This window comes from Armigeres subalbatus, chromosome 3 (assembly GCF_024139115.2).
Source record: "Armigeres subalbatus isolate Guangzhou_Male chromosome 3, GZ_Asu_2, whole genome shotgun sequence".
Taxonomy (NCBI): domain Eukaryota; kingdom Metazoa; phylum Arthropoda; class Insecta; order Diptera; family Culicidae; genus Armigeres; species Armigeres subalbatus.
The window spans coordinates 66650464-66755677 of NC_085141.1; the positions used below are offsets into that span (position 1 = coordinate 66650464).

A 105214-nucleotide genomic window follows, 5' to 3' on the forward strand; every position below is an offset into this window, starting at 1 on the left:
TCTTGAGGTGTCGAGTGATAAAGGACCAAATACTCATAGAGATCGGCCTTCCAATCCGAATCCTGTATGCAACTGATTTTTATGCGCTTTCCAATATTTCGCATCTGCCTCTCCACTGCCCCATTTTGTTCTGGCCAGTATGGCGTAGAAAGATTTAAGTGGATTCCGTAGCTCACGCAGAAATTTTGGAATTCAATCGCCCTGAACTGTGGTCCGTTATCCGAAGTAATCGATCGCGGTATGCCAAACGAACTAAACATACGCAATAGTGCTCCGATAACCTTTTGAGTTGTTGCTGGTTTCATTGGGTCTATCTGTACAAACCTTGTTGTGTAGCATACTACAACTAACAAAGAAACGTCCCCTGGGAGACCTTCCTTAAAATCTATTGCTAAATCTTGCCATGGCGTTGTCGGGATTCGTCGAATCATCGGATTATGCTTATCTGGTAATGATGTCATCTGACATGGTTTACAATGCCGGATAATAGTATCAACCTGTCTATCCATATATGGAAACCATACTTTCGACCGCAATAGCGCTTTCATAGACGCTCCGCCTTGGTGTCCCAAATGAGCCAAATCAATAACCTTTGCTCTTAATTGTGTTGGAATAACAATTCTATCGCCTCGTAATATCCCAAGCAACCAGAAGTTCAGATTTTACTTAAATTTACTCTTAACCGAACTAATTGGTTCACTATGGTTCACATCAAGTTCCAAGCATCCTTAACGGAACTTTAAAGTTCACTTAAAGTTCCGTTACATACAAAAAATTACTTAAAATGAGAGCTGATTAAGCCAAAATAGCCCTTCTTATCCGAACTTCTGGTTGCTTGGGATTAGTTCGTCGTAGAGTGTTAAGTCATGTTTAACCGTGGCTGTTCTAAATTCACTTGGAACTTCATCCCAGACCCCTGAATATAGAGCCTCTTTGACTTTCTGTAAGTCGTCATCCTTCAAAGTTTCCTTTTCCAGCTCTTCAATAGACAACATTATGGGCTTTATTTCTTTTGCCAGCCAGCCTATAACATCTGACCCTGTATCATAGTCTTTTGGACCTTGGGAAAGACGAGAAAGCGGGTCAGCGAGATTTCCTTCTCCTGGCTCATACCTTACTGTGAAATCGAAGCTTTGTAAGCGTAGGATCCATCTTTCAATGCGGGCTGACGGTTTCGACTTAACCCGGTTGAAGAGATATTCCAGAGGTTTACAATCTGTTACGAGCGTGAAATGCATCCCATAGAGATAAACGAATAGTTTCTCCATGGCCCAAATAATCGCGTAGCATTCTTTTTCCGTTTGGCAGTATTTTTTCTCGAAATCTGCCAAGCTTTTTGATACACACGATATTGTTCTTTGGATGCCATTCTTAACTTGAAATAGAATTGCGCCCAACCCGTAAGGACTAGCGTCAGTGACAAGAACAGTGTCATCCTTCGGGTCAAAAAATCCAAGGTAATCGACTCTGCCAAGCACAGCCTTGACAGTATCTAGTTCTCGGTTATGTAATGCAGTCCAATCGAATGAGCTTTGCTTGTTTAGCAAATTTCTCATATTAACAGTCATTGCCGAAAGGTTTGGAATGAACTTTCCCACGAAATTTATTAGCCCTAGAAGGGACCGTAGCTCCGAGACAGATGATGGTGCGTGTAGGTTCAATATGGCTTTGATTTTGTCATCCGTAGGTCGGATGCCTTCGGTAGACACGATGTGTCCTAAGAAAGTCACGGATGATACCCCAAAACAGACTTTTCTTCGTTGATTCTCATGTTTAACTTTTGATACGGCTGAGAACTTCTTGCAATGTCTGGTCATGTGCTTCCTCTGTTTCCCCATGGATTAAGAAATCGTCCATATAAACAATCAGACCAGCAATACCGCGGAATAAGATTTCCATTTCTCGTTGGAATAGTTCTGGGGCTGACTTAATACCAAACATTAGTCTACAGAACCTGTAAACACCGCTTCTGGCAACAAAGGTAGTAATATTTCTACTGTCAGGGTTGATCTCAAAGTGGTAATACGTGGTTTAAAGGTTCTTTTTGCATCACCTTGCAACATCACAGTATCCACAAACAAAAAATATATCTAGTATTACGCATGATGAAAACAAATATGTATTAATCTTTAACATACCTTCTTTATTCGTGACATTGCATCATCGATGTTTGGCATTGGATAGTTTTCCGCTTCACTGCAATATTGGCCGCTCGCATGTCCACACACAATCTGATTCTGCCATCTGCTTTCTTTATTGGGACTAATGGTGATACCCATGTTGTAGGAGTTTCCGCTCGTTCGATGATTCTCTTTTCCAAAAGTTCTTGAATGGTTCTCTCCACGTCCGCTTCCATGGACATGGGAAATCTCCGAACTGGTTGTACGACTGGTGTTACCGTTTCGTCAACTTGGATTGACAAACGAACATCTTTGATTTTCGGAAATTCCTTTTTGTTGTCTTTAGTGGCCGTTCCTGCTGCTGAGATCTGGTTCACGTGGTATCCGATTTTCAATATTCCCAGAGCAAACGCAGTACCTTTGCTGAGCAAACTAACTTGCCCTTCAGGGGAAACCAAGAAATGAGACCAGATTCCAATTTCTTCACCAGGAATTTTCACCTCCGTTTCAAACACTGTACTGAAGTAAATGTCCCGGTTGGATGCGAACGCTTTGAATTTCATTTCTCCGCTTTCAGGTTTTCTTTCATTCAGGATCTGGGCTCCTTCGTTTTTCAATCTGTTGAACGTCTTGCTGTCGATGATATTTGCTGGGGATCCAGAGTCAATGACGATCTTGGTAATTATTCCACCAATATCCAGCTCAAGAATCTCATTCAGATCTTCGGAGACTTTTACGAAGAAAACTCCTTTCTGTGTTTCTGTTTCATCATTCAGAATTGCGCGAATTTGCTTAGCTCCGGAGTATTTGATACTGTTTGTTGCTTCGCTGTGCTTCCTCTTCCGGCAGCAAATTTTAAAATGGCCTTTCGTTCGACATCCATAGCATTCCGAATTCCTCGCCGGACATTTGTCTGTTTCCCTTGCAAGATGACCCGGTCTATTGCAATTATAGCATTTTCTTGAGCCTTCCCATGATCGAGTACTGGACACGGTCTTTCCTACCACTTTCTGAACCAAAGAGCCGTTGTCAAACGAAGATGAGGGTCTGTCGTATTCTCTCGTCTGTTTCTGGACCTCTTCTAACGTTTTTCCCAAATTAATTACTTCCAGCAACGTCAAATCATCCGTCAATAACTTCCTTCTCAGATCAGCTGATCTACATCCTTCGATAATTTGATCTACGATCATATCGTCGCAATCAATGAATGAACAACGATTTGCCTGTTCTCGTAGTCGGAATACATACTCTTCAAATGGCTCTTGGTCGTTCTGTCGCATTGACCTCAGAAGATGTCGTTCGAATCTCCTCCTCAACTGGGGTGCAAAGTATTCATCAAGTGATAAAATAGCTGACTCATACTGGAGAACCACTATTTCTTCACCCTCCTCCACTGTTTTGTGCACCTCCCATTTCGCTACTTTGTCGTAATATGTTTGGAGATCGATACCGCCCAGCACTAGCAGCAAATTACACTTTTCTTCATCATCCTCGATTTTGTTCGCTTGCAAAAACCGTTCCAGTGCCCTCTTCCACTTGATCCAATCATTTCTTGGATCTGTGCCCACCTTGAAAGGTGGCATTGCAGTCGCATCTGGAACAAAACACACACAGACACATTTCATATTATAAAATATTCGCCGACTTAATTGTTTTCCATTTCGCTGTACACAAAAAAAAACTCGATTAGTTAACAGCCCCCTAACCTAACCTCACAAATCATTTATAGAAATCCTCATAGATGTCAGCATCTTAATTCGCACGAAGCCACTCTTCAAAATTTACCAAAAATGCATGTGTGTGTATCACTATTCAGCTTTATTTCTAAATACAGTCTGATGCTCGTTGCTGCACTCTTGCAAAAACATCCATACAAACCACAAAAAACATGTGTATGTATCCATGTAGGTCACCACAATTTCCGAAGTAATTTCATTTACGTTTTTCATATGACACATTTTTCCAGCACGAAGCATAATTCCACCGCAACACACAAACCCACATCAACGTACTGTCTTTTAGAGGTTCAAATATAAGCACGTAGCACACCATCCAGAGCACAAGAAATATTCTCTCACGTAGTCAACCTGAATCCTTCCTTCCACAATTTATTTGCCCCAAGCATTAATCTGTAGCACGTAGCCTTATCGAATTATTGTTTAGAACCTAGCAAAATCTTCAGCACGAAGCTTAAATCCTCAGTACGAAAAATAATTCATCTGTACGAAGCATAGTTCCTTAGCACGAAGCATAGTTCCTTAGCACGAAGCATAGTTCCTTAGCACGAAGCATAGTGTTTCCCAGCACGAAGCATAGGATTCCCCAGCACGAAGCATAGCATCCCCCATCACGAAGCATAGTTCTCCAGCACGAAGCAAAAATCTTTCAGAACATTTTTATTTTCGCAATCTCATAATCTTCGATTTGCTCATGATATCTGCAGCCATTTTTTTTTTCTTTGCATCGGTGTAGTCGCCCTTTGGGGCCGCCATTTTGTTTTTCTCTTAGCGTCTTCCGAAAAAAAAATCTGATGCACACCATTCTCTACTTCATTCTAATAAATAATCCATAATTTTCATCATCAACTGTGCATCAATTCACAGTTTAGTTTTCCTGTTGAAAAAAAAACTCACCTATTTTGATCCTCGTCGCCATTGTAAAATGCGGTTATTCGTCGGTTCCTATCATACAGTAACTTTATACTTATGAACCGTTGCCTTGCGCTGCCGAACACTGACTGACTCGCTTGCCACTGCTATTCCAGTTCATCTCCTGTTTACCTCTCACCCATTCGTAGGTTCACTCATTCGTCCGGCTTTCACCCGCTACTGAATACTAGTTACTCTCGCGTGTTCTCTTACCCGTCAATGAAACACCATGTCATTCGATACACCCGTTACACTTAGTATCATGAGAGCGTAACTGCATTGATTGTTTTAGCTTCGTAATTATTTTCATCCACCCTATAGGTTTTCCGCACGCAAGGAGAACTTCAATTTACCCATTAATGGGTCTTGTTCTGTGCTATCTCGTTCTCTCAGCTAAAGAATTTGAGCATTTTTCGAAATCCAGTTGCACAACTCGGAACCAACATTTCAAAATGGCGAAACTGCTTTTGTGAACAAGAGCTTATCACGTTGCTGGTGGGCTGATTTTTGCAATCCAGAGCAATTGAATGAAAGAAAAGGATTCGCTGCTTCCATCAGTGGTGTTGGATTGCGCTCGGGATTGCGTGGGTGGGCCCAAATTAGCCCACCAGCGACGTGAGAAGCTTTTGTTTACAAAAGCAGTTTCGCCCTTTTGAAATGTTGGTGCCAAACTCATCATTGGGTAACAGCGCCAACTCGAATTATGAACTACGTTCAACTCACTTGAACAAAAAGAAAGTTGAACATGTTCGTCTTGCGCCAAGTCAATTGAATTCAACTAAGGCTATAGTTCAATACCAAATTTTCAAAACGACTTATCTGCTTTCGTAAACAAACGTTCAAACATCTATTTGGCGAATCTGATAGCACTTCCACGCACGTAATTTCCAACAAGACGCCTCAGCCGATATGTATAAGATTTTCACACGGGACAAATATCCACGCGGACAATTCTCGCGCATGGGTCTAAGAAGGAGGAATCAATTTTACAATTGGGTTGTTTAGCAAAGAAAAATATGAGGATTTTTCTTGGGATTTTTATTGTTCAACATAAAGAGCATGCTTTGCTGATCTCCAACATATTTTTATTTTGTTTGTAAAACTTTTATTTACATTTCTATACAGCAAACAATAAGCCATTTCAATCGATAGAATGACACTAACATTCATAGAATGACAGTCCGCCCATGCAGCATAAGAACAAATTTTTAGTCCCATATAAATTTAAAATGCAAATTAAAAATAGTTCCGGGGCTCCAAAAATTCTGAAAAATTGGGGTTCGGCTCATATTTTTATGCAGATTCAGAATATATAAAAACATATTGTCGGCGTAGCACCAAGTTAGAATTCGGAAGTCGGGACTTACGAACCGAACTTTCTTCCGAAGTTTTATTTATTTGTCAAACTAATTGATGCGTTGTTTAGCGCATCTTTACACAGAAAAAACAAACAATGATTACAATAAAAATGTTGCACTTTACAACTAAAAAGTACTTATTTTTGGTAATTATGAAAGTAAGATTGCGTACAGTGAAAGTAATGTGTTTGATTTAAAAGTGTTTTTCACTCATTGGAAGTGTAAATTTGAAAGTTTCCACTCTCAACTTAAGAATTGTAAAACTGTCAAATCACCTAACACAAAACGAAGAAAATAAGAAAATTCCACTGCACTATGGGATGGGTGCCGTAAACGATACCAGATCAGATAAAAATATTTATACCATTAATTTCCTAACAATAATAATACAACATAAAATATTTAAATGATTGTCTCAAAAATGCAATGCTATTGGTATTTTTCATATACGGGCATTGATTTTCATGTGGATGTTACAAATATTGATGTGAGCTAAAAATGTTTTTGACCACCTGTTGATTTACTGTTAGTTCATAGTTCAGACGGTTGCTGGCGCATGGTTGACAACCATGTTTATTTACATTCTCTCGCGCACTAGAAAAGTTTGTCTGGTTTGTCGAGTTCGCTTCGCACCAATATAAAACTATAGTTAATTGTATCCAGCTTTTCGCGCACGGTAATGGCTGCCGTTTTTTGACACTTCGCTGCCTAGAAAAGTGTCAAAAAACGGCAGCCATTACCGCGCGCGAAATGCTGGATAAAATCCAAGTGGCGATGTCTTCGCTCTTCGGTTCCGTTCCGTGACCCGCCCCTGAAGGATGACGTGGAAAACAGGCGTTTTAAGAACCGCTATTTTCATGTGGTAGGTAAATAATTCATTCTGATTTCTTATGAATGTTCAACAGTCATCATTATCTCTAATTGAGACCTTTTGTTAATTTGCAGGAACAGCAGAAACGCCCCGCTGCGCAATTCAAACTGCTTCTGGGATGACAACGGACAATGATACCCAGATTTTCGGCTCCGGATGATGCACAATACAGGTGAAAGAAAATTGTTGATAACCTATCACAGATTTTAATCCAACACCTTTTTCGCAGGCTGCTGCTCAGTTGTTATAAATCCACCGGGTACCGGAGACTGCCGTAGGGAGCTTCTACTTGGAATCGCCATCTTGGCAGTTGGAATCGGTGCCTTGACATTAGCAATCGGTACTGATCATCCCGGAATACGAAGGTAAGGCACATTTTTTTTTTACAAAAATATGAATAGTGTTGATTTGATACTGGAGCCCACAGCACTCCGCTCCAATGCTTCAATGGCCAAAATTAGGAGTTGAAGTACCGGAGTTTGTTGACATCATATTTATGCGAAGTTTTCTTTCTTTTTTTTAGATAACCGATAGGAAATTAGAGGAGCAATGGGAGCAATGGCTACACCAAGAGCTACACTCATCCTGGCCAAGCTGAATCCTGGGCTGAAAAATATATATTCTAAAGAAAAATAGTCACCGTGTTGCGAGAGATGCTGCAGCTAGCATCTTTTAAGTAAAAACAATTGAAATCGTGGAATAAAAAGTACAATCTGCTATTCATTGCGATTTGTTTATTCTAAATTAAAATAGAAAGATGAAGGGTATACGAGAGGGAGCGGGTTGGATCCTTTAATTAGAAAATGAGTATTTTCTGAATGAAAATATTTTACTATATATTTCACTGTGTGCACATTTTCATTTGACAGTTCCATAATTTCGTTTTGAATGTTCATACTTTTAATTTTAGAGCGGCATGCAACTTTGAAGCCATGATTGTTGCAAAAGTTGGCGTACTTTTATTTTGAACATACGGGACTCTCTACGAAAAAGAACCAACGAAACTTTTTAAATTTACCAATGGTTTTTTTAATTTTATCAATGATTTTTCTTTCTGTGTAGGCGAATCCAGCGCACTACTTCCGAAGTTGGGAAAGTTGTCTGTATCTGGAGAAAAATCCAACTTCGGTATAAAAAGCGGTATAAATTTATTCCGGATACACAATATATACCCCTAAACAACCCAATTTTATTCAATTTTCATAATACATTTTTACTCAATTTTGTCCCATTTCTAAGAAAATGAGTCGGATTCTACGCAGTTTCGGGTAGGTCAAGTTTAGCGTATGTGTGTCACAGAAAAAAAGGGAATTTAATTTCCCTTTGCTTTGACCGCTTTGACAGTGTATTTTCCCTTTTCCTGTTTTCCAAAGCTGTCAAATATTTTATGAACGAACAACAACAAAAACTGTGAGAGAAAATTTAGGAGTTTCAGAAAATGTTTCCAATTTATTGAAAAAAATAGTCGTTTTGCATTGAACAGTGTTTCTATTTATCCATAAAATAATCTACTGTACAGCTGATTTTTGAAAAGTAAGCTATTTTTCTGTTAGTGCTAGTACCTAACGTAGAGTTGAATTTTTGTTTCGGAGTCCGCTGATGACATCAACAATAATTCATTCCAATCTGTGAAAGAAAAAAATTCGATTCCTTTCCAGCCACTACCCAATTGGACCTATCGGTTTGTGTTGATTTGGACATGAACGATCGATTGCTAAAAGTGGGCCAACGGATCGAAGTATCCGGTAAGGATGTCCGGGGCTCGATTGCGTACGTCGGGATGACCTCGTTTGCGGTGGGCAAATGGGTTGGTGTCATTCTGGACGAACCCAAGGGAAAGAATAACGGATCGATCAAAGGACAGACGTATTTTTCGGTGAGAAAATTGCATTAGACATTATTTAGAGGGATGACCAATAAAGTGATTGTATCTGTTTCTATCATTTGTTTATCACAGTGCGAGGAGAACTATGGAATGTTTGTTCGCCCCACTCAGTTGTTATTCCTTGACGATGCAGGTAATGCAATTGAGGCAGGAGATATTCAAACCCCGGAAGAGAAGCCACGATCTCGGTTGAGCAGGTGAGTCTCCCTTTTAGCTGAATTCACTTACCTACCAAAAAGTACTAATCAATGACAAACAAGTTATAACTTTCACATTCTTATCCAGCTAACTTCTCAAAACTATATTAATAATTTGTATCCACTTTTCTTTAAAAATCACTTCTGAACTACTTTATATTGCTAAATGTATTGTTGATTCATTTCTTTATTTCATTTTTCTTTGCAATTCGATTTCGAACAAAAATACTAAAATTCAAAAACTGCATATAAATCCCATTGTTGCGCTAGTTCCAAGCGTGCTCCTTCCAGTAACAGATCAAAGTAAGTTGCACCAGTTCCGCCCAGCCGATTGAAATTGTGTTCCCGTCAGTCAAGCTTATTTCTGTCAGAACACCTTGAGCAATCGACGTCTAACTTCTTGTTCGATCGATAAAAAAAATCAACCATGTCGCTCATCGTTTGCCAATCATCCCGCTGCAGCATTAGCAATAGGAACAAAACTCATTTAATGCAATTCAATTAGTGATCATAAATAGATACAAATTAGGATATCAATGAAAATGTTTCGAATTTCGGAGACCATTTCCCGTTGCCATGTATTTTGCTGTTTAATCAGCAAAAATAAAATGGAAACACATAAAAAATATGCCACGCTTTTAAAATGAATGGTTCCAAAAGCGGGACTATACCTTTTACCAATTGTTTAAAGTTCTTATAGAAAAAGCGCAAGCAAAAGAGTTGACCTTCCTTTATAAGAATGGCAAAATTTACTTCTATTCTGCACAGAGCTTTTAGATTAATTCAAACACCAATCTTAAAAAGATTCCTTTGATCTAGTAGTTAAATGATTGAGATAGCGATTTGAAATCTCTTAGAGTCGAGCTTTAAAATTAATTTCTCATATTTCATTACATTTTCATGAATATCCTAATATAGATAGATTTATTTATAGAATTCGATTCATTATTGCATAGCTATGATAAACTCACCGATTGGCAGGAACCATGTTGCAAAGTTGTACCCACGTTCCTTCACTTATGTCTTTGCGTTAGTTTTAGTAAAGCTTAAAAATTTCTCTGATATTTGTTTCAATTTGTTTTATTGTGATGTTGTATTGTGGCTAACATTCCCGTTGTTCTGTATGCATGCTTCCATACGCAAATTCCGGAAATTTGTAGCGCTGGATCGGTTCGTTCGCTGGCATCGATGCCAGGCTCTACTCCTACCTTTCAAGCGAAACCAACAGCGTAAGTTTATTATTTTCATAGATTTGTTCCTGTAATGCTTTTTGCCTTTCTCGTGCACCAATGTGTAACGAAAAGGCTATATATTCACTCCCAAGACGATTTTGTGATAGAAGGGCCGGAGACCCATAGTGTTATATACCAATCGACTCAGCTCGACGAATTGAGATGATGTCTGTGTGTATGTGTGTGCGTGTGTGTATGTATCTACGCAAAATAAAACTCACTCATCTTTTAGGCACTTATCTTGATCCGATTTGTTTGCAATAAGTTGCAATAAGGGGCCCTCCTTAGTCGTGCGATAAGACGCGCGGCTTCAAAGCAAGACCATGCTGAGGGTGGCTGGGTTCGATTCCCGGTGCCGGTCTAGGCAATTTTCGGATTGAAAATTGTCTCGACTTCCCTGGGCATAAAAGTATCATCGTGCTAGCCTCATGATATACGAATGCAAAAATGGTAACCCTAAGCCTCGCAGTTAATAACTGTGAAAGTGCTTAATGAACACTAAGAGCTGCGAGGCGGCTTTGTCCCAGTGTGGGGATGTAATGTCAATAAGAAGAAAAAGAAGAAGTTGCATTCGATGTCCTGTCCCATTGTTTCCTATTGAAAATTGGCCAGATCGAACAATGGGATCAAAACTTATGGCCAAAATACGATTTATATACAAAAAACACGCTAAGAAATTCTTACTCAATTATTTAGTGGATCAAATCTGGGTGCTGCGGATAGAGCCGCTTTTCTGTTCTCAAGCGAGTAGCGTGATATTTTGAAATCAATCCTAGGGTGTCTACTACCTGGAAAACCTGGAATTATCAGGGAATTTTTCCCCACCTGGAAAATACCTGGAATTATCAGGGAATTCCTGACATAATCAGGGAAATTTCAATACCCGGTGATCATGAGTGAAAATCTCTCATAAGATGAAAAAATGCTTAAAAATATTTGAATAAATATACCAATCAAATCTATTGAAAATGTAGTGAACGTTAATGGATCGTTGTTCCGCAAAAAAACGTTTTGCCATCTCTTTAAAGAATTCCTGGAAAATTTTCGATGCTATTCTTGGTGAAATCTAGGAATTTATTCGGGTAATCAATTAGGGATTGCTTTGTAAATTCTTTTGAGTATTCTCTCGGAAATTCTTTGGAAATATATTAAAAAATACTAAATTAGTTAGGATTTTTCAAAACTATTCCTGGAGGAACTTCCGAAGGAATTTCGGGATCAGTTTTCCAAGGAAGTATTCAAAGAAATCACTAAAATAGTGTCCATAAGAATGATTAGCAATTTTCTAAATTATTTCTGAAGGAATTTCCAAGATAAAAATCGAAAAGAATTTCCGGAGAAATTTCAAAACGAATTTTTGGGCGATTTTTCGTATGGTTCCTAATAAATTCCTAAAAAATCCCAAGGAAGTTTAAAAAATATCCAAAGCATTTTCCGAAGGTTTTTACAGTAAAGCAGTAATAGAACGCTAGTGGCGCTGTAACCATTGAAATTATTCTGCCAAAATATGCTTCAATAATGCTTAATAGGCTATTCAGATTACGATTAGATTATTTATCGTAATAAATATCGTGTTAAAGCGAAGACAGAAAATTGAATGTATGGGGATGGCATCAGGTTGTTGTTTATCATGATATTTATGATCATAAATGGCGTAATCTGAATAGGCTATAACTTGGCCGTTTGACACTTACCGGTACATTGGCTGCTAGGTTGAAGCAAACATAGATGTTGACATATTCCACGCACTTCTACGCCAAAGGACCAACATTTCAAACTGAAAATTAGGGTCCAGTATTAATAGGACACGAAAACATATATTTTGAATTATAAGAAAAAAACATTTTTCCACTGAAAATTGGTTTAGGAACATAGTTCAACAGCCAATCAAAGTAGTAGACTTTTAGCATGAGAAAAAGACTTCGTAATCATTTTTTTACAAATGTGCTCCATCGCACCTATTTGGGTTCAAATGCATTAGAGCGATTCCAAGCAACAGCATCAAAATTTAAGAAAATTTTTAATTCATGATTTTCTATTGAGTTGAAACTTTGCACAGTTTTTCAATTTCATCTAAATCGTCATTTTTCGATACCAAATCTTCATATTGAGTCACGACTAACTTTTCAAAAGGGTGTATGTGAAAATGGTTCAAAAATATTTAAAAAGCTGCACAGCAAAAACGGAATGTTCGATTGTTATGATTTTTTCAGCAAAGTTAGACAACTAAATGGTGATTCTTAAGAAAATGTGCACAGTAAAAAAAAAGTTTTTTTGCCTTTAAAAATATCATTTTTGTCACAAAAACTCAAATATCTCAAAACCCTATCTTGTTTCGAACGTAATTTTTTTAGGGAAAACGGTCCATTATATTAGCTATCTACCATAAAAATTTGGTGATGGTAAACTAATAAACAAAAAAGTTATGACATTTCAAACATTTCACAATTTTCACATATAGTAAACAAAAATTTCCGTGTATTTTTTTTTTTCAAGAATCGCAGTTTGATGCTGATTTTATTGTTAAGGGCCTTGCGTGAGTTAAACAAGTTGTTTGTATGATATTCCATATTTATGTATTCATCGATATTATGTATATTATATGTATAAATATTATATGTATAAATAAATAAAAATGAATTAATAATCCTAAGTATTAAATTAAATGTGGCAGTTACACAATGTTGTTATAGAAACTCTAAGAGTTTTAGGTTTGAATTTTGGCATGGGTTATGATATCATGAAAACAGTTTATTAATACTTATTTTTTATTTATTTTTATTCAAATTTTTTAAAATATCGAACACTTTTGAATTATTATCAGCACAGTTTGAGTATAGTTTTGCTTTAATTTTATTTTCCGACAATGGAATGAAACAGTGAAATTTTTGGGTTCCTTGGATCGTTTTCGCGTTATTAAATTGCTCGCTGAGCTCTGAAGCCTTTATTTCGTACTCTTCAGTAGTAGTAAAACAAAATGATAATTTGGTTAAATCTTTTCTTTTCTACGATTTGCCCAATCAAAAAGTTCTTTCGCAGTTTTAATTGGATGCTCACGTTCTTTGGCTAAACTTGCTCTTGTGGCCATGCGCTTTATTGTTCCTCCAATAGCATCACAAGGACCTTTGCCATGTGATGTAGCAAAAAATGCCATTCTGCATCAATTCCGTACATTGATTTAAATTGACATAGGCTCGAAAAATTCTTACGATTTTTGTACTGCGACGCTGCTCCATCAGACATGAAATATATCTTTTGACTTCTTTATGCTTATCAACGCGTAAAAGTTAATCATTTTTCAATGACGAGTTTACGGATACTGAATCGTGTCTTAAATCTTCGGAAATTATAATAAAACTTAAGTGTTCAATTTGCGTACTTCCATTAAAATAAATAACGAATGGATGAATTGTAGCTTGTTGTACGTTCCAGTGATGGGACTGCACTTCATCTTGCAATACAAAGCTGTAATTTTCAGAAAATCACAAATGACTAAAATTCACCATTTTGTAATGTATTTTCGTATTTTTAAAAAGCTGGATTGTTCTGTTTTAATGAAATCGTGAGGGATTAAACTTTCTAATATCAAGCAAAAATATGACACAAACTCATCTACAGGTTTTACAATAGTTTCTATGTCACACCTATCCGTGGTCACCCATTGCTCAAATGATAACTGATCAATATATTTTTCTTCAAACTCAGCGAATAAAGTATTTTCCAATGATGAAGAATCTGGACAATCCGAACAAGATCGTAGATAGCAATTTGATGTTGTATTTTCACACAAAAGACTACCAGTTAACATTTTAATATCCTTTGTTAAATTGATTCTTTTCAAACTATGTAAAATAAGATTAATATTCTCATGGGTTGTGCACACACACACATTATGTGTTCCTGAATTGGAAAGAAGCTTACATTGCCTTGGCCGAAGGCTTGCAAATGAGGAAAAACCTATTTTAATATTATCGTGAATTTCCTTGAAGCGTGTGTACGCTTCTTTCAAAGTCGTCATCATTAATCGTTTTTGGATTGCTTGACGCTTTCCATCTTTTTTACTGATACATAATCTTTTGACCAGGCATAGCTCGACTTACTTCATCATCTTCAAAATATTGAACTACTATTTCTTTTGTCTCATCTGTTAATGCAGTACTAGACCTAGTATTTTTGGTTGAAAGACAGTTATTCTTCAATTGTTTTGCCTCTTTTACTGTATTTCTATTGGTTTTGAACTCATCAATGGCATCCTGAATAGACCACGAACTTGGCAGCATCGACAAAATCAATAATTTTTCTTTCCTTGTCGTGGCTGCATTCGAGAACCTTTCCTTCATATTTATAATTACCTCATCGTAGTCTGTATTTTCCACATCATCAGGTCCTAATTTGAAGAGGTTTCTTCGTACAGCTTCGTTTATTTCACGGTATTTTTTCTCCGGGTAATAAACGTAGTCCATCTTACTCCATTTAATCGGAGTCACTTTTTTCCCAGCTATGCCCTCGTTAAAGCGTTCGATGTTGACCTTTTGGATACACTCATCTTCCGATTGATTTGTTGAAACAGATTTCGCTGATGGTACGGTGGCAAGGCTCTCAGCCAGGGTTGTAAATTTTCGGCAGCACTGGATGAAGGTGATGTTTTTTTATATCATGTTTTTATTTTCTTCCTGCTTTGAAATCAACCTCACATTCCCGGAGAGGCAGAAAAGTAAACAACAGAACTCACATCATCCACTGCGCCGCGAATATGAAATCTACCACAGCAAAATGTACACATTCACCCAGCAAATTGAAAAAATTCACCACGCGTTTAAATGGGCCACTCACAGTCATACGGTAAGGAGCGAACTGAGCAGCATGTCAGAGTGACTTGTGAGTGGCTGAATGCGAAATTTAAAGGTCGGTGTTGGAAATGATTTTTCGGCTGCACCCAGTCGCACTCACCACGGCGGCGATGAAGGCGACTGCAGATTATACTGAGATCCATGTTTTTCACTGCATTGACTGTTAAATATTTCTACCCTGCTCTCAGCACTTAATACTTCTGGTAATTCCTCAGTTGTTGTCGATACATCTGGCAATTCCTCAGTTGCTGTCGTTTTCGAACTTCCTGCGCTCTGCTCAACCGATGATATACAGATTGCTCTTTTGTCAACGTTTAGACGGCAGGACGTGCAAATGCGTAAATTTGTATTCAATGTGGACATTGGAGCATAACCAGTCGCTTTCAGTTTATCTATGGTGCTTTCGGTGAGATTTCGTAACTCTTTTGAACACTTTTTTCCATCAAACGGCCTACAACAGTTGAGAAAGCGGCTACTCATGTTGTTCGTAATATTTCAATAAACAAAATCACTTTTAAGTGTCATTTGCTTGACTGAAGAAAAAAATTACTATAAGATCTTTAACAACCTTAGTAGTAGTAATTTTTTTGCTTTTTCGTGAGCATTGTCATGGTATGTACCTATCATGCATTTGTTGTTGTTGAAGATACCCGTTTCCTCCCGATCATAAAGTCTATTTTCTAAGAGGTATATTTTTTTCAGGTAAACTATAGACGTACACGTGTATATAAATCTTTGATTTTGCAGCTTTTGTCTTAAAAATAACATTTCTGATATGTCTGAAACTTGATTATGCATATGTACAACATGTGATAGATTTAGTTCGGAAAAGGTATTGGAGGGTAACCGCCCCTTCGGTGGGGTTTGATCCCACGACCCCAGTTCGCATGACAGGTGCTTTCCCTACTAAGCTACTTGGTTGACATTGTGTACAAAAATACATTTGAGAGAGTTAGTTCTGAAAATGTATTGCGAGAGATCGGCTGGTACCTGGTGCTGGGAATTTGGTTTCATCAGTACCCGCTAAGCTGCGGTGGACGACGGAGGTCCTTCGTAGCTCAGTAGGGAAGGCACCTGTCATGCGAACTGGGGTCGTGGGATCAAACCCCACCGAAGGGGCGGTTACCCTCCAATACCTTTTCCGAACTAAATCTATCACATGTTGTACATATGCATAATCAAGTTTCAGACATAGTAATTAATTTCCACTCCGGGTGGCTTAATACCCGGCATATAGGCAATTAACTTTGAATGTACTGATTTCTGATATGTTTCTATCAACGTTATTATCAACAGGTTTCAACACTATTAAAAGAATTTTTCGCCAGTCACGTGCAATGAAAATTATGACACTATCAATACTTTTGATCACAACACTGGATCGTGTCTAAGTTTCTTATAGATGCTATGAATAATTAAATCAAAATATCATGAAAACAACTTGTTTAAATCACGTCCCTTAACAATAAAATCTGCATCAAACTGCAATTCTCGAAATAACTTACACAGAAAAAAATTTTTTTACTAAATGTGAAAATTGTGAAATGTTTGAAATGTCATAACTTTTTGTTTATTAGTTTACCATCACCAAATTTTTATGGTAGATAGCTAATATAATGGACCGTTTTCCCTAAAAAAATTACGTTCGAAAAAAGCTAGGGTCCCCAGATATTTGAGCTTTTGTGACAAAAAAGATATTTTTAAAGGCAAAAAAAACTTTTTTTTACTGTGCACATTTTCTTAAGAATCACCATTTAGTTGTCTAACTTTGCTGAAAAAATCATAACAATCGAGCAGTTTTTTAAATATTTTTGAGCCATTTTCACATACACCCTTTTGGAAAGTTAGTCGTGACTCAATAGGAAGATTTGATATCTAAGAATGACGATTTAGATGAAATTGAAAAACTGTGCAGAGTTTCAAATATTTTCGAAATGGTCGCTCAGGATCGACTGACATGCCCCCGTGGAATGCCTCATTAATGAATACATGATAAAGTAGAGCTGATAATGGCATTTTTTGTACCAATTGTATTGTTTCGAACATTTTTGTTTTCATGAAATATTTATATTTTAAAAACAGTGACATTGAAATGGTGTCGCGTTACGAAAATAGTCGTATTATTGATACTGTACAAAAAGTACACACATTGGAAAAGTCATATTTTGGATTCTCTTAGTACTCGTCAAAAGCTTTCTTTTCATATATTAAGATCCAAAATCGGATTATTATTTATGTAGTTACACTAGGTACAAAAATATGGTGTCGCGTTACGCGAATTCAGTATGCTTCTGGAATGAGGGATATACGGCTTTCGGTTTATGTATACAGTATCACAATGGATCATAAAATGAAAAAAAGTTTTTATTTTGTATGTTAGGGTTTGTACATGAATAGCGTAACAAAATAGGGGGTGGAACGGGGTGTGTCATTTGGTAACTGTTCATACTAAAAAAATGAGTTCCCATATAAGAAATGTTACGAAAAATTGAAATTGCAAATTTGGTTGTTTCGTAGAACTCATAGGGGTCGTCCATAAATAAACCCCCGTAAAACTAGGGCTCAATTATTTTTTGTTTGAATAAATTGTGAGGCTTTTTTAAACATCTCTCGCACATCTTCGCACTCAACATCATCAGGTACTCATAAGAGTATACGTAACGAACAATTTGCTCCAGAACACGGTTTCCTTCTACCATTTCACGGACATGGCAGTTGTGCGTTGCTTTTTTGTTGCGTGGGGTGCCCTTGTAAACGCGAGTGCATTTAATTTTGGATTCCTTGAGGAATGTCCTTAATAAAGACATATTATATTAGACATTGGAATGAATTTCACTTTGAACTTGAATATACAACAATTGTTCCAATTATGCGTCTTGAATGACTCGAGAATTGTCGAATCTGACACGTCTCACGTGACATACCGTGTAATATAAATGGGAGGTATCGGCAATTCTCATTTTACTTAAAGTATTGACTCTGACGTATTGACTAAAGATTTAAAATGCACGCAAGTAGTGCACTCTTTTGTAATGAACATTTGTTGAGGCATGAAACATACACGAATAGAAAAAGTTGTTGAAATTTACACGAAAGTAATGCACATAAAGGGAATGCCAAAAAGAGCGTAAATTTAAACGATATTATCACCTGAATGTATGCAATTTGTATTGCATTATGTCACTTTTTATACGAATAAGTGTCATAATGCTATGTAAATTGCATACATTAAGGGCAAACTTGGTGGAAAAGATTCATGTACGCTCAGAATAGTGTAATTTTCCATGTCTTTATTATTTACGCGCTGATTACTTTTCATTTTTTTTCTGTGTACACCAATGTCTTTGAAAGTGAATAAATAAAAAGTTGAAAACAGACCACGTTCCAGTAGAAACGTAGAGTAAAAAACGACAGAAAGGTGCATTTTCAACATTTCTGATTTGCTTGGGTCATCATCACCTTTCAAAATGGTTAACGCAGAAAAAAGCAACACAGAACTTTTCAATGTAAAAATACAACTTACTTCTAGGGGGATCGATTATCTGACCGCGTATTGAAAAACCGATCCTGATCATACCTGGGTGTGACTTATTTAAAAATCAGTGAACCCATTAGCATTGATTTCGTTTTGAAAACTGGATATATGACGTGAATGGTTTTGGTTCAGTACCGAATTCGGGCCGATTAGTCCCTAAAACCTTAATAGCCGAAACTCCATATCGCGACCGCTAACTCGAACAAAATTCAACGATAGATAATGTGATAATGTTCCACGTAAAATGCCGCATCGAGATCGACTGAAATTATGTATTCCATCAACGATAAACACGTTCGCGTAACGCGACACCATTTGCAGAACACTGTTTGTTGATCAGCGTAACGTGGCGGGTTTTAATCAATCCAGCAATTTTTCATATAATATCCGTTTTTATCCGTAATTTGAATTCACATCCTCATTTCTATTAATGTATACGAGAAATGCTTGGAATAAGCCGAGATTCCAAACCTTATATCAGAGCTAAAAAACGCACTTGCATTGCCAATTGCAAAAAAGTGCATTTCAGCGATGGTGTCGCGTTACGAAATGGAGCGCGTTATATTAATCATATTCAAAGCGAAAAATCTTAAAATTAATATGATGGTATAAAGGAAATTTAGTGAGGATAATTTTAAACCTGTTTAATCATACGTCACCGAAGTTAATTTTCGAATGCGGACCTAATTTCTCACTGAAAGTCGACTCCTCATGTTGTCGCGTTACGCTGGAATGTGTCTGTTGGTAAAAAACTAGAACAAACTAGATGTTGGTCACGCGAACAGGTATAAGGACGTTAGGCATGAGTACGTTAGGCATAAAGGATGTTAAGCATAAAATGCCCCAAAAACAACCCTCGACATAAAGAAGGTATTATGCCTAACGTCCTTAGGCCTAACGTCATGGACCCAGCAATCTCATATTTTTGCATCAACACATTTCCTGAAGGAGATTTCGTATGAAGCTCTGAAGGATTTCCTGGAGAAATTCCCAAACATATTTCCGGAATATTTCCTCAAGAAGTTTTCTTATTCTTCATTGGCATTACATCCCCCACTGGGACATTGCCGCCTCGCAGCTTAGTGTTCATTAAGCACTTCCACAGTTATTAACTGCCAGGTTTCTAAGCCAATTTACCATTTCTGCATTCGTATATCATGAGACTAACACGATGATTCTTTTATGCCCAGGGAAGTCGAGACAATTTCCAATCCGAAAATGTTCTAGACCGGCACCAGGAATCGAACCCAGCCACCCTCAGCATGGTCTTGCTTTGTAGCCGCGCATCTTACCGCACGGCTAAGGAGGGCCCAGAAGTTTTCTTAAGTTTCTTAAAAAAAACAGCTGAAATAAAATTCAAAGAGATTTCCGATAGAATTCTTAACTAAGTTTCCAAAGAAATTCCTAAAAAAAATTTGAAAAGAATATCTGAAGAAATCTGCAAAGTATGTATTTTATAAAAGTATTGCCGAGGGATTTTCACAAGACATTTTCGAACAAACACATAAAGGAATTAAAAAAATCGTAAAGGAATCGCCAAATGCATCTCTAAAGGAATTTCCTAAACAATTCCTTGAGATGTTTTCTGAAGTTTTAGTAAAGAAATTAAATCCTGAAGGAAGTTCTGAAGCAGTTTTTAAATACGGAGGATTTTTCGATGGAATCTATGGAGAAATTTTCAAATGAATACCTGGAGGAATTTTTATTGAATGGCTGAAGCAATTTCTGGGTGAACCTGGAATTCCTGGAGGAATTTCTTAAGTAATTTACAACATTTTTTGTGAAGCCACCAAAATATTCTTAAAAATAATATTTTTTGCAATATTTACTTTTTTGCATTTCTCGTACAACAAAGTTGTACCGAAACGCTATCATTCCACTCTGAAAACGAACTTTTTACAGGAACATCTGATAGTAAAGTTTCTTATACCATTCGACTCAGTTTGATGAATCGAGGTGATGTCTGTGTGTGTGTTTTTTTTTCTTCCTAAGCAATGGAGGGGGAAACTGCTCAACAGATATCCTGGGTTGTCCAGGAAGTGCGGGGTTAGGGATCACCTCCAACAGCAAACGAGGGAGGCAGAACTACATTCCCGACCCGCTAAACCGTTTCCATTGCCGCCAAGCCCATAGTCCCTTCGGTACAACCAGAAAGTAATGCTTCAAAGGGGGGCCAGTGCACAACGCACCCTCCAGGTTAGCTGCGTGTCCTTGCAGCACCGAACATCGTGACTCGCTTTTTTAGAAGAACACCATGGTATCGTGCCAGCGCATTTCCGGCTTTCCAGGTGGCCTTACCACGCTTTATGTCCTCGGAAGGTGGGAAGGGTCGACTTCGCGCCTGCTTCCCTCTGCACGACTGGTATCAAGAATGATGATGCCGCGTGCACCCCAAATTGACCTCTCTGCCATAGGGTCTATTCGCCAAAACACAGAGGGACTTGCCGACGCGGTGCCTACGCCTGCCCCAGCCTTGACGAGGACCCCTTTCCGTCCTCGGGCTCTGAAACCGCCCGGTTGACCAACGCCGCGAAAGCGACGATACCATGTTGTTCTTCGCGCGGTCACTTGTTTGATAAAAGGATCGAGTTCGACCACAGAGCATGACCACCGGTATGACCCATGAAGCCGACTCTGATCCATTGGACCACCTCTTATTTGCGCCTGAACTAGCCATCCTTGAGTCCACGCGCCACCTTCTGTGTAGCTCCGAGACGATTTGGGCGATAGCCGATAAATCGGCGTTCCAGCCAACTTCATCTTTACACATCCTCCGAACTAGGTTGTCCGGGGTAGTGTCCAGCCAGACCACATGTGGCAAGCATGTGATCACGTATTGCGCGAAAACGTGGGCACACGAACAACACGTGTTCCACCGTTTCCTCTAAACCTGCGCACACCAAACACTCGGGCGTGGCCGAGCAAGCCAGCTGCGTTACCTGCACTGTGATTTTGCAGCACGCTTAAACGCCGGGCACTTCGAACCCCCTTCGAAGGGAGGCACTTCGAATGAGGTGCTTGCTGTTCACAGCTTTGCTGGAATAAATAAAAAAAAATGGGAGGGTTCGTGCAGCATTGTGCCATATGTCCCTCCAATCCGCAGCGTCGGCAGATATTGCTTCTGTCAGGGCCTTTGCAGTCCCATTGCTTGTGCCCCGGTTCCAGGCACTTGAAGCAAACTTCGGGTTGCTCGTATATGCCCACAGGGCACACCGACCATCCCACCTCCCAAGTAACATTTTAAGTTTTATTTCGCTCTAGGAATGGTTTTCAAGATAAAATTATAAGATCTAACAATAAAACCCATGACTACGTGACAACTTTCTGATGACCACTATAAGAGTAAGATATGGCCAAGTGGCCCTCTCTAGATAACCACTATAGACGTCTTATAAGAGTTATTTAGAAATCCTTTTTAAACCACCCGCAAAAAGGGAATTTGGCTGCGGCAGCTGTCAAAAATGTTGCTTTAAAAAAGAGAAACAAAACTTTGCTGAAAATAAAAACAAAATAAATTGGTGATGACAATCGTGATGAGGATGATTATAAAATAATATTTTTTTCAGGTCGGTTTTTCAATTCACCTCTATCCAAATGAGGTGCGCGTTCAACTTCATGGCGAAAGCTAGTGAAAAAATTAGATTGAATACAACGCGCTCTCAAAATAATGTAGTTCTAGACTTTTGAGTTCAAGTAATCATAGCAGCAGTATCGTAACTTTCCACTGATTCGATTGATACTTCACCCCAAAATATTTGTAATGTTCATCAATCACCAAAAAAGTGCTTTACTCGGTGAAACTATCATCAAATCATGAATTTCAGTAAAGAATTGCACTGATTTAAAATGCTTCTTCATTTTCAATATGGCCTTCACAAAATTCGATTAGAAAAATGTTGCTCTTATTGAATACCGTCATAAGCTCTTTGCAATGCAAATATTCTTATTGGGGTTATTCATTTGGCTACATTACGACCAAAAATTGTAGCTTTTATCGAGCTTTGAAAATAGGATTTATCACGCTCTTCATCGCGACCGTACAGCTGCTCATAAGGTCAATAAGCGTTTGACTTTTGAAGCTTTTTCAGCATATTTATGAGAGGTTTATTGATAGCAATAAGATCGACAATAAAACTGAGCAACTAGCTATGGCGATTGCTTTCATAAATCCGCTATAAGAATTAAATAAACCCAAGAAGCATGGAAATTGTTACTTGGGCTTGACGCTCCCTAACACTACTACCTTGGAGGCGTCCGCTGCAGATAGCCGAACCAATGCTACTTGCGTCCCTGTCGGACCTTTCCGTAGCCGAACGGCTGCGGTGGGCGTCTCCACTTCACACTGTCGCCGCAGTGCCGTGACGAGCTCTTCAACTTCGGTGATCTCGTCCAAGTCTTTAACCCTTAGATTCACCTCTGTCATGAGTGCCCTCACCTTGACCATCTCGCCTAGGACTTCCTCCGCCAACTTCTTGTAGGCGGCGCCCTTTTGCGAGACGCCCCGCTTCAGCTCGAGGATCATCTCGCCCATCCGGGTACGTCTTATTCGACGTACGTCGGCGCCGAGTTCACCGAACTTGACGTCACTCCTCATCGCCTTCAAGACGTCCGAGTACTTAGCCTCGTCCGTTTTGATGACTAGGGCATGGCCCCTGGAGCAATTGGCGCCTACCCTAGACTTCTTGCTACCCTCATTCGCCTGGGCCTTCTTTTCGGCCCTTGACGTCTTCGGTTTCCTCTTGTTCTTGACCAGGGTCCAGGAGGCGTCATCCCCCTCTATTTCCCTGGTCTGGTGCGGCTGAGAGCTCTCAGCCTGCCGTAACCCCTTACCACCGTCTTTCCTGGATAAACGGACCTTTCCAGGTCCTTCCTCCCCCGGTTTTGGAGGTACCTGGCCGGGGTTCAGCTTCCCAGCCCCACTACCCTTCGGGGTAGTAACCCTCCGCGTTTTGGAGCGGCCCTCAGGGAGCTCATCCCCTGGAGACTGTCTCCCCATTTTTGTGTCTGCTCCGTTGGAGAAGTCACCCCCGACGTGCCCGCGAGTACTTGAGCATCAGTCTGGGTAGACTTTGGCACCATCGTCTTCGCTGGCACGCCCTCGGTCGATTCGACCTTGCCCGAGTCCGCGAATCCTTGGGCCTCAGTCTGGGTAGACCTCGACTCAACGGATTTCACGGGTTTACACTTGGCCGTCCCGACCGCCCTCTCCAGCTTGGCGTCCAACATCGACTTTCGAAGTTTCATCAAGCTCCTCTTGAGGTCCTTATTGATATTATGCTTCGATGACGCAAAGTCGATGATGGCGTCCAGCTGTTCCGTCGCCACCTTGAGGGCCGAAAGCCCATCGCGTTTGCGGGTCATCCCCTCCACAAGCCATGGGCCGTCGATAACCTCTACCGGCATAACCGAGGAGAAGGTTAAGTGACCCACGCTGGCACTGCGCACCGAGCTGCCGACTATTGCTTCTGGCCTCCTAGGCGGAGACCTGAACAACCCACCTCTTGCGAAGGGGTTGTCGCCTACACTACTACCACTAATTGAAGAATTGTTGACTTTTTAACAATTAAAGACTTGTTTTTCCATTTTGGTCCCACGAGTTGCTCGGGAAAGGAGGTCCACCACGCCAGAGCCCAGCATGACGCGGTAAGGGACAATTACTGTGGAGGGAGCCTAGATACCCCACAGGCTCCGTTAAAGGCCTAGCTCATTATTTCACCCCCTGGCCAAAACCAACCTTTTTTTTGTACATTTTGGAACCCCCACAAGCTGTCGGCACCGGGGCCCTCTTCGGGCTAAATCCGGCGCTGCCAGAGATCTAGAGAGACGAGAATTACTTCACCGTAGGAGTCTGTCACCGTTACGCCTTGCATGCTAAACTTCACTCGGTGAGCGCGTCCGTCCGACGACGATAGGATTTTCGGGCCAAGACTTCAGCGTCAACTTACGAAACCAGTAGCTACGATGTTCATCGCTCCTTTGTCGGCCGTCCATGACCACACCGCTTGCCGCACGGTCATCGATCAGAAGGTTTTGAATCTTCGTAGAATGATTTGATGCGATTACTATAGGATTACTCCAAAAATGAACTTTTGATAGAAGGCCCGGAGACCAATTTTGTAGACATACCTTTGAGAACTTAGCATCACCCGATTTACTCGAGACAAGTTGCATTCGACGAGGAATGCGGTACCATTGGACATTGCATTTCGGAATTATTGAAAAAGCATTACTTTTTACCAATAGTCTGCCCCTTTAAAAAATTCAAAATAGATAAAAAAAATTCAAACATGCAAAAAATGGATAGTAATAAATTGAAGAACATACAAAATGATAGAAAAAATGCGACCTATTCTCCTAAAGTGCTTTTTTGACCTTTCTTATGTGATTTTTTCAATACATTTTACGATGCACGAGGCATTTTACGATGCAACCGCTAGGGTTTTCTTGATCCCAGACAGAGAATCAACTACACTCAACCCTCTTTTTACGGCAGTTTTTAATACGTCACTTCGTTTTACGGCCTTCTTTTTACGGGACGTGACGTAAAAAGAATTTGAAACATTATTGACATCCAAAAGTAAGCCTATAAGAAGGCACTCTTAGAAACCCAAAGAACAAAATAGATGCTTTGTATATTCATCATTTGCCTTCAACAATTGTTCCGTTCCAGGTCATCCAAGAATTTCCTGGAGTCTACACGCGTAACCAAGGACCTAAGGTCTACAAGCGTAGCGAAAGAGCTGTTATCTCTTGTAAAAAATGGTTTATGTCCTATTTGATATATTAAACCAAATTCCGTTCCAGGTCATACAAGAATTCCCTGAAACATAGGTCTTCAGGTCTACCCGCGTAACCGATGGGCTGTTATCTCTTTTTTTAAATGGTTCATGCTCCATATGATCTATTAAACCAAACTCAATTTGCCTTAAGCAGCCGTTCTTTTCCTGGTCATCCAAGAATTCCCTAGGCTCCTCAGCCGCGGATTCATCCCAAATATGTCCTCCGAGTGTTTGTCTTTCACTTGCGTCTCAAATGTAGGCATATGAGTTGTTCTAAGATCTCCAAATCGTCCTGGAGTTTGAATCGAATGGTCTACCGAATCCACCAAGGCTTTCATGATGGCCCCAGCAGCGGTATCAACCCAATTATGTCCTCCGAGTATTTGTCTTTCACTTGAGTCTCAAATCCAGACATATGAGATGTAGTAAGATCTCCAAATCGTCCTGGAGTTTGAATCAAATAGTCTACCGAATCAACCAAGGCGGTATCAACCCAATTATGTCCTCCGAGTATTTTTCTTTCACTTGCGTCTCAAATCCAGACATACGAGATATAGTAAGATCTCCAAATCGTTCCTGGAGTTTGAATCAAATGGTCTGCCGAGTCAACCGAGGCTTCCATGATGTCCCCAGCCGCGGTATCAACCCAATTATGTTCTCTGCAGAGTTTGGAGTTTGAATCAAATGGTGTAATGAATCAACCAATCCATGGTGCCTCCAGCCGCGGTATCAACCCAATTATGTCCTCCGATTATTTGTCTTTCACTTACGTATCAAATCCAGACATGTGACATGTTTTGAAATCTCCAAATTGCTCTGGAGTTTTAATCAAATGTTCTGCCGAATCAAACAAGGCTTTCACAAGGCGGTATTAACCCAATTTTGTCTTCTGAGTATTAGTCTTTCACTTGAGTCACAAATTTTAGCATGTAAGATGTTGTAAGATCTTTAAATTGTCCTGGAAATTGAATTAAATGGTCTACCAAATCAACCAAGGCTTCCATGATTTCTTCACTCGCGATATCAACTCAACATCATGAAGGCTTTGGTTGATTCGATAGACCATTTGATTTAAACTCCAGGAAAATTTGGAGATCTTACAATATCGAATATGCCTGTATTTAAAACGTTAGTAAAGGACCAATACTAAGAAGACAAAATTGGGTTGACACCGCAGCTAGGGCCAGATCTTAAAACATCTTATATATATATGAATTTGAGACGCAAGTGAAAGACAAATACTCGGAGGGCATGAGTGGGATGATACCGTAGCTGAGGACATCGTGCAAGTCTCAGTAGATTTGGTAGACCATTTGATTCTAACTCCAGAACAATTTGGAGATCTTAAAACATCTCATATGCCTGGATTTGAGACGTAAGTGAAAGACAAATAATCGGAGGACATAATTGGGTTGATACCGCGGCTCTGGACATCGTGGAAGCCTTGGTTGATTCTGTAGACCATTTGATTCAAACTCCAGGACAATTTGGAGATCTTAAAACATCTCATATACATGGACTTGAGACGCAAGTGAAAGACAAATACTTGGAGGGCATGATTGGGATGATACCGTGGCTGGGAGCACCATAGAAGCCTTGGTTGATTCTTTTTACCATTTGATTTAAACTCCAGGACAATTTGGAGATCTTACAATGTCGAATATTCCTGTATTTGAGACGATAGTAAAAGACCAATACTCAGAAGACAAAATTGGGTTGACACCGAGGCTGAGGACATCGTGGAAGCCTTGGTTGATTCTGTAGACCATTTGATTCAAACTCCAGGACAATTTGCAGATCTTAAAACATCTCATATACATGGACTTGAGACGCAAGTGAAAGACAAATACTCGGAGGGCATGATTGGGATGATACCGCAGCTGAGGACATCGTGCAAGCCTCAGTAGATTCGGTAGACCATTTGATTCAAGCTCCAGAACAATTTGGAGATCTTAAAACATCTCATATGCCTGGATTTGAGACATAAGTGAAAGACAAATAATCGGGTGACATAATTGAGTTGATACCGCAGCTAGGAGCACCATTGGGTATTGGTTGATTCATTAGACTATTTGATTCAAACTCCAGGAAAATTTGGAGATCTTATAACACCGCATCTATCTTTTTTTAGACGCAAGTGAAAGACAAATACTCGGAGAACATAATTGAGTTGAAAGCACGGCTTAGGACATCACGAAGGCTTTGGTTGATTCGATAGACCATTTAATTTAAACTCCAGGACAATTTGGAGATCTTGCAACTTCCCATATACCTGTATTTGAGACGTTAGTAAAATACCAATACTCAGAAGACAAAGTTGAGTTAACACCGTGGCTCTGGACATCGTGGAAGCCTTGGTTGATTCTGTAGACCATTTGATTCAAACTCCAGGACAATTTGGAGATCCTACAACTTCATACATGCAAGAATTGAAGACGGAAGTGGAAGACAAATAATCGGAGGACAAAATTGGGTTAACACCGAGTCTGGGGACATCATGGAAGCCTTGGTTAATTCGGTAGACCATATGATTCAAACTTTAGGACAATTTGGAGATCTTACAACACCTCATATGTCTTTTTTTTTTAAACGCAAGTGAAAGGCAAATCCTCGGAGGACATAATTGAGTTGATACCACGGCTTGGGACATCATGAAGGCTTTGGTTGATTCGGTAGACCATTTGATTCAAACTCCAGGACAATTTGAAGATCTTATAACATCTCATATGCCTGGATTTGGAGAGATCTTACAATACCTCATGTAAGACGCAAGTGAATGTATTTGAAAGTATCCTCACGATCAATAAATTAAGTGAAACACTAGAATTTTTTGCAAAAATTCTTTTTACGTCACATTCGGTTTCCCCCCAATAAGTGACGTAAAACGAGGGTTGAGTGTATAACAAAACTGACGCAATCTAACACAACTGACACAGACTCAATCGAGTATTAAAATAATTCGATCAAAATAAAACCAACCGTAACACAACTTCCACCAAGGCACACAATTTTTAATGGATCGATTCCGAGATCCATGAAAAAATCTTAAAACCGTAACAGCTCTTAACTGATCACGGTCGTACCACTTCTGTCTAATTAGGCTGTTAACAGTTTTGTCGTTTTTGCGATACTTTTCCGAAGCTTGCTGTGTACCGTTTTACTGCAAACCCATCGTTTCAAAGTCGAACAAATACTTCTGCAAGCATGATCCAAATACCTATTTCTTACTGATATGTTGCTCAATAACTCAATGCTACAAATATCCCACTTTTATGTTTGTTCGTTCTATCTACACTACATGCAAGTAAAAATATTCTTCTACTGTTCATATTAATAACAATTCTTTCTTTCCCACCGTTCTCATTTCCCAACTAAACAATATTCGATGTCCAACTAATCACCATGACCTAATCGCACCCATCACCGATTCCATCATCAACCAAACCATTATCCCATCCACATTGCATTGGATGTCACATCGATGGGCATCGGACTTACATTGATGGGCGCCATTTATCTTCGTGTCAACTGAAAACAGCGTACGCCGAAAATCACCGGTCAAGCAGCCCCAGTCGAAGCGCGCCTCGATGTCTATGACACTCTCGACGTCCAGGTTAACTATTTACTTGTATCCATATTCTTCAACGTGTCTGCCTTGTTTTATGTTATACTTAGCCTAAATGTTATTCGCTGATGGCTTTTATTACCAACGCACTCGTCGGTTGCCGACCACATGAGAATACTATTGCGCAGCTTATCACGTTACGAGTTTCTGTCTGTATTATACAAACGACTTCATTTTCTTAACAGTTCCTCCATTTTTCCTATATTCATTATGCATTTTGTTTCAAAGCTTATGTTTAAGATCACGCTTGTTAGTCACACACATTGATAATGTCGTGTGATTCACTGTTGTTGTTTTATTGTTAGAGGGATACTTTGATTAGTTTGATTTCACTAAACATCGTGTTCTGTTCACTACAGCTCCCGTGCGTCGTTGAATCGCAGCACCAGTTCGCTGGGATCCAAAACCCAACTGACCTCCCCGGGGAATGATCGTCCGTCTGGCATGTCCTCGATCCCCACCCCGGTTTCATCCATTCCTACCATGATCAAAGCCGGCGATCGGTACGAATCGTTGCACAAGTCGCACATCAGCCCACCGGAGTCACTGCAAACCTCGAAGCGGGCTTCCTTCGTGGAAACCGGATTCGTTGAAACTCTTAAGCCTCAATTCACCCCTGGACAATCGTTGACTTCTCCTTCTCCGGCTCCCTCTACTGAGGATCGCATCCACCTACTGCAGATGCAGCAGGAGATTGAGGATTTGAAAACGCAAAACAAAGACCTCATTGAAAAACTTGAAACGCTGAAAGTTCGTCGTGCGGAAGATAAGGAACGTCTTCGTGAGTTCGATAAGATGAAAACTCAGTACGACCAGCTGGTGGAATTCAAGAGCAAAATCATGGATGCGCATTCGCAACTACAACGTGACTATCAGAGAGCCAAGCAAGAAGCTAAGGATGCGATCGAAGCTCGCGACTTGCATATTGAAGAAATGGCCGAATTGTCCGAGAATGTTGAGATGATTACACTAGATAAGGAAATGGCCGAGGAAAAGGCCGATACCTTAGCCCTAGAGTTAGAGACTGCTAAAGAAAGGATTGAAGAACTAACATTGGATTTGGAAATTCTTAAAACCGAAATGCAAGAAAAAATGGCAGGCGGTGAAGTGGTGGCCGATGGCACAGGCTCTGGCGTTTCAACCTACGAATTCAAACAACTTGAACAGCAGAATGTGAGACTACGGGAAACGTTGGTACGTCTTCGAGATCTCTCAGCACACGAAAAGCACGAAATTCAAAAACTGGAAAAGGAGCTAGATACTAAGAAGTCCGAGGTCGCCGAACTACAGCGCACGAAAGAAAAATTGTCTTCGAAAATTGACGAATTGGAAGCACAGCTCAGTGATCTACAGGAACAGGTTGACGCAGCTTTGGGTGCAGAGGAGATGGTAGAACAACTGGCGGAGAAAAAGATGGAATTGGAAGATAAAGTCAAGGCATTGGAAGAAGAGGTAGCCGAACTAGAAGCACTGGAAGAAGTTCACGAACAGTTGGTCGAGAGCAATCACGAACTGGAGATGGATATGCGGGAGGAACTCGATATGGCTCATGCAGCGAAGCGAGAAGCAGTTCGAGAGAAGGACGCCGCTTTAGAGACAATCGTCGATCGCGATCAAACCATTTTGAAGTTCAGGGAACTTGTTCAGAGATTGAACGACCAATGTTTAGAGCTTAGAGATAAAATGCACCAAGAATCAAGTAAGGTCGTTAAAGATACTCTTTCGGAAACGATAGACTTCAAACAGATGTTCGCCGAATCGAAAGCCTTTACTAGAGCTATCGATTTACAGTTGCGCCAGATCGAGTTGACGCAAGCGAATGAACACGTCAAGTACTTAACCGCGTTCATGCCTGAAATATTTATGGCCCGTGGCGGTGACCACGATGCAATATTGGTAATTCTCCTGGTTTCTCGAATTGTTTTTAAATCGGGTATCATCGTCAGCCAAGCTAGGGAACGGTTTTCATCCGTACCGCAAATCGACCGTAATGCAATCGTCAGCGGACATGAAGTCTATCAGTTCCGCTTCCGCTCAAGGTTGTTACACCATGTGCACAACTTGCAAACCATTATGCATCAGTTCCTGTATGGCCTCACTGCATGTTCAGCCGACACGTTGCTGAAGATTGGTTCATCTTTGCCGGAGATGCAGGCGCAGGAAAAAATGGTCGATGAAATTGTGGAACTGCTGAAGGTTAATCAGCTGGATGAGAACTCTTCCACTGATAATCTTGAGAAGTGCGTCACCTTCTTTAATGCCATGTATTTGGTGCTGCTGTCCGGTGAAGATCTGCTTAACGAAACCCAAATTGTACGTGATTGCACTGCTGCCATTTCGGCGGCCTGTGATTCAATATCGACCGATGCTGTTGTGATGAAAACACTGATTCAGGTATGTCTAGAAAGAAAATAAATTGTAATGATCCCTCGCCTCCGTATTCACAATTTTTGTATGGATTATCTCAGAAATTTGGATGGATTGTCACGATTCTTGAAACTTCCCACACTGAAACTCTTTTCCACCTGAGCGTGATGTTATTTATAGATTTGCCTAGTTCAACAGTTGAGAAAAACCATACTCTTTTTAAACTGGATCCCTGGAGTTGAAATTTCATCAAAAACATTTCTATTCTTTCCAGAGCGGAGATGAGACCAGCGATTCGGGTCTTTTAATGCAGTACATCACCCAGAATATTGATTCAGTAAAACAACAACTTAAGCTTACTAAACGACGTCTGCCTCAAGACGTCAGTATCACCAAATGCAATCTTTCAATGAACACGCTTCAAAATTTGAAAAAGACAGCCGAGGCTCTCAACAAGTTAATGAGCGTCATGTTCTACAGCGCCAAACAAGTTGTTCAAATGGTAACTGCTGATCCGGAATCGGAAGTATCCGTATCGCATGATAAGCTTTGGGAAATGATATCCAATGCCTGCGAGAAAGTTTACGAGCAGGATGATTTGGGTCCATCACAGAACATTCGAACAGTGCTGAGTAAGACCAGTACCGATATGAGTCAGTTGGCACAATATCTGCTCGACCACGAGTACGAAATCATGTCCGGAACAAACACCAAACCAGAGGAGAAGCCCGTAGCGCCCATCATCCTACGCGCTCAAGCCGTCAAGAAACAATTGGAAGAAACTAAAACACTTACAGCAACCCTGGAAAATCGTGAAGCCGAAATAAGGCAACTCAAGTTAGCGGCCAAACTGAAGCAGAACGAGCTGTCTGAGATGCAGATTCGCAAGGACTTGGCCGAGAAGAAACTCTCAGTTTTACAGCAAGATCACGAAACCAACACTGCCAGACTTCAGAAACAATACGACGAAGTCTGTCAGCGGCTCAAACAGTATGTCGTCCATAAATTATTTATCAAGCTATAACTTTTACGATTTTTATATATATTCAATTCCAGGAAAGAGAAGGAATTCGAAGAAACCATGGATCATTTGCAAAACGATATCGATTCATTGGAGAGTGAGAAGAGCAGTCTCCGTGACAAACTTAAGACCTACAGTTCTAAGAAGGGAGATCTTAAAACCACAACTGCCCTTGGTAAGTCGCTAACTAATTCCCCATTTTGTTGAATTAGCCATTTAAATCGCTATCCTTTTGCAGACATCTCCGCCAGTTCACCATATATCGCCCAAGAGCTATCGTTGCTTAAAAAGGCCTTCAAGGACGAACGCACCGAACGGCTAAAAGTCCAGGCCAATGAGTACAAGAAAATACTCGCCAACTTGGAACCGTTGCACGTTCCTCAACCTAAGGACGAACGCATCGAGAAGCTAGAGAAGGAAATCACCAAGGTTAAACACGATTGGATTATGTCACTCGTTCGGGGTGCAGAGATGCCCGTTACGAGAACTTCACAAGGCAGCGTCTCCAAGGCAATCATCGACCACGAAAACCAGCAGAAGCGCAACCAGCAGCAGATCAAAACAAAGGCCGAACAGTTAGCGTGCGAGATCATGGACGAGTATCTCAGCAGGAAGCCCCACCGTGCGGCTCGGGGAGACTTTGCAATGTTTCCGTCGACCGAACTGGCCGCGGCCTTCAAGACGAACGTCAAAGTGTAGAGCGTGGGATGAAAATGTAAGTCCTGTTTATTTTGAATAATTTAATATTATAATGGATATTTGGTTTAGAACCCTATTTGAAACAATCCCCACGGATTGGCGAAATCTAAATCAGGTGCAAACAAAATTAAAAATAATTCCATATTTACGGTTTACGACTAAGATTCCAGTTTTTTTTTGTGTTATTTATTACGTCAGTAAATCAAAATTAGGTTATATATAAAATTGAAGTCTCCAACATATTTATTTTGTTACTATATCTGTTTCATCCGTTCTTCTTTGCTATGCGTGCTAACTGTTCTAAAAGTATAAAACAAAAGTAAGTAAACCAACAGATTGAAAATTTAATGATAAGACTGGAATGAATATTTTTTTAGTCTTTCGTCTCCTTCAGCTTATCATCAAAACAATTTTTTTGAACAGAATTTTTTTTAACGTTAAAATATTCAAACCTCATAACTTACGAAAGAAAAAATACTAGGAATCCGAATATCTCATTGTTTTTAAATTTATGCTCCTAATAATTTGATAGCCTGGGACGAAAGAAGAAATTAATATTTGCTCTGACCTGACACAAAATATTAACACAGCTGATTGAGATGAAACGCTTGAAAGTCTCGTAAATAAAATAACAATAATATTCATGTAGGTATAACGAGATGATCATTCATAGAGAAATCCTTTTATATTTGTTGATGGGCGTACAGATCCGAAACCGTTGAAATGATCCAGATCAGCGAATTATCAGATCATCATTTGTAAGAAAATGACATAATGAAAAGTTTTTTTTTGTTGTTAGTAGTTTTTTGTAACGGTAAAGGCCTACGACTTGTGACCAGAGCTTAAAATATTAATCTTCATGAAGCTACTTCGGTTCGACAAACATCGCATGAATATTCAAAACATAGAATGACATAGTCAGACGACTACTTCACTACTCCACCAACTCATTCATTCGACTGTCACTGAGTGTGCTTACTAGAGGCCTCTAGTGCTTACTATGTGCAGAAAAAACATGTTTATCATTGTTTATGTTGTTGTTTACCGTAGAAAGTGCCTCGCGGATGAAAATTAATCCTATGTGATAAATTACTTTACTCAATTGAAACGTGTTAAGATTTCAGATAATTTATCAATTTGTTAAATGTGCGTAAATATTCAATGACTAATATTCAACCGAATATTGACAGTCCAGAGCCGACTATGAATGTGTCTGGAAGTGAACTGGCAAATGAAGAAAGGTGGACTTCACTAAAACATTTCGATTATTTTACACTTTGCTTGTGACCTCTTCGCTGCTGTTAGAGGGATAATCAGCAGTACCTACTTCGCACATAAGAATATCCGCAAACACACCTGACAACATTGTTTAGAGTGGAAACACTTGCTCATAGATAGACCATGTGCTGATCGACGGACGACATTTCTCGGATGTTAAGGATGTAAGGTCCTTCAGAGGTCCGAGCATTGACTCGGATCAGCTTGTAGTTGCAAAAATTCGGGTCCGACCGACCAGCGTTACAAAAAAAATCACAAAACAACAGAACGATGCGTTTCAATATCCAACGCTTGTCAGCTGAAGGAGTTGCATTTTCAGTACCACTGAAAATAGGCTTATTATATTAAAAAAATGCCAAATGCCCAAAGCATGACGTGAAAATTGTTATCGGAGACGCTAACGCTCAGGTCGGTAGAGAGGACTTTTTCCTTCCCATAATCAGTAGGGAGAGCCTTCACTCCGCTACCAATGACAACGGCCTACGGCTAGTAAATTTTGCTGCTGCCAGAGGGATGGCCATCAGTAGCACCTACTTTGCACAAAAGAACATCCGAAAGCACACCTGGAGACACCCAAATGGTGAAACTTGCAACCAGATAGACCATGTTCTGGTGGATGGGCGCCATTTCTCGGATGTTATCGATGTGCGGACATTCAGAGGTCCGAACATTGACTCTGATCACTACCTCGTTGTCAGTAAAATTCGATCACGGTTGTCAACTGTATCGAACGAAAGATCACAGCGAACGATGCGTTACAATATCCAGCGATTGTCGGCGGAAGGAGTATCGGCTGAGTACCGCCAGAAGCTCGACGAACGGATAAGTGCAATCAACGTTAGCGACAACATCAACGATCTATGGGAGTCGATCCATGGAGCGGTGAGCACAACAGCACGAGAAGTGGTAGGCACTGCACAGAGGCGACCCAGGACGGGTTGGTTCGATGTGGAGTGTCAGAGAGTAACAGACGAGAAGAACGTTGCCAGAAGCCGGATGTTGGTGTCAGGTACCCGATCGAATAGAGATCGGTACAAGGAAGCAAGAGCAGCCGAAAAACGAACCCACCGCAGGAAGAAAAAGAGTACGAAGAACAAGTTATTAGTGAGGCGCAGGAAAAAATGGAGCAGAACGATATGCGGAGGTTTTATGAGTCTGTCAATGCCGTGCGGAGAAAGACAGCACCATCTCCCTTCATGTGCAACGACCAACAAGGGAATTTGCTGACAGATAAAACTGAAGTGGCTGCCAGGTGGAAGCAACAAGACTTTGTTGAATGGAAGAAGTGATGGTGCATCGGTGAACAGAATAAATATTAGCGACGATGGACAAGCTGTGGTAGATGAGATTGGTAATAAATGGTAAAATGGGTAAATGGCAGTGAGCAGCTTTATGAAGTTCTGCATCATATTATGTCGAAAATATGGGAAGACGAGGAAATGCCTGCTAGCTGGTTGGACGGCCTCATTTTCTCTCTTTAAGAAAGGGCACAGACTGGAGTGCGCCAATTACCGAGGAATAACCCTCCTTAATTCGGCGTACATAATTATGTCCCGTATTCTGTTCAACAGATTGAGACCGCTTGAAGAGTCCTTCGTCGGCGAATACCAAGCAGGTTTTCGTGAGGGCCGATCAACGACGGATCAAATGTTTACCCTGAGACAAATCCTTGATAAATTCCGGGAGTACAACTTGCAGACACATCATCTGTTTATTGATTCCAAGGCGGCGTACGATTCAGTGAAACGGAATGAATTATGGCAAATTAAGCTTGAACATGGTTTTCCGGCGAAATTGATACGGCTGATTCGTATAACGTTGGACGGATCGAAATCAAGTGTAAGGGTTGCGGATGAAATATCGACGTCATTTGTTACCTTAGATGGATTAAAGCAGGGTGATGCACTCTCGAACCTACTGTTCAATATAGCGCTCGAGGGAGCGATTAGGAGAGCTGGTGTGCGAAGAAGCGGTACCATTATCACAAAATCGCATATGCTCCTGGGATTTGCGGACGATATCGATATTATCGGAATTGATCGCCGTGCCGTGGGAGAGGCTTTTGCACCTTTTAAGAGGGAGACAGCGAGGATTGGACTCACGATCAATACCAGTAAAACGAAGTACATGGTCGCTGGCAATCAACGTGGGTTCATTAGTAGTGGTGGTAGCGAAATAGTGCTGGATGGTGAAAAATTTGAAGTGGTAGAAGAATTTGTGTTTCTTGGAACATTAGTGACGTGCGATAATGATGTTACCCGCGAGGTGAAAAGGCGTATTGCAGCTGCAAATAGGGCTTATTACGGACTTCCTAACCAGCTTAAGTCCCGTAGTCTGCAAACGAAAACAAAACTCGCGCTGTATACTACTCTGATTCTTCCGGTGGCTTTATACGGCCATGAGACATGGACGTTAAAGGAGGCTGATCGGAGAGCTCTTGGAGTGTTTGAGCGTAAGGTGCTGCGGACAATACTCGGCGGTAAACAGGAAAACGGTATCTGGCGGCGTCGCATGAATCACGAATTGTACCAGGTGTATAAACGGCTGGATATTATTAAGCTTATACAACACGGCAGACTACGGTGGGCTGGTCACGTTGTTCGTATGCCGGAAGAACGTCAAGCGAAGATAATATTTAGTAGAGAACCCGGAAGAGGCCGCAGGCTTCGTGGAAAGCCGCGTACACGATGGCTTTTTGCAGTTGAAGAGGACCTGAGGGCGCTCAATGTTCAGGGCGACTGGAAGCGATTGGCCCAGGATCGAGTCCAGTGGAGAAGGATACTCCATTCGGCGTAGGTTCATCGAAGAGCTGTAGCCCATCAAGTATCAAGTACTTAAGTAACAATAACTAAAAATGTAACATAGCAAATAAGGATGAGAGTGTTTTTAGAAAACACGTCTAAGAGTCTAAGAGATGAATGCATGTATTTTAAATTAGCAAATAAAATTAGTTAAAAAAAAACAAAAAAAAAGCGAAGACAATATTCAACAGAAAACCAGATAGAGGCCGGCGACTTCGTGGAAGGCCATGAAGACGCTGGCTGCACGCGGTGGAATCGAACCAGGGTACCCTAAACGTTCGGGCAAACTGGAGGAACATCGCCCAAGACTGACTGTAGCCAACCAGGTATCCAGGTACGTAGGTGCTACTGTAGCCATCCGTTTGGCAGCAGCGAAATTTACTAGCCGTTGTCGTTGGCAGCGGAGTAAAGGGTCTCCCTACCGATTATTGGATATAAAAAGTCCTCTCTACCTGAGCGTTAATATCTCCGATAATAATTTTCACGTCATGCTTTGGGCACTCTCCATAGGCTTTATCATTAGATCTTTTGCTGTAAAACACTTTTGCAGAAACGACCTATTCTCAAAGCCAATTTATCATAATGTAAACACTTATTAGCAGATGATAATCCTTTATTCATTATTACTAATTTGGCACTTGTATTGTCGAATATTGTATTTATTGTCCGACAGAATTAGCTAATATTTGAAAGGACCATAGACCGCCCTAGCCAATGTTGTGAAATCGAAATTACTTTGCCATTTGTAAATAAAATATTGGAAAGCACATTCCTGCTAAAGCAGGCATTTTCTAAGAAAACCATCCTCTCCATCAATTAAGGGAATTTGTTTGGTAAAAAAAAAAGTTAACATTCTACGGAATCGATAAAACACAATATTTACAAAATAAAATAGGCCCAAATGGCGAAGTAGTGCATTTTAGTTTAATTAGAACAAAATCAAATTTTGAATAAAAAATTCAGGGGTTGTGTACAAGACACGTCCGCTCGACGAAAACTACGTAAAACTGTTTTGTGCATTGAGGAATGCAGTGATCATTATTATTATTATTATAGCTTTATTAAAGAGGTTTTCAGCCGGAGACTGGTTCGCCTCTTATGCAGTGATCATCATGTATGAATATTTTAAGATAATTCATTCGATTACTTATGTCACTGGTTTAGAACAAAATTTACGTAACTTAAAATATGAAAATTGTTGATTGTCGTCGGGGGTGACAATGGGTCTGAAGGTGACAATGGGTCCGCATCCTCACCGACAGTCTGGCGATCGGATAACAAAATCGTTCAAAAAGGTCTCTTATATTTTCTTGCCCTCATATACATTAAATCTATTCTAAAAGCAATCTATGTAGTTGAAACAGTGACCCCTTTCTCACCTTCAATTGACCCATTGTATCCCCCGACGACGATACGATAACTTAAAATTTTCACTTTAAAAACCCACGTGGTAATGATGCTTTTCGCGATTCCGACTGTTGGATTCGACTTAGTGTGGTTAATGCATTCAAAGATTAATTGCCTACATTTTCAAAGGAAAGACAATACCTTTGGGCAGCCTCCCTCGTTTTCCGTCCGCAACGTTTATTAATCGAAAGCGTTCCAACTACACAGATGGAAGAAGTTGTTGAAATTTACACGAAAGTAATGTACATAAAAGGAACGTTACACACTACGCATTTCTTTCAACCGCGAGCCTGAAACCCAACCGCGCTGGACGACGGCCGTAATGAAACTCACGTTGCGGACGGGAATAAGAGGTGCTGCCAAAATGGTCCGATACCCTAGTTTAACGTTGATAATCAGAAGATCCAATACAACTGGCAAATTGGTGGAGAATTTCCGAGTCGATTGAAAAATCCATCGAAAGATGAATGCGCTAGTAATGATCACAAATTTAAATGATTTCGTGACGGTCCTCAATTTTGAAATTTTCATTTTACACCCTGTATCCGAGTCTTCCCCTTAGACGTAGTTTACGTCAAAACACTTTAATAAAGCTTAAAAAAATAAAATAAAAAACAGTTAGTGGATTCAATTTAGTTATAAAATTTTTATTTGAATTCTCTCTCTTACAGCATTCTATTAATCTGCTTCCTTTAATTTTCATAGCTTGCATCATCCTCACTTTGAATGTTTAGTTTTCTAGTAGAATTTGTTGCTTGTTACTTCATATTGGTTGTCTTGAAACATATTACTCTCTCACTTACATACAATCAGTCGATGGTTGAGAAAGGAAAAGAATCCAACACACATGAATTAATTAAAGGACTGGGGATAAAGGGAGGATAGGATTATCGCATTTCCTAATCGCCATCTACATCCGCTCCCGGTTGCAAGGAAGCAACATTAACTTTACCACACGGGAGGGATACCTCGCATCGCAAAGATGACAAACGAGGTGGAACAACTTAGGTATCTTTTCTTTCTCGTGCTACCCTATCAAAAGGCAAAACAAACGCGGTTAATGAAAACAAACTAAACAATAAATAATGACGTATCGGATGCCCTTTCCGCCTCGTAAGTGTATTCACGAAAGTCTCTCACTAAATTAAGCTTTGTGGATTCTATTTATTTTCTTTTGTACTCATCTGAAAAATGAGATGAGAACGCCTAATCCGCACATAGTACGTTAACACTCGATCTCGTATTCTCTCGCTCGCAAACACGCTCTACTGTGGAACTTTTTTCCTGTTCTATTTGATCTAAACGGCTAGCAATCAACTCAGTCCGTCAACTGGCTCTGACCAGTTTAGATCGAGTGATGGAAGGGCCCTAACTAGACCGACCAGGAAACGGAAAAAAAACATGGAAATTACGCTACACTAACAAACAAGAGTTTACAGTTCATCCTTGAGATCCTCGTCATCGCCAGTAGGTGGAGGAGAGCCGCCAGTGCTGGCATACAGCTTGGCTATGATGGGTTGCACAACGTCTTCAAGTTCCTTCTTCTGCTTCTTATAGTCTTCAGAGTCGGCATCCTGGTTTTCGTCCAGCCATTTGATCTTCTCGTCGATGGCTTCCTCCATTTTGGACTTATCGTCATCGGTCACCTTGGCACCCAGTTTTTCCTTGTCACCGAGCTGGTTCTTGAGACTGTAAGCATAGCTTTCCAATTCCATTCGTGCATCGACGCGTTCCTTCAGCTTCTTGTCGTCGTCGGCGAATCTTTCGGCGTCCTTGATCATCCGTTCGATGTCTTCAGGGGTCAGACGGTTCTGGTCGTTGGTGATGACAATTTTTTCACGGTTTCCGGTTCCCTTGTCCTCGGCAGACACTTGCAGGATACCGTTGGCATCGATTTCGAACGACACTTCAATTTGTGGGATGCCTCGTGGTGCTGGTGGGATTCCGGTGAGATCGAACTTTCCGAGTAAATGATTGTCCTTGGTCATTGGACGTTCACCTTCGTAGACTTGGATGGTGACAGTATGTTGGTTATCGGAAGCGGTGGAGAAGATTTGAGACTTCTTGGTCGGGATGACAGTGTTGCGTGGGATCAATTTGGTCATGACTCCTCCGACGGTTTCGATACCCATTGTTAGCGGGTTGACGTCAAGCAAAACGATGGCTTCAGTATCTTGTTCGCCGGAGAGAACGCCAGCCTGGACAGCGGCACCATATGCGACGGCTTCATCGGGGTTGATTCCACGGGATGGTTCCTTTCCATTGAAGAATTCCTTGACCAGTTGTTGAACCTTGGGAATACGAGTTGATCCTCCGACCAAGACAATTTCATCCACATCCTTTTTGTTCATATCAGCATCTTCCAAGACCTTTTGGACTGGCTTCATGGTCGATCGGAACAAATCCATGTTCAACTCCTCGAACTTGGCACGGGTCAGGGTCTCGCTGAAGTCATCACCCTCATAGAACGATTCAATTTCAATGCGTACCTGGTGGCTGGATGACAGAGCGCGCTTGGCCTTTTCGACTTCACGACGCAGTTTCTGGACGGCACGGTTGTCCTTGCGGATATCCTTGCCCTTCTTCTTCTTGTACAGCTTGATGAAGTGATCCATGACACGCTGATCGAAATCTTCACCTCCCAAGTGAGTATCACCGTTGGTAGCAACGACCTCAAACACTCCATTATCAATGGTCAAAAGAGACACATCGAAGGTACCACCGCCCAAATCGAACACCAAAACATTCTTCTCACCGTCCTTCTTGTCCAAACCGTAGGCAATAGCGGCGGCAGTTGGCTCGTTGATGATACGCATCACATTCAAACCGGCAATTACTCCGGCATCCTTGGTGGCCTGACGCTGGGCATCGTTGAAGTAAGCCGGGACAGTGACGACAGCGTGGGTAACCTTCTTTCCGAGGTAAGCCTCAGCGGTTTCCTTCATCTTGCCTAACACCATAGCGGAGATTTCTTCTGGAGCGAAAACTTTGTCGCCTTGGCTGGTCGCAACCTTAATGTGCGGCTTGGAGTTCTTCTCGATAACCTTGAATGGAAGCAACTTGGCATCGTGCTGGACGGTGGAGTCGGTGAATTCGCGACCGATTAGACGCTTGGCGTCGAAGACGGTGTTCTCTGGGTTGGTTGTCAGCTGATTCTTGGCGGCGTCTCCGATCAGGCGCTCACCATCGGCGGTGAAAGCCACGTACGAAGGCGTGATACGATTACCCTGATCGTTGGCGATGATTTCAACGCGGCCGTTCTTGTACACTCCCACGCACGAGTAGGTCGTTCCCAAATCGATACCGACAACGGTTCCATAGTCTTGCTCCTTCTTTTCCTCGGCGGTACAGGTCAGTACAGCCAGCGCAGCCACCAGGGCCAACGGTACTAGCAACTTCATTTTGACGACTCTGGAATAAGAGGAAATAGTAGGTGTTAGAAGTTGTTAATGGCGTATACAAATCGGCGGTAGATTAGAAAGCATAGTAGCAACGGATCCTACGCTACGCATCAAATTGTGCAAACCTATGATATTTTTTTTTGTAAGTGCCACGCAGAATAAAAATGTTATCTATGAGAAAACAGTCAAAACGTATTCTGCTTGGCTCTTCATGCGACATGTATGGGGTTTGTGGTCGAATTTAATCATATGTTCGGAAACTATTGAACGATTGCTCCATTATTTGACGCCTATAGCAAGAATTAAACCTCAGATGGAATATCTGTTCTTTATTAATAATTAAATAATTTAGAATAATTCTTCATATGAATACGATTGCGCAAAATAAAAAAACGGCCTTAGTGTTCGTGTTTTTCTTCGTTGTGTTTTTCAAAGGTTTTCAACGGAACAGGCAAATTTGCATTTTGTTTTTAGTTCCAGTTAAAAATTATTAGTTCTTTAAAATGAAGAACAAACTGTAATATATTTAATTCTATGTGTAGTTGTGTGATTCACGCAAATTCGTAACACTCTCCATGCAACTTACGTCCAGTTCTTTTCCTTTTCAACATTCCCATTTTACGTATTTCTCACAAACAGCAACAACATTCCAAACGTAAACTAATCATCAACAGCTCCTGTCCTACAGCTCATCGTTCGCATCATGTTCGTCATCGTCTTCTGTTTCCTGTTGAGGCGAACTTTCACCATTGGCATACAACTTGACAATAATCGGTTGAACAATTTCTTCGAGTTTCTTCCGCTGGCTCTTAAGCTCCTCTGTATCAGCGTTCTGGTTAGCATCCAGCCATTTAATCTTTTCATCGACGGCTTCCTCAATTTGGTTTTTCTCTTCATCGCTTAGTTTCGCGCCCAACTTTTCCTGGTCGCTAATTTGGTTCTTTAGGCTATACGTGTAGCTTTCTAGCTCGTGTAAGGCGTCTACTCGATCCTTTAATTTTTTATCGTCTTCAGCAAAACGCTCTGCATCGTGAATCATACGGTCAATGTCATCTGGTGTGAGACGGTTCTGATCATTCGTGATGACAATCTTTTCCCTATTGCCAGTTCCCTTGTCCTCGGCTGAAACCTGTAGGATGCCGTTTGCGTCGATTTCAAATGAAACCTCAATCTGTGGCATACCACGGGGTGCCGGAGGTATTCCTGTAAGGTCGAATTTTCCTAGAAGATGATTATCCTTAGTTAAAGGACGTTCGCCTTCGAAGACTTGGATTGTTACGGTATGTTGATTGTCGGAAGCAGTTGAGAAGATCTGCGATTTCTTTGTCGGTATGACACTGTTACGTGGAATCAACTTGGTCATAACACCGCCGACAGTTTCAATACCCAGTGTAAGGGGGTTTACATCTAACAGTAGGAGTCCTTCGGTCTCGGTAGCACCTGACAGCACTCCGGCCTGCACAGAGGCACCATAAGCAACGGCTTCGTCAGGATTGATGCCACGAGATGGTTCTTTACCGTTGAAGAATTCCTTGACCAGTTGTTGTACCTTAGGAATACGAGTAGAACCTCCTACCAAAACAATCTCATCAACATCCTTTTTGTTCATATCGGCATCCTCCAGAACCTTTTGCACTGGTTTCATGGTAGCCCTAAATAAGTCCATGTTCAACTCTTCAAACTTTGCTCTAGTCAAAGTTTCGCTGAAATCTTCACCTTGGAAAAATGATTCAATCTCAATCCGAACCTGATGACTTGATGACAACGCACGTTTAGCCTTCTCCACCTCTCTACGTAACTTCTGAACTGCCCGAACATCTTGTCGAATGTCCTTTCCTTGCTTCTTCATGTAAACTTTTATGAAATGGTCCATTATTCGCTGATCAAAGTCTTCACCTCCCAAATGTGTGTCTCCGTTGGTAGCTACGACTTCGAAAACTCCATTATCGATTGTCAGCAAGGATACGTCAAACGTTCCGCCGCCGAGATCAAACACCAAGATGTTCTTTTCACCTTCTTTTTTGTCTAATCCATAAGCAATAGCGGCTGCCGTAGGTTCGTTAATAATACGCATTACATTCAATCCGGCTATGGTACCAGCATCCTTCGTGGCCTGTCGCTGAGCATCATTAAAGTACGCCGGAACGGTAACAACTGCGTGGGTAACCTTCTTGCCAAGGTACTCCTCTGCGGTTTCCTTCATCTTTCCGAGCACCATTGCTGATATTTCCTCTGGTGTGAAGATCTTTTCGCCTTGACTCATAGTAACTTTAACGTTCGGCTTAGAGTTCTTCTCCACGACCTTGAACGGAAACAGCTTTATATCCTGCTGCACGGTTGGATCATTGTAATCGCGACCGATTAACCGTTTCGCATCGAACACCGTATTCTCCGGATTGGTGGTGAGCTGATTCTTGGCCGCATCGCCAATCAGTCGTTCACCTTCGGCGGTAAACGCCACATAGGAGGGTGTGATTCGATTTCCTTGATCGTTCGCAATGATCTCAACGCGTCCGTTCTTGTAGACACCGACGCAAGAGTACGTCGTGCCCAGATCGATTCCGATAACGGTGCCGTAATCTTGGTCTCTCTTTTCCTGAGCAGCACCTGCCGTGGATGCCGTCAGTACGGCAAACGCGACCGCTATCATACAAAGCGGTGGAGATATCAGCCTCATTTTGAAGAACGTTCTACATTGGTAGAGCATCAGAGAAACAAGAAAATAGGGAATGGTTCTTTATTCATCAATCTTTGATTGCAGTGACACTCCACGGAAAGCGTTACTTGAGGCGGCATTGTAATTTTAGCGGCAAGAAAGACTCCTTCTCAATTAGTATGTGTTATACATATGTATGGTTAATTGGCACTCCAAAAATGTTATTTATGTAGTATGTAATGCATATTAATTAACTTTATTATTGTCAATCTTGAAAACGATTTTTAGAGGTACTGAAGACGACGTTACTGTTGGGATCGAAACTACATTTTAAGCTACAATTATCATCAAAATTTTACGAATTAAAAGTTAAAATACAATTTTTACATCAACTAATTTAGTACTTTGTTTCACATCAAATTAAGATTTTTCTAGCTCTTTGAAATATTATCATTGAAAATATTCAGTAACATATAAATTGCGTTATTATAGAAAAACAATTATACAATTTCTAAGTAATAATTGCTAATAACTGATTTCAAATTCTCTTTTCCCATTCCATTCTGGTCACAATAGGTTCCACATGCCTCATATGCATAAAATAAGAAACGTGTTTAAAGATAAAACTGTGTTTGGAAAAACCACCTTTTACAGTTTTCAACATTTTATAATCAGTCTGAGAATGATTAAAATTTTTAACTCGTATCACTCGCTCCTACAAATGATTACGTGTATGGGATAACAATCGCAGACGTACCACACAGATAGAGCTGGTACCTATGTACGTATAGCGAAACTTAAATAAAATGGGCCACGTCAGACACTTTTCTCTAGATTGAACCTCTTAGTTACCACGCCGCTACCACATCCAAAGCTATTCCTCGAATTGACAATTTCGAAGATCGCATGACGGTCATTTTGTACAATATTCATACTCTTGGCATATATATCCATTTTTCTTTAAAATCACTATCATCCATGAAAGTAAATCAGCGTCACCAGGAATCACCGTTAGAATGTCTGACCTCAATCAAGATTCCCTACCAAAAAGGTGTGACCCAAATATTTCATATTCCCATGTAGAACTAAACGCATCACTTTTAATTTTATTAGGTATTTCGCTTCAGATATCACGTTATCACTTGAATCAGGTTTAATTTGTAACACAAAGGTTCGATTATGCACTAAGGAAAAAACCAATATGCTTAGTAAAATGTCCATTACAAAAGATAATTAAAGACAAAAAATGCATAGCACTACACTGTTACCTCGTTGAGCTCTCGATTGAAACAGACTGGCAGATATGAGACCGCTCCGTCCGGTTGGAGTGTTTCAATAAAAGCCGGGAGAAAAGAACACGTCAACCTTTCTCATTGCCTTCCACATACTACAGCGAACGTTCAGTGTGTGGTTGTGTTAACACAAAACGGCACTTTAATCATTTGTGTTTGTACGTAAGCAATACTATAACTGAATAGATGTCGGTAGTACCGATTACTATCTAGTGTTGTATTGGCAAGAAGTCCAGTTAAATACAATCTATCTGGTGATATACCGGATGGATACAGATTTTAGAACGAAAAGATTTAAATACAACTGTCCTTAACTCTTCCGAAATTCATTGAATTCATAACAGTCCCATATATGCTTGATTTCCTATCTACACACTATAACTGTAGCAATAAATTTATGGGCGGTTAAGCTCAATGAATGAAACTGAAATCCATCTTTTGAAAAGATTTATAATATTAGCATGATGGGTCATATTTAGAAAATTTATGAGCTGTGTGGCATATTGTCACAATCAGAAAAAAGTTTACCATAAAAGTTTACAGGTCCATGTAAAAATAAAATAAAATAATAAAAGAAGCTCGAGATCAAGATTCCAAGGCCAGTCACTGAAAGGGCCGAATGTCTCGATAAAAAGTCCATAATAAATTGAAGATCTAAGTTTTCAGTTGAAACAAAGATAAACAAATTACTATCAGTTGATCTGCCTTATATACGACAATCTATATACTGGTGCTCTAAATTATCTTATTGCATAAGACATATGCTATTTTTGTTCGAAATTAATAGGCCGAAAAAATATAAAATTCAATACTATAAATGCCTATCGTAGAAATAAACATTATAGTATTTATATAATTTGCACGTTTTAGGGATTAAACTGCCGTCATATACATATTTGTCCCATGTTTGCTGGGATTTCCTATGTACATGGGACAATTATGCGTAGAACGGTAGTAAACATTAAGTATAAAATATGTATAGGATAAAAATGCTTATCCAACATCCTAAGCGTACAAATTACGTCAAAAAATATTCGAAGCAAACATACGAAACGAATTACAATAATTATTATTTATTTAGGCTTACAAGTCTTATATTGGCCACGTAAACACACTTCCTTCACAGTGTGCAACAGCCGGAGGAGGCTCTCTTGATGTAGTTGTGCACTTGGTAACTCACTCATTCTTCACCCACATACTCGATTTTGCAAACAAAATCACAACGAAAGGCCAAAGGGTGCTGATGCAAAAGGAGGGGTGGCAATGTCGTTTGCCTCTTTTCACAATCTCCGAAAACACACGTCAGTCCATGAAAAGCCCAGTATCCACTTAAAAAGTAGAGAGGTTTCGGAATTTTGTTCAATATTACCAAGCAGAATTTTGACAACTGATCTGCATGGAGCAAAATGTCACTTTTACTTGCGGAATAATCGAGCAGACTATTTTTCCAAAAGTAAAGTGACAGCTCCCATTAGTTTGCGTGGGATCCTTACAAATTCCCTTTTTGATTTTTATTCTTTTCAGGTGGATACTGTTGAAGAAATTTCATTTCAATTTTTTACTTTTCCGATTCAGTAAACGGAATTTAACATGGGATTGGTATTGGCAATTAAAAGTGAGGTTATGTTTCGAAAAATTTCAAAACTGGAATCAAAATTTACGCTTTCTTATCACTTCAATTGTAAGAAACAAAGCAGGGTATCCATTTTAAAGCATTTTCTTCCATTTTAATCACAAGAAACATTGCGTAGAACGCGTCAATCATTAATTTATCGAAGGATGATCCTTCGTTTTTAACCTCACTTTTATCTGCCAATAGAAAAAGGAATTTCTTTTGAACACGATACCAACCTAAAGAAGGGAAGTCTTCCAGAAACAGTTATTTAACATGAAGCAGTCTCCCTTATTTATCTTATAATCAAGCATTGTTTCAATCCTCGTATTTTACAGCAGACGGTATTTACTAAGAACTAGATTTGCACTATTTTGTTTGCAATTTGCGATATTTATATAGGTAACAGTCATGGCTTCATAAAATCAATCAATAGTTGAATAGTTCAAACACTTACTTTTTCTGTAATTTATTTTGTCACGGGTTCACTATTTCAACGAAAATCCTTATTATTTAAAATCCTCCAGAGTAACTTTCACTTTGAATCACACCGCTTTTTTCCGAATATGAATTTACTTTCTTCTATAAATCACGCACTATACTAATCACTCAGACTAAAGACGTATTTTCTTGATTGACGCTCAAATGAAACTATGCCGAAACGGTGCCCAGACGGGTGAATAAATGCTGGCGCTCTCGCCAGGATAAACAGGCACCGCATCAACAACCCCGCGATCGCCGTGTTCGTGGACCAATCCGAGTGCACCACGACCGGCTGATTCACATGAGAGAAATCAGATAAATGCTCGGCACTCACTCTCTTTTTCAGTTTCCCAGTGACGGGATGCCAGCACTAGATTTTTCTGGAACCCTCTACACTGTAAACCCAGCAATACTCTTTAAAGAGTAAAAAATGAACATTTTCTACCGATGCAGCTGTCAAAATAACGGGTAATTTATTTTAGACAAATATGCGTATTTTATGTTCATTTCCATGTTCCTTGCTTTTACTCATTAATGAGTGAAAAACAAGTTAAGATTCAAACAATCAATTGAAGAAGCTGGGTGCGAAAGAATGGTAAGAGTTTTTGTTTTTTCTTTCAATATTTTAAATAATAAAGGAATAATCGAGGGATTAATATTTCTATTTTAGTTTACAAACGCAGTCCAGAAACAGGAGATAATTGTCGGGATAACTGCCGTCAAGATGATGCTGAATGACTGTTTGTTTCCTAGATGTCAACTCGCTACAGAAGCCGAATGGATTGGGGTAGATTCCGCTGCAAGTTTGCACCAAGCGATTCGGACATCCACTACCCGAATAAAAAATATTATACAAAAACAATATAACGTAATGTAACATTACTATTGTAAACCATAAATTCACTATACATTTTAATGTTGACATAACAGTGGAATCACAATACAATGTATTGTAATCAACCATTCAATCAATAGTAATTGAAGTTTTCGAAATAGAATATACGGGTGGTTAAGCATCGTAACAATACAAAATTTGGCATTTTTCCATACATATTTATTCGCAAAACAATAGATTATAATGTTTTTATATTGTGTGAAAAATTTCAGCATGACAAAAAATTGCGATATATTTCACACATTTTTTCAGTGTAGTATGTGAGGTCGGTACACTGAAAACAGCATTGTGGTCAAAATTACTATTCTGATGGTTTAAATTAAATGCACAACGCCACTTGATTTGTGCAGACTACATACCGCATTTGTATCTAATGCATTGTGCATTAATTTTTACTATGGCTTCGACAACGAACACAGCAGTAAAAATTACCATGGTTTGCAGTTATTTCAACAAAAAGTCAATAATTAATTATACCATGCAAATCGTTCAAAATAAAAACAAATTTGAAGTGAATCGTATTTAGTAATTGGTTACATTCTGCAAAAAAAGATTTTATTCAATAATGTATTTATTTATATGTTTCATTACATCAACATTGACGAACTAAATAGGCAACAAATTTATGCCAAGGAATCTACACATATTTATTCTATACGTTGCTTTCTGAAGCTGCAGCATCACGGAATGAAATTTAGATGAAGAACCTCAATCACTCGAGAGCTTCCTTCTTTTCCACAGCGACCCGACGGTTCTGTCAGCATCAAGTAAAGGGGCAACGACAGCCCAATTCTGGATCTTACGGGGTTCTTTTCGTTGATGGCCTAGAACAACTCGGTGTCAACGTCGGTGGCCTTGAATGACATCATCGTCGACAACAGCGTCAAATAATTCGCCTGTCAAGCACCATTTCATGCCTGTACGAGAAAATGGATGAAACTGCGTTTTATTTATCTTCGGTCAAAATATTTTTATAGCTGTTATTAGTTATTAGTTATTATAAGTAAATACCAACCTTCGTTTTAAGGCTTTAATCTTTCTTTTTAACAATTCTGAACGAGTCCGACACTAATTAAAGTTCTTCCCCATTTTGATCGAATCGAAACACAACATAACCCGACACGGGTGTTGACAGTATTGCAAAATTTTCTTCACCACGATTTGTTATTATTTTAACCGCGTGCGTGGTAAAATTTACAAAAATGGTGTTGTTTCAACAACACATTTATTTATCCTGAATACATACTGAAATGGTGTTATCAAACGCAGCTTTGTAGTTAAAAATACAATAACATTATTTTCAGTGTAAAGCAGAACTCTAGATTGCTTTGAGAATAGGTCGTATGTGCAAAAGAGATATTCTCTTTGATCACGCTCTCTTTCGCTAATAAATCGGCTAGTTTTGCATGTTTTGCTACGATTCCACTTCAGCATGATAGACAAAGCTATTGTCTTTGGATATCTGCCAAGAAATTCTAAGTAAACTTTTGTATAGTTTCGTAATAATCGAAAGAGAATAGATCCAAAGAGAGACTCTCTTTTGCACATACGACCTATTTTCAAAGCACTCTAGAACTGAAGGAATATTTCGACAAAAATAGTAATTTGACATGTTTACATTTGGTTTTTTTGCATTGATTTCATTTTTCGCGCCTCGAACCGATGATGGTTCGAAGTTTTATTTACCTGTGCCTCAGCTGTCTGGACCAGTCAAGATTATTGAAAAACATTGAGTTCAGAGCAAAGATATGTTTCAGGTAGGTATGTATTAATAAGTTTAGATTGGGCAAATGCAACAACGCAGTTCAATTCGATTAAGTTTCTAGAAGTTGAATGTGTTTAACTTTATTTTTATTCTAGTGAATGGAATGAAGGCCTTCAAATGTGCAACTGAAGTAAATTACTCTACCTATTTGCCTATCTGAACTTAGCATAAGTATGGGAATTAAAAACCATGTTTAGACCTTGGTTTGAACAATATAGATCATCAATTTCACTATATTCCCCGGCGGCCACTAAACCATAAACCGTCAGGTGATTCGGTGGTTTCAAAAAGTTTCAGTTTAAGGTAAGTTTTTACCTCGTTTTTTACTTTCTGCATTGTAGATAATATAGTATGCACATTTAAGCACTAAGGATTACGACGAAATTTTCCTTCAATTACCGCCATTCGAACATAAACACAATTTTAGTAACATGAAAAAGGATCAACTGTTGCGCTTATGCGAGTTTTCACGATGCAGTTAGTTAAAGTTATACAGTATTATAATATTACTTATTTAAAGGGTTGTACCGAAAGTATGATCCTACTGCGAATGCAAACCATTTCCATAATGTAAAGTATAAACTTAACATATATTTGCACGATTGCTACGGATCTGCCGAGTAAGATTTTTTTTTAATATATGAGTCGAAACGAGCATGTGGTGTATCCTATACAAATATTTAACTGTACTTCCAGTTGATTCAGAAGTATAAGATTTACAATGATATGGAAATGCTTCCACACTGATATTCTTCCCTCCCCCTTCATACGGGAGCTTGGCAGAAGGAAGGTCGTGTGATATGTGCCATCACAAATATTGCCCTCCGCTCGCTTTCAAATTGACTTCTATAAAAACATTCTTCATGCATGCCGTATCCTAACGGAACTATCAATTCTATACTTTCGCCTCTAATGCTATCATGAACATGTACGTCCAAGTTTGGAAGATGATATTAGCATTTCCATATCATTGTAAATCGTTTAACTTCACGTAGAAGTAACACACACGAAATCATTAATTTAGAGTATAAGATTGTTAATGTCACTCACTTCGGTTTTCAACTGGAGCTACAATAAACGTCCGGCAGAACCGTTTTCCAAAGTTTGAGGCTAATGTAATCGTGGTGATGTTTCTGCACAATAATAATATTACTATATGTTTTCGACCGAGAACACAGTAGAACTTCAGTAACACATAATTAAAATAAAAAATATGAAATTTGGTTCTAAGCACTTCTAATACATTACATTTGGAATATATTAGTATTTATTGTAACCATACATTGTACTGTATCTTCATTGTTAAACAGTAAATATAATTTTGGTACTAGATTTTTAAACAATAGATATACCATTGAATTTAGGGTTTACAATAGAATATATCGTACATATATTGTTTGTTCGATAAGCTATATGGTACTTTTTTATACGGGTAGCGCTGCGGAACATCCACTGGCGCTTATGAAATGCTCCATGACCTCAATGATGTTATGCTCGCACATATATCAAGGCTGTTGCTCATCATGCAACCAGTAACCATAATGTAATCAGGGGATCCTGTCCAGTGCTTATTTGCTTAGTATTCGGCTGCCAGTGATTCAACATCCGGAGGATTTTTTACGGTAATTTTGATACTTTCAGTTAAATGCTTTTCTAATCTAACTGGTGATTTTCCCTAGCAATAGAATGACGTCGCGCTGGACCACCAGTGTCACATGACAGTCCATTCCCACCAGACGAACTTTGTTAAAGACGTCATCTTTACAAATTTCAAATTTGTGCGATAAGAATATTTACAATGAGGAAAATTACATATATCGGAATTACTTGAGAAGTCTAAAATAATGAATTCAAATATACCGCCCCCTAGCGATCAAGCTCTAAATTAATCAATGCCTCATGTCAAAGCACACGCCTTCTTGCATAACCTTTTTGAAACGGTGCAGTTCAAAATGGGAGGTTTTTCAGATATAAGTAAAATAAGCATGAAAAATCACTTTTTTTGTACCCTTTTTTACGAAAACACCTCCCCGCGATGTACCCGCCCACCTATAGTCAATCTTTGGTAACGACCTGAAAGATGATTAAATTATCCTTCGAAACAGCCCCAAAAATTCAAAATTGGCCAAACATTAAAAAAGTTATAGCAATTTCAATTTGGGGTCAATTTGACCCCAGAGCACAGACAACGTAAGTTTTTTGAAAAAAGTACACTATAGCGCATATTTTCAAGATTTTTCAAGCGAATTTGCACCTAGGAGACAGATCTCGGCGAGTTTTACCAAACTACCAAAAATTAGGAGAATCGGTTGAAAACTTAAAAAATGACAGCCACTCAAAGTGGCCTGGGATCATATTGACCCCAGAGCACAGACAAAAGGTTAAATGGGACCGGGATTTTGATTTTCCGTGTCCGAATTCCAAAAACATCGCATATGCAAAAATGCATGGGGAAAAAATCCGTGGACCAAATTCCCGAGGTGTGAGGCTACCTTTAGAAATGTTCAACATATTAACTCTGCTTGATATCTAACAACAAGCTCTGCATCCCCTCTTCACGATACATACATAAAACACCCAAATACACGACGTTATTCGTTGAAATTAATATTTTAAAGTCTAACTGAATTCGCCCTATAGTAGACCCCCTGGAGGTCCATAATAGGAAAATGCTTCCCTACAGTTGACACTTCATTTGATTTTCATGTCCCGTTTCGGGACGTTCTTCTTCCCTATTATGGACCCCCCAAAATATTCCTATAATGGACACTCTCGTGTTTATTTTTTATAGAATTGTAAAAAATCATCTAATTTGACTTTCCATAGCATTTCCAATGCATGTTATCAAATCATAGGACTGTATGGTAGGTTTTGACGTTGGACTTACGTCTCTCTTTACTATACCTGGTGTCATTCCAAAATATTCAAATCGATCGCGTTACGCTGTGTTGAAAGATTTTAAACGTTAATAGCGTTCGTCTCAATGGACGAATTTCTGCGGTAAGCCCCTCAATCGACAGATTTCAAGTATGCCTTTCATGTCCATGCTTGATAAGACCCGAAAAACTTGTTTCAATAGGCATGAGACTGTTTTCAATGAAAAACATTGAGATCAAGGGAACCTATAAATATGGGTACCGCATAATTCTTGCATCATCCCCTTACCACGTTCTGATTGGTGCAGACACCAGCGAATGAGCAGCCGCTGGGTCTGCCGAGAAGCCATAAAATAGCGCAACGCGATTTTTTCCTTTCATTCTGACCGGGACAAGCGAAGCAACCGCATCATCGACACCTTTTAGCAGGGAATGAAGTCTGCACCGACTGCTTTTTCGGCTCGACACCATCGAAGCCACCATCATCAGCCGAAACCTAGCCAGTACCGAGAGGCGATTCACTTGTGTATTTTTGATTCAGTCCGACGTATTGAATGATGTATTGATGTATTTTCTGTGTATTTCTACGTATTGGATGAAATAATGCATTAAATTGAATTAATGTAATTATTTGTGTATTAAGGTAATATTAGCGTATTTTTTCACAAATACGGATTAAAATCGAATATTTGAATATTTTGACCTCAATTTTGACGTTTCAGTGTTTATGTTTGATGTTTCAATTGGAGCCGAAAAAAAATTAATCCAATTATAGCGTGTTTTTCGTTGAACATATATGCATTTTTTCTGCATTTTGTTTGTCATTTCATTCAAATACAAGTAGGATACTACTATGAAGATGAAATTTACATTTCAAGACATTGATGTCAGTTGGATGTATTATTTATTATTGAAGGTAGATTCACACATCGGAAATAATGTCCACGGATTTTACGAGCGATTTTCATTCCATGAATATTGTGAATACTAAAGGAGCGGGATTGGTGGGAATGCGACAAGGGAAATTTGAAATCCGGCTCCTTTTAAAATACAACCGGGACCAAAGTCCTTCCTGCAAACCTTAATTTTACTTGTGCGGAATTATAGCAGATCAAGTGAAAATACATAGCATGGTTGATTTCATATATACACACTTAGAAAGAGTTCAAGAGTTCGGTAAATTAAACTACCGAAACTTTCCGGTAGTTCTACAAATTACATATATTTCGGTGATTTGACCTGTGTTGACGTAGCATTTAGCTGAAGTTCGGTAAACGGCGTTATCTGTCATCATATTCACCGGAAATATGGTAAAACTAAAATAACACCGATTAATCGGTGAACAGAATAGCTGAACTTTCGGTAATGTAAAACGTCAAACTCAAAGTCCATCGTGATTCACATCCGCGTGCTTGCTGGTAGGAGACATTTTCACTTTTTGCATTCTTCCCCCCAGCTGTTACTTGAGAAATTCGTGCTTTCAAATTAATGGAACCAGTAGTTTGGTGAGTAAATTATTATTTCTAACGAAATAAAGACCATAAATTTTGTTCATGCCTTTTTTGCTTTCTCCGTGCAGATAGCAGCTCATAGCAGCTCCTCAAGCAAAAATGGCTTCCGTTGCTTCAGGTGGTTCTAGTTTACCGAGTACATTCTGGCGGCTGGCGTCTGGCATCAAAAATGTCTATTCTTCCCTTGATTCTTCCGATCAAATAGATCTCGCCATGATCTCGGCGTTTGAAGGACTACGATGTCCCTCCGATAGCAGCTGGCGAGACTCTACATTCTGCTTTGTGTATTCCATTACAAACTAATTTCTACCAAGATGTGAATCCTTGCATGAAACTGTTTATAATAAAATAAATCATGATTGAAAGTCAAAGCATAAACAAAATAATGTGTTTTCTTGTTTCTATAATTTTTTTATTCATTCTTCACAACTAAAAAACAAAAAGCTATAATTTACAGTACTTCGGTAATACTTATAACTTATACTTACTATACTTACTATTAGGTACTTTTTTCTAACCGTGTAGATAAGAACGATTTCACCCATATTTTTATGTATTGAAACATTTCGGTACACTATTTGCATTAAAATGTGTTTTTCGTGTAATAATATATTTCCGTGCATTATTTGTATTTTGGTGCAATATTTGTATTTTTGTGCAATATTTGTATTTTTTTTTATTCATGTATTTTCGATTCAAAATCCGATAACAGTGAATCGCCCCTCGGCCAGTACAGCAGCAGTCCACCCTACAGACCCGACAAAGCAGCAATGCTGAGCAGATACCGGCAGCAGCAGCAGAGTCGAGCCGAGACCAGACTCGGCATCGGTGATGAGCCGAGACAGGCTGAAGAAAAGCCACATGATGCAGCATGTATGTCCAAAAAACAAACGGTTCTTCAGAGAGCCAATAATAGAGATCAATATCAAAGCTTTCAATACCCTTCGGGATAGAAATTGTACTTGGGTGCCAAATCCAATATTCTAGTGATAAAATTTTATGCGTGATTTTCATAAATAGCGTCAAAACTAACAGTGGATAATTTTTCTGATTTAACCGCGAAGTGGACGAAGGACTTCGCTTGACCATGCCTAAAAAACATAAGATGTCCAAATCTCTCACATAATATTTGGATATTTGGATTAAAAAAACACCGATAACAGCTCAAACATTAATAAACTATCAATCGATTTTTCATCAAATGTTGGATTTTTTGGCATTGATCAAGAAATATCTAGATAAACATTGTTTGATACTGACCGCACACAAAGCGAACGTGACTGAATGATCGTCCCATGTTACCAATTCTAAATCTTATCACCCGAAATCCCATGGCCGGGTGTTTCCTTCCATCTACTACTAACAATGTTGTCTCAGAAAAGAACACGTACTTCTCACCTGAACTGCAATTCTAAGCTCGCTTGCCCGGCTTATTGGCCTGTATCAAGCGAAAACTCCCGTTAGGAAATAGACGCCAGCAGCGAGCAACAAGCGTAAAAAAGCCCTTCTCGAACGCCCTACAAGACACTGGCTGATTGGCCCACCAATTGGGAAGCAGAGAAGATTCAAAATAAGGTATAAAAGAAAAGTGCATTCGCTCGCAGAGCATTCAGTCTTTTTTATACCACCACTAGAAATTCGCGGTTATTATCGTTTTCTTACTTTTTGGACTTAGCTGAAGCAAACAGCCTTTTTCAAGGCTCTAAGAGTTAAAAATAATGTTCTCCTTCAGTCGCTATCGCATGGATTAGGAGGCCCTACATCCCCTGCTGGGCCAACTTGTGGCTTATTTCAGGCAGTCCTTCAGTGGGAAGGTTGCCACTGTCGAGGCTAATATTCCGTGACCGGACAGATACTTCCTGAATTGTTTTTGATGATTCTTGTTCGAGGTAGATTTGATTTCTGTGTCGGTTTGATGAGAAGATTTTGCCAAGGAATGGTATGCAACGCCGATTATTTATCTAAAATAGTTGATGTGAGAAATTTGGACATATTATGTATCTTAAAGGCATGGTCAAGTCAAGTCCTACGTCCACTTAGCGGTTATGTCACAGACATTACCCACTGTTCGTTTTTCCGATAGAATTTCATAGCAAAATGTTGACATTGTGTAGTAATAATGCAAAAATGGCTGGAGGGTCCACTATTGGTTGGGGGTCCACTATTGGTCACTTTACCCTACCTATTGAACTGTCAAACCGTCTACCTATCGAGAAAACTAAAAGATATTTTAGTTACTAGATAAAGATTGTCGCTGTCGTCGCTGTCCGGAACATCTTTTGCTGGCAAGGATAGGGGAGCTAAATGTCAAAGAAGGAAAATCCATACGATTTGACAGGTATGTACCACACATGTTTCGGACAGCAGAACAAAGGGAACCGAAGCGACAATCTTTATCTAGTAACTAAAATATCTTTTAGCAAACTAAACAAATGCTTGTTGGTGAGGCGGAAGTATTGTTTTCGCCTAATGATTATTATGGCGAATTAAAACGCATGAATTGAAATGTATCCAGCTTTTTGCGCACGGTAATGGCGGCTCTGTTATTGCCTGATTTTCTTAAAATTGCACGCGGCGTACCCTTCAGGAAAGGTACCGCCGCGCTTACTGCACCCCGTTTACTTGATTCTTATGGGTCAATAGCATTGCGGTGTATCGTTTGGCGCGGCCGTACCTTTCGACAGTCATTCGCCGCGTGAAGTTTTGTGCAAGTACCCATTTGGGAACATTACAAACGCCGCGCAGTGTATCATATCCAGAAAATCTGACAATAATTTAAAAGTGTATCCGTCCCTGTACTTCTTTGACATCTGGCTTGGGTTTGACATTCCGTTTTCCTTCTGTTCCAGGATGAGGGGAGAGGGTAATCGAAATGTCAAACCCAATTCAGATGTCAAAGAAGTACGGGGACGGATACACTTTTTAATCAACAGAGCCGCCATGACCGTGCGCAAAAAGCTGGATAAGATTTGATCTAGAAACAGCTTCAAAAAACATTAATACATTCCCCAACAAAGTAGCAACAAGAAACTCACGTGTTTGCACTGTTTGGGTGACTAGCTTATCGAATTAAAAAGCTTTAGAAGTGAACGCTCTCGTGAAGTCACTTGAAGGGTTGAACAAAAGTGAAAGTTGGCAAGAGAATAACAAGAGCATCATTCAGAATAAGTGTAAGAAGATCCTCTTTGCGCAACTCTATATAATAGACTCTGGTGTTTTCTTTTCCTTTTCATGATTGTTGTCAAAGATAAATAATTTATGTTACGGTAGTTTTCGAAATATTCGTTTATTGAAAATTCGTTCAGAAGAGACGGATCTCCTTCAAAATCATCTTCTTCCTCCTCGGGCTCTTCCTCCCACTCAATTTTCTCTTCGTTCCTCTCGATTCGATGGTCAGCATCGCCACTTTCCGCTGAGTCTTCTTCCAATTCAATCTCTCGATCGTTCCACTTGAACCAATTAATAACTTTGTCACTTTTCTTGGGAAGTTTTTTCTCAATTTCTGCTTTGTTCCTCTCCAAGTGATTGTTAACGTTGTCGCTTTCATTCATATGATCAGAAAGTTTGGATACACGCAAATCGATAGGCGAGTAAGATGAGTTGAAAGGCTCGACCTGTTTATAGAATACGGCAGGTCCAGCAGGAGTATCAAGGCGATTTTTTGGAGTTGTCAAGTCCAAAGCTGTCTCATCAGCACTCTGATTCGAAAAATCGTTGAATCTGATGTATTAAAAGGTGTCTCCCTTACACCGGGTAATGGTGTTGATGTGACCACGTACAACGGATTTAAAGTACAACGGAAAAGTTACATCGTTTTCATGATAGGTTTTTCTAACCGGTGAGCCGTTGCGAAACATTCCTGTAATGTGTTCAAAAAGTCTTGTTAAACTCATTTCATGACCTATATTGTAATGTGGGATCGATCAGGTAGATGAAGGTTAGGTTGTACACCGAAGGGATCTAAAGCAAAGTTTTTTGCATTGCCAACTTTGCTGAATATATCCTGTTTACAAATTTAAAATATTTAGACTTTATTTTTTCACGAAAAAATTTTTTTTTTCATGGTCGTAAAATTTATGATATTATTTAGGATACATCTGAATTCCGGTGTACAAATGTATGGTACAATGACACAAATACTTACCAGCAACGCTTGTTATTGAACCACGCTTAGAGCACCTCCACGGGAGTCCCCATCTGGGGCCCTATCGCTATTTCCGGGCCCACTTCTACACCGGAGGTATTGTAAGCTTAGGAGAAACTAACAATTGTTATCCCCTCGTATCCTTCTGTATGCCCCTTGAATATCAGGGTTCCCACCAAAACAGAGCATTGTCAGTCTGAGATAGAACACGAGTGAAGAGAGATCAACAATACATGCGTCGGAACTAAACGGAACGTTTTTAATCTTTCTTCGGGAAAGAAGCCCTCAGCTTCAGAAGTGGGATACCGGTCCCCGCGGAAACACAACGGAAGTGCAGATAAACGGATTTCCTGACATTTCGACGAAATTCGCGACGATGCCATTGACGAGACAAATGGCTGCGAAGCAAGCGGAAGATGGTGCGTGAGGAAGGGCAATCCGCCATTTTTTGATGCGGAGAATGACGAAACGAAGATGGATAACCCGGACAGTGACGAAGAGAAAACGATTTTCAACCGAAACAACGCTCCGAAACTAGCCGGAGGCGCAAGCGGAGGAGTTATACCAACAGCACAGAGTGTAGGTCAATTTCCAACAATGACATTACACCCGTACGACGTGGGCCGCCTGATCCCAGAGTATTCGGAAGGAGACGGCGTGTGCAAGTGGTTACGACGAATCGATCACTTTCGTGTAATTTATGGGTGGACGGAACAAATGTGCCTGCTATACGCCTCGACTCGGTTGGCGGGTGCAGCCGCAAACTGGTATAGACGTCATGAGGAGCGGATTTTCGATTGGCACCAGTTTAAGGATCGGATTGTGATTGCTTTCCCGGAAATGTACGATGAGGCTGATATTCATCGTGAGCTGGAATCTGTGCGGATCGAAAATGGCGAATCCTACGAATCGTATGTTTACCGTGTAGATGCCATTGCGCAGAAAGGCGATTTCAGTGTATCGGCCACGCTGAAATATGTCATCAAAGGATTACGCAACGACAAAGTCTATCGTAGCTTACTTTCAAACCAATATACATCTTTACTGGATTTGTTGCGGCATATCAAGTGGATCGCTTCAAACATGGAGATGCTTCCATCCGTCGTCGCCAGACAATCGAGGGCCAATGTTGTGTTACCATCGTCGGGAACAGAAGTGACGTGCTACAATTGCCGCGAGCAAGGCCATCGATCAGTGGACTGTCCAAAGCCTCAGCGCAAAGAGCGGTGCACAAAATGTCTGCGGGTTGGACATACATCGGACGGTTGTTCATCTCGCTATCATCCACCACAACATGGGACATTCGTTCGAACGGAAGGTGCAAAGCTAACCACCACCAACGCTATATTTGAAGGAGTAGAATCGGGCAGCCAGGTTACGGTGAACCAAGCCTCTCAGCAGGAAATTGAAGTCGAAGCAGCTGGAGAGCGTCTCCGTGCAATGGCTTTGCTCGACACAGGTAGTTATGCTAATCTTATTAAAATAAAATTGCTACCTAAGGCTTTATTACTTGATGTAAATAACGAAGAAGTGGTAGGTGTGAACGGGTCGAAGGTGAACATTGTAGGTCAGTTTGACACTTTAATAACACTTTCGGGTAGGGTTTGCCAAGTACGGTTTTTGGTCGTGTCCGATGACACAATGCAAATAGATGTGATCTTGGGAAGACGCTTTTTGATAGAAAACCGCATACAAAAACTCTGCTTTGCGCCACATGACACAACTCATCGAACAACTCCGGAATGGTTTTTACTTGGAAACATTGACGAACAATGCTTGTTGGCCAGTGGTTCACTCTTGGGTGTGGATTTGGATGTGGGAGATAATATGGAAACGTTGTCTTGTCGAACTCAAGTAGAGCAATTAGTACAGGAAAGCTATTTGAAGCGACCGAGACCAGATAGGCCATTAGTGAAGTTCAATGCTGAAATTCGGTTGAAGGTAGATACGGGTTTTTCATCATCACCACAACGTCTCAGTGTGTTCGAGAAAAAGGAGTTAGATAGCATCGTGTCAGACTTGCTTGGACAGGGAATCATTCGCGAAAGCAATTCACCGTACACATCGCGGGTGGTTTTAACTAGGAAACGAAACAATACTTACCGAATGTGCGTAAATTATAAACCGTTAAACAAAATCGTCGAGAGAAACCATTTTCCAATGCCCGTCATTGAAGATCAAGTAGCCAAGCTTCAAGGTAAACGGTACTTCACTTCTTTGGACCTCAAGAATGGGTTTTACCATGTAGGCTTAACGGAATCATCGAAGAAGTTCACCTCATTTGTGACTGATAGTGGACAATATGAGTTCAATCGGTTGCCTTTTGGGTACGCTAACTCACCGGCTATATTCGTAAAATTCATTACCAAGGTTTTAGAGCCATTTATAAAAGACGATCGTGTAATCGTTTTCATTGACGACATGCTTATTGCGTCGAACACGTTGAGTGAACATTTGCAAACATTGAAAGAAGTACTCGAAACGCTCGCTGACAATCATTTGGAGTTACAGTTTGCAAAGTGTCAGTTCATAAAAACTCAGATTGAGTATTTGGGTTACGATGTCCAGTCCAACCAAATCCAACCTAGTGATCGACACGTTGAGGCAATTAAAAACTTTCCCATTCCATGCAACCGAAAAAGCCTTCAACGGTTTCTCGGGCTAATCAATTATTTCAGAAAGTTCATTCAGGGTTTTAACGTACAGGCAGCAAAACTGTATGAACTTTTGAAGGAGGACAATGATTTCTCGATGACTGCTGATCACATAGAGGCCATTCCCAAGCAGCACAAATTGTTTCACTACTGAACATTTCACTGTGTTGCAACTATACGCAAAGAAACAATCTTTGCGTATGTGCCATAAAATATAACTCTCTTGCAATCTAAAAAGCGCAAGAGGTGGAGCCTACGGAAACATCCTTCGATAACAGTAAAATTGCAATATTGTTGCAAAATACTACAGCGAAAAAAAAAAATAAAACAAAAATATAAAACTGGATTCGATTTATGGATCTTGTGATTGATAGTCCTTCACTCTACCACAGCACTATTCATCACTTCGAATGGACTGCATGTTAACTCACCATAAAAACCATACGATTATGAAGTTTTGTACTCGGGTTTCCTGTTACTTGATTGCACCATCACAGGAAAAAAATGTGAGTTGTCAAAACGTTGAACGATGCTAAATTAAACATGAAGACACCTACAACTGATCTGCAACTTAATTTTAACAAACAATTAAATTTTGAAAGACGCATTGAAGTTACATGATAAAAAATATGCAACTTAATGATTTTGTTTCGTCTTTGCAACATGAAGTGCATTATTTTCTGTTTGTTTGTTTCCAAATGTCAAACACGCAATTTTAATGAAACATTGATCACAATTCGAACGTTTTTGACATCTTAATGCAACTTTTTCGTGCTTTGATGTTTTTCCAATGCCTTTAATGAAACTGAATAGAAACAATGTGCTTTTAGGAAGATGTTGCGTGTGCTACTTGGGTTGAAAATCTCAAAAATGCCTTGATTTCGAAACCTGTCTTACGAATATATTCACCAAATGCTGAAACTGAATTGCACACTGATGCTTCGTCGTCGGGATTCGGTGGTGTCTTATTACAGCGGCAGAATGACGATGGATTGATGCACCCTGTAATGTATCATAGCCGGAAAACAACGGTTGCGGAGTCAAAGTTACATAGCTTTGAGCTTGAGACTCTAGCAATTGTCTACTGCTTGCAAAGATTTCGGACCTATTTGTTTGGAATGAAGTTTAGCGTCGTTACTGACTGTAACTCTCTTAAACAAACCTTGGAAAAAAAAGATATTAACCCAAAGATTTCAAGATGGGCTCTCTATCTTGGACAGTATGATTTCGATATTACTCATCGTCCTGGGGAACGAATGCAACATGCAGATGCTCTATCACGGTCGAATATCAATTTGTTAGTAGAAGATGAGTGTACTTCGAATATCTTTGAAGAGTCATTATGCGTTGCTCAGCATCAAGATCCGGATGTGAAAAAGATTAAAGAAGCCGTTGAATGTCAACAGATGAAGGATTACGAAGTAAGAAATGCGGTGGTGTACAAAGTAATTGGCAGCAAGTCATTAGTATATGTTCCGGAGCGAATGGTGCAATCGGTTATTAATAAGTTCCATAACCAGATGGGCCACTTTGGTGTAGACAAGGTGTGTGAGCTGATCAAAAGAGCGTACTGGTTTCCACGCATGCGTGAACGAGTGCAGGAGCATGCAAAGTCTTGTGTCACATGTATTGCGTACAATCCCAGAAATAAAAAGTACGATGGTAATCTTTATGAGGTGGATAAGCCCAGGATACCGTTTGAGGTTGTGCACGTTGATCATCTTGGGCCCTTAGAGCGGACTAAGGGTAAAAATGTACATATATTGGCAATTGTGGATGCGTGTACAAAATTTATTAAGCTTTTCCCTACAAAGACTACTAATACCAGAGAGGTGATGAAATCATTGAAATCGTATTTTCATGCGTATTCTACACCGAAAGTACTCGTTTCTGATAGGGGAGCTGCATTCACTTCACTTGGATTTGAGCGATTCGTTACAGATCATGAAGTTAAACACGTAAAAGTTGCAACAGCATGCCCCAAGTCCAATGGGCAAGTTGAGCGATACAACAAGACGTTGGTTCCACTACTTGGCAAAATGGTTGAAGAATCGGGAAAAAGTTGGGATACCGTTCTCACCGATGTAGAGTTTTTGTTGAATAACACGGTGAATCGCTCTACTGGAAAGACGGCTTCTACTCTTTTGTTCGGTGTTAATCAGAGGAGACGAATCGATTGTGATCTAACCCAATATTTGCAGGATCAGAACGACAACTACGATAGAGATTTGGGTAGTCTTCGAGAGGCAGCTAGCGAAAGTATGCGGAAACAGCAGCAATATAACAAACACATGTACGACAGTCATTGCAAGAAGAATACCAACTATCAGACAGGAGATTTGGTAATGCTACGGAGGACAAATGTGGTAGGAGAGAGAAGTAAACTGAAGCCAAAGTTTCGCGGTCCCTATATCATTAAGAAAGTGCTCGATAATAACCGTTATGTGGTAGCTGACTTAGATAATTACCAAGTATCAAACAATCGTTTCGAAGGGATTTTTGACCCTTTAAATATGCGGCTCTATCAAAAAGCGGAAAAACAACCAGATGTTGATTCAGATTCAGAAATCGAATACGAGGATATAGAGTATTTGGAAGATGAGGAAGATTAGTTAAGATAAAATGTGCAGGATGGCCGAGCTGTAAGCTTAGGAGAAACTAACAATTGTTATCCCCTCGTATCCTTCTGTATGCCCCTTGAATATCAGGGTTCCCACCAAAACAGAGCATTGTCAGTCTGAGACAGTACACGAGTGAAAAGAGATCAACAATACACACAAAAAACGAATATTGTTTTACAGAATGTTTAGCACTTTACATTTAAAAAGTGCTCCGTTTTCCTAAAACTAAAAATAAAATTGCTTTTAGTCAAAGTTATTTTTTCATTTCTAAAGTTTTTTTCAAATGCTTCCATTGCATAAATAAAAGTTCATCCATTCAACGTGAAAATGGTAAAACTGTCAAAAATACTGAGGAAACGCATTGTCATTTTCGCTCTTATCTCTCTATCCGTCGCGAAGCTCTTGTCATCGTCGCCCATCAAAACAATACCGTAGTGTTTTTTTGGTTTTTCTTGTTTCAAAGAAAACAGATTTTTTCCTTCTGAAATTTTTCTTGTTTATTATTCCTATAATGATGAGCGCTTTTTGCGTGCCGGCTGCATCAAAACAAGTGCGGGTAAAACTGAAAACATCCTCAACAGTATCAGAAGTTGTGTCGGTGGACTAGAAAACTGCCCAGAAGTGCATTATAGGTATGTCTCGAACAATTGCACTGAAAATGGCACTGAAAATCTACGGAATTGGAGGTAGGTCATAATGAATATTATATTTTTGAACCATAAAAATGCGCGTAGCATGCCAGACTCAACGCCAGTGGTGTACTTATGCGGAAATTTTCTTTTTTTACAGATTTTTGTTTTGGTAATTTATGATCAAAATTAAATCTATGGCGGAACACTCGGCGGAACATACACAGTGCAATGCATCATCGGCAAGTGATCTTGTGGTAGTTTTTGGTGCTGCAACACATTTTCCAATATAAATTATGAAATAAAGAACAAAACAAAAAGTACATGTAATGTTTTCATAGATATGAAAAAAGGAGTAGTGAATGGATAGGGGGTGGGAAATTCCTTATTTGGGGAGATCAAAGTTTCCTTTCTGAAAGAAACCATTCTACTCTTTTATGTAAGGTGTAATCATTTCTTTTTGACAGTTCTACAACATCTTTTTAAAAGTTTAAACTTTTAATTTTAGAATGGCATGCACCTTTTAAACCGTGGTTGTAACAAAAGTTTTCACACTTTTATTTTGAGCATTCACAACTCTCTACGAAAAAGAACCAACGCAACTTTTTATTTTTACCAATGGTTTTTTTAATTTCAATAATGATTTTTCTTTCTGTGTACAAGTGTCGGAACTAAACGAAACGTTTTTTAATCTTTCTTCGGGAAGGAAGCCCTCAGTATCTAAACGGGAATGTAAAATAAGAACGCAACTCAAAATTAGCCGTGGGTTTTCAAATTTAGCGCCCCATATTGGGTTGCTAAATTTCCATACTGGGTTGCTATTTTGTAAAACGTCACTTTGTTTTTGATAAAAAATTGCAGAAAATCTGTTTTTCTTTTTCTGAACAATTACGATGAAATTAAATAGCAAGGGAAATTTGTTTTTATCTAGTGCCCCAGTTCAACTCCACGAAGTAGTAATTGTAGTTCTAATAGTCAGCTATAATGAGGAGCGATGCGCACTGGCGCTCGCTACTGCCGAAATATTCATGGTTTTTTTTCGCAAACGAAAATTCTACTGTTTTTGTTTTGCAGGTTTTTCCAAGGAGACCTTCCAGGAATCCCTCAGAATGTTCCTTCCGTAATTATTCAGTATGTTCTTCAACTAGTTCCTCCAGAAAATCTCCCGCAAGTTTCTCTTTTATGTCGTTCATTTTAACATTTCTTGTTTCGGAAATTCATGTAGGATCCCTGGCAGATTTATCCGGGAGTTCCTCAGCAATCTTTGTGTTCTTTTAAGAATCTTTAGCAGTTCTCCCAGAATAGTTTTAGGATTTCTTCCAGAATCTTTCGGGATTTTTTTTATTGGAATTGCCCAATAATATCTTTGGTGGTTTCAATTGAAAACCTATTTTTTTCAAGAGAATTATTTAGATTCTTTCGGATTGTTACAATTTTTTTTCTTCGCGAAATCCTTCAGAGAAAAAAACACTGTGGAGGCATTCGTGTAGGATTTTGTCAAGAGTTTCTTGTAGGAAACTGGTGGGAATTTCAGGAGGATTTTTTCGACTTCCAGGAGGAAGGAATAACGGTGAAAAAATTTACTACGACGGATCTCCAGCTACCCCTGCGAGCAAAAGCGTAGAATTGCCTTCCGGAGATGCCGAGTTCTATTCCCGATTCGGTCAAGGATGTTTTCGAGCGGGCTCCTTGGGCATAGTTGTCACACAAAATACATACTCATGCAATGGCGGGCACAGAAAAGCTTTCAATTAATAACTGAGAAAATGCTAATAGAATACTAAGTTGAGCAACTAGCCAAGTTCCAGTTGGAATGTAGAGCCATTGAAGAAAAAATACTACTTTTAGCAACGCGCGGTGGGAACTCAATATGTTTACAAAGTCGCTATACCTAAAACAGAAACCACCGGTGGGAAGATGGGGCGCTATCCTAAAATAGCACTCGGAAGGGAGCGCTATAATAAGAATAGCGATGAGGACTCCCCGGATAAAAATATGATTGAAATATCATACATTTTACTGTTACATCACCAACTAAAACATAGTAATTACCATTGAATGTAATGAAGTTTTAACAATTAAATCACATCAGAAATAATGGTTTTCCACGATAAAATGAATGGTAAATGGGACTTTTACAATAAAAAAGGGGGGTTGTTATGTATCTTTACAATAAAAAAATCGAAAATTTTTCATACAAAATTCAGAGCAAAACAATTGATTTTACGGTTCTTCAATGGGATGGTTTCGAAGGACAAAACCATAGAAAACAATGTGCTTCAAATGTTTTCTATAACTTTTTTTATTGTTTTACAGTACAAATACAATACGACTTGGAATACATTTCACACTAATCCTACAATAGAAATACAATACAATTAATTATTTTACGATTTATGTTATTACTTTAATTTGAAAATTGATTTGAATTTAAGATGTAGATATTTTATTGTTGTTGAGCGCTCTTCACTTCATAGCTGCTCATTGGGCAGTGTTGCTGCTGGTGAAGAGTAGTGGTGTTCGTAGTTCAACTGTATGGCGGCACTTATTGCGGCCGCTGTCTTCCGGAACCTTTTTTGGAGCTGATCTCAATTAACCATGCTATAGAACTTCCGTGGAGATGCGCCTGCAGATGATGAACATTATTAAAGAATGTCAATGTTCTTCGAGAGCACATAGAAAATATAAAGAAAAGTTACCTTTATCAGCTCTTTTAGTCGGTGGGTTTATTATCTGTAATGGACAACGTAATGGCAAACAGTAATTTACAGTGAGCTTCATAGTTCTGAAATAAACAAGTCAAAACATTAACTCAGATTTGCTTGGCGATAACAACCAAGAACCACCCGAGAAGTGCTTTACAGATTTCTCTGCATGGTCAGTTAATCAAAATCTTCAGGTGCTAACAACCAGAGTGTAAAATAATCGAACATTTTTGGTGAAGTCCACCTTCCTTCACTTTTCAGCTCACTTCCAGACACATTCATGGTCGACTCTGAACTGTCAATATTCTTGAATATTGATCATTGAATATTTACGCACATTCTACAAATTGATATTGTATAGATCCAGTTGAAAACCGAACTGAGGTCTCGCGACAGTCGCGGATGCCGCAACTGCATCGCGAGTAGTGTGCATCTAGGCCGTAGTCGTGCGTCATAATGCACACCACTCGCAATGCAGTTGCGACATCTGGAAATGGGAGAAAATGCGATTGTCGGGAGAGCCCAGTTCGGTTTTCAACTGGATCTACAATAAATTATCTGAAATTTGAACACGTTTTAAATAAGTAAATTAATTGAACTGAATTCGATTTACATCCACGAGGCACTTTCACCGGTAAACATCAATATAAACAATTAATTTAATTGCTAATTATGTTTTTTTCTGCGCATGGCAAGCACACTCAGTGACAGTCGAATGAATGAGTTGTAAAATGAATATTTCAAGCACTGCTAAAAGCATCATTATCGGTCGCGAGCATTTTAATCACCCGCGCAGCGCTTTCATTTCTGTTTCGTCACTCGTTTCCGTATCGGTCACTATTTTCGGCTCTCAATTTGGTTGCTGTATTCCGTACCGGTGACGTTTGACAGTTGACAGTCCATCAAATAGCAGCGCTCTTATCGCGCTACCAAATTTGGTCACCTGTCAGTCGCGCTACTGTTATAGCAGCGCGTTTAGTAGCGACCGGTAAAGTGTCAAGTAATGATACTGCGCTGCCAAACGGCTTAAACTCACCACCGATAATCTTGCTCTAACAACACTTACAAGTACTTAAGGCTGCCTCACACCTCGGGAAAATTTTCCAGCGGATTTTGAGCCCCGTGTATTTTAAATGGGGCCGGGATTTTGATTTTCCGTGTCCAAATTCCGAAAACATCGCATATGCAAAAATGCATGGGGAAAAAATCCGCGAACCAAATTCCCGAGGTGTGAGGCTACCTTTACCATCATTACAAGGCACAGCAACCAATGATCCACTTGTCAACTACTAGCATAATTTAAAAGAGCAGAAAGCAACAAAGCGTCCTGCACCGTTCGTTTTTTTATTTTTCCCTAGCCGCAAACAAAACATTACACGCTTAAATGGAATTAGTTTTCCACGGAGTAAAAAAAATGAAATTTAAAAAAAAATTTTTTATTGATTTTAATTGTTGTAGAGATACGGTTTTTTAACATCTGAAATATAATTTATATATAAAAAAATCAAAATAAATATTTTTTTACTCAACATTGGAAACTATTGTTATTTTATGGTTTTCGTTGTTTCTTCATTATAATAAATACTTCAAAAATTATTTTAAATTTTTCAGATTTTTATCTTTAAAAATTGATTTTGTTCATCAAAATGGACTAATTTAAAAATTTGGTCAAAAAATTAATTAACATTAGCGAACCATAATACTTTTATAAAATGTATTGGTGACATTTGGATTTATTGTTCTTTTGAGGTAAATACAATATAGATATTTTTCAACCGTAAATAATCTTCATTAAAAGAACAGTCAATTGTATTGTTCACCATTCAATCTATAATATTCCAATGGATTAAACCATACAAGGTACTGTAAATTTTTATCCGGGTCCCGTGGAGGTGCTCTTAGTGTTACGTGAGAATATAATTGTTAACTCCTGGTTAAGCTGTGTGTATAATAGGACATAATTTGTAAATGTGTATGAATCTTAGGTGTTAGTCAGTCGAAAATAACGATGCAACAGCACGGGTGCGCTGAAATAGTAAAAACACCGAAGATGTGAGTACCGTCAACTGGGGGGAAGATGATCATTTTTAAGACAAAACATGCAATAACAATGTGTGTTTACATTTTAAATCGAAACAAATATTTTCAAAACATGTACTGCTATACGTTGCAATAATCAACAACTTTAGTTTTCTGAAATGCATACGCATTTATTAAAATAAATTAAATTTTCACACATTTTTTGAATAATCTTGTTTGGGGTGAAGTTGATCAAGACAGCTCTACTAAAACCACTATGACCTAGTAGTCAAAATACACTAGGTTATCTGTATGAATGTTGAATTTACTACGTAAAGAAGTCTAAGAAGTCAATATTTGAAACGAAAATAGCGTCATTTATGACTATCTCTCTCTTTCTTCCACAAAATACATTTTCATGATTGTAATCGAAAAACTCGGATTTCTACCTAGCGGTAACATTACTTGAACGGAGAATATTGTTGACTACCGTTTCATTCAAAAAATTGGCACTTTTGACTGACACATCAAATGATCATCTTCACCTCAATGATCATCTTCCCCCCAGTTGACGGTACATAATTATTAATAATATATTTGATGTCGTATTTTAATAATATGTAATAAATATAGCTTTATAGCATGACGCAATATAATGTGTATTTATTGCCGCGCTAAAAGATCGGTGACTTCTGTGCTGTTCGCAACACTTAGAATCTTTTTGACCTACGGTATAGGACATGGCCATCGGCTGTGAAATTCCAGAAAATGATGATATTCCTCTCGAGTCACTCGGAAATCTTTTGAATTGCTTCGTATACGGCAACGAATACGATAACATCCGTGATCGATTGTCAGAAACTAGTATCCTCTGAGCAGCTCCGGTGTGAACAGGGCCGGAACCTCGTTCAGTTGACAGCTTCGACGAAGACGACGTTTGAGACATGGAAGGGTTATCCGAAGCGAAATTTTGCTCAGCAGCTCCGGTATGCACATAATTGAATCGCACAGCCTGCGGATGTAGTCGAGACTTGAAACGACTTACGGAATCTGTCGGCTTCAACGAGGACGAGGTTAGAGGTTTGTAACCTGTGGGAAGCACAGGACCAATAACTCGATCAGCGAATAAAGTTGTGCTCGAGACTTGAACGAGGGAAGAGATTTTTCTGAAACAATCCGCTGAGCTACTTCGGTACGATTAGGGCCGAAAACTCGATCAGCCACCGAAAATAGTGTTCGAGACCGATTAACGGAATCAGGCAGCTTCGACGAGGACGAGGTTTGAGGCTTTGAAGAGTTATCAGAAGTGAAGTTCCGCTCAGTAGCTTCGGTACGCACAGGATCAAAAGCTCGGTCGGTTAACGAATAAGAATATCCTCGAGGCTTATTTACAGCGTCTTTTTCTGGAAATTATAAATAATTTTATTAAAATACGAGAACAATTATTGTCAGAGGCATACTCACCAGTTTTGTCAGGAAACTGAACACTATGCTTTGCATTGAACTCGGACGTGGTCAAACCAGGAAGAATAGATCGATTATTATTCTGCTTCACAGTTCTTGCTCGAATGGATTCGGAAGATCGTTCCGGTAGACTGCTGGAACTTCGTGATTTGGTGTTCCATGGCAAGGGTGACAGCCGATTTATGGCATCTATAAAATATTGAATTCAATTCTACAACTACACAAAAAAGACAGAATAGAATGTAATACTTATACCAGACATATCGGAAAACACTAGGCGTTTCTTGGTGCTACTGCCAACGCGAGCGAAGCGTGGCTCGGGAGTAAACGATTGAGATTTTATTTCCGATACTCCGGAAGAGAACATGCTGGAACTGGTGTCTGCAGTGTGGGGAGTTGACTGTTCTGGTCCTGGCATTGAATACAGTGAACGTTCGCTAATTGGGTTTTTTCTAGTTGGGGCGCTTTTTAGTTGGGGGTTCGCTAATTGGGGCGAAACCCAATTAAAAAGCAGCTAAACGTCAGAATGTGATGTCAAGAACGCGTTGACGTTTTGTTTCCGTGTCTGGCGGGATCTATATTTTCTGGCGCGTAAAATTTTCCTTTGTTCAATGCAAAAAGTAAACAACATTGACGCTTGTCAAAACGCCCCAATTAGCGAACGGCATTCGCCAGTTGGGGTGAGGTCGTGCCCCAATTAGCGAACGATCACTGTACCGGTGATCGTGACCGCGACCACGGTAATTGATCGCTTCATCGATTTGTGTGGCTGCATCTGTAACATAATGTATTTGTTATATATTTTTTTCACAATAATACAATATTTTTTCTTACCCAGTAGCAGATCCCGGTTTCAGATTCTCCGTTCATTTTAAGATCAACGACGTTTTTTTTTATAATTATTTATAAAAAATGTGGAAAATTGCTGCACGACGAATTTACAATGAAAAACAAAAGTGGCGTAAGTATGGTGTCAGTCAATTTGATCATAACGTTAGTAACGTCTATATGCAGTCAAAAGGGTGAATGAACAACAATTACAAGACAATGTAAATAGGGGTGTTCCGTCGTTTTGTTTGAGATTATTTAAAAATGTTTTTCAGTGAATTAATTCTAAGATTATCAAATCAGGATGCTTATCGCAGACTTTGCAATCGTATGCGACACAAATCCTGTTTTCTATGTTTTGCGACTTACGTCCTTTTGAAAAAGTCATCGAGAAATATTGATTGCAAAAATTACATGATTAAAACAGTCACCTGGCAGACGCCATGTTACTGTAGCCATCATCTCAGTGTAAAACATGATGGTATGTGTTTTGTTTACAAACATCACATTTGATTCTCGTTAGGATACAGTACTGTCAGTGGGATATGGTCGCGCAATGTTGGCTGCAAAACAAACCTATTGTGTGAGATAGGGATGCCACCAGGCTGGATTAAAATGTTACTTAGGTCCTTTTGAAAAGTTAAGCGAGATTTATTTAAACTCTTTTGTTTTCTCCGCGATAAGCGTGTGTTCAATTTTCCATTTTGGTCCCTTTTCGTTTGTTTGACATTTTGACAGAAAACGCTAAATGCCAACGGAAAATCAAAAAAATAGAAAAACTACTCGCATCGCAGTTTCGGATTCTGTCTCTCTAAAAAAATAAAAAATTCGTGCTTGTTTTAGTAGAAAAGATGAAAATTTCATTCCCAATCAATATAGTGACGATTCTTCATAAACGATAGAGCCAGCTGTCGCGGTTCTGTGGACCCAGACCGCTTCGCAATTATGTCCGATTTCAATCCGAGGTAAGTGTTTGGCTGCTGCTATGCTTTGGGTAAGGGCAAGGATGCGAAGGATGGGGGCTGAAAATTCAAAGTTTTGTTGAGTGAGTTTTGCAAAAATATTAAAAATTGATGTGAAGAACAGGAAGAATGCAGTCAAATTCGGAAAATATATTGAAACTATACTATACGAAGGAGAAGCCACTCTAATATACAACATATTCAGAAACAGCACCAAGCGGTTTCGGTTAAGTGAAAGTTGGCAGTGTTGTGTATACGGGATGATCGCGAGAAACGCAACTTCTCTATGCCGGATGATGGGGCTTAAGCTGTAAACATTTTGTAAATTTCTTTATGTGGATTAATACCTACTACCAATCGGCTAGTAGTTCATCACTCAATCGTGTAAACATTGATTGCCACCAAAGCCAACATGGAATAGAAGCAGCAGGCGTAATTTTGAGTTGTGTGATTGCTAATCTTCTTAAAGAAGGGCCAATCTGATCAGCGCCTATGTATGGTGAAGCTATTTAGTGCGAAGAAATCAAAAGGATGAAGTCACCCCACGAATGGTTTATCGAGATTAAGCAAAGTGAAAAGTACGTACAACTGGGGGTGCTATCGTTTCGTGATGTTTCTCGGATGTTTTAATTGCTGGAGAAAGAATTAGAAGACCACTTACACTCAAGATCAGTTCCTTTTCATCGTTCGAATGCAGTTTCTATTTTATTTGTTCATTGCATTTTGCGTACTTGGCTTCTTACGTAAACATTTTGTAAAATAGTGACAACAACATTTAATGTTGTTTAATAACCATCCATTAGTTAGATGCAGAAATCGTTGCGGGAGAGTGGCTAGAGCGTCACGTTCGTTGACCCAGTATTCGAAAATAGGTTTTAAAATTTTACCTTGAACAAAAAGTCTATTCCAAACAATGATGAATACTGCTTAGTTTAATTATAGACAGTTGAGTAGAGTCGAAAGTGAAGAACTGGCTAGTTATAACAAAATTCACAGCATGATTCTGGTATCATGATTATTCTAAAAACGGTTTTAATGGATATTTTATTGAGATTATTTCTACTGGAGCGGAATAAGTTAGTCTATATATGCAGATGTGAATAGACAAAAAAGAATGTGTGAAAAGCGAGTTTAATTTGTTCAGAGTATGTTATTATAGAGACCAATAACGGATAAGGTGGTTGTTCGGATCTCGAAAAAACTTGTTTTTGTAGCAGCTTTGTTGTTGCAGCTCAAAACTGAAATGGTTTTATATTTTAACCGTTTTACAGATAATTCTACTTTCCAACTTACATGAGTAGTTTTCCCCTATTCACAAACACTGTTCTGCTTTTCCAACTCCGCTTTAGATCCTACAAGCTAAATACATATCTCTTTTATATAAATTTCCACTCTTATTAATCTTTTCAATTACCTTTCGCTTCGTTATGTGTACATAAGCAATATAATCTAGTTTATTCCCTGCAAATTCTCACTAATTTAATTATTCAATTCCTGGTTTTTCTATACTGTTCACCGTAGCAAAATTAATATTTGTTTTTGTTTATTTTATTGTCCCCAACGAAGTTTACTATTTCTACCTACCAAATTCATCCACCACATTTCACCCACCAATCGCACAGGGTTGCCAGGTGCCGCAACAGCCCCTCCCGTAACTCTGGCGCAGGACTCTTGTAGCGTAGCCGGATGTTCCGTCTTCTAACTCAGGCACCGCAACTTTTGTCTCTACACGCCTGTTTCTATTCGAAGCACCACTCGAAGGACGATCTCCTAACTCTTCTTTACACTTTGGCCTTGCACTAACCCACTGTTTCTGATGATCATTGGTTTGCCGCAGTGTTTCTCTAGTACGAATATCTGTAAGTTTACTGTTCAACACATAATTCGCTTTTAAGGACATTCCTCCAGTCAATCTAGCCATCCGGTTCCCTCCTAGAGAACAGTTCTTTCGTACGTCCACTGTTTGCTCCAACGGCTTTTCCAACTTCATATGCTCTACGATAGATATTGTTGTAGGTTTTGGAATTTTCTTGATTGTACTTTTCTTTGCTGGGTAAGCCGCGTTATGGCTAGCGAATTTTGCCTCTTGGACCGGCTTCTTGTATGGACCATAAACTGTCCATCCTAATGTTGATCTCACCGCTATAGGTTCGCCTAAACCTCCAATCCGCGACTCTAATGGTGCCATCAAATGTAGATGCTTCAACCCAATAAGAATTCGTGGTGCTTCCATTGAATAGTCAGCCACCTCCAAACCTTGTAAATGATGGTATTGATTTGCAAATTCAGCAAACTGCATCATCTGTTTTGGTAATCCGAGATCTCTAACCGTATGTACATTTCGCACTTCGATTTTCTGGGTTGAAACCAAGCTGGAGACTTCCAAATTAATTTTCTTTGACTCTCTCTCTACTCTTGACATCCCAGCCGTCCACGACACATGTAAAGGTTGAACAACTCCGTCACATCCTAGCTCCTCCGCCACAGATGATTCAATCAATGTATACGACGAACCTTCGTCCAGAAATGCAAGGATCTTCAACGTCTTGCGACCATTATGAACCATCACCGGTACAATACGGAAGTTCGTTGGAGACGGTACCAAGTTCATATGTACGTTACACGTAGACTGTGCGTACAGCTGATGCAGCAGGGTATTATGAGACCCGTGACAGTTTGCCACCTTGCAGTGGATGTTCATCCTGCACATAGAAGTATCATGGGCATTGAGACAGCTTCTACAGAGCTCCCATCTCTCCACCGCTTCCAATCTCTGTGTCGGATCAAGTTTCAAAAACTCTTCACAGTTGCGCAATCTGTGATTCATTTCACCGCACATTACACACGGAATTCTGTTTTGATAACCTTCACTTAGCCTTTCATCTTCATTGTGGACGTTTACGAACACTCCTGATCGTTTTGGTTTGCTCCGCTCCGAATTGGAAGTATGGTTGCTGCCTGTCTGTCTGTCATCCAGTCTAACCGCCTCCATCGCAACTGAAACAATCTCCGCAAGAAAATCTGCCATCGTACGCAAGGTGACTTTCTTCCCCTCTCGTAGCTCGATTCGCTTGTAGCGGATCCAATCCATTTTCGTGTTTGGTGGGAGTTTCTTTGCCAACTCGCTTATTAACAACGGATTCACAAGATGATCCTGCAAATTTGTTGCTTCCATATGGTCACAGAGCTGTTGCACCAATCGACCGAACGTGATGTACGACGCCGGTTTCTCCGCTTTTGGGGAATCCGCGGATCTTACCTTCACCAACAACGTTTCTAAAATTTGCTCAGGTTGGCCAAACTGTTCTCTCAGCTCCTCAATCACCTTCGGGACAAACTGCGGCAGCATAAGTCGCGATCCTACCGCTTCCAATGCAGCTCCCTTCAAGCACTCCTGCAGCCGTACTAGATTCTCTAGGTTGGAAAAACCACACGCTTTTGTTGACGTCGCGTAGCTTGTTAAAAAGATCGACCACTCTTCCGCTTTCCCGGTGAACGTCGTCAACCGTCGAGCCAAAAACTGTCGCGTAGACAGCTGGGCTTTGGTTGGAACCACTTCCACTTCGTCATCGTTAGCACTGGCATCATCACCACTATCACTTTCACTATTCGACGCCGATTCGCTAGTATGAACATTTCCCGCGCGAGTTGCATCCGCGTTGACTTTCGATGACCTTGCATTTTCTAGGGCATTACCTAAGCCTACTGTCGGAGTTGATGTCTTCCTACAGAATCGTATCGTACTTTGTTCCTTCTCTAACTGAACACGCTCCGCTAAAGCCTTATCTATTCTGCGCTGAATCTTTGACTGTTCTGCTTTCTTTTTCTTATTGAATTCTTCCTCAGCTACAGCCTTTGCTTCTAATTCCTGCTTCTCTAACTGCCACATCGCTTCCCTCTTTTCTTTCTCTAACTCTAGTTTCATACTTGCCACCCTTTTCTTCCTCTCTATCAAAGCAGCAAGACGCTCTCGCTCGCGAGCTATCTCCCTTTCTGCTTCCAACAACTCATTCTCCTCGGCCCCGATGGCAGTCGTCCGTTTAAGTCACCAGCGCAGTCGTTACAAACCCAATCGTTGTCTTCCTGTACTGCTGACGTCACTCCTTGGCAGCCGAAATGGAACCACACCTGGCAGTTGTCGCAGAATACCATCTGGCTCTCATCTTCGTCCGGCCGGTGGCATTTCCCGCAATTGTAGGCCGTCTCATTCGGGTCGGAAAGGCGCGAATTCGATCCTTTACTCATTTTTGAGAATGTTCGGATCTCGAAAAAACTTGTTTTTGTAGCAGCTTTGTTGTTGCAGCTCAAAACTGAAATGGTTTTATATTTTAACCGTTTTACAGATAATTCTACTTTCCAACTTACATGAGTAGTTTTCCCCTATTCACAAACACTGTTCTGCTTTTCCAACTCCGCTTTAGATCCTACAAGCTAAATACATATCTCTTTTATATAAATTTCCACTCTTATTAATCTTTTCAATTACCTTTCGCTTCGTTATGTGTACATAAGCAATATAATCTAGTTTATTCCCTGCAAATTCTCACTAATTTAATTATTCAATTCCTGGTTTTTCTATACTGTTCACCGTAGCAAAATTGATATTTGTTTTTGTTTATTTTATTGTCCCCAACGAAGTTTACTATTTTTACCAACCAAATTCATCCACCACATTTCACCCACCAATCGCACAGGGTTGCCAGGTGCCGCAACAGTGGTCCTTTAAACTTGAAGCTGGTATGTAAACGATACGAATAGTTGTCTCAGCCTGTATTCAATGTCTGCTAGCACCACTAGCAGGCAGAGTGCATAAGAAAGTGCAGTTAGCCACAAGGAGAAAGTTTTAGCCGGGCGATGAGAAAAGTACCATTGAACAGTGAGGAGTTGATTAATGGTCTTATATTTCATTTCATTATCATCACTGCATAAGTGCATAGTGTATATGACGACCATGGTGTGTTTTCGCATAGGTGTGCAACATATGTGAAGTATAAATAGTGCTGTTATCACTAAAATCAATATAAACAAGAGAACGTTAATTATACGGCGATAATTCTTTTATAATCTGCTCTGATATTCTTCTACTAAAAAGTACATCGCCTTTTCTACAAGTTTGTTTCAATCATAGCTGGAACTTAGCTCTTAGGAAATCTAAAAACTGTTGCTCAACTGAGGACGTAACTGAGGTATACTGCCGTGAATCGCATACTTGTCCCATATGAATTAGGTTCTGCAGCATGACGTCACGAATGAATTCGGTCCTCGTCGAATGAACTTTTTTGACAGTTCAGTAGTACTTTCGACTGACTCCGACAAGGGTCGAGTTCGTGATTGGTTGGCTGCCCCTGAGTCCATCAAGAAGTACTACTGACCTGTCACCAGATTGAGGTTACGTTCAGACGCTGCAGAACCTAATAGGAAACCCAGCAAAGATGGGACAGATATGCGATTCACGGCAGTATATCAACCGAGGACTGATAAAACTTCATAAATAAATGTAATGTAATTTAATTTTAAATTCCAGAAAAAAATCGTTGTCATATTGCTTTACATATGGCATTACAAACATACTTGTGAAACAAACTTTTCCTGAAAAATATATTAAGCTCGTTTAGTGGAATGTACACACTTATAGTTTTTATTTCTGCAGCTCGGCAAAAATCCGCACAGCCGTGCGCCGGCAAAATAAAAATCTGATATTTCAGCAAAAATAGCGTTTGTTAGCTGATTTTCAGCAAAATATTTGCTGATTTTCAGCAATTTTGACAGAAATCTCGGCAAAAAACATGTATGCTGGGGCACTGCTGTGCGAATCTCGGTAAAAGTTCAACATTTTGCTGAGATCCCAGTAAAAAAAATTAAGTGTGTATTAAACCGTCTAAGACGAATTAAGTACTGTCCATTTAATTCCACCAGTTAATTTTCGTTATCTTTGCAGATACGTATTTCGACCACAACTGTGTGGTCGACTTAGTCGAGTCAAGTACAAGACACTGAAGACGACCACACAGTTGTGGTCGAAATACGTATCTGCAAAGATAACGAAAATTAACTGGTGGAATTAAATGGACAGTACTTAATTCGTCTTAGACGGTTTAAACTTTTCCTCCCAGAATGAATCGTCACCCAATCGGCGTCAACATATCCCTTGAATGGTTCCGAATTATCGTTCGTCTGAAATACTAAGCCATGATCTGTCGATTCTGTTACAGAACTAACATTTAAAGTTATTTCGATTTGTTTATACGGCTTGAAGCTAAATATGTGTGCTATACATATCTCGCGTAACATATGATTACGGTGTATAAAACAAAGCCACGATTTTTGATTTTCATAGGACAAACGATTGCCTTTTAAATGATTATTCATGCTAGGTAAAACTTCGTTCTTGATATTTCTTAAGAAACACTTTTATTGCTATTTTGAGTGAACGTCTCATGAACTATTTGCACTATTTGCTGCATAACATTCTGTATTAGATTCTGCAAGAACTGAACAAGTATCATAGTTCTCCATCGTAAATGGTGTCATCAAGTTCCAAATGACTGTTTTTCGATACATTTTTCCATATTAACTTCTAATCAGTTTAGCACCTCCCAAACGTTAACCGATTTGGCTGAAATTTTGTTTAGAGCATCAGAGCATCAAATATAATGGAATAAGTGGGCGGCCCATCAGAAAATTTTAAATAAGTTTTTTCCATACTAATTTGAACTGAACTGAACATCAGCACCGATTTCGTTGCTTCTTTTTGCTAACACGCGTGCTCACTGCTGAAAAAATCACAATATAATAAGATTCCTTTCCAATGTTTTGTTTTTCGTAGGATGAATATCGGAGCTATGTGAAATTGTGTTATGAGGCAAGCATAGAATCGAGTATCGAAATATTCATTCTTTTGAATAAATGTATTCAACTTTTAGTTATTCTTCTAATATTCAAGCTCGCCTCTAGACCCTACCCTCGGATATGTTATATGTTATTGCTCTAGTTAGTGCCTCACCACCGTGTTTAAATAGCTCTCCTGGTAGTTGGTCCACCCCAGGAGCTTTGTTGTTTTTAGCCGGCCAAACTCCTTCTGAATTTCCTGGAGATCCGGAGCTGGAAAACGCATGTCTTGCGCGCGTGCACCAAGGCTCGTCACCTGCCGCCACTTTTGGATCACCTCGTTTATGTTCCTGCACATGTCAGGCAGTGGCCCTTACGTGGACGGTTTAACTTTTCACTTTTGAGCCTTATTAGCCCGATCCAGTTACTCCGTCACTTCACGGTCTCGATCTTCCTGCTGCCGCTTTTTCCTCCGCAAAATTTAGTTTTGCCTGTTTGTATTGTGCCTCGTTCTCCCTCGTGCGATGTTGCAGCAATATATTCCACTAACTGCTCACATTCACCCTTATACCAGTCGTTTATTTGATCCGGGAACACCGTGCCTAGTGTAGCGATTGCGGTGCTTCCAATGTATTGGCAGATCGAATATCTCCGATTTAAGATTCTCTTCAGTCATCTGCGCCTAGCTGCTCTCCAGTTGGAAATGCCACTTCCAGCTGCTGCGCGTAATCTTGGGCTAGCCTGCCGTCTTGTTTAGCCTCGCGGTTCGTTATACACGCGTGTTACACACCGAGAGTTTTGAGCACAGGCATACTGCACCGAGGTGATGGTAGGATCAGGGATTGAATCCTAAAGAGAATGAACAAGTCTCTCACTTATCATCTCTGTATACATATACAATATGTAGCACACCGCGAGAGACTTTTTTCCCATGATAAATTCATTTTAGGAAGCTCCAAAAGCGGGGAGTACTAGCTCTGATGATGCATTTACACTTGTTCTACACAGCTGTGCAGTAACCAACACAAAATGAGCGAAAACAAAGCGAGAATCACCATTTTTCTGTGGGGGCTGCCTATCCGGTTCTGTTTTTTTTTTCGCACTTGTATACAAGTTTTTCGGGCAGCAGGGACTATGTCCAAGGGCTTGACGATCCCTCCCCAGGTCTTCCGGTGACAATCGACCGCCATCTAAGGGTTTTGTACTTAGCTGGTAGTGCAGCCTGGGCACTGTTGTCCTTCTGACATCAGCTAGAGTGAGGGGGTGCGACCAAAGGGACCATCGTCGCTAACCCCTAATCCCAAGGCGTAAAGCGACTCGTGACAAGGGGATGCATGGCCAGGGGGGGATGAAATAATGAGCTAGGACTCTAACGGAGCCTGGGGTTCACAGTAATTGTCCCTTACCGCGTCATGCTGAGCTCTGGCGTGGTGGGCCTCTTTTCCCGAGCAACTCGTGGGACCAAAATGTAAAACCAAGTCAACTCTTCAATTAGTGGTAGTAGTGTAGGCGACAACCCCTTCGCAAGAGGTGGGTTGTTCAGGTCTCCGCCTAGGAGGCCAGAGGCAATAGTCGGCAGCTCAGTGCGCAGCGCCAGCGTGGGTCACTTAACATTCTCCTCGGCTACGCCGGTAGAGGTTATGGACGGCCCATGGCTTGTGGAGGCGATGAACCGCAAACGCGATGGGCTTTCGAGGTGGCGACGGAACAGCTGGACGCCATCATCGACTTAGCGTCATCGAAGCATAATATCAGTATTCAGTAAGGACATCAAGAGAAGCTTGCTAAAACTTCGAAAGTCGATGTTGGTCGCCAAGCTGGAGAAGGCGGTCGGGACGGCCGAGTGTAAACCCGTGGAGTCGAGGTCTACCCACACTGAGGCCCAAGGATTCGCGGACTCGGGCAAGGTCGAATCGACTGAGGGTGTGCCAGCGAAGACGTTGGTGCCAAAGTCTACCCAGACTGAGGCTCAAGTATTGGCGGGCACGTCGGGAGTGACTGCTCCAACGGAGCAGACACAAAAACGGGGGAGACAGTCTCCAGGGGATGAGCTCCCTGGGGGCCGCTCCGAAAAGCGGAGGGGTACTAACCCGAACAAGGGCAGTCGGGCTGGGAAGGGGAACCCCAGCCACGTGCATCCAAAACAGGGGGAGGAAGGACCTGGAAATGTCCGTCCACCCAGGAAAGACGGCGGTAAGGGGTTACGGCAGGCTGAGAGCTCTCAGCCGCCCCAGACCAGGGAAATAGAGGGGGATGACGCCTCCTGGACCCTGGTCGAGAACAAGAGGAAACTGAAGACGTCAAGGGCCGATAAGAAGGCCCAGGCAAATGAGGGTAGCAAGAAGTCTAGGGTAGGCGCCAATCGCTCCAGGGGGGATGCTCTAGTCATCAAGACGGACGAGGCTAACTACTCTGACGTCTTGAAGGCGATGAGGAGTGACGTCAAGCTCGGTGAACTCGGCGCCGACGTACGTCGAATAAGACGTACTCGGATGGGCGAGATGATCCTCGAGCTGAAGCGGGGCGTCTCGCAAAAGGGTGCCGCCTACAAGAAGTTGGCGGAGGAAGTCCTAGGCGAGACGGTCAAGGTGAGGGCACTCACGACGGAGGTGAATCTAAGGATTAAAGACCTGGACGAGATCACCGAAGTCGAAGAGCTCGTCACGGCACTGCGGCGACAGTGTGAAGTGGAGACGCCCACCGCAGCCGTTCGGCTACGGAAAGGTCCGGCAGGGACGCAGGTAGCATTGGTTTGGCTATCCCGGACAACCTAGTTCGGAGGATGTGTAAAGATGAAGCTGGCTGGAACGCCGTTTTATCGGCTATCGTCCAAATCGTCTCGGAGCTACACAGAAGGTGGCGCGTGGACTCAAGGATGGCTAGTTCAGGCGCAAATAAGAGGTGGTCCAAGGGTTCGGAGTCGACTTCATGGATCATACAGGTGCCCTGTGGTCGAACTCGATCCTTTTATCGAACAAGTGGCCGCGAGAAGAACAACATGGTATATTCGCTTTTGCGGCGTCGGTCAACCGGGTGAGTTCCGAGGCCGAGGACGGAAAGAAGTCCTCGTCAAGGCTGGGACAGGCGTAGGCACCGCGTCGGCAAGTCCCTCTGTGTGTTGGCGAATAGACCCTAACGCAGAGAGGTCAATTTGGGGTGCACGCGGCATCATCATTCTTGATACCAGTCGTGCAGAGGGAAGCAGGCGCGAAGTCGACCCTTCCCACCTTCCGATGACATAGGGCGTGGTAAGGTCACCTGGAAAACCGTCAATCCGCTGGCACGATACCATGGTGTTCTTCTAAAAAAGCGAGTCACGATGTTCGGTGCTGCAAGCACACGCAGCTAACCTCGAAGGTGCGTTGTGCACTGGCTCCCCTTTGGAGCCCCTCTGGTTGTACCGAAGGGACGATAGGCTTGGCGGCAATGGAAACGGTTTAGCGGGTCGGGGATGTAGTCCTGCCTCCCTCGTTTGCTGTCGGAGGTGGTCCCTAACCCCGCACTTCCGTATATAGTCAATCCGGTATATAACACTATGGGTCTTCCGGGCCTACTATCAAAAGCTTATTTTTGGATTAATCCTAGAGCCTTTTGGTACAACTATGTTGTACGAGAAAGGCAAACAATTAATGTTTGTTCCGGCCTTATTGAAAATATTTTTCCTTATTTTTAGAGAGCCGATTCGATTGTCTGAAATTGACAACCTACTCGAGGACAGCATATTCAAATCATCCAATGGAGCCAAACTTGCAGACTACATTCGGAAGAAGCGTGGAGGCGGTGGTCGCGTTCGATTACACAACATCTTCGAACAAGTGGCTGCCAATCTGGTAAAATATCTATAAGAATCAATTAACCCATGCACTAGTTACGTAAAAAAAGCTAGAATAAGCCTTACGTAGTTAGTGTACCACGCAGGGGATTTTTTTTCTAATCAATGTGCTTTTATCTACATTCAGCCAAAACCCAACTTCAACTTCGATATGGACTCATCCGATCCTAATCCGCTACCGGACTCTCCTGCTATAGCAGAACAGCTAGAATCAGCTGCTCCGGAATCGATAGCGACTACCAGCGCTGCTCCGGTGCCAAATGAAAACGTCATCATCCAAATGGTTGCTACAACTCCCCCCGCCGAAACTCCTTCGAAGGTGGTTGTTGATCATGCCAAGCTGCCATCGCCTAGAAGTCGCGCAAAATCACCGGTCCCTGTTTTAAATCTTGGCAAACAAGCGCTCCTCAATCAGTATCATAGAACTAATATGGCCAAGTGTGAACTGCTGAAGCAGATCACGTCCAGTACGCCGAAACCGGATACTAACGTGACAATGAGCCGAATATCTGCCTTCACTACGTCAATTTCGCCGATTATTGAAAGCAGTGCGTCACCTATTGAATCCGAACAAGTAGTGCCCCTGCCGGTCGTGATAAATCATCAGGAACCGGTGATGACAAATCCTATTCCAACAAAGTCAACTGATCCGGCACCGCCGATACAGGTTCTAGCTCCTTGCTCACAAGCTCCAACATCAAACACTCCGCAGAAGGCGACTGTTGTTGTAGCTCCCGCAGAGCCTGTTGAAACCGAACCTGACATGGTAATACCAGAAACTCCTAGTCCAAATAAAGTGCCCTCCGAATCTCCTAAATTAGCTCATCACATTCGGCCTCGCAAACTTACCGATACTTTCAACAAAGTGCAGAACGACCTAGTGAGTGCACCCAACGGAAACATGACATCCGATGAAAGTGAATCAATAGCAGAGGAGCAACCTTCAATGATCAACGTGTCACAGCACAATGGTGACAACAGCGTCATGGTGAAAAGCATTCTTAAGGACAAAGACGCTACACCGTCCAAAAAGCGTGTTTCCAATCGGGTTTCCTTCTCCCAGCAGTTAGTTCACGAACGAGAGATTTCACCGGCTCCTTCTATCCCAGAAGCGCATTATTCAAGCTCATCGGATGATGATGATGATGATGACTACAGTTCAGACAATGAAAGCGAAGAAGAGTACGCAGTCGTAGACGAGGTCTACAGTGATGACGGGGCTGAATGTGATTCCAACGACATTCGGGAAAATTATAATGCAGTTGTTAGTAATAAGATCACTTTGGAAAAACAAATGGAAAGGCTTCATGGAAGGTCGCCTTCGCCACTGATAAATGTTGTTGAAGAAGCTCCTGTGCGATGGTATGAAACAAGAACTCCAAGACAAGAAACCATTGGATTGGTACCATTTGCAACATGTACTAAGGAAAACAAGACCAATCTACAACTGGTGGATATTATTACGGACTGGGATGAGGAGGACGAGTATGGAGAGGATGACCAACAGGAGCAAGCACAGCAGGAGCAGGAACAGCAGGATAAAGATCGACAGACCCCAGAAAAAGAACCTCATCGTCAAACCGTAGAAATACCCGAAACACAGCAATCAACACAACACACAAACCAAACTAATTGCCAAACTATAGACATAACCAACGTTGAGGATTCGGCGGAACGTTTAGTCGAGCTTCCATCTCTTCCTGAGGGCTGTGATGTTTCAAACGAATATGCAGAACCCGCTTCGCCGTTGCAGGTCATCAGTCCTCCTTCGCAATTTACCGATTCGGCTAAACGGCGGTTTTTGCGGGAGAACGATGATGCGCTCATATCACGGCTGCAGAATGAGATCCCTGATTCTCAGCGGCCACCGACTCCCAGTACCAATGAAAAAGTGTCAGAGACTTTGGCTGAAGTCATTCAATCATTCCGTGAGCAACTTCCAAAGCCCTCTGCTCCTGAGTCTAGTAGAGCGTTAGTTGCAGTTTCTAAAAAGAAACGTCGAGTTATTATTGACCCGGCCACTACAAGCTATTTCGAGACGGTTGAAAAAACCTTCGTTAAGCCTAAAGCACCAGCTGCCAGCACCACACAACTAACAACGGCTCAGAAACGGAAGTTATATGCAACATCAAAACCTTTAGACTCACCGGAAAAATCAAAAACTGATCCGGGAATATTGTGCAAAAAAATTAATATTGTAATACGCAGGTTAAAATTAGATGAATGCTTGCAGATGTTGACAGACGCTGATCGAGCAGTACTGCTGGGTATCAATAAAGTGGGAAAGAAACCAAGGCCGAAGCTCGGTAAAAAGAAGGACAGAAATCCGCAGAATAGGATAGACACTCAATGCGATGCTCAAGCACAGAGAAATGTATCGCCGGTAAACATTTGTGTAGAGTCTGATGCGAATAGTGTTGAATCAAATTTTTGTGGATTTCCCGATAGCGAGAATTTACAACGGCCTCCAGATTCGTTGAGCCAAGACAGAGACCATGCAGGCACGAATTTTGTTACGACAAATGGTGGGGTTGATACACAGAGGGACATTCAACATAGTCCAAATACCGAAATAGCTAGAGAATCTGTAAGTACAGCTGTCGAAGGTGGGAAGGCAAAACATCCTAAGAGTGGTACTGATGGACATTCGGAAATAAGACTGATATCCAATGGAGACAACGTGCAACAGGCGGAAACGTCGGATGCGGTGAATCGGCAATCGAAAACGGATAACCAAGAGAAGGTAAGTTTGTCAATCATTCAAACAATCAACATAAACAATTATTGTTAGAATTTATTTGATAGACTATGCTTACTTATCAGCTTGTCATTAAAACGATATAGGTAGTACTTTTTTTCTAGTCTGAGCCCCTGAAATAAAAAAAATACTCCCAGAAGTACATTCAAAGTTAATTGCCTATATACCGGGTATTAAGCCACCCGGTGTGGAAATTAATTACCATGTCTGAAACTTGATTATGCATATGTACAACATGTGGTATATTTAGTTCGGAAAAGGTATTGGAGGGTAACCGCTCCTTCGGTGGGCTTTGATCCCACGACCCCAGTTCGCATGACAGGTGCTTTCTCTACTAAGCTACGAAGGACCTCCGTCGTCCACCGCAACTTAGCGGGTACTGATGAAACCAATTTCCCAGTACACCAGCCGAATACATTTTCAGAACTAACTCTCTCATATGTATTTTTGTACACATGCCAACCAAGTAGGATGAGTATTTAGTGTTGTCCGGCTCCTACACACTTGCTTCATCAGCAACGGCGCTCAATGAAGTAGGGTTGTGTGAGGTTGTGCCAGTTTGGTCGTCAGATCCCAACACGTCCACACAAGCGAAGAGAGATCGCCACTCGAGTTCAGTACATTCAAAGTTAATTGCCTATATGCCGGGTATTAAGCCACCTTTTACTTACTTACTTATGGGTCCTGTACACCTCCGGTGGTGCAAAGGGCCGACTTGAAAGATCTCCATCCTGAGCGTTGCCCGGCTATCGCTTTAACCTGTTGCCAGGTTAGATTTCGGTCGACTTCTTTTATTTCTTTATTGAGGCTTCGACGCCATGAGCCTCTGGGGCTGCCTCTGCTGCGATGACCTGCTGGGTTCCAGTCTAATGCTTGTTTACAGATTTCGTTTCCGCCCCTACGTAGAGTGTGGCCGACCCAGCCCCACTTCCGGTTCCGAATTTCTGTTGCTATCGGCCTCTGGTGACAACGACGATGGAGCTCGTTGTTTGAGATCCAGTTGTGAGGCCACCAGGCCCGAATTATATACCGCAGGCATCTGTTAATGAACACCTGCAGCCGTTGAGTGTTCTCCACTGATACACACCATGTTTCGCTAGCGTATAACAGCACAGATTTCACGTTAGAGTTGAAAATTCGTATTTTGGTGCGTTCACTTATCTGCCTGTTTTTCCAGATATTTCTTAAACTCGCAAAGGCAGCCCTTGCTTTCTTTATCCGTGCGCCTATGTCGATCTTGGTACCGCCGTCTGACGTCATTTGGCTACCAAGATATTGGAAGCTTTCAACATTCTCCACTGGTTGCCCGGCTACTGTGAAACTGGAAGGAGTCACCGTGTTTACATCCAACGATTTGGTTTTGTTGACGTTGATGACTAAACCTGCCGAAGAGGAGCGCTCGGCAAGGTCGTTGAGCTTACTCTGCATATCAGAGCGCCGTTGCGCGAGGAGTGCAACATCATCCATCCATCCATTAAGCCACCCGGTGTGGAAATTAATTACTATTTCTGAAACTTGATTATGCATATGTACAACATGTGATAGATTTAGTTCGGAAAAGGTATTGGAGGGTATCCGCCACCGGGTGGCCTAATACCCGGCATATAGGCAATTAACTTTGAATGTACTGAACTCGAGTGGCGATCTCTCTTCTCTTGTGTTGTCGGGTTGGGATCTGACGACCAAACTGGCACAACCTCACACAACCCTACTTCATTGAGCGCCGTTGCTGATGAAGCAAGTGTGTAGGAGCCGGACAATACTAAATACTCATCCTACTTGGTTGGCATGTGTACAAAAATACATATGAAAGAGTTAGTTCTGAAAATGTATTGCGAGAGATCGGCTGGTACCTGGTGCTGGGAATTTGGTTTCATCAGTACCCGCTGGCCGCTAAGTTGCGGTGGACGACGGAGGTCCTTCGTAGCTTAGTAGGGAAAGCACCTTTCATGCCAACTGGGGGTGGGATCAAAGCACACCGAAGGGGCGGTTACCCTCCAATACCTTTTCCGAACTAAATCTATCACATGTTGTACATATGCATAATCAAGTTTCAGACATAGTAATACTCCCAGAAGCTAATTTGTAGAAGCGGGATTCGTACGTTTAAATGGTTGTACGAGGAAAAATCCATTAAATGTACACTTGGGTATTTTTTTACGCGGATGGATTTCACCAATTTCTTGGCCCACTTCAAATCTGGCGGACCTCGTTTGGCATAATGTGTCCTCCAGGCCTAAGCAATTTCATCGTCGCGACGGCGACAACATTATGCCAGACGGGGTACCGCCCTCAAATCCCACAACTATTTGAACATCACCTGATTTTTGTTAGATTTTTTGTGGGGTCTACTCAATGTTTCATTTAAGTAATCCAAAAGCCAAAAAATAAGCAAAAACAAATCGCGTAAAAAAGCGGAAGTAGGAAGAAATGTTTCCCAAAATAATTTTGTATTTTTTTTTATTAGTTTGAACAATCCTAGCTCGCATTTTAAAAAAAAATTACTCATTTTTCTTAGAAACAATGTTTCATTATTATTTCTATATTGTAGGAAACGACAATATCTCGACAACCACCTACCAGCGATAGTGCTGATAATGCTCAAAAAAACTTGCAGAAAAATCCAAGATTACCGAAAAAGCGAGGTAGACCTCGCAAGGGACCTATTGTGGATAAAGCAAATGCGGCGCTCATCAGCTCATCAATTGTTAAAACAAATGAGCGGGTTTCCACGGTATCCAGTGGCGAAGTTCCTTCGTTGAAAAGTGGCGAGGAAGTAGTAACGCCAAGTTCGGTAATATCCGAAAGACTCGATTCGGCGCCCATTGATAGCGGAAGAGTATTGAACACTGAATCAACACAATTTATATCCAGCGAAAAAGAGGCTACCGGGAAAGCTAATAAAAAAACATCTAGAACAAAATTGTCCTCAACATCCAGTGATGCTAAGGTTTCCGGCAGTTCTGAACTTTTATCGCCGGACAGTTTGCCACTGAAAAAGCGCAGCGTGCGGACGATATCCGAAGATGGACCTCCGACGTTGGAACCCTTCGGTGGCAATAATGCCATGGAAACAAGCGATATTGAACCACCCCTACTTTTATCACAAGATCCTGTACCGGCTACTACTAGCAAACGGACAAAGAAAAGTAATACCGATAAACATCATGAAAAACATACGACGGAAACATCCGAAAAACAGCATAAATTGTATAAATCGAGATACTACAAAGACCCGGAAGACGAAAACGATGAAACATGGATGCCGTCTAAGAAAAATCAAAAGAATCAGTACAACCGACGAATTCGGAGGGAGAACGAAGATAATCGGACCAAAGCTAATAGTGCGGACGACTCGGACTCGGAACCAATTCGCCGAAGCAAACGCAAGTGCCGTCTGGCGAAAGCAACCCTAATGTCGAACCCACAGAAGTCTGTCTACGATAAGCCCGACTATAAGCTAATGACGGAGGAAGAACTGATCACAATGCAAAGGCGCCTGGAAGAGGAAAAACGTAGGAAGAAGAAAGCTAAGGCTACTGCTGACGGTGCTCAGGCATGTGAAAGCAGTGCTATGCCACGACCCATAAGTCGAAAACGCGTTCAGGGTGATCCAGAGGAACCTGTGACGTCCAAGCGAAACAAGGCCGATGATAATTCAACGCAAGCTTCGGTAAGTATTGTTGTCCAAAATTATTTCCTAGAACGAATCGGGAATCGAATCTAGTTGGTTTTGCTAATCTAGCATGGTTTTGCTCTGTTATTCTTTCGAAGGATTTAAAGTAGGTAAATTCGATTGAAAATTAGACATTCTAACATGAACTTGCAAATGGGGCAAGATGGGTTAGCACATACTGAACGGTATAGTTCGTATTCAAAACATATTTTCCATTGCTGATTTATTAATTTTAAAGTTACTTTAAAGCATATTGGTGTTTTGTTTATTAAAAAGGTATAATTTTTGTCTTGGTCCTAACATCCTACGGGATATAAAATTCAAAAAAAAAACTATCTAATTTCTAATATTCATTGTTAAACCTATATACTTATTAACATTCTTATAGCAACATGAGCAACTACCAATGGATGCTGATGCCGACGCGGGAACTGTGACTACGGATCGTTTGATGCAAGAAAAGATGGATACATACGAGTGGATTCATAAGCTTATGCATGGAAACCCAGAGGAGAACGAACGCATGCCTGTTGTGGCTGACCTAGTGCACTACTCGCTGCAGCATCTCAACTTCAAGGAGCACAACGGCATACAGTATTCATTTTACCTTCGTTCCGACAATGAAAATTTTGGTTTCCTGCGGTTTTCTCCTCAGGCAGTGAAAAAGCTCACCAAAACATCAAACTTCCAGCTGGTGAGTACATCATATACATTTTTATAACTACCGTCGTGCGGGGCTTCTTTTGAAAAATCAGGGGCTACTTTGGACATTTTAAAACAAGAATTATAACGAAAATAACTATAAAATTGTCATTATCACCAATCGGGTGTCTTGTTGATAGTTGGATGGCAACTTTCTGTTTCAAATTTGGTATTTTTTCCGTTTATTTTTTTCAAAATATCAAAAATCCAAAGTAGCCCCCGGAATCAAAAGAAGCCCCGCACGACGGTATTAGATATAGACAGCGTTCAGCAGAGTGAAGAGCGATTTCTACAAGAGAATATCACGTTTGGGAACCAGCCCTCTGAAACAATAATGTTTTCTCTAAGTTCAGTATCTTTAATTACTTATGAGTATGACAAAGAATTATTCTACTCAGTTGGTGAGTAAAAAATGAGTTAGATAAGTAAAAATCATCTTTTGAAATAATTATGGCTGGCAATTCCTCGTTTTCCCAAATTTTCGACATAATATGGTGCAAAACTTCTTTAAGCTGCCCACTGCCATGTTTGAGAACTTCAGCCGGAGGCTGGTCCTTCCCTAAGGCAACGCCTTATTATTTTTCAGCTCTTTAATGCCTTTTCTAACCTCATATAGGGGCCCTCCTTAGCCGTGCAGTAAGACGCGCGGCTACAAAGCAAGACCATGCTGAGGGTGGCTGGGTTCTATTCCCGGTGTCGGTCTAGGCAATTTTCGGATTGGAAATTGTCTCGACTTACCTGGGCATAAAAGTATCATCGTGTTAGCCTCATGATATACGAATGCAAAAATGGTAACTTGGCTTAGAAACCTCGCAGTTAATGACTGCGGAAGTGCTTAATGAACACTAAGCTGCGAGGCGGCTCTGTCCCAGTGTGGGGATGTAATGCCAATAAGAAGAAGAAGAAGAAGGTACCTATGCACAGAACGAATTACGGTATGTTCGGTCGTCGAAGACTATTCAACGGAGTCGCATCTTTTTTTGATTTTAACTTATCCCGTGAAATCCTTCGCCAAAGATTTAGTTATTTTTTTTAAAGGTGATAATGTTACTTGACCATGTAATATAAACTTGCATTTTTAGCTCTATTGAGGGCTTTCAACACAAAATATAGGTTCAGAAATCATCGACATATTATTATATTTTACAGAATCATTGTACATATAAAGAAAACATTCGAATATTCTACCAATAAAGTTGAAACTACACCCGATTCACACAAGAGATGCGTGCGGTGTGATAAAAAATCCGTGTTATTTCGAGAATCCGTGTATATGAGTGTATATGAATTCAATTATTGAACAGCACCAATGAGAGCTTGAAGTAGCTCGAAGTTTCTCTCTGTCCTGCTCATACCCATTTGTTGAGAAAGAAGAACGAGCAGGACGGGAACAACTTCAAGCTACTTCGAGCTGCTCATTGGACAGCACTTATGTCAATATTTCAGGTAGAATGAACCAATAAACAATTTTTCTTTTTTTTCAGAATTTTCTCGTCATCTCAGGCAATCTCACTTTCACCTTGAATGGTAACACATGCCCCATCAAAAGTGGAGACTTTCTTATGCTGCCAGCAAGTAAGAACTACTGACAAATTTTAATCTTCATCTCGTCCTTGTTTTTTACTTTTCAAGTCCAAATGACTAGTATGTTCTGTCCCATTCAATACCTTCTTATTTTGTGAAACTCGACGGTTACGCATGTTTCGAATTCAACTGTACCTATATATTTTTTTACTTTTTATCTTTTACAGATTCGAGATACGCTATTCAAAACGGTGAGGAAGTTTCTCTCATCTTCATGGCTAAGATATGTTCCCAAGAAGCGTAGATATTTCAACGTGAAAGGGGACGAGTTTCCGTACCTTCTTTGTAAGTTATTTTTAGATTTAATGTTTTTCGGAGCTATTGTATGAACATATTAGATGTTAAATCGATTTTAGTTTGCGCTGGATTCTAGCAACAGTACTGTTCATTATTTAAGAGACAGTGCTCATAATAGTGGATAAATTTTCTTTAATATAAATGTTTTACCCATTATAGTCAAATTAATCTCTCATTTAATATATGTATAGGACGAAAAGAAAATTCAATTGAGACCCGTAATGCTGGGTAGACACCTTTACGTGGTGTGTTACGGGGTTAGATCTACCACGGTTACATTGCCAGCTACAGGCAAATCCTGACCCAACGAATACCTTCCTCATTATCCAACTCCGTGGTACTTATGAGGGTGTCGCTAAGTCGGTGGCCTCTCGTTAAGTAAGTACTACATCAACACTTCCTTCCTCTCCCTAGTTACGGTGAAGATGGGCGTGGCCAGGAGTAGTAATCCTCATGCTTTTGTTATTTTTGTTTAAGACTGTAATCAAGGACCACTCCCCTTCTTGATTTCTGATAGCATTCTAGATAAGGATCTCAAAAGTAAAACATGAGTATCACTGTCCAATCTACGAATTACACCGTAACAATGCTAATGCTAATGCTAATGCTAAAAGGACGAAAAGAAAATTCAATTGATTCCTAGAAACTAATGGAAAATACGAGGCGAGGAAAACAATCGTGATATACCTAATCGATTCACTTTTTCTGGTCAGTGTAGGAAACGAACTAATTATGATTCCTCTCGACATATTTTGGATCGTCCTTTATATTTATTAGTTTTTATTGAATAATTTTCAAATTGAATATTATCTTGAATTTTAAATGTTATGTAGTTTAGCGACCAAAAAAATACACTTGTTTTCCCTCATATATTATAAGATTCTACAGGACAAAATGGTCGTTCTAGACAGCGACACAAACGGTCGTGTTTATCGCTTGCGCTATCGGGAGAAAGTATTTTCAAGTGTTTTCGTCTTCTATCCTTGCTTCGCTTTTTTTTTGCGTTTGCGTTGTTTTCTCCCGGTATGGAAAACTCGGTTGCCGGCAAAGTTTTATTGGAGGTGCGTGATTTCCCTCCAACCATCTGTTAGCGAACAACGTCTATTCGTCGGACAAATCAGCAATCGCAGCTGCCGCAGGTGTGTTTGTGGAGGGAGATCCGCTGTATTAGGTTCTGCAGCATGACGTCACGAATGAATTCGGTCCTCGTCAAATGAACTTTTTTGACAGTTCAGTAGTACTATCCACTGACTCCGACAAGATTCGACTTCGTGATTGGTTGGCTGCCCCCGAGTCCAACGCGAAGTACTACTAATCTGTCATCAGTTTGAGGTTACGTACAGACGCTGCAGAACCTAATGTGCGCCCGGAAATTATCTGGGCGGAGCCCGGAAATTATATGATCGCAGCTTACACTATTTATACTATGCGTAGGTATAATAATTTATCTAGGTACTTATCTAGTTACATTTACTACGGTGTTTACTTCTGCTCGCTTGTTTCGTTATTCAAGTTTATACCTAAGCATTAAGCGAAACAAGCGAGCAGAAGTAAACACCGTAGTAAATGTAACTAGATAAGTACCTAGATAAATTATTATACCTACGCATAGTATAAATAGTGTAAGCTGCGATCATTTTCTTCAAGTCGAGTCAAGTACGAGACACTGAAGACTAGACTGGCCCAGGAAATAAAAAGTTGTCTGACTCCACGGGGCACCCCCCAGGATTGTGCCTTTGGGTGAGAAAATCAATCTGAAAATTTCAGCTCAATCGCTTGTTGCATAAGCTGGCGCATTTGATTTGAAGTTTGTATGGGGATTTCAGCCAAAATGTATAGGAAAATACACCTCCATCACTCTTTCGATCTGGAAATTGGTCCTGATTGCTCGATTGACCTCAGAATTGCAAAAACGGCAGTTGGTATGCTACAGAACAATTTCACAGAACATTGTATGATGATTGAATGAACTTTTATATAGGTTTTGGCTGATGCGATTCGATCAATAAATCCAAAAATACACAATTTAGCTCCTAATAAATCAGCCGAATACTATATAAAAGTTCATTCAATCATCATACAATGTTCTGTGAAATTGTTCTGTAGCATACCAACTGCCGTTTTTACAATTCTGAGGTCAATCGAGCAATAAGAACCAATTTCCAGATCGAAAGAGTGATGGAGGTGTATTTTCCTATACATTTTGGCTAAAATCCCCATACAAACTTCAAATCAAACGCGCCAGCTTATGCAACAAGCGATTGAGCTGAAATTTTCAGAGATTGATTTTCTCACCCAAAAGCACAATTCTGGGGGGTGCCCCGTGGAATTCGACAACATTTTTTTCTCCCCATACTAAGCTGGGCCAGTCTACTGAAGACGGCCTTACATTTGAGGTCGAAATACGTATCTGTCAAGATACAATTAAGTGGTGGAATTCAATGGGATTGTATTAACTCGTCTTATGACAAGTGAAGACATTCCACTAAAAAGCTCAAAATAATTTTCTTATAAGAATGAATACTTTTTCATTCATCGAGTTCATGCAAGTGTTCATTTTTAGTAAACAGCGACCGTCTCAAACGTCATTGTGTTCATTCGGTGCATAGACTAACGCAAAATGAACTCCCCCAAGAAATTATGACGTTTGAGCGGGTCGCTTAATGAACGCAAAATGAACTTTTGTTCGAGAAGACGACCCGCTCAAATGTCAAAATCCATCGGGTGAGTGAATTTGATGAACTCCTGCACAGGTCTATTGGACCCATGGTCCAATGCACCGAATGAACACAATGACGTTTGAGACGGGCGCTGTTTACTAAAAATGAACACTTGCATGAACTCGATGAATGAAAAAGTATTCATTATAAGTAAACAGCGCACCGCTCAAACGTCAATGATGAACTCGGTGCATTGGACCATAGGCCCATTCCACCTTTGATCGCATTAGACAACAAAGGCTCTCAGGTTGCCGAAATAGGTGCAGCAGGGACTATGTCCAAGGGCTTGACGATCCCTCCCCAGGCCATCTGCGAGTTGTGGGGCTTGCCTAGGATGTGGTGGGGTTTGACAGTGGGCCCTGTTAAACCTCTATAAAAAGCTGCATGTATCCGCAAGTAGGCTCCACCAAAGCGACCGTGTGCCGCTCAAAGCGCACAAGCCCAAGTCCTGGTGTTAGGTGGGACGCTAAACAGCCCTGACACGACGGCCCTCCGACGAGACAGGAGGTTTGCGCAGGCCCAATAAGCCGCCTAGAAAACCAATCATTACGAACAATATAAGAGATAATGCGACTCGATATAATCGGCAAAGACCTAGGCGACGAATACAGGATCACGATTGGAAGCTTGGAACATGGAATTGCAAGTCGCTAGGTTTCGCAGGTTGCGACAGGATGATCTACGATGAATTACATCCCCGCAACTTCGACGTCGTGGCGCTGCAGGAGATTTGCTGGACAGGACAGAAAGTGTGGAAAAGCGGGCATCGAGCGGCTACCTTCTACCAAAGCTGTGGCACCACCAACGAGCTGGGAACCGGCTTCATAGTGCTGGGTAAGATGCGCCAACGCGTGATTGGGTGGCAGCCAATCAAGGCAAGGATGTGCAAGCTGAGGATTAAAGGCCGTTTCTTCAACTATAGCATCATCAACGTGCACTGCCCACACGAAGGGAGACCTGACGAAAAAGAAGCGTTCTACGCACAGCTGGAGCAGATATACGATGGATGCCCACTGCGGGACGTTAAAATCGTCATCGGTGACATGAACGCACAGGTAGGAAGGGAGGAAATGTATAGACCGGTCATCGGACCGGATAGTCTGCACACCGTATCGAATGACAACGGCCAACGATGCATAAACTTCGCAGCCTCCCGCGGAATGGTAGTCCGAAGCACCTTCTTTCCCCGCAAAAATATCCACAAGGCCACATGGAGATCACCTAACCAAGAAACGGAAAACCAAATCGACCACGTTCTAATCGACGGTAAATTCTTCTCCGACATCACGAACGTCCGCACTTACCGCAGTGCGAATATTGAATCCGACCACTACCTCGTTGCAGTATGCCTGCGCTCAAAACTCTCGACGGTGTACAACACGCGTCGAAGCCGGACGCCGCGGCTTAACATTGGGCGGCTACAAGACGGTAGACTAGCTCAAGAATACGCGGAGCAGCTGGAAGTTACACTTCCAACGAAAGAGCAGCTAGGCGCAGCGTCTCTTGAAGATGGCTGGAGAGATATTCGATCCGCCATTGGAAGCACCGCAACCGCTGCACTTGGCACGGTGCCTCCGAATCAGAGAAACGACTGGTATGACGGCGAATGTGAGCTAATTGTGAGCAGTAAGTGGAAGAGAAGAATGCAGCATAGGCGAAATTGCTGAAACACCACACGAGGGCGAACGAGGCACGATATAAACAGGCGCGGAACAAACAGAACTCGTTTTTCCGGAGGAAAAAGCGCCAGCAGGAAGATCGAGACCGTGAAGAAACGGAGCAACTGTACCGCGCTAATAACACACGAAAGTTCTATGAGAAGTTAAACCGTTCACGTAAGGGCCACGTGCCACAGCCCGATATGTGTAAGGACATAAACGGAAACCTTCTTACGAACGAGCGTGAGGTGATCCAAAGGTGGCGGCAGCACTACGAAGAACACCTGAATGGCGATGTGGCAGACGAAGATGGCGGTATGGTGATGGACCTGGGAGAACGCGCGCAGGACTTAATTCTACCGGCTCCGGATCTCCAGGAAATCCAGGAGGAGATTGGCCGGCTCAAGAACAACAAAGCCCCTGGGGTTGACCAACTACCTGGAGAGCTATTTAAACACGGTGGTGAGGCACTGGCTAGAGCGCTGCACTGGGTCATTACCAAGATTTGGGAGGAGGAAGTTTTGCCGCAGGAGTGGATGGAAGGTGTCGCGTGTCCCATCTACAAAAAGGGCGATAAGCTGGATTGTAGCAACTACCGCGCAATCACACTGCTGAACGCCGCCTACAAGGTACTCTCCCAAATTTTATGCCGTCGACTAGCACCAACTGCAAGGGAGTTCGTGGGGCAGTACCAGGCGGGTTTTATGGGCGAACGCTCCACCACGGACCAGGTGTTTGCCATTCGCCAAGTACTGCAGAAATGCCGCGAATACAACGTGCCCACACATCATCTATTCATCGACTTCAAAGCCGCATATGATACAATCGATCGGGACCAGCTATGGCAGCTAATGCACGAACACGGTTTTCCGGATAAACTGACACGGTTGATCAAAGCGACGATGGATCGGGTGATGTGCGTAGTTCGAGTTTCAGGGGCATTCTCGAGTCCCTTCGAAACCCGCAGAGGGTTACGGCAAGGTGATGGTCTTTCGTGTTTGCTATTCAACATCGCTTTGGAAGGTGTAATACGAAGAGCAGGGATTAACACGAGTGGTACAATTTTCAATAAGTCCGTCCAGCTATTTGGCTTCGCCGACGACATAGATATTATGGCACGTAACTTTGAGAAGATGGAGGAAGCCTACATCAGACTGAAGAGGGAAGCTAAGCGGATCGGACTAGTCATCAACACGTCGAAGACGAAGTACATGATAGGAAGAGGTTCAAGAGAAGACAATGTGAGCCACCCACCGCGAGTTTGCATCGGTGGTGACGAAATCGAGGTGGTAGAAGAATTTGTGTACTTGGGCTCACTGGTGACTGCCGAAAATGACACCAGCAGAGAAATTCGGAGACGCATAGTGGCTGGAAATCGTACGTACTTTGACTCCGCAAGACGCTCCGATCGAATAGAGTTCGCCGCAGTACTAAACTGACAATCTACAAAACGCTAATTAGACCGGTAGTCCTCTACGGACACGAGACCTGGACGATGCTCGTGGAGGACCAACGCGCACTTGGAGTTTTCGAAAGGAAAGTGCTGCGTACCATCTATGGTGGGGTGCAGATGGCGGACGGTACGTGGAGGAGGCGAATGAACCACGAATTGCATCAGCTGTTGGGAGAACCATCCATCGTTCACACCGCGAAAATCGGACGACTGCGATGATGAAAATGGTTCTCGACAACGATCCGACGGGCACAAGAAGGCGAGGTGCGCAGCGGGCAAGGTGGATCGATCAGGTGGAAGATGACTTGCGGACCCTCCGTAGACTGCGTGGTTGGCGACGTGTAGCCATGGACCGAGCCGAATGGAGAAGACTCTTACATACCGCACAGGCCACTTCGGCCTTAGTCTGAATAAATAATAATAATCATTGTTGGCATTTTCTGAAGTCAGATAATCAGATAATAACTCGGTAAACTGCTAATAACTTCGAACACTTTTAGGCTCTGTCTCATTTGGAGAATTAAACTTAAAAGTGACAGTTCGAAAATTAGCAAATAATCCCAGTCATAAGAATACGCTAGCAGAAGAATGAATTCTGTCATCAAAAGAAAAAGTAGAATCATAAAAATAATTTCACAGCGAGGTATGGGATGCAGCTTTCAAAATAATTTTCAAAATTTCAAAATGAAATTTATTTACAAATAATTTATAGCATGATGTTAGAATTTTGATTATCTACTTTATAGATAAATTAATTTGATTGTTAATGACAATGAAGTTTTTTCTTGAAATGATTCCGGAGATGGTACTACTTTTAAACTTTATTAAATTTCTAATCCCGCCTAATAAATCATTTTCAAAAAAACCTCTGTTTGTAATTTTTAAAATTATTTTCAATTCCATTGCCTATACCTTGATGTGTTAAATTTCAGTGATTCTACTTTTCCTCTGATGACAGCGTTCATCCACTTCTCCTCGCGTATGGCTGGTGCTACCCAGCAATTCCAAAAAGACATAGACCTGTGCAGCGGTTCATTAAATTCACTCACCCGATGGATTTTGACATTTGAGCGGGTCGTCTTCTCGAACAAAAGTTCATTTTGCGTTCATTATGCGACCCGCTCAAACGTCCTAATTTCTTGGGGGAGTTCATTTTGCGTTAGTCTATTGATGCAAAATGATTCTATAGGGGTAACGGCTCAAACCTTGGCCCATTATGCTACGGATGAACACATTAATCGTTATAAATCTTCATATATTGCATTTCCAACTAGAATTATTCCACCAGCCGGCTTGCTTACATTTGGTTTTGACGCCAAATAGCAAAAAACAACAATGAATGTCCGCAATATCTCATTTAAACCAGCGAAAGTCTTGAGAGAAATGGACAAAATGTCGGCATCCTTGTCCCTATCAGGTGGATAATTTTTCAGCCCACTTGGGACGAGTGATTGTTGATTTCGAACATACGAAAGATAGAGATGGGTTGCTGTTGATAAAGATGGGTTGCTGTTTATAGTACCAGTCATTTTGCTTGCGTTGAATAAAGGCAGAGATAAAATCAAATCATCACGCAGAGAAATGTTTTTTAAACTCAATGATATTATGTATGAAAACAACAAAAATAATTATTATTCCCCGGCTAATAATTTTATCTGTTGAATTCAACAAAAAGTCATATTTGATTAGACGAAAAATATTGTTGTTTCTACAATGTTCCAAAACAGCACTCAAAATAAAAATTGTTGAATTTACAATATATTTTTTGGTTGAACAAAAAATATTTTTAAATCAAAAAGAAAAGTTTTGCTTTCAACAATATTTTTCTTAAATTCAAAAAAAAATGTTGTAATCAAAAATTTATTTTAAATGTTATATAAAATTTCTTGTGATTATCAATATTCTATTTTTGGTTAGGCTTCGTGTGAAAAATATAACCATAATTATTTCTGTAATTTTTTCAAATATTTACTTTACAAACTAGTTTATAATATACTATATTAATTTATACTGGATTGCAGTAGAAACAACAAGGAAAATTTTTGAATTAAATATATCTTAGTTTTAATTTTAAAAATAAAATATTTGAGTTTAAAAAATATTTCAATAATTTTATTTTTTAGTTCAAAAAGGTAGATTTTCTCTGCGTGATCTTATTGAGCGTGAATTCTAATTGGTTGCATGTAAAATACTACCACACTCAGGGCTGACAATAGTCATTCTCGTCGTATGAAGAAAGCGAAAAAAAATTAGTCTTCGTCATAACATTGCACGACGCATCACCTATTCGTTTTCTTCGCGCCGCATGCGTACCACGACGATAGTCGCGCAGCCAAAAGTTATGACGATTTTCGTCGTCACTTCTTCACACAATTGATTACACGTCATTATAGACGGACTGGTAAAAAACATAATAGCGTCTCAAATAAACAAATAGTAGGGTTCTATACTATTCCCCAGAAAACCGTTCCCCAGAAAACCATACCCCAGAATTCCATTCCCCAGAATGTACTATTCCCCAGAAAACCAACCGCCAGAATGTACCATTTCCCACAAAACCAATCCCCAGAATGTACCGTTCCCCAGAAAACCATTCCCCAGAATGTACCGTTCCCCAGAAAACAGAATACATAGATGAAAATAATTTAATTTTCTTGTTTTCTTACAAAGATCATCGCCAGACCATACAAAAATTATGTATTGAGATGAGTTGGATGTGTAAGGACCACTGTGGTAATTGTTGGAAGCTATTAGTTTCAAATACAATGTGCCTTTTGGTATAATGACCATAAGGTGCCCGCCAGAGTAAACGCGACATGCGATGCGACGTGAAGCGGCTCACGCAAAGGAATAACATTTTTATCAATGAAATGTCAAACTGCACTGTCGTGTCACGTCGTATCACGTGGTCACGTCTATTCTGGCTTCACCACAAACAAAAAACACGCCTTGATTAAGGAAACCAATAGGGATCCACGCATTTGCCCGAAATAAGGCAATTAAGTCGATGATTCCTTCTTTTAAAGCGCGCATTTTCCCTGAATAGGGCAAATAAGTCTATTTTTTGTGCCACGCACTCGTTTGTCCAAAATAAGGCATACGAATAGAAAAATGAGTAAATAATTCCTTCTTGAAAAGCACGACTTTGCTCGAAATAAGGTTAACGAATAGGGGCCCCCATAGCCGAGCGGTAAGACGCGCGGCTACAAAGCAAGACCATGCTGAGGGTGGCTGGGTTCGATTCCCGGTGCCGGCTAGGCAATTTTCGGATTGGAAATTGTCTAGACTTCCCTGGGCATAAAAGTATCACCGTGCTCATGATATACGAATGCAAAAATGGTAACCTGTGCCAGTGTGGGGATGTAATGCCAAGAAGAAGAAGAAGAAGAATGGATGATTCCTTCTTTTAAAATACGCATTTGCTCGGAAAAGACAAATGAGTGTTTTTTCCCCGAGTTATTCTTTCATTATGGTTTTTTAGTTGCCTCCTGTTAGAAAATCTATATACAAAGTATACGTAAAGGCTATATGTTCGCTCCAAAAACAAACTTTTTATAGGAGGCTCGGAGACCCATAGTGTTATATACCGATCGACTCAGCTCGACGAATCGAGGTGATGTCTGTGTGTGTGTATGTGTGTGTGTGTGTGTGTATGTGTGTGTATGTGTGTGTATGTGCGCAAAAAGTCTAGCCCACTTTTCAGGTACTTACCCTTAACCGATTTGCTCGCAACAAGTTGCATTCAACGCAGAATCCTGTCCCATTGTTTCCTATTGAAAATTGGCCGGATCGGACTATGGGCTCAGAAGTTATGGTCAAAATATTTTTTTTTCAGACAACAACGAGTGGAAAAGTCTAGCTCATTTTTAGGCACTTACCCTTAACCGATTTGCTCGCAACAGGTTGCATTCAACGCAGACTTTTGTTCCATTGTTTCCTATTGAAAATTGGCCGGATCGGACTATGGGCTCAGAAGTTATGGTCAAAATACTTTTTTTTAGACAACAAGGAGTGGAAAAGTCTAGGCACTTACCCGTAACCGATTTGCTCGCAACAAAATGAATTCGACGCAGAATCTTGTCCCATTGTTTCCTATTGAAAATTGGCTGGATCGGTCTATGGACTCAGAAGTTAAGGTGTATTCTCTGTGTTACGCAATAAATAAAATAATTTGGTGAGCATGACACATTTTATAATGAGCGAGAAAGGCATCATCACCGCTAGGTGGATTAATCTGGGTTTTTCTTTATTGCAGAAGTCTTTTTAAAGGTATGAAAAAAAATCTGGGATATGGTGCATTCTGGGGAATGGTTTTCGGGGGAATGTTTCATTCTGGGAAATGGTGCATTCTGGGGAATGGTTTTCTGGGGAACGGTTTTCTGGGGAATGGTTTTCTGGGGAATGTTATAGAATCAAATAGTAGGATATTTGGTATATAAATGTATCGAAAACATTCATAACGCTTTCATACGTTGCTTCAAATTCACTATTACAAAGAATTAGTAAAAATCTTCGCATGGCAGCTGCCGCTTGAAGAATAACGGTATGAAGTCTTCGTTCTTCGATGTCGTCAGGACGATTTGGTTACATGACGAAAGCTAACGTCGTGCGCGTCATTGACGATGTGTAGAGTAGCAATGAAGACAATGCAACTCGTCGCTACTGTAGCATTTCGTGCTATGACGATGACGATTGTCAGCCCTGACTGTGAGAGTGACTGACTGTGAGAGTGCGTTTTAGATTCCCCCAATAGCACGCTTACTAAGGACATGCTAACGAAAATACTATTATATGAGTGAAATTTGACTGTATGGGCTATCTTTAGATGGGCTACGATTTATTTGGGCTGTAGCCCACTTAAAACGAAGTTGGGCGTCAAATAATGACATCAACGGCAGTTTTTTTTTCTTTTTCGCAGTTGCCAGCTCTGAATATCTATTGCATTCGCTGATTTGACAGATGAAATCTCAGCCCAACTAACGAAAGTCTTTCACTAGATGGGCTACGAGTTTAGCACAACGAGCGAAAGTTGACTGTACTGAAAGGCGGTCCGTCAAGAAGTTTGACATATTTTTTTATCTATACCAATTTCAGCCGAGATTCATCATGGAAAATTATGTGACCTGGTCAATCTTTCGATCCGACGGGAACAAGAAGGCGAGGTGCACATGCTAAAACGATCATTCATTTGCTAAAAAATCATTTTGGTTTAAAAATGCATTTGTTTTTAACGAAGGAGAACAAAAGAAAACCTACGATGATTCAAATGGATGATTCAACAGTTTTTAGGTGATGAGTTGGGTGCGTTTCAACTCACGCTTGATTTGAATCATCCATGAGTTTTGAGATTTTGAGTTTTTACCAACACTGGGCAGCCATGGACCGAGCTAAATCTTTCTCTTTTTTGCTTCGGTTGAAGCTTGGTGGTTTTTGGGTCTCATTTTCCAGCGACGTTCTTCTCAACGCAACTCATCGGGTTTTGCGTGTTAGCGACGGACCTCATAACTCTCTCTCCGGCTCCGCTAAATCACCTCGTCGGCGACTTATCGGCCACCAGCCTAAAGGCTTACCACCTCGCCTTTTGGATCGTTGTTCCATGTACCTTCCTGTTACCGACCGTCTTTCCCGGTGCAATATCCTCGGTGCTTAAAGGATCTTTTTAGGGACTCCAGGGATTGTGCATTCCATTTCTCAACATTCGTGTCTGAACTCTAAATCGATGAAACCACATGCAGAAAACCCAGTATGGGTAGAAGCCACGTTTACTTTTCCACAATGACGAAACTCCTCCACTAGGCATTCTACAATTCTTTCGACTACACATTTTCTCTGTAAAATTTCCCAGGAAATATTTTTTTCTAAAGCTAATCTTCTTCTATATAATAAAAATGAAATGGTCTGTGTTCGTATCCGCATAACTCAAAAACGGCTCGATAGATTTTCTTCATTCCTTCAGTAGGTATGATGGTCATTGTTTCCGACGGGTTTATATGACATATCCTCTTGCGAAAATCAAGAATAAGGTCGAGTAAATTATAAATAACTGAACAAAGATTTGTATGGGAATTTCGCAAGGGCAGTTCACAACGCGCATTTCCGCCTACTATGTAGGACAACGTCTGCCGGGTCAACTAGTATTTCAATAAAATTAATATATCAAATGTTAGATTAGCAATTCATCAAGAATTTATAAAACGATTTTCTGCATACTTTTCTCTGGAAATAAATTGCGTAAAACCTATTTGTTTTTTTAAGCTTGAAACTTAATCTTCAAGCTCGTCCAAAAACCCACCCTCTTTAACAAAAAATCTTTGAAGGTTTCTTTCAGATATTTCAATGATTACTTCTTCCAATTCCAAATGTTACTGTTCATTCTTGATTCCAAAAAAATGAGATGTAAAATAGCTTGAGGGACTGTTAGCCTCCCCTCCCCCCCTAGACTTCGAAGCCAGTTACCCCCTCATTTAGACTTCAACATGTCGTCTACAATGTCTGGTACTATACGTATCTGTGAAA

The 105214-nt window shown here is 40.6% G+C and overlaps 6 protein-coding genes and 1 long non-coding RNA gene across 14 annotated transcripts; 4 read left to right on the forward strand and 3 right to left on the reverse strand.

Moving 5' to 3' along the window:
* Window positions 1–2143: 2143 nt before the first annotated feature.
* LOC134221687 (uncharacterized) lies at window positions 2144–4848 on the reverse strand. The gene is made up of 2 exons (XM_062700875.1): window positions 4754–4848; window positions 2144–3714 (listed from the first exon to the last, which is right to left on the reverse strand). Exons 1-2 carry the CDS (start codon window positions 4773–4775, stop codon window positions 2144–2146), a joined length of 1593 nt encoding a protein of 530 aa, XP_062556859.1. The 5' UTR covers window positions 4776–4848.
* Window positions 4849–6843: 1995 nt separating this feature from the next.
* Window positions 6844–7340, forward strand: LOC134227218 (uncharacterized). Its single transcript, XR_009983630.1, has 3 exons — window positions 6844–6988; window positions 7072–7169; window positions 7227–7340. It is a non-coding gene; the product is annotated as an uncharacterized LOC134227218 (long non-coding RNA).
* A 1025-nt stretch (window positions 7341–8365) lies between these two features.
* On the forward strand, window positions 8366–33835 carry LOC134225903 (dynactin subunit 1). 7 transcript variants are annotated; one of them, XM_062706335.1, is made up of 10 exons: window positions 8366–8530; window positions 8633–8873; window positions 8955–9079; window positions 9350–9382; window positions 10240–10308; window positions 29014–29088; window positions 29460–31494; window positions 31742–32457; window positions 32524–32663; window positions 32727–33835. In XM_062706335.1, exons 2-10 carry the CDS (start codon window positions 8697–8699, stop codon window positions 33185–33187), a joined length of 3831 nt encoding a protein of 1276 aa, XP_062562319.1. In that variant the 5' UTR covers window positions 8366–8530; window positions 8633–8696; the 3' UTR covers window positions 33188–33835. The 7 variants fall into 7 exon arrangements, with proteins under 7 accessions (XP_062562319.1, XP_062562320.1, XP_062562322.1 ...); XM_062706336.1 differs by having other exon boundaries at window positions 8656–8873; XM_062706338.1 differs by lacking the exon at window positions 10240–10308.
* A 5464-nt stretch (window positions 33836–39299) lies between these two features.
* LOC134224659 (endoplasmic reticulum chaperone BiP) lies at window positions 39300–48293 on the reverse strand. The gene is made up of 2 exons (XM_062704142.1): window positions 48088–48293; window positions 39300–42082 (listed from the first exon to the last, which is right to left on the reverse strand). The coding sequence occupies exon 2, from the start codon at window positions 42072–42074 to the stop codon at window positions 40107–40109; it is 1968 nt and encodes a 655-aa protein (XP_062560126.1). The 5' UTR covers window positions 42075–42082; window positions 48088–48293; the 3' UTR covers window positions 39300–40106.
* LOC134224658 (endoplasmic reticulum chaperone BiP-like) lies at window positions 42757–47128 on the reverse strand. The gene is made up of 2 exons (XM_062704141.1): window positions 47110–47128; window positions 42757–44764 (listed from the first exon to the last, which is right to left on the reverse strand). The coding sequence occupies exon 2, from the start codon at window positions 44749–44751 to the stop codon at window positions 42757–42759; it is 1995 nt and encodes a 664-aa protein (XP_062560125.1). The 5' UTR covers window positions 44752–44764; window positions 47110–47128.
* An 11525-nt stretch (window positions 48294–59818) lies between the features above and the next one.
* LOC134220152 (uncharacterized) lies at window positions 59819–65535 on the forward strand. Its single transcript, XM_062699139.1, has 3 exons — window positions 59819–60767; window positions 64164–65269; window positions 65373–65535. Exons 1-2 carry the CDS (start codon window positions 59906–59908, stop codon window positions 64184–64186), a joined length of 885 nt encoding a protein of 294 aa, XP_062555123.1. The 5' UTR covers window positions 59819–59905; the 3' UTR covers window positions 64187–65269; window positions 65373–65535.
* Window positions 65536–72964: 7429 nt separating this feature from the next.
* LOC134219773 (uncharacterized) lies at window positions 72965–93031 on the forward strand. Of its 2 annotated transcripts, none has more exons than XM_062698641.1 (7): window positions 72965–73193; window positions 83692–83848; window positions 83978–86593; window positions 89160–90281; window positions 90673–90978; window positions 92471–92561; window positions 92738–93031. In XM_062698641.1, exons 1-7 carry the CDS (start codon window positions 73174–73176, stop codon window positions 92812–92814), a joined length of 4389 nt encoding a protein of 1462 aa, XP_062554625.1. In that variant the 5' UTR covers window positions 72965–73173; the 3' UTR covers window positions 92815–93031. The 2 variants fall into 2 exon arrangements, with proteins under 2 accessions (XP_062554625.1, XP_062554624.1); XM_062698640.1 differs by lacking the exon at window positions 72965–73193 and adding an exon at window positions 73611–73768.
* Window positions 93032–105214: the final 12183 nt, after the last annotated feature.

Coding starts and splice junctions, on each gene's coding strand:
- LOC134219773 (XM_062698640.1), top strand. CDS start 73,722: ATGAAGTCACCCCACGAATGGTTTATCGAGATTAAGCAAAGTGAAAA. Junction 73,769..83,691: donor GAGATTAAGCAAAGTGAAAA/GTACGTACAACT, acceptor CCTTATTTTTAG/AGAGCCGATTCGATTGTCTG. Junction 90,979..92,470: donor AAACATCAAACTTCCAGCTG/GTGAGTACATCA, acceptor CTTTTTTTTCAG/AATTTTCTCGTCATCTCAGG.
- LOC134221687 (XM_062700875.1), bottom strand. CDS start 4,775: ATGGCGACGAGGATCAAAATAG. Junction 3,715..4,753: donor GGCGACGAGGATCAAAATAG/GTGAGTTTTTTT, acceptor GTTTTGTTCCAG/ATGCGACTGCAATGCCACCT.
- LOC134224658 (XM_062704141.1), bottom strand. CDS start 44,751: ATGAGGCTGATATCTCCACCGCTTTGTATGATAGCGGTCGCGTTTGCC.
- LOC134225903 (XM_062706335.1), top strand. CDS start 8,697: ATGAACGATCGATTGCTAAAAGTGGGCCAACGGATCGAAGTATCCGGT. Junction 8,874..8,954: donor AAGGACAGACGTATTTTTCG/GTGAGAAAATTG, acceptor TGTTTATCACAG/TGCGAGGAGAACTATGGAAT. Junction 9,080..9,349: donor CCACGATCTCGGTTGAGCAG/GTGAGTCTCCCT, acceptor TTGTTGCGCTAG/TTCCAAGCGTGCTCCTTCCA.
- LOC134220152 (XM_062699139.1), top strand. CDS start 59,906: ATGACATTACACCCGTACGACGTGGGCCGCCTGATCCCAGAGTATTCG. Junction 60,768..64,163: donor AATGGCTTTGCTCGACACAG/GTAGTTATGCTA, acceptor CAATATTTGCAG/GATCAGAACGACAACTACGA.
- LOC134224659 (XM_062704142.1), bottom strand. CDS start 42,074: ATGAAGTTGCTAGTACCGTTGGCCCTGGTGGCTGCGCTGGCTGTACTG.